At 41.8% G+C, this 129,518-nt stretch overlaps 2 protein-coding genes across 5 annotated transcripts; one reads left to right on the top strand and one right to left on the bottom strand.

Annotated features, from left to right (window-relative positions):
- Window positions 1–18,800: 18,800 nt before the first annotated feature.
- LOC118122601 (protein phosphatase 1D-like) lies at window positions 18,801–27,348 on the bottom strand. 3 transcript variants are annotated; one of them, XM_035179428.1, is made up of 7 exons: window positions 26,624–27,348; window positions 24,257–24,485; window positions 23,397–23,521; window positions 23,093–23,274; window positions 21,802–22,029; window positions 21,421–21,604; window positions 19,947–20,083 (listed from the first exon to the last, which is right to left on the bottom strand). In XM_035179428.1, exons 1-6 carry the CDS (start codon window positions 27,171–27,173, stop codon window positions 21,425–21,427), a joined length of 1,494 nt encoding a protein of 497 aa, XP_035035319.1. In that variant the 5' UTR covers window positions 27,174–27,348; the 3' UTR covers window positions 19,947–20,083; window positions 21,421–21,424. The 3 variants fall into 3 exon arrangements, with proteins under 3 accessions (XP_035035318.1, XP_035035319.1, XP_035035320.1); XM_035179429.1 differs by having other exon boundaries at window positions 21,421–21,508; XM_035179427.2 differs by lacking the exon at window positions 21,421–21,604 and having other exon boundaries at window positions 18,801–20,083.
- A 17,122-nt stretch (window positions 27,349–44,470) lies between these two features.
- Window positions 44,471–128,569, top strand: LOC118122589 (roundabout homolog 1-like). 2 transcript variants are annotated; one of them, XM_047343648.1, is made up of 30 exons: window positions 44,471–45,057; window positions 65,802–66,128; window positions 103,205–103,362; window positions 107,170–107,290; window positions 108,365–108,503; window positions 108,606–108,733; window positions 111,329–111,337; window positions 111,631–111,755; window positions 111,857–112,028; window positions 114,933–115,138; window positions 115,241–115,322; window positions 115,452–115,614; window positions 115,724–115,890; window positions 115,999–116,120; window positions 117,269–117,503; window positions 117,744–117,865; window positions 118,021–118,192; window positions 118,447–118,644; window positions 119,337–119,363; window positions 121,438–121,477; window positions 121,682–121,836; window positions 121,987–122,343; window positions 122,431–122,550; window positions 122,655–122,799; window positions 124,009–124,161; window positions 124,249–124,688; window positions 125,506–125,646; window positions 125,744–125,965; window positions 126,077–126,222; window positions 126,822–128,569. In XM_047343648.1, exons 1-30 carry the CDS (start codon window positions 45,000–45,002, stop codon window positions 126,834–126,836), a joined length of 4,665 nt encoding a protein of 1,554 aa, XP_047199604.1. In that variant the 5' UTR covers window positions 44,471–44,999; the 3' UTR covers window positions 126,837–128,569. The 2 variants fall into 2 exon arrangements, with proteins under 2 accessions (XP_047199604.1, XP_047199605.1); XM_047343649.1 differs by lacking the exon at window positions 111,329–111,337.
- The last annotated feature ends 949 nt before the right edge of the window (window positions 128,570–129,518 follow it).

Genomic DNA, 129,518 nt, shown 5'->3' with positions numbered 1-129,518 from the left:
GCTGAGGATGTAGAGCGGGTTGTCCAGGAACCAGAAGGACGGCTGTTTGATTCTCGTCTCCCCTATTCTGTGTGCCGAAGTGTCCTCGGGCAAGATACTGATACCCAAATTACCCTGACAGCTGAGGTGGTCATCAAGAAGAGAAAAACGATATATAAATACAGACATTTACCATTTACTTCCAATCTACTTTTTTTTACTTGAATCCAAGCAGCTTTGTTGAACACCACAAGTCAGTTGAGTCAAGTGAGGGCAACTGCAGTCTTTACATGCACTTCCGGCACATGTGTTTATTGGCATCTATAGTCTGAATTTAAAAAATAGGAACTGTACCTCAATTCATAATCTTATCAAAAGTAGTTTTTGTTTTTACCATTTTCTTATAAAATACAGCTTTGAGCCCAGAAGTTTAGTCAGACACAAAGAAGGAGAGAGCAACATGACTCTTACAGCATTTGACTTTATGTGAAATTTAGTGCAAATGTCTTGTGTATGTATCTGTGTGTGTGTGTGTGTGTGTGTGTGTGTGTGTGTGTGTGTGTGTGTGTGTGTGTGTGTGTGTGTGTGTGTGTGTGTGTGTGTGTGTGTGTGTGTGTGTGTGTGTCCACTGACCCGTGTGACAGAGAGAACAAGAACGAGAGAGAGAGACGCTTCGTCTACCAGATAAAACTAATGCTGTAGTAATGAATTTTGGGTTGCATTAACCCATTTGCGGTGGTGTTTAAAGTACAGAGTCTGAGCGTCTGGGATTCCGACCTAATCTAATGACACAGAGGCAGAGACACAACTAATTACAAAGAGAGGGGCCAAGTCACTGTTCTTGCTGCAGGGACTATAAATATATAGTCTCAAATTAAATCAGGGCCTAATAGACACGCTGTAAAAGACGCCAGTCAATTCTAACCATTTTAAAGCCTCGCGAACTCCCAGTGCAAAGTGGCATTGCCCACAAAATGTCCAACGGCTCTTGAAAAAAAACCATATTTTTTCCGCTTAATGGAATTAAGAAATATTTTTACTTCCTAAACAAGTTAAGCGTTTGACTCATTGGCATGGCAGACGGACTTTTCATGTTGGAAATGAGTTTAATGCTTAATAGAGTTGACTGCCCGTTAAGCCACTGTCGCACCGCTATGACTTTGTTTGTTTAGATTTATTGGATTTACAGGAAGAAGTGTTTTGCTACAAATTAATTTAGCAGGCTTTCCGACAGACGGACCGTCTGAGCGGTAACTGACGACCGCGTGTGGCGCTCAACTCTGACGCTTTGAGACAAAATACTTATTAATGCTGTCACATTCAAGATGATTTTCTCAATCCTTTCTTAATTCAATTACATTATTAAGTCATTTGCAGATAAGAAAATACATGAAATGGATTGTTTTTATTAAAATTATAAAACAATGATCAAATTCCTTCATACAATAGTAATTATTTGATGTATATCATTAATAAATCATGTACGAAGTCAAACGAAATCGATTCTTGGATTTTCCTCATTTCATTATGTTTTATTTTATCTTCTTTTTACTCTTTTCTCATCTGTAGCATTTTAATATTTCTGTATCTGTGCTCTTATGTTGTGTGATCTTCAAATAGCTATTGTTTGTCTTCAATGTTTCATTTTTAACTTGTAAAGCACCTTGTAACTTTGTTTTAAAAAGGTGCTTTATAAAAAATTAAGTTTATTATGATGATTTTTTACTGGATTTTTGGGACAGATGCTGATTATAAGGGGTAAACAATTTAAAGAAATAAGCAATAAAAGAACCAAACAATAAAACATGAGCACAAACTTAGGAAAACCAGTTAAAGTCACTTTGAATACATGACTTTTCAGCTGCTTTTTAAATTTGTCAACAGAGACAAGAGTGTTATGTGCAGGCTTATAGGGGCATTCCACGGTGTTGAAGCCAATACTTCACCTTTAGTGTTTTAATCCCCTTAAGCTCTTGTCAAGAGACCTAAGTGCCCTGCTGTTAATTTACAGTTGAGGCGGATAAGAGATGTACAGAGGTGGCTGACCATTTGGAGCTCTGTATGTTAGAATAAGAACATTGAACTGGAAGCCATTGTCAGGAATTTAAGATGTGAAGTGGGTCATCTTGCCGGATCTGGTCAGCATCACTCCTGCAGCATTCTGGACCTTTTAAAGATGGCCCACAGACGACGTGCTCGGATGATATAAAAGTGTGTGTGTGTGTGTTTGTATACATATATAATAAATCTGTTCTACGCAGAATCTCGTAACAATTCTTAATCTGCGGAGATGTTTCAGGCGTCACCTACAAATCCGACTAAAGGAGTCAAATCAGGCAAAGAGATTAAACCACAGTAGAGGGAATATCGACATTGGACTTTGACATCGGAGTCATGGCACGCAACTGTACTAGTTAGAGGATTGGATTTCACAGAAGGGGGCTTGTCTGCTTTATGTTTTGGACCAGAGCCAGTTCTTGTACAACTCATCCCCCCCGCTCTTGCCTCCTGTCCTTCTTATCTTACATATATCTGAGAGCCTCGCGGAACTGCGAACCACCGTGAAGCAAACAACAGTTAATATACAACCCATAGTCATACAGCAAAGGTTTCACGCTATCCCAGCGTGTCAATGTTTACCTGAGACAATTTAGTCATTCCTTAAATTTCAATTAAAACAGATCTGGTTAATTCTCTGATACCTCTTTCTGGCTTACGCTCTGTTAAGACTGTTACGCTCTTGGCATCATTGAGGATGTTTAAGTGATGGCGTTTCTTTGGCATCCGTATCAGTACGGGATGGCAAAACTGACTGATGTGTATCTGTGCATGTGTGTTTTAAGTGTTTGGCTGGATAAAACGAAGTAAGTGAGGTTGTTTAGAGATTGACAATGGGCCTCCATTGGCTTTCCTTCAATCATTTGACCAAATAGAGCTGTTTAGATATCACAAAGTAGAGCATTACATTACATATATCATTTAGATAACACTTTTATCCAAAGCGACTTACAATAAGTGCATTCAACCATGAGGGTACAAATCCAGAATGGCAAGAATCATGTAAGTGCAACTAACTTTTTTTATCCTTTTTGTTATATAAACACCAGAGTTGACGATGGTTGTTTGACCATCATCTTCTTAACCAAGGTGTAGTAGGAAGTTAGCCTATAGAGAAATGTAATATATGACATAAAAATGTTTTTCCTTATAACAAGAGTGATGCTGCCATATATGTTACCTAGAGGGTGATAAATTATCATCACATATATACACCCCTGTAGATGAAGATTAAAGTTTACAACATATATAAAATACCAAAAGCAATTGTATTTGTGCATATATTCAAAATATCTGTGCCGTTATATTTTTTATGGTATTACGTGTTATGACCATCTGTTAATTATACATATTTAATTATATAGAGTTTATTCAAACTGCATTTACAAAAAATCTATTTGCCGATTTGATTTTCTTGAAACATACATGTCTATCTTTTGTATTTTCCAATCTAATATGAACCTATTTTGATAGGACTTGGGATGGATATATGTATGTTATACATATGTCTATAATATAAGCAGATATATATATACATATAAAAAAATACGCTTGAATGTAAAACATGTATGTTTGTTGTAAACACATATCTGAGGAAAATGTAAATTGAGCAAAATCATATATTGGATATAAATATTTAAATTCTTGAAATGTCAAGACTGTACTACACACATATAACTAACATTTACATAACACACATACATGTAAAGGTGTACTACCTATGTATGTGTACTTTGTTATTGCACATCTATACAAATAATTTATGTGATATGTATAAATTATTTATACATGATATATACATTTTGTAAAAGTATGTATTATACATAGATACACATACATATTAACATGGCCCCCATATATGTCAATATATTAAATTATCCCAATTTCTAAAAGATTTTGTATATAATTTTTACATATTATGTATATATTTTTATTTTTACTTCATATGTAGTTATATCCCATACATGGAAGTTCACTGTATGTACATATATTACATTTGGGGGTTATTGAAGAAGATTTATTCCTTTACACTTTACACAAGTAATAAATATTAGGTTTCTTCCCAAAGTGCACGAGCTCAATAAACTCAAAAGACCTCAGAGATTCAAAGGACTCGTCCTCATTTGTTGTTTTCGATGACTTATCTTCCTCTGTCCACGAGGAGTTGACCGCACATGTTCCCAGTGTGACCTCTACTGCTTGTAGCGCAGCATCAGATTATTCGTGTCACCTAATCGGAGACCTACAATGACCCTTCTTAACTTTGTTCCACGTTTCAGGTGACACCCGTGCTCGGGGGATTGACCACCAATGACCCTGTACCCCCAACAAGATTAACCTAAAGATTCTCACAATATATAACTATTTAACACCTGTGAGGAGGCGGAGGATTTCCCAAACACGCTAGCACAACAACAGAACAGCAGGACCAAGCTTTTCGTACATGCTGATGAAAGCCTTATTATATCAGAAGGGACACAATCCAAATGTAGTACTAACTCAAAATGGAGTACCGTCCAACCATCAACCAATCTGACCCAAAGGTTCCGTTAAAATCTGTTGCTGTCATCTTTGGGGGTTAAACCAGCCCACTGCATGTGATCGTGCTTAGGTCCAGTCCGTGATCCTGATTTTTAAACACAAATCTAATAAAGAATCCTGAATTGTTTTGTCCATAATTGGTTGGATTCGCCAAAATCAGACACACCCATCTGTTTACTAAATTTGCAACTATGTTGTCGGTTGATGTTTAAAAAATTTACTGTAATTTGTAAGCAATTAGAGGTTATCTTTTTTATTTTTTTCCAGCCACCAAATTGAATACCTGTCAAATTGAGATTCATCTCAATTCTTCTTTATTTATTGGATTGCCATGCAGATTTTCTCCGGAGTTTGTCTTTCACACATATACAGTATTAGACTTTTTGTGTGTTCACGTGTTCACATCGTGTTCAGGTCATAGGCAGGATGTAACGTATTAATGAGGCTAAAGAAATCCCTTGTTTTTGTTTACAGCACATCAACACCAGCATCACCCCTTATCACTATAACCTCTCTTGACATCGGTGTCTTGGCACCGTATTTTCATCCTGAAATATTTGCATGTTAGAAACATCATCAACACACCCACACGCTCATCACCCTGCGAATCCTGTAGCAGGTTTTACTTGGGGGCTGGCAGGAGAAACTCTGACGACTAATGTGATCCCATGACTTTTGCTCAGAAGAATCTGTGGTTCTGAGTGAAACGCAACAAGTATTGTGTGTGTTCTCATACATGTTGTGTTTTTGGTGCGCTCTCTTAATGCTTGTGCTTTTCCCTCTTTTGTGTGTTTTGTCCTTAGGGGCCACCATATATTTCACACAAATAGCACATTTATTTGTATCATTATCAACTCTCAAGGCTGTTCCTACTCCTGATTAAAATACGTTCTTTTAGATATCAATTGTTTTTTCTGTGCACATCAGAGAATTATGTCATCCACATAAACAATCCATTGTCCCTGTCATCTTTTATAATCCAACACTGTAACAAGATCTTGTGTGAGGGCACCAGACTGCAGTCCACATTCAGTTGCACCCTGCCACTAAATCTGGGGCTACTCTGAAAAGGCTGCTTCGTGGTCTTTGAGGTTAGCTTGTGTGTGTGTGTGTGTGTGTTTGTGTTGTGAATGCATCCTTGGTGTTGTGTCGAGTACGTGAAAGTGTTGGCGTCAAAAGCAGCAGACGCTCTGGCGGTGACACAGGAGCTCCCAGGCTTCCAGCGCATCCCCCCTGCCTTCATCGACACCTTAATCCAAACTGAAGAGACAACACATGCTATTGATACAATTTCAGGGACTTGAGAGCTGCCCCCATCGCCAGCAGGGAATCAGGAATGAGATGACTCAACTGTTTCTTTTCAACACTCTGTCCTATGTGGGTTTTTTTGCATCTGTGAGAGTCTGGGTGTTTGTGCACGTACCCAGACTTGGAACAGTGACACAAACTGTAAAGGACAAACAGCAGCAACAAGGAAGATCAGACACTCCTGTATTATCCGATGGGTTCTTTACGCTGTAGGACTTGAAATAAAATGAGCATTTGTCTCTTTCCTGTCAGATTTATAATTATGATTTCACCTTCACTCACAATCTTATTTGATTTTTCATTTAGAGATGTTTCACCGTTCATTAATACTTTGAAGAGTCGGCTTACATTTTCAAATTTTTTGAATATTCCCTTTTTTCCTGATCACCAAGTGCTGCAAATTCAATTTAGTTGCCTCTGATGTCAATGAAAGACAACACACAGCATTATACTTTAAACTATTTCTATTTATTTTATGTTTGCATCACCTTGTCAGTAGAAATCATGGCACCATTGCAAATAATCCGCAGCTAACATGATCTGAAAATGGCAGTTCTTAAATATCACTATGACCCAATATGGCTGAGCAGGATGGTTGAACCAGACTTTTTTAAAAGGTTGATGGTCGGTTAAGTCGACCTGATCCATGGCCATGTAAAAAGTTTCAAGAAGAAGGTTAATTTAAACCTGGTATTGATTAAACTTGTCAGCCCCTTTTTCGTCTCCCAGTAACCACATATCCACAGCACAACCAACCAACTTAACACTGACCATGGTGATACTGCTGAATCATGTATCACCACAACAAACATACATTAACTGATTCCATTACACAATTTATCTTCATTGTGTCTTTCTGTCCCCGAACGTTGGACGTCACAATAAACACATTAACAGATAAACAGCCGACAATATATTTCTGCATCACTGCTAACACAACCAACTGTACACACCACCAGCAGTCCTCATTCACTGCAATCTACATATTGTCTAGCATATATCAATAACATAATAATAAGCATTAAAATGAATCACTGACTAACCCTTAGAAATGTCTATGCCCGATACTGTCTGTCTAAAATATGTTACTGTTTCTTTGTCTTCTATTCTGTTTATTTAACTGCTATTCATATTTATACAACTTCATGTAACATTTCTTGTTTGTTGATTTTTGTATATTTGTTTTTTGTGCGAGGGTACTGTGTTGATTTTTTGGATTGAAATGACTTTAAATAAATCATAGAAATAAAAGACTTACCTGAGGTACTTTACATGAGCACAGTGACACACACACACACACACACCCACACACACACACGCACACACACACACACACACACACACACACACACACACACACACACACACACACACACACACACACACACAGGTGCACACTGCATTGTTTCTCTGGTCTTAGAGACCCCCCCCCCCTTGTTGTCCTCAGCTTCTTTTTGCCTGAGGGGCGACAGAAGTTGCCGCTCAGTGTCTTGAACAAGTGAAACAGCTGTGGACGTGACCCACATGTTTCAACAGTTTCAGAGTCAATGTCAGGCCCTTGTCGACCCAGTATTTCGTCTGAGCTGAAACCGGGGTTCCGCTTGGCGACATCTTGGCAAATGCATTCTTTTTAGGACCCATACAGACACGAGCTGCCTGGATGCCCTGGACTTGAAGCTGCTGCTTTACCTGTTTTGAGTCGTATTACATAATAAAATCTAGTTAATTTAGATGTTTTTGAGCCTTTGCATTTGAGCGCCACTCGCATGTCTCTTTTCTTCCACACTGTTTGTTTGAGATATTTTTACAGTCAAAGGTCGCCAGCGTTCCGAATTTCCAGTAGCTCGTTGTCTCCTCTTGACACATGAAACGCGGTGCCACTGATTCATGAGATTAAGGTCTGCACACTGTTTAATCAGGGCACTGAGATTACTAAAATACTCTTTCACACAACAAGGGTGTCGGGCGGAATCGTTCTTCTCACCTAATGTTCGCTATGATGACCCTCTGATTATAATCCAGGCTTTAGAGCTTTGATCAGAGTAAGAGCTTTATAAGCTATGGGAGGTCAGATGGGTGCAGAGAGCGTGGCCCGGCAGCACACATTAGCGGCGGATTAAACACAATTTTCTGCCATGGTTACATATGCTCACAAAACGGCAATGACAATGTACTGGCTTCACACACCATAAACTGCTCAGTAGGTCACCTCTGGGCAACTAATCACCGCCTCACAAAAGTCTTTTTCGTGATCCCATTTACTCCGACACTTGCAAACTATGCCGTGCTCTTTGCTTATCACACGCTATAATGCAGTTCCCCCCAAAACCTGACAAAACATATTGACTTTTTCTCTATCCGAAATGAAATCTAGTTTTATAGCTTATTTTTGTATATTTGAAAACAACAATTAATCATATAATTAGCATAGTTCTAAGATAACAAAACAAGAAAACAACAACATCTATAGCAACTAAGATTACAATTCCGACAAATGTTCTTTTTTTCTCTCTTGAAAAATCTAACATTTTAGGTTTTTATGTCTGTGATGCAATTTGTAAAGATTTTTACGATTATTATACACCATTATTTTTTAAATATTCTTTCATATTATTTGTTCAATATTAACTGGATACCAACATACCAGATATAAAGAACTTTAATGGATCATTATGGTCATTGTCTCAATTCACTAAAAACGTGTGAGATTTGTGCGAACAAATGTTTCTCGCAGACGTTGGCGGATTAATTGATCCATCCTTACACCTGGACCCATAAATCTGCCTTGACCACGCCCCGTGTGTGTGTGTGTGTGAGGTGAAATAGATTTTGCACGGATACAACCACAGGATTTAGAGACAGATAAGAATCTTAACCCCATCAAACCTCTAAATCCAGCTCCAAAATGAGAGCATACAATCTTGGGGGATCTCTCTCACTCGAACAACAAGCGCTCATTCTCACAACATCACGTACACACAACCTGCTCCGAGCTTGTGTAAGACTTTTTCTTACAGTGGAAGTTTTGAAGGGGAAAAATATCAGTATAATGTGTTGTTGGACATTATTTCTTACACATGCTACTTGAGGAGTCCATTGTTTTGGCATACAGATGAAGTCATAAACAGAGATGCGACACGTATTTGGTATGTGAATTGAATTTACATGATTGAATTTTCTTTTAAAAATTTAAAATTGAGCTTTTCAGAGATGATGGTTTGTCAAAATATAATCTTGGAGGCCAATATTCACTGGAGTAATACATTTTTTGAGAGCTAAACAAGAAAACTGTATATCTTCTTGCATTTTTCTCATACTCAATAATTAAAACAATTATTAAAGCACATTTACTTTGTGACTGTAAGAATATAAATGAGGTATCAGACCATGTAAAAGTTGGACCTGTGACATGGTTTTTCAATGTAATGTTTAAAGGGGTTTCCCTAAAAGCAGACATTAGCCAATGTTAGTCAGGTACGTGTCAGTCAGTCAGACAGAAGGCTGATTGAGGTGGATGGAAAGGTTCAGAGAGACAAAAGGTTAATTTAAAGGTTAATTAATGAAAAGGAACTAGCTCTTAGTCTTTGCCCTGTTAGTAAAAGGCTCTGTTTAATTTTAAACAGACACAAACATTGTTTTGCACAAAGCCCCTAACCCCACATTACAAGATGTAATTCAACCCCTGGGTAGGGGCTTTGATACCCTTTCCATCTAAATGAACTAAGTGCTGGTTCAGGGCTGGTTCAGGGCTGGTTCAACCTGCAATCCTTCTAAGAACCAGTTTAATTTTCTCTTTTTGGTCGTCTTGGTCATGATAATCCCGCCCCCAGTTCTTTGGCCAATGAAACACAAAGAACTGGTTCCAGAACAGGCACTGGCTCCGGACCGGCCGTGCAACTGCCTGGATGCTCTCCTGTTTCAGAATTAAATGGATTTAGTGATTGGATTTAGTGATCAGCAGACAACCTTTTCTGTTCACTCATTCCTGGAAAGTAGAGAATCCCAAAAGAGCCTTTGGACTTTGAGTAAGCCAGTGGAGCCATCTGTAACCAGGGTTCGACCGGAATATGTTAAAATTTTGTTCGTTAGAATACGCTTTACATGCCAATGTTTGTTACATAATACATTACATGTCAATTAGCTGACGCAATGGGAATACAGTTATGCTTGGCGTGGATGGCTCCATTCTTTGGATGTTCCCTGGATTAGTCAAGCAGCATGCTAAGATAAAACAGGGAACATGTGCAGAACCCTTAAAACAATGGAAACCTAACGTTAATTGCTTTCACAGAAATAAAGCAATCAAGCATGCTGCAGACCTCTAAAATTATAGATTAAAGAAAGTGGGAATGCATTCTGCGAGAGAACATACTACCATTAAGTGAATTATCTACTGCCACCCACAGATCACGCTCCTCCGTGACAGGGCTTGTCGTAGCTGGATCATGCCTAGCTACAGGAATAGGATAACCAGCAGTAACAGGAAAACCACCAGGAACAGATACAGGTTTGAGCATGGAATGATGGACATGACGTACCTCTGTCAGCCTATGTTGTGGGGCAATGGCATACACTGCAACGCCTTGCTCGGGCGGTTTCACAACCTGGAAAACTTCGGGGGTCCAGAAATGGTTCTAGACTTCTTAATGTCGTACAACTCACACAATTGCTTGATTATTGTGTTTCAAAACTGCGACCCTGGTCAGAGTGCAGTCGAGCTGGGACCCCAAATTTGTAGAACCACTCCTTAGTTAGCACAACTGCTACTGTAGAGGCCTGCTGATCTCTGGTAGGGACAACCTGAGTAAGGAGCTTGAACTTGTGGCTGCAAATTTTTAGCAACACTGCATCATCTACATGTTTGGCACCAGTCTTTGATAATTTTTCCCATACCTAGCCAATAGCACCTTTGTTGAATTAACTCTGTGGTTAGCTCTATACCTTGATGACCGCGATGGTTGTGCAGCTGCTGGAACACTTCTTCCCTCAGGCTCTCTGGAAGCACCAGCTGATAGACACACTCTCCACCATCAGGCCGTTGGTTTACGTCCTGTGCAGAAGTCCTTTTTTCTCACAGTGAGACGACCCCACTGGCGCAACAACCCTTTTGCTGTAGGATTGAGTTTGTGTCTCTCTACACGGCTTGGCATCCAACGTTGCTGACAGAAATAGAGGACAGTACTAATGGCTGAATCGGCTCCTTGTAGGGCTATCAGGTCATCGGTTGAGCGTTCTGGAACAGCTGAGATAGCCTCTTGGGCAATTTCCTTTACACTCACAAAAACTCCTTGTACAGTCTGCAGGATGCCTGTAGCTGCTGGAACACTTCTTCCCTCAGGCTCTCTGGAAACAAATAGACTTTGTGTCAATTGATTAAGCTGCTCTTGCTGTTTCTGTAACATCTGCTTTAACTGTGCCATTTCTGTGCAACCAGAGCTAGTAGATGCCTTACCCTCAGAATACTGCATAGCACTAAAGGAAGGGACTGAATACCTCCTACCCCTAGGCTCATCAGGTTGTCCCTCCCGCTCCCAGCGAATGGCCTCCGTTCTTACATCTAGGAGAGTGTAATCAGGATGCTGTCGTACTACTCGCTTTAACTCCCTGCAAGATGAGAGTCAAGAACGTGTTCAACAGACTGATCTCTAAGAAGGCTGGGGGCACTGCTCATTCCTCTTGGAGTACAACGTTCAACCTTTTCCATAAGACAGTAGAAATCATGCAAAAACTCTTAAAGTGATTCTCCTCCCCGTTGTTTCCTAGCAAAGAAACTTTGCTGCAACGAAACATAAGATTTAGAACAACCATTCAAATTTTTTAAGAATAGTTAGAATTTTCTTGGGGTCCTCCCTGTCAGCTCTAGGCCAATACCTAATCTCATCTTTTGCACTGCATGCAAAAACTCATGACTTATATAGGGAACCAAACAAATTAGAAACCAGGAAGTAGGAGGTGCTAAGGCCTACCCAACCCTACAGTAGCCCTGGAGGGACATTTCACTACCGGCTACACGTAGGTTACACATCTTCAGGTAGGCTACACAGAAGCTACGGTGTAGACTCGATGCAGAGGCATGAATTGGGCTTAGAGGGGCAGCTGGGGGTGGGGGAGCTGGAATCGAACCTGTTGAAAAACTGGTTTACCTCATTTGCTTGTTGTGCATTCCCCTCAGAATGAGTGGATGGGTGGATGCTTTGAGTGATTATCAAAACTAGGCTGTATGACGCTATACAGAGAGATGGAGATGGAGGATGTCATGAAACTTAACACAAGGGTGATGATGGTACTGTATAAGGAGAGAAGGTGCCATCCATCTGAATGAGTGACTCTTGTCTGATCAAACGATATACAGTATCGTGGAAGTGCATTGTCTAATTGGAACGGTCCATGTGATCCTGGCCAGCAACATATGCCATAGTGTCTGAAGGCGTCTCTGTGGGCCCAGACCTCATGACCTCCCACCAAGGGAAGCCATTGTGTGACAACAAGTCTATTCATCGACTATCGTCAACATCAGCTAATCAACATAATCATTCTGATTCACCACGAGATGCACATCAACCACATTGGTGCCACCAAGAGTTTAATTACAGCAGCACAATCATTAAAATCATAATTAAAGGAGAGTCTTAAGTCTGGGAATTTGTTGGTAGTCTACAGCGAAAAAATTAAATACGAATTTTTATGATGAGAACGGTATTTGATCACAATCTTGTCTGGCTTATTTGAGTCAGGGCCGGGGAGAAAAGGAGGGCACGTCACCTCCCATCATGTGGAGCAGTCTCCCTTTTCATAGCACTTACTCCAGAGCCTCCCAAGAGTGGCAGAGGGCAAGCCATTAAAAGGCTGTTGAAACACTACTGATACTGTCAGAAGGAGACAGGGGACGTCTCCGAAGGCTGTGACACTCTCACACCACCACTGTCTGCAGCAACGAGTGTAAAGGTGCTGGATGAACATCAGTCTAATTTAATCATAGAAAATTCATGGGACAATCTTTGTGGGGAACATGCAGGGTTGGAAGGAGAAGGAATACATGTTTGTGGATATTGGATCTCGTATCTATGAAACACACGATGCCTCGTATGGAAGCCTCTGTGGGATGAAAGAGAACATTTTTAGACGCCTACATTAAGTCTTGTTTCTATCATATATTAATTAATACATTTTCTACCTGTAACCATTCACGCTACATGCAAACTACACACAGAAAGGCCCCGGCCAGCCTTGCACCTTCTTGGTGTGAGGTGACAGTGCAAACCACTACACCCTGCGCCGCCTCAGCATGTTTAATTTGAAATAAAATAAAGCCCAGAGGAAAGGAATAAGATCCCTTCTTTGTCTTTCCCTTTTCTCCCTAACAAGGTAACTGAGCTCAACTTAAGATCAAAATGAGAATTAGACAATTTTCTCACATTTCTTCAATGTAATGTAGACTGTAGACAATGTAACTGTCTGAGCCTGATCCCTATTTAAAATATTAACATGCTGTTCTTTCTGTTTCCCTCCACTTATCCTTATTCATCTCAAATAATCAGATTTTTTACATGAAATTAAGATCCAAAAGAAATTGGCTTGCACATGGGTCTACACAATATCGGAAATTTGTCAGTGATTAAATAAAACTCTAAAGGAAAAAAAGCAAGAAGCCAATGCGCACAGTGCATTAAGATGCTCTACTGCCAGGGGCCTCATTCATAAAACAGTGCGTAGGAGTCATATTACATGTGTACTTGCGCACAAAGGCCGAAAATGGCCTACGTAAAAAAAAGATTCAGATTTATAAAACCGTGCCACACACACCTGAGGCCATGTTCCCTTAATAAATCACACACACTCTGTGAGGGTTGAGGGTTCTTATGGAACAGTTACGTTGCGCAAGCACAAATAACACCGTGGTTTTAATGTTAATGATGAAGTGGATCAATGATCTGGCTTCAATTCATCTCCTCACATCTGCATCGCCACCTTCCTGTCTCTAAAATGTTTGTACACATGGGTTTGAGTTTGTTTTTATACTGTAGATCCCAACATTTGAGTGAAATGCCCTAAGCACAAAATGGGGTCTGAAAGATGAGCAAGCTTCGGTTATAAATGAGGCCCCTGGTCCTTTATTCCAACCACCTTCAGCTCTTTCCTGTTATGGGGTTTGTCTGCTGTAACTCTGGTCTCAGATTGGGATCCGATGATTCACTCGACCAGTCGAGATTATTCCCCCTCTTCAGTCTGAAAACCTCTAGTTGCTTTGGCCGTATGTTTAAAATCATTGTCCTGCTGAATGATGAAATGTCATCCAATGACGTTCGATGCGTTTGACTGAATCTGAGCAAACAGACTGCTCCTGTAAACCTCTGTATAAATCCTGTTGCTTTTATTAGCAGTGAAATCCTTAGTGTGTTTCATGTATGTCTGCAAGTTCCATTGGCAGCTACAGCAGGACCACTACCATGTCCAACTAGTTCCCCTCACTAGTCAAACATTTCTCAATCTTTAGGTCCTATCTCTAATAACAGCTTTCTGCTTATGAATGTAGATGAATTTAAACATAGATATCTGATGCCTTTCAGTCAAAAACTTGCTAAAACATGATTGGTCAAAGCAGAAAACGGAAACCAGAAGGCTTCCAACCCAAAACGTTGTGTCCCTTGCCGACAGATTCTGTATATTCACATGCAGAATCACTTTATAGATGACACAAATTACTCTGCATGTGTACTTAAATAAATACGAAAATACAAGCGTACTCTCTCCACTGCTGGAGCAGCATATTTCTCTTGACTTAACTTAATCGGCAAAAACAAACACTACTTCTGTCCGTCCTGGGAGAGGGATCCCTCACATGTGGCTCTCCCTGAGGTTTCTACGTTCTTTTTACCCTATTAAAGGGTTTTGTTTTAGTAGTTTTTCCTTACTGTTGTTGAGGGTTAAGGACAGAGGATGTCACACCTTGTTAAAGCCCTATGAGACAAATTGTGATTTGTGAATATGGGCTATACAAATACAATTTGATTGATTGACGACCCTAGATTTATTTTTGACACTGGAGCCAAACCTACTCAAAAGCAGTCGTCTCTTAGCTGCTCACCCTTTGGTTTTCTAGATTTTCTTCTGCGGTTAAACAGATGAGATAAGATATAATCACCTTCTCCAGATACTTTCTGCTTGAACAAAATTTGAGCTTATATCTTATGAAGAATCGTCCAAGCTGGTGTTGACCTGTAAACCCACCACCTACCTCCTCAACCCTTTACCAGCTAAACCTATTCTAAGATGTCTGGCCGAATTTGGGACCTACTATGCTTATTATAGATCATTAGTCTCTGATTCCTGGCACTGACTGTAACCACAAGCATTAAAATAGCTGTGGTTAAACCTTCACTTAATAAAACACATCCAGCGTCTCCGTAAATGACTATCAACCAGTCTCAATTCATTTAGAATGTTTTCAGTGTATACCTTCAGCTTCTGTCACTCTAAATAAACAGCACTCACAGAAGTGGGCAATGATCTTCTGCTTATTATGAACTCCTCTGTAATGGATCTCAGTGCAGGCTTAGTTACCATGAATTGTACACTCACCTCCGTAACTGTGACCTGGCCCTCACCTCTTTAAAGACTTATCCCTCTCCTAATCAAACCCAGCCCAATTTTGTTAACCTGCTTTCCACCTCTCGTGTGCCCTTCCACCTACGGAAGAAGTAGTAATAAAAACAATATCCAGTCTCCCTCATATGTGTTCTGTCATCCCACTAAATGAGCCTTTGTCATCACTCATGAATCCACCCAACCACACACGCACTCACAAACACACAAAATCACACAGGATTTGTGTGTGTGTGTGTGTGTGTGTGTGTGTGTGTGTATGGCCAGGTTATTACTCATGTTGTGGGGACCTAAATCTATTTACACACTCACATTATGGGTTATTGGTTTTCTTATGGCGACAAAAAACAAGTCCCCATCACGTAAATCATTACATTTTAAGTTTTAAGGTTCAGTTAAGATTAAAGTTAAGGTTTAGGTTAGACAAGAGGTAACTATGGTTAAGGTTAGAGTAGGAAACCAATGTAAGTCAATGTAATGTCCTCTGAATGGAGATTTGAGTGTGTGTGTGTGTGTGTGTGTGTGTGTGTGTGTGTGTGAGTGCAAACTGAAATAATTGAGTATTCTGTCATGGAGAAGGTAGGAGGCTGGATCCTTGAGCCTCAATGCTGGGATTGCATTCATCTGCATACAGTATCTTTCCAATAAACGCATCATGATGTCATGAATATGAGGTTTAATACCATCAGCAGAAGAAAAAAAAAGGAGTCTCAGAAGTGCATGTGTATTTGTCACATTTGCTTTGCTTCCAAAGTCCCTCCTAGTTTGCTGCGATGGTGCTTATCTGCAGGAGAGGCGCGGAGGGGGAGCAGTGGGAGAGGTGCTGGACACTGTGACGCTCTGCTGGCTGATGCACACTGACAGACTGTCTGCAGTAAGAGGGGAATGTCGCATGTTAGGTAGGTCAGCAGATGCTGGGCTGACAGTCAATGAAATATTCAAGTCGTGACATTGCGATCATAGATCTGATGTCTGCGTGTCTCCGAAAAAAAACCAGTAAGAGAAACGTGTTCTTCAAATACAGTAGAAGTCACAGGGTGGTCACGTCGCGAGGAAGAAAAAATGACCAGGGATGTTTTTCATTTATGTAAGACCAGGTTTCAGGACAAAGCAGGGGGATGGTTGGGACACAAACTCATTAGCTCCGGCTTCGCCTCTTAACATCGGATGGCAACACCTTTCTCTAAATCTTAAAGGGATTTCCACAGGTGTCTCAAAAGCTTCTTTGAATGAGAGACATTTGTGTCTCCAAATACTTTAATCTGCATAAATCTAGTGTTGCATACCATTGTTGCTATATGTAAAAGGCTATATTTGTACAGTGTAATGACCCATGAATGGGAGAAATGGGAGTCATCCCTTCTCCTTCCTGTCTGACTTCACGTCATCTCAAATTTAACTTATAATCACACTCAGTAGAGCACATACCTCCGCCAAGACCAAACAGTCCACTAAAATTCAATCAAGCTGCACCAAATTTCAGTTCCCTACATGTGCCTGATTTTTCCCCCATCAAGATACCTGATTTATTCCCTGGGAAAACACCAGATGTAAAAAAAAATGTTAACATTTAATTGGTATCACATGATCTTCATCACTACCCTTTGAGGACCTCTTTCCCATGTAGGTTTAAAAGCTGATTTTGACACATTAGTCTTAACCAAGGAAACAGGAGTTAGGAAATTAGTGTTGACTCAAGGTCCTCTAATTTAGTTTCTCGTTGAAATGATTCTCTGGAATGCTTCTTTAAATAAAAAGCAAAACAAACAATGGAAATACAACATAATGACTGACTTGCAAAGTTTGTTAATTCATTTTAATTTCATGCATTGAAGCCAAGATAAACTGCTGCTGCATGTTGTTGATATAGACTTATTAAATTCAATCAGCAGTGGTTCTGATCAATTGAAAGCTGCAGGACAAAATATCATATAGGCAAGTTCAATCACTTCACTTCACTGCCTCCTGCTGGTAGGATCATGTAGCTGCCAGTGCACAGAAAACTACTGTGACAAATGACCTCGACATTCAAACTGCACAGGAGCTCTACTTTAACAAAGCTGATACAGTTGACAAGACAAGTTACTTCACCGAACAGAAACCTGCTGATACTTGTGTGGACAACAAAGCAGAGAAGACAGAAGCAATTGGAAAATGACAACTTTATTACAACACAAAAACTGTATATCTGGTCAAAGCATGTAAAGAACTGTATGTATTATATATATATATATATATATATATATATATATATATATTTGACCAGACAACTGGCTCCAGCCGAACTGAAGCCAGACCCAAGTATTGTAATTGTCAAAACACACCACATGCTCATGAACATCCATCACCCCTGAACACTTTCACAATATACAGAGCAGTTCCGAGCATGCCAGACTCCTGACGACCAATCACTTTGCATAATAGTGTACTGTACAGACTTCTATTGCATATGGACTCACTGTACAAACATTGACAAACTGCTCTGCAGTACAACTGGAAAACATTAACCGCGTGGAGCGGGTTCAGTATGCTGCAGTGGGAATGGTAAAGATGACAGTGGTGAAGAGATGAAGGTCGAGGCCGGCGCCGAGGCCGCAAGTACATCGACGTATCCGAGAGATTCGCTCTCGTTTTGGGGGTTGTAAAATTCACGTGAAAGAACCTCTGACTAATTTGTGCTAAGGCAACAATGAAACGTTTGTAAAAATAAGGCAAACACATCAGCTAGCAGAGTAGTTGAGCTGCCATATGAACACGTGTTAGACCTTTGACCGTTTTTGTAATTTACTTGAAAACAGGAATCGGGCACTTTTTGTATTAAATGAGAATACCAAAACACAAGTTAGAGATGCAAACCATATAAGAACAAAGTGGAAGACATTTTTAAATCGCCTTAAATGAACCTGATACTCTACAAATAACATCAGTCACCTTCCACTGTGGCACAGGTCATGTATAAATCCTGGATTTTACAGTACGTAGAACAATACAGCAAATATTTCTGCCTGTTTAAAACAAATTTACTTCTAGGCAGGCCCAATGATGAGGATGATAAATGGTGGATGTGCTTGGAATGGAACAATATGACTATCCAGCCAAGAAGTGACGGAAGCAAAATTTCAGGGTCAGTTCACTCAAATCACACACATGTACGCATGTGGTCGGATGCCACTTTGGTAAGTGAGAGAATAGCTGGGATTCAATTCAGAGCTGCAGAGGCGGCATTGGCTCGATTGCATCACATGGGGGAATTCAAACTTTCTGTGTGTGTCAAACTTCAGCTATGTTGCTAGGCAACAGCAATAAGCTGGCTCAGCCCCTGAAGACCGCTTCCTTCCTCCGAAGAGTGCAGCTCTTGAATTGAGACATCATATATATAGTTTTTTCTGTTTTTTAGGTGAACCGACCCTTTAACTTCTCCTCACGCGCTATCCATAAGATTCACCAATAGCTGAGTAACAGTTAAGATCATAACAGTGCATAATAAGTCACCGATAAAAAAATCAAATAAAAAAAAAGTTTAAAAAATAAAAATAAAATCGATACCCGCATTATTTCCTAAGACCATTTTTTGTCAATTCGGTTCCATTACTTTGCACCCTACACTTTTACCTACGGAACAACAGAAGGTGAAAACTAACCATTAACAGTAGATGCAGGAAAGTTCCAAAAAACAAAACACTGGTCTGAGGTATTAACCCTATAAAGAGTGACATGTTACAGCAGCCAACGAGTCAAAACAATACAAAACGCTTAATTTGTAGTAATAATACAAATCTTGAATGGAAGAACGCATGCGTCACAATTCAGGTGAACCAACTGAAGTTACGTCAGATTGTAGTGATCCGTCTTCTTCAAAATACATATTCTGGATATACTGTACATACTTATAAGTATGAAAATAGATTGTGTCGATTGAACAAATCTAAAATTTCAAGTTTTAAAGTACCGAACACTTACATTTTAAGAGGGGGACTGGAAGAAGAGGGAAGGAGGAATAACATCAACACATGAACAATTTCAAATTTCTCAAATATTTACAAAAAAAACAAAAGACTTTTGTATAAAAGTATACATCTAGGAACAGGCCTGCAGCACAACTGGTACGTAAGCAAAGTTGACATGATGCCGTTTATCTTTCTAGTCCCGGGGGTGGGGGGGTGAAGGACAAGATTCAGCACACACACAAGGCAGCATTGTGGTGCTGTGACAGGAGAGCGAGTTCCTCCGAGGAGCTTCTCTCTCCTTTCGGAGCGTGTGTTTCACGGGATTGTTCACTTGGTGCTTTGCTACAAGGCGTATTCTGGGGCAAAACGTTGTCGGGCGGCCGGCCGTCAAGTTCGGGGGGTGTGTGCAGCGAACGGCGAGACCGTTTCAATGGCGGAGCCGAGGCGCCGCAGTCCATTTGGGTAGTCGAGTCTTGCTTTTCGTAAACCTTCCCCGAGCCGTGCGACGAGGACAGTGTGGCCCCAATAGAGTCGTCGTCAGGTAAGAGCTGCGCGGTGGCACTGAAGGCTGCTTCGTACAGCCCCAGTGCCTGCTCCAGAGCTGTGCAACTCGCTCTGAAACGGGAGGGAGTGGTCCCTGCTTCACTCTGCAGGAAGAATAAAAAACAAAATCTTTGTCATTAAATTATCATTATTCTTTGTCATCGTCTAATTATAATAAAAACCTTGTAAATTATTTATTGTCTACGATTAAGAAAAACACAACTTGCCATTCATCGATCTAACATTAAACATGAGACACAGATGAAAGCTGTTACAAATGACTCATGGACTAAACTCATGGAAATAAACAATAATTTAAAACAAAGTTGGATTAAGATAATGTTCACATGCTACTACATTGAGTTAAATGGTTGTGTGGATTATAGAGGATGTGGCCAGTAGGAAAAGGTATAAACACCTATAAAATCAATATAAAGTCTTGTATTAATTCACATCCAAAGTAGTCATACATACAGTAATCAGACAACTACGACAGAGTATTTGAGCCACTTGAAGGGGATAAAAACTTGAGATCTGAGAACAAAGTCATAATATTATGGCAATAAAGTCGTAATTGTCCTTGCTGCTTACTTCCAAATTTTGTTTTCTTAAAATTATGACTCTTTTCAATTCCGACTTTATTATGACATATACTCTCGAAATCTCCGAATTATCTTTTTTCAATATGGCCCTAATATTCAGGAAAGATGTGAATTTCTGTTTATTTTCTTAAGTCAAGTTCTATATATTTGGTTATATTTATATTTTCTTGTTATATAGTTATCTATAATAAAGTTTGTATAATTAAGTGTAAAATATTAAGCCTCAATCTGATATCTTTGTCATAAGCTTTTGATAACAACATCTCAGGAATCACTGCCATTTTAATAAATATCTATCGGCTAATATCAGCAACGTCAATGTTTTACTCTGTAATACTGGTATAGTATTGGTATAAATAGAAACCGTGACATTTCTTAGACTGAAGTTAGCTATTAGCTGCACTACCTGCTAATAACATGGCTTTCTGTTGTGATTAAATAAAGTGTGTGTGGTACGCAGCCTTTTCACTGTGTCCCTCTACTGGCACCAAATGGTGCTGTTGGATCTTTGGTTTGGAAATGAAACTTGATAATAACTTTACTGGTTTTAAACTGGTTGTGTCACATTCATCCAGGACTTTAGTTAACAGTCGACAACACATCTAGAAGAGTGAATAATCCTCAGCTCTCTTGCGGACCATTAACCTAATAATACCAACGATTCCAACTGGATTGGATTGACCGCATGTAAGCGGATGTCGTTGATTTGCTTCCAAATGGCTTAACTGGTGCTGCCAGGTTCATTGGTGGGTCTGGCTACTGAGCTAATGAGTAAATGTGGTCACTGGCCGGTCATGTAGCCGACACCTCGGATACTGTTTTTGTTACGGAGCAGTCACCTCACTACCACTCCAGGCATGTCCAATCCTCATGTTCTTCTCCATATATCTCATCTTCTTCAAAAAACATGCCATCCTCATGCTCCGCCTGTTGGCCCCGAAAACAAAAGAGTGATTGGGTGAACGAGTGGTCCTCGGACGGAAACTGTGTGACCGTCGGTGTCTGTGAAGCATCATATTTTAACTGTGAAAGTATTAGAATGACAATAAAGATGGACTGAATTAATAAAAAAGGACAATACAGTGAATAGCAAACAACAAACAAACACACAGAAATATTTTGTACAGGTTTCCATCGTCAGAGCGGTACTGAGGTACTTAACCCCAGCAGCCTAATGAAACAATGCAAAGAAGAGGATGCAACGAAGCTGTGGCACTGACCTTTGGGACCTCACATGTGTTATAAGGGGTTCCCGGGTACGGAACGTGGTCCATTCCAGTGGCCATGTTAACAACGATCTCATCTCGATGCATAGGGATAGGCGGTCCGCCGGGCTCCTGCAGGGCCAGGACGATGACTGTTGTGTTGTCTGCACGGAGCATGCGTTCTTTCCAGAACAGTAGGGCTGTGCATCCAAGCCGGCGGGCACAAGACATTCCCTTTGGCCCCTTTAAGGAACAACCAGATAAAGAAATACAACTCAAAAATGCATTTATGTTGATTTCACACAATAATTTAAATCTAATTGCTTCCAAGATCCAATACATATTCATAGTCTCATAACCTTTGCAAACATTGTATCCTCTTTACATTGTAAAGGTCTTTGCACACCAAGTCTGTATTTTGCTTTGCGCTTTTTAATCAGTAATCCAATAAAAATCGTCACGTGCTAAAGCCTTGCTCGCTGAGTTTGATGTGTTTTATTATTCTATTCATTCCCAAAATTCGTAGCAGGAGGTCAAATGGATTTCAGAAGTCACAAATTCCACATCGTGGATTATGATGGTGGATCGCGAATCAGAGATCGTGATAATAATGGCGGATCCTGTATCGTGTTGGCGGACCACGATCGAGGTGGCGGCTGATGGTGGATCCTGATGGCGGCAGTGGATCATGATTGTGGACTATGGTGGCATCCGATCGTGATGGTGGATCCTGATCGTGGTGGCAGCTGATCATAGACGATGATTACAACAAGACTGCTTGATATACAATATGTCTACTCAGATACTCTAGCATTACTGACAATAATCAATCAATTAATTTACCTTCCATTATTCTACAAACTGTTTCTTCTAATCAATGCTGCAAATACCCTTATCTTTCTGATGTTCTCCATTGCACTTCTGTCCGTCCTGGGAGAGGGATCCCTCACATGTGGCTCTCTCTGAGGTTCCTATGTTCTTTTTACCCTGTTAAAGGTTGTTTTTTAGTAGTTTTTCCTTACTCTTGTTGCGGGTTAAGGACAGAGGATGTCACACCTTGTTAAAGCCCTACGAGACAAATTGTGATTTGTGAATATGGGATGTACAAATAAAATTGTATTGATTGATTGATCGATGTCAGAGTCGATGGGTAAACGTGAGTCACACAACGTGAGGTCATGATAAATTTTCAAACGTGCAACTTTTCGGACGAAAAATAAGGACCTGGTGTGCAATAACCGTATCTGTTTGAAATCTAAAACCAAAATCGATGCACCAAAAAAAATGTATTAGTGTCATTACGTACCACCATTTTGTCATGGCTATAACACATATTCACAGCATTCTTGGGTGGCATCATATTCCATAGCCCATCACTGCCAAGGATGATGTAGCGATGCAGTTTGGGGTCAAGGGTCATCACGGTGGTATCAGGCTCTGGTGACACCACAAACTCCCCACTGTAGAAATCATAGCTCCAGAGATCACCTACCAGCAAATGATACATTAGATCACTTTAGGAGGAATAATGGCACAAATATATTCATTTCCAACATCCAGTGTCATTTTATGGAAACTAATCCCAAGAAAAAAGGTGAAGTTGTTTTTACCAAGGGATCGGGCCACAGCCAGGAAGGGGATCTGGTCGATGACTGTGCTCCTCCTCACAGGGCCGTTATGGGTCAGTCTAGGCCTCTTCCACACCACACGGTTCACCCCAGATTTCTTCATGACACTACAATTGCAAGAACAAACAGTATATTAGTTCCACCCAATTTTCTTTTCTCTGAAATCACTTCTTCTTTGCTGCTACAAAACAGAAGCTGTGTTGGTGAGTCACTGACAAGTGGCACTGACAAGTACTGTTTTTAGAGCTGCGAAGAAGGATGTAAGATTAAGATTCCTCTATTGTCTCGCAATCATGCACACACAAGCCCTACATGCAATGTGGAAATTGACCCTCTGCTTTTAACTCATCCGTGTGAACACAGCACACGGAACACAACACCCACAGTGACCACACGGAGCAGTGGACAGCTTGCTCAGGGGCACTTAGGGGGATAGAGAGAGTCCATCTGTCCCCTTGGACTTGAACAGAACCAGGTATGTTTGCCAGTCCGTGGCCTTGAACCTGCGACCTTCCAGTCTGATGTCCCTTTTTCTAACCACTAGTCCACCGCCGCTCCACGTAATGTGGTGTTAGCAAGAGCTAGCTCAGTGTCAGCAATTTAAAAGAGGTTTAACCTGAGCCAGGCCATACAACAATATCAATCACCTCTATACTGGGTTAGTAGCATAAAATATGTTATATATGTTTATATATTTTTCTTAATGCACTGGTAGCAGATCAGTACTCGGTCTCAGCCAATATCCAAAATCCAGGTATTGGAATCTGTATCAGGAAGGGGGAAATAGTATCGGGACATCTCTACTTGAAATTCAGGTAGAATTCAAACTTTCACCAACTCACCTGCCACCCAGTCGTTCAATCCTCTCCTTTTCCTTCGGGAGTTCAGGTTTGTGGTCTTGTGTTACTTCAAGTGCCTGGAGCGTGATGTCGGACTCGTTCTCTTTCACTCCGACCACGACCGCTGAATCCCCGACATGAGCGACGTACATGTGAACCCCGCGGATCACGATCACGCTGGCTGTGGTGCCCGATGTACTGGGCAGACCAGTGATGGTCTTCGGCCACTCCGCTGTAAAATAAGTACAATTGATTAAAAAGGTGTTACTTATATGTCAATTGTGGTCATGATTAAAAAAATACGAGAAGGGGGGGGGCATTGTTGGTAGTGTAAACTAAATTGAATTAAGTGTCATGGCAACAAATAGAAATAGGTAGGAATTACATGACTAAACTTACAGTATGTCTAATTTGCATGTTACACAAATTGAGACGAGGCAAGTTTATTTACATAGCACCATTCAGACTCGTGGCTGTGGCATTAAAATACAATAAATATAAATGATTATTATTAAAAACACTTAAAGGGTATGTAAGAGACAATAAAAACAAAAGCTACTAGAATGTCGATCAGGAATGTCTCTCAGTCGAGCGCATTTGTAAATCTGAACAGAGCTCAGGTTTTCAGGAGACTTGTTCCACAGGTGCGAGCAACTGAAAGCTGCCTCACAGTACGTGGTTTTGATTCTGGAAATACTGAGTAAACCTGTCCCAGATGACCTGGGGGGGGGGCTAGATACACTGCAGCATACAAGTAGATCAGAGATGCATTTAACCCCGAGACCATACTACTTTTCCAGTAAATGAGCTCTGGTTCTTTAACCTGGTTCAGCTCAGGATACTCAGTGCTCCCAGCAGTCAGCCCACATTTCCACCAGTTTTTGGGTGAAACCATTGTCATCAACAAAATCAGGGCCGTATAAGAACTCCCCATCAATAAGTAGAACAAGGAGGCCCGGCAGCAGATGGTCTGGCCCCCGCAGAGCCCTGATCTCTGGCAGTCTGGGATCGGATGAAGAGACAAATGAAAATGGGGCTGCAGCTAAAGATTATTTACACTACTGATGATTTTGCCAATTATTTTCTCAATTGATCTTTCCTATTTATTTTCCTAAATGCTTTTTTTTTTTGCACTTAGCCCAATATGATCCCTTCAGATGTGATGTTTGGTCTCATAAACCGTGCAAGCACCAGAGATATTGTTTGCCATTATGAAAATAAACCAATTCTAATCCACGTTTCAGAAGCTATAAAGAGCAAATGAGGACATTTTCCGCTATGGAGGCAACTGAGCAACTGAAGAAATGTGACAAGTTTTCAAAAGTGCTTGCAAACAACCGATCTGCCAAGCACCAAATGCACCAAGGAGAACTGGTGTTCTTTTTAAGGCAAAGGGTGTTCACACCAAACTGCCATTACCTGTGCCAAGGAGGTTATGTTTACATCTGAATTTGTTACTTTGTTATTTAGCAGGATTAAGCCAAATCTATGTAAATGATTTCAATTGGATTTTGTGGAGGGGTGAGGGAGAGGCAGAGTCACAGAGAATACCTTGATTGAGTGAGTGTTATTTGGTGCAGAGCCAAATAAAAATCACGATCTAGGGAATTTAAACGTGGTTTCATAAGGGGACTGTTTGGCCTCGGTGGAGGAATACACTCTACTGAAGTGCTATTCTAGTTACACCTTTTGATTATTTGTTAGTTCGCGGGATTACGTAAAAATGGCGGATTACCACTAAACTTGGTGGAAGGGCACAGTGGGGGTCAGGGAAGAACCCATTACATTTTGGTGAGGATGCAGGGAGTTTTTTTCCCCCAGTTTCTTTAACATTGTGAGATTTTCACATTCTCAGGCACGTTTAGGGGACAGACATTTATGAGTGTGTGACGTTTGGTGCAGCTTGATTTAAGTAAAGGGGACTGTTGGGGCCTTGGTGGAGGAATGGGCTTCTTCTACCTGTTTGATGTTTACAAAAACAAAAAGGTGAAATGACTTTTGAAAGCACCCTGGCTGTACTTTTCGTGCCTAAAACTTTTGAATGTGTATGCATTGCAGAGTATTTCATATTAAAATGGAAATACATGATGTTTCTGTCAAATTAACAGTAAATTGCATATTCTTCCACGAACAGTAATGTTAAAAAATGAGTGTCCACCGGTTTCCTGCAGCTGCACTCAAATCACTGGGTTTGCATGGTGATCACTGGTATGACAGTGGGGTCATGTCAACTGGGTGGTGCTCACTGGGAGGAGGACCAGTCTCCTGACGACTGGGCACCAGATGAGGCGACCCCCCCAGTTTATCCCCCGAGCACACAATCACGACCCCCACATTGACAGCAAAACACGAGGTTAACGCTCCACTTACGCAGCTCCTTCCACATGGCGTGGTGACAGGCGACGAAGCCCTTGCGGAGAGCGGCGCACACCTCGCCGTGATCCTTCGACCAGAAGCCGCGCTGCCTCTTCAGCAGCTCCCACAGATTGTCCCGGGCGAAGTGCGCGGCTTCCCGGCCCCCGTGGCCGTCGAACACGGCGAAGAACGCCACGGACCTGCGCGTGTCCACGACGCGCTCCGCATCTTTCCCGGCCGGCTCCGGCGCTTCTCCGCCGCCGCTGTTGTTATCGCCGCTGTCCTCCTTCGACACACTCTCCACCCACATCGCAGAAGCGGGACCAGATTCGGCGGCGACGTCACGTTCATCCCGCGCTTCGGTGTCCGTGTGTCCGGCGGCTTCGCCCCCAGCACCGCCCCGCTGTCCTCCATCATGCTGCCGCTGCGACTTGGGATGATCCTCCGCTGGCGCCGCCGCCGCCGTCGGCTCGTACTCGATTTTTATCTCGACAACATCCTCCATGTATTTCCTCCCTCCCTGCTCGGAGAACGCGCTCATACGGAATATTATCGATTCGTCCATGGTGGTGTGCGCCGGTGGGGAGCGAGCTACGCGGTTGAAGGGGACATTAAGTCGCTAACTGCGGCTGGCGACCTCGACTTTTGAACCGATTTTGCCGCGATTGTGCGGCCGAAGGCTTCCTTCCTTTTTGTTTATCTTCTCCGAGACGTCCCGCTGTACGCGATGACGTCACGCTCCCCCCCCACCTATCATTCCAGCGACCACGCAATGGCACGCCGGACTGCCGTGGTGCGTTTACCGGCGCTCGAAAATGTCGGAATTACACGACGCGTTCAGATTATAGACCTAAACAAAACTGCACATACGCTTGAATGTGACCCGTTACGTTACTCGGGTGATGTTAAATATTGATTGACAGATTTTATTATCGTTATAATTAATAAAATAATGAAGTTATGATTTATCCACATATCGATTCAGTAACTAGGCCGCATTTGATTGCAGTGGTGCCTTTATAGGCGCTCGGAAAGGTCGGAATTTCACAAGGCGTTCCATTTACACATCACAAAAAACTACATTCCCAAACTCATAGCTTGAATGTGGCCCCTTCAGTGACTAACTTCATGACGCCATGTTTAATTTGTCAAACACAAATCCTACTTTCATGAAAATTCAAGACAACTTCATAAAGTTCGACTCTTGAAGCGTTGAAGAGACGTTAACGTGGCAAACATGCTAATAACATAACAGCTAAACTGGAGATTGGGACATACATTCACAAATGTATAACATAGGTACAATTAGAGCAAACACATTTTAAATATTTGGGAGAATGTCCATTTATCACAAAAGTATATTAGCTAGTATAGTAGCTCATTTAAAAGCTAAATGCTAATCTTCTCCACTCAGACCCAATGCAGTGGAAAGGGTGCAAACATTTTCATTAGCTAAACCATTTTGTTTGGTGTATGTTTGCCTTTGATTTCTCATTTTTAATTTGTAAAGCACATTGCAACTCAGTTTGAAAGGTGCTGTATAAATAACGTTTATTATTATTAATACTTTTATTATTTAGGAGTTTATTTTAAGGTCTCTACATATAGTAATATGTAGAGTAACAGGTGTTGAAACATATTGTGACACTAATAATAACGCAGAGTAGCCTGTTGATCTTCAGTTTGCTAAACCTGCTGACCTTGAAGTCCTTGTTGTGTGGCCCTCAGACTTGAACTTGCACCAAAGAGGGATTTGTTTTGACTGTCAAGTGATGGTCTTGACATGTCATAGCAGGTAAAACTACAGGTTTACCAGAATAGCACTTACTGGTGCACATTCCTCTGCCAAGACCCACCAGTCCCCTTAAACTCAATAGAACAGCACAAAATTTCACAATCTCATATAGATATGGGGAAAATGTTAGTTGAAAAATGTTAAACATAGTGCAAAAAAACCAACAACCTGGTTACATCCCCTGATCCACATCTGCACCAAAAGCAAATTGTCTCTTCCCCGACCCATTCTGCATCCTTCCACCAAGCTTTGTGGTAATCCATACAGCTATGTTTATGTTAACGGTCAGGGGGAGAAACATAACCTCCTTGGCCCAGGTAATAATCGAATGATGACTGAGGGCTCTGGTACAGTGTCGGACTTACTGATGCTTGATTGCATTTGTTAGTAACACTTGTTGCCATGTCAGAATTCATCTGTGAAAAAAAACACAATGACAACAACAACTACAAATACATTTGGAGAGATGCATTAGTCTCTGCTGCAACGTGATTTGGTGACCACCAAAATTATATGAGAAGCAAACAAGTGTTTCACTCTGCTTGATGTTAAGATTGACTTAAAATCATAATAGTAAATTTTGACATAATACACCACATGTGTGTCCATATCACACCATTCTTGTTGCCCTATAAATAATGTTAATTTCTCATGAATTAAGTGGCATTTACTTATGTTTTGCAGGCACTATATATGTATATATAGAGCATATATACATATATATGTTAACTCTAGAATGAATAAATGAATATTTAAAAGAGGAAAGCAGATGGATCATTTATGTTGCATAAAAATCAACAGCTTTCGTAAAATCCCACCAGAAGGAATAGTGTGGGAGTTATTATTACACCTTTGCATGAGCTGTTTTTTAAGTAGTGCTACAGTAAGGCCAGTTGGGGGCAGTGTTAAGCCATTCAAACTTATTTTCAACCCTTTTCCCCAGTTTAACAAAACAACATTTTTATAAGTTTCATAAATGGTATGATCACATCAACATCCGTCGTTTTTAATCACAAAAAAATACAAGTAGGTATCTTATTTCTGATTAGAATTGTATCATTGTGATGCATGGTTTTCATACAGAAGTCATGTTTATGTTCACTATCATACAACACAAATTGATTCATGATTCATGACTTGACAGGATAATTCCACCTGTGGTGAAGGTTCTCGTGTGTGTTTATGTACGTACTGTGAATGTGACATGAATGCCTGAGGTCACATGTGACAGTAAGAAAGTAGAAAAAGTTTGTGCACTTTAAATAAGACTGTTTTTATTCTATTAACACAGATCTTAAAAGAAACACTTTCAACTCATTGATGAATGATTAAATGAGCAACTGTATTACAAAATAAAATGCACGCGAGGTAACAAAAGAGAGAACATACATGAACTCCTATGGATTCTTCTCAGCAATGTGCTTTTCTTTTCTTCTGGATTTCACTTATTCTTTCAGGAAAAAGCTTTACGGACCTTACTCTTTGTGTGTGTGTGTGAGAGACAGAGGAAGAGAGAGAGAGAGAGAGAGAGAGAGAGAGAGAGAGGCTGAGAAGATACACATGTTAAAGCAAAGAAATAGGTATTTATTTTCCTCTGTGTCTCCATCCCTTCATCCCTTAATACCCGAGGCTCTGACCTCGACTTTATCCCTAAAAAACCCAGGTATTAATATCTTCTTTCTTTCTTTCTTTCTTTCATTCATTCTTCCTTCCTTCCTTCCTCTTTCCTTCTTTCCTTCTTTTTTTCTTCTTTCTTTCTCTCTCTCACTCCCTCCCTTTCTCTCTATCCATACCTTTCTTTCTCTGTCATCCTCTCTCTCTCTCCCTTTCTCTATCCATCTCTTTCTCTCGCTAACCCTCTCTCCCTCCCTTTCATTCATTATTCCTTCCTTCCTTCCTTCGTCTCTCTTTCTTTCTGTCTTTCTTTCCTTCTTTCTTTGTTTCTTTGTTGCTTTCTCTCTTTCTTTCTTGTTTATATCCATTAATAGTCCAGTCCTCAGAGAGGCCCTGTCTGCACACAGGCCACCACCGACGAAGAGGAGAAGTGATTTCCATGTAAATGGTGTCAGAATGTCATTTTCAAGTGAAGCTGCTGAGAAAATGAATTCCTAAAGACGGAAGAGATTACCGGGGGCCAATGACACCTGGATTGCTTTCTTGCAGATTTCCCCGTGCAGTTCTCATATAATGGTCCATCCATAAAAATAGCTTTGTTTGGCTTCTTGACTGTGTAGATGCTGAAGTGTCAGTCAGACCAAACCATACATTCATATATTGAATGTATGGTAATACAAGCACCGGTGCATTGTTTGATATGAGCAAATCATTTTTAGAGGAGAGGGACGTGTTTTGTCATCGATGTATGGTCGAAGTGTAATGAACAGTTTGGTGAGGGTACAATCAATGTGTCCAGGATAAATACATTATATTTGGAACTTGTATGTATGTCGACCAGAAATAATGATGGAACGGGACAAAGTGAGGCCAGGACCAATGGTTTGCAGGTTGAGCTAAACCCAAACCTCTTTCTTTTTTCTTACAGAGGGAGACAGACCAGCGAAATACCATTTTGCCAAGACTTTCACAGACGTGAGTATGAAGGTTGTTCATCTTACTGCTACTATTCTCAAGTGCCCTTGTTGTGAACTGAATTAAATATGAGATTCTAAAAGAATGTGTTACACACAGAGCTGTGTATCTCAGTATGAACACATAGGTGATCTCTCAATAAATAAACCTTTTATAAATCAGGATATTGAGAGTGATTAAATGCATCAATCATGTTACTAGGCTGCCAGACTGTCAGCATTACTGCCTATGCTTAGCTTTATCTGATTTTTATATTTTTTATATCTCTAGTTTTATATTTTTAAGCTTCATTCTTCCAAAGTTTTGACTTTTTTTTAAATACACTTACATCTGCGATGTAATTTACAGGCTATGTTATAGTCTAATGCACTACTTTGTTTAGTTTCAGTTATGTATCTTTAAATCTGTATTATATTTCTTACTTGTGTTACAGTACTCTATTGCTCTCACTTCAAATTTTCAATCATCTCTACTTACTCATCTTATATCTGTATTGTCAATATCCCCATAAGCACATACGTCTTTACAGTGGCATATCTATCTATCTATCTATCTATCTATCTATCTATCTATCTATCTATCTGTCTGTCTGTCTGTCTGTCTGTCTGTCTGTCTGTCTGTCTGTCTGTCTGTCTATGTTATGGTCATGGTCATGGGTGACGGAAGAAGAATGATTAAGAATAGATTTACATCTAGCCAATTCATTAATTTAATAGGTATAAATAAAAACATTTGATCATACAAATGGAAAAATATGGTCACTGAGTTCTATTGATTGCATCACCAAAATGAGTTTGATGTAAACATAGTTATCATTCATGCAGTTGTGTTGTGTTATTGCAGTAACCATGGCAACTAATAAGTAAAGATAAGATGTCAAAGTTGAGAAAGGGGCAGAAATATTTGTATTAATTAGAAATATAATGTTACTGCAGTCTAACAAATATCATAACTTAACTAACACTGACGGTAAACACAACAATGAAACTACATTTTTGATGAGGTCTCTGTGTATCTCTCCTGAGATTTAAACTGCAACTGACTTGGCCAAACTGAAAAAGTTAAGCAACGTCCCATGCTGGAGAGGACGTTTTTCTCTTGAGATGATTATCTGTCCAATGTCACACTCTGCTCCCGTCAGCGTGATAGATGACCACGATATTGACTTGAGGTTAATTCAAAACCGCGCTCCTAGAGTTCGATGGAGGATCTCGATAAGAGCGCGGCTGATAAGGATGCAGTTGAAAAGAAAATTGTTTTGGGTCACATGCCCTGATGCTCCTCCATTGCAGCAACAGACTCTGACCCATCATTTTTTCCTCTCGAGAAGAAGAAGTGTAGGTGAGAATACCTAGAAGCCAGCAGCTAAGTGTTCATATTTATAATGTGATTTAGCTCCACAGCACATTTCTGACTTTCTCACTAGATACAACCGAGTCAGGCCTCTCAGATCAGCAGGTAGTGCTTTTCTAGTTGTACACTGATTCAGATCCAGGTCTCAGTTACTATGGACCTGTTCTGTGGAACAAGCTGCCTGTTGACCCGTGGTGTGTGTTTGGGTCTTACATTAAGCCTTCTGTCAGTTTGGAACAAATGTGTACACTTGGGAATGATTATGCCTCATCGTGGATTGATTCCACAAACTAAATACAACAGCACAGAAATCTTACTAAATGTTTTCTGTTTGGATGAACTGAATATAACGCACATTATACCTAAACAACATACCTGTTAAGTTGCCTGATTGGTGTAATCCACTGAGGCCCTAACCCTGATATATATGGTAAACTGAACTGAATAGAAAGCTGCTGACGAGCGTTGCGAATCAATTCTGCTGACATGATTACACAGAGGACGATGCATTCATCAGCCATTGTGGACACTGTTTTCAATAAAATGTAAAACATCTATGATTGTTGTTGCAGGTGAATAATCAATAAATAACAAGGATTGCAGGAGAAACGTTCCGAGCTCCACAGACATGCAAGTCATGTGGACTGAAAACTCTTTTGGCACGCCGGTGTTTGTCTTTGCTATCTCCGTGATGAAGTGGGTGCTTTCTCGCCCCTCCACTGTATGTACCTGAATAGGAATAAGGCAAAACATAAATGGGCAAAAAACCTTTTCAATTTCACTCAGCTAAAGAGAGAGAGAGAGAGAGAGAGAGAGAGAGAGAGAGAGAGAGAGAGAGAGAGAGAGAGAGAGAGAGAGAGAGAGAGAGAGAGAGAGAGAGAGAGAGTGAGGCAGAATGGTTTTGCTGCAGGTAAATGTGGACCCTGTGGGATACCTCGCTGCAGATTGTGAACCACAACACAGGGATGTTTCCACATATTGCAGCAACATCCTGTGATTCTCTACCCACTGTTGCAGGTAGCATGAGCTGTGATGTTTCATTTGGAAAACCATCACATATATAGTGTACATAAAAAAATATATACATGTCTAAATTCTGTCAAGCCATCCAATACAGTGTTAATCCTGCAAACACACTGTATTTATTTACATATATATATATATACATATATATTTTAACATATAACAGAAAGTATTTTGGATAATCCTCAACCTATAGCCCATGATGTCATTTGTGACTAAAAAAAGCAGAAACTGGAAAATGTGAATATTTTTTTCTCTTGTTTTTTTTTTTTATAGTCTGAGACGATGAAATGAAATGATAATTTTGTATTGTTGGAATTCAGCACTTTCTGATGCGTGTGAGTTGTCAGGCGTAATCTGTGAGAGTAAATTGTCTGAGTGCAGCCTTAGGACCCTGAGGATATTGGACCTTGGTTGCTGCAGAGGTAGGTTTGTGATTTGTATGCACCCCATCTGATAGTGTCTCCTGGATCACAGATGGATTATTTAGGCTTTTCCTTCGGCAAGGGCTCCCTCTTTTGATTTTTTTTTCTTTAATTTTATTGTTTTTCTTTTGCAGGTCCACAACACACCGTCCTTTTTTTTCTTTTTCTCCCTGCTCTCATTGTTGGGCTGCACTTGGACGCCTGCAAAACACACAGTGGCAGAGATTTGGTTCTACCAGAGAAAATGGAACAATAATACCGGATGCACAACCTGCAGGGGTAAGTTGCAAAGTTCTATGCATTTCTGAGGCTTTTGGATTGTATTTTCACTATCGTGAGTGCACATGGTTTTGCTGCAGGTGGCTTCAGAGAGAACTGAATCCCTTCCCTGCCCATTGATTCATGCAGGAGCAGATGCTGTCCACGTGCTGTGGTGCTGAAAGTTATTTGCGGCAAACACAAATTGCCATGGATCTTATTTGTAATCGGTTGATTGCATGTTGCCAAATGAGCACTGATTGTCGGGTTTACAGCAAATGTAATGATTTTTCATCCATAAATTTACTGAAATGACTTTAAATGTCAATATGTCTCGAGGTTTATGGTAAAACAATTGCCAAATTACAAATGTATTTAACCTTGATAATTTCTCTGATTATTTTGAATGTTGAGGGAGGAAATACGGCTGAATAAATGTACTGAATTATTATTAGGACCATAAACTAAGTATGTAAAACTATTCATCTGTTTTTTACAGGGCAAAATAATTTGCATTTCTACAAAATCAAGATCTTCAGCTTTTTCTCTCTTTACCGTCTGTTTTCCACTTTAATTCTCTGGCTACTGGTTCTGAAAATCCTTCAGTGGTTTTGAAACCCTGAAGGGATTAAGCTATGGATGTGCACGGAACAGTTGCGAGAATTAGCTTCAAACAAATCCAAACATAAAGGGTCACTTAATCTGGTGGATTTAGTGTGTTTGGCTAAACCTTAATTGTAAATATGAAGTTGCACCTAACTGGCATTTCTGAGTGGACGTATTAAAAGTCAGTGGATTAGTTTGTTTTAGAATCCCTTTAACTTAGGTGTTTGTCAGAGAGGGATGAAACTTTTCTATGCGGCAGTTTTTCTTTTCCTCTTAACAACCAAATTATTGATCACATTATTATTGTCATTAATATATTACACCAAACATATAATATCGTCATTATTCCCAGCCTCAACAGTCAATTGCAGCTAACAGCGGGTTTAGCTGTTGAATTTTGATATCGACATCAGTCATCTGGGACCACTGCCCCTCGCAACTGCTTCCTGGCATCATCCTTTACTCCTCAGCCTAGTTTTTCCTCTTCCACAATGCCTACTCATGCAGCCAATGGTGACTTGTCACTATGAGCTCCAGACACCGTGCCTCTCATACTTTTAATATCCTTTGTCTTGCTCTGATAGCTCCCTTAATGCGTTACAGTGGCAGTGATGAAAGCCTGTATTTGTCTCCCTCATCTTTTTTCCCCCCTAAAAAGACACTGCCATATGTCAGCGATAACTGCCAGGTGCTGATAAGGACTCTCAAGTCTTATACGTGAGCAGGCAGCGAGCCTCGTGTGATGTTACAGTACATCCTCTTTTACCCCATTGGCAGACTTTTTTTTTTTCATGCAGGGTGGTTTGTGAGCATGTGAAATATCCGAGTCTGACTGTCTCAGCAGTGCAAGCCTCTCCCTGCACATACCTCCCACTGTGGCCTTGATTTAGACTCCAGATCTCATGCGGAAAATAGTCAGTGAATCATACTTCCTGGTTGTACCCCCTGCTTCCACTCAGCATCCACTGGTGTTGTGCGACAGAGCCTCTGATTAACCCCCGCCTAGTGTCAATATTGCGCACATAGATGTAGAAATTTGAATGTGTTTGACCCTCAAACATGATCATGTTTATTGACAGTACAGTATTACATTTAAAGTGCAGTAACATGAAACACATCAGTGTATAACAATCCACAAAAGTATGCCGGGACATGCAATAGTTGCGTTGGTATTATATCCCCTCAGATGCTGCAGGTGCATTGAAATATGCCTCCTTTTTGTTGCAGCAAATACATCCATTAACTTTAATTATCCTCCTACACCTTTTGACACGGTACACTTAGTAAGAAGTATTGCATTGCACATGTTTGTCTCTGTACGAGCGCAGAAGATTGCACTTAAGAAAGAGAAGAGAAAACGAAAGGCGGGGGATCTGCCGAAAGCTGCTTCTGTTCATGCTCCAGTGCTTTCTACAGTATGTGATCTGTCTGCGGTGCTATAGGGAGAGTTCCCGCTCTGGCATATTGACAGTATGTTAGATGGTAAGCTGTGATTATTCCCCAGTAGACAGAAGAAGGAAGGGAGGAAATCAGCACTCCTGTCTACTTTGATCTGCAGACTCTCCCCCATTAGCTCAGAGCCGGTGCAGATGAGATTTCTTTACTGTCATGTCAAAGGAAACTTTGCAAGTGTTGGGTGTGACTGCATGCATGTGTGCATGTGTGCAAGTGTGCATGTAGACAGTAAATGACACCGTGTGATGGAACTCACAGGGTGTCTGCAGGTTTTTTTCACTCTAAAGACAGTAAGATCAACATACATGTAATGCTCTATTCATTGAACTTACTGTATGAAGCAGTAGTACTACACTTCAGTATGTAATGACTGCACTATTCTATACTAATCTTTACCTTGTGCATCCGTCACCTGGTTCTTTGTCCTCACTTGAACCATTTCCTTTTGCTCATTTCATTTCAGATAAGTGTGAGAATAACACTCCTCCGCTGGAGTTATCAGCATAATAAACACGCACTCAGGTGCTTTTTCTGTTTCACTCATATAATTTTCTCTCCCTCTGGCGTATTTTTGAATTACATCTTGAATTCATTATGTTTTTTGCCCCGTCTAAACCCAATTTCTGCCAGTCTCCGATCTGCATTCCCCATACGACGTTTCACAAGGAGAAAACCATAAGCAATGCAATGTTATTACCGCCCACATTTAATATTCAGTCCTCAACGAAATGCAATCTTCCTCACTCATTATTATAGTAATATGTCCATGTAAAGAGTTTTGTAACAGCAGATTTCAATATGAATTTTATTCATATTACATTACAATTTATTACATTACCGTGGAATATTACTGGTTCCGGCTTTCATATCTTGTGAATCGTCAGCATCTTTACTAGATTGAACACTGTGAAGTCTGTGGTAGAAGTTATAAAATATATATATATTTTTTTTGCTGTCATAAACATAAATATGCCAAATCTGCATTAGCCTACAACATTTCACAAATTAATATAAAGTAGATCCAGAATGAGGCAAGTACAATACAACAAGTGATGTTACGTAAAGTCTAATAAGTCTGCTAGTGTCTGTGAGGCTGTTCTAAGATATGCCAGTGCTCAGACATAAATACTAATGAAAACATGCTCAAAATGCCAATACTACTAATAAATAAAGTTTAGCTGAGGCTGATGGGAATCTCACGAGATGAAAAGTAATTATTTGCATTCCATGAATGTCTGTACCACATTTCATCTCATAGTTGATGAGGTGTTGCACTAAAATTAGGAAATGCCAACCATATGGTAACTTGCGGCGCTAGAGAAAAAGACAGGTGATCGCCAACCAATATTTCAATTTGGACCAAATTGGTGATCTGACAGACCGTCATTGCCAACTTTAGATGGCATATTGTTAAACTTAAAGTGTATTAAATAACCTTTTATCATTAGAGTCACTCTGTCATAGCTACAGCAAAATTCACACCAGCGACCTACATATGAAAGATTAATCTGTACATACAGTAATGTATAATATTTTTAAAATACTTAATAAGTCATCCATCTTACTTTTTTTAAATGGTTCCAATTGGTGTCATCTAACTTTAAGAAAGCTTAAATAAACAAGTATTTTCATTTTTGATTATTAGTTGACCAGAATAGTTCAAGCCTCATTTCAATCAAATCCCCCTCTAGCTGTGAAAAACAAAAAGACTAAACCAAAACCTCAAACATCTTCAGTAATTCCTCACATTTCATATTTAGAAAAACGTAGTTGCTCTGATTTTTTGAAAGCTAACACCATATCACTTTTTTTGTAGCCTAATCAATTCCCAAAACAATGAAAAGCCCCACCCTCCTCATTACTGGGTGCACAGTACATTCACTTTTTGCAGTTTTGGCACATTTACAATGTTGGCTGTCGGTGTGCGTTTCTCAGAACAATTAAAGTGGCGCATCGAGTCGGTGGTCACAGGGTGCCAAGACATCCCAGGAATCTGGCCGTCCATCAGACGGCGAGGATGAGTTGCAAATCTGTTTGTACCACAGATGGCTGAACAGTAGAACTGACTTCCTATTCCTCTCGCCTGGCACTGTCACTGTGTCTCATCACCATTCCCACTTGAGAACAAGGGGTTTCTGTTTTGTGTGAGTGTGCGCGCGTGCACGTGTGTGTGTGTGTGTGTGGATGTGTATTTGGGGGTTTAGAACGGGACGTGCAGCAGGTAAATGTGAGCATGTTTGCATGGTGTTTCACTTGGTTTATGTATGAGAACATGCAATTTTTATGCGGGGAACTTGAACAGCAAGCATGCACGGTTTCTGCACAAAGCACACAGAGAGCGTATTACAGATGTGGGCTGTGTGACTGTAGCGGCTCACTCTCTGTTGGAATATGGGAGGAAAAGCAACAGTGAAGCTCTGGTCCTCTGCTCCCCCTCTCTATGTGTGGATTGGATCAGACTGAAACAAACCGTCTCAGAGTTTAGCAGCAAGCTGGACGGGTTTAGGGAGGAAAGTCCATCTGTCTGCCCCTCCTCTTTGTAGTGGAATTTCACACAGGGACTTGGTGGTACATACTCAACAGCAGGTTAGACCATAGAGAGAGTCTGATTATTATCATAATCCAATGGTATGTAGGTGAAATGACACAATTATTATAATTCGCCTGCGCTGTAAATGAGAACCATTCACAAAAAAAAGAATTAAAGGGCCTTCACGTACATTTTTGCTGATGCTACACAGTCAACGTTGGCATTAAAAGCTGCTTACTAAGCAGTTCAGCAGAAACACAGCATCAAAGTTTAGCTTTAAACCATATTCTTTATTCCCCAAAACCCATCTACAGAAATGGAAAGAAATGCTGACTGTTTGGTTCTGTTTATACAGTATAGCTTATTTGCTTCTACTGGAGATAGCATGCTAACCACCTAGTGTGAAAACCGTCACTGTCACGTCCTGTCTCCCAGAAAATATCTCTTTTCTTGTAAGCACAACAATACCTCAATTTCTTTCCAAGCTACAAGTATCTCAACCCGCTTCCATCTTGAAACTAGAAGAGTGAAATTACTTAAAACACTTGTAATGTATCTTTACAATAACACTGATTAGCAGAGAAGTGCACAGCAGCTTCTTTTCCGACTTCTTTTCAAAATATTAGAAGCAAAATTCATTATTCCTGGAGCATCTCAAGTTCAGCTCATGTGTAAATATGAAATGTCTTGATAGGATATTTATGTCTCTCACCCAGGTTTATTCAGGCCTTTTCGAGGCTTGCTGGGCCATTGAGGACCATGAGGGCTTCACTGTCACCCCTCACCTTCCTTCTCTTCAGCCTGCTGTATGTCAGCCAGCTGCAGCGCGGCCACACCATGGACATTTCATCAGGTGAGATATGTGGATCAAAGAAGAGCAAATAAATAAATAAATAAATAAATAACTTTAATTCATTGCAATTTATTTATCTAAAAATAGTGTCTGAATAAGAGAACTTCAGCACTGTATAGGCGCAGCAATGCTGCCCTCTTGTGGCGAGAACTTTAAGACACAGTGCTGGATATTTGCTCATTCTTTTGTCTATATTTGATTTAATATGATCATAAAACAGTAAATTAAGATTGATCCTTCGGGATAGTTTGCACAACCACTGCAACTGGGGAGCTGTAATGTAATCATACATTGTCTCAGTTTCCCAGTCAAACACAGGGGACTGACATTTCAAATGATGGCACATGTTGTGTTTGCAATCTCATCTTTTGTACTTGCTGATCTTTGACTAATTATCCAAGTGTCAAGTTTCCTTTTGCCTTTGGCTGAGTGTTAAGTTTCATTCATCTGCCTGGATTCATTTAAAATAAAATAAACTGCTGTAAATATCAGAGTGTAACACGAAAAATCAATAGTTCTACTTCTTCTCAAGATGTTAAATGTCTGATTCAATTAAATTTAATTCAAAGCCTGTTAACAACATACCAGATCACGACCCATGCACCAACTTGTCATTATCAAAAGTGTCCTGTGCTTTGTTGCGGATTTTTTGGGTTACATTCCAGTGTAATGAATAAGTGGTGGCTCCCTCTAGTGGTGCTTTTTAACAATATCCATTTCTGTAAGCCTCATCAAACCCACAGCCAGTGGAAACAGAGTAGAATATTAGAAAGTGATGATTTTTGCGTAATTGAAAAATAAAGTTGGTTCATGTTATTAAAAATGTACTGAACATAACATTTCCAAAAATATCATTTATTTAAAAATTATTAACAATTTGCCAACTTAAATATAAAGTTTATTGGTTGCTTAGCAAAATTTCCATTATCACTCTGTAGTTTCAGAAAAGAGATTTAAATTTAATCCATTACAATATTGATTATCTTAAAATGTGCTTAGTATCTATTCACCAAATACAATCATTGAAGTTAATATATTCATGACAAAATCAAACAAACTTCAACTTAATGAGTCATCCTCAATTTGCAGGACATAAGTGTATTTGCTAATGCACTCTTTGCTAAAATGAATATATAAATCAAGAATATTCTTCCTCTTGCCAATTCTGTAATTTGTTTTTAATTATTTTCTAACTCGCTGTTGTTGTTCCCGTGCAAACAGCTACAGATAAACACAGAGAGAACCGTGAAGTCATCGCCCAAACATCTGCACCCGAACAAGACGTTGGATACAAAGGTAGGATCCTTCTTCTGAATGTGATTACTGCGAAAATGGTTGATATGACTCACCAACGTTTAGCACTTTGCACCTTACTATGTGTTATCAGTCGGATGTGTTCTGTGCTCTTGCACCTTCAAGTTAAATGATGTGCTGTTTAGACTCTTTTTTAAGAGTTTATCAATCATTGCTATATTATTGTTAAAAAGGTTTAAAGGAATCTCTTAAATAAGCCTCGATGAAGGCGTCAGTCGGTGACGTGCTGCTGTAGGTTGTGCTGAGTCTGTATTTGTCCATTGAAAGAGACAATATTGAATCCAATTCCCAGGAAGAGGACGATGTTTCCTTTCGCTGACAAAGACTCTAATACCACTTTAATGCCAGTTCAGCAGCTGTAGACCATGAGTGCTGTGTCCAAAGCCAATGCACTCCAATGGCCCTCTGCCTTCACTTTGATATTTCATGGTAAGGACTCTGACATGGGGCGTATTGTGATAGAACAAAGCTTTAAGTCGAAGAGCTCCTCTCTCCGTCTGCAGCCTCTTTGGCTGGGAGATTATAACATTCAGTTTATATGCTGAACAGTCTCTCCGACACCTGGAGCCCATTTTAGATAACACAAGGAAGAAAATTAAATGATAAAGTAGAAATATCTTTGGCCCTTTCATCCTTAAAGGCACTCCATAAAGATGTTTCCTCTTTACTTGAATGGAATAAACGGAGCTTCTTGGGTTCCATCTGATGCTGTTTCATCCCTCGAGATGAGACGCCTTTTGTTTTGGTATCTCAAATCTCGGTGACCCAGAAAAAATGAAAAAGATGACAGCGACATTGCGAGCAGTTGAACGGATGTCCAAGTCGTAGCAGCTAATGAGGACCGGCAGGGTGGCTGCCAGTTTGCCAAATTGGAGGGAGGTCAAGAGGAGCAAGCGGCGGCGTGTCGGTTGCATCAGCTTTTCCCCCAGTGGCTGGCGAATGTGACGAAATCATTCCACTTGGAAACTCTGTGTGATCCAGAGCGACTGTGGGGATGTGCAGCGAGAGGCGCTGAGGTATCAACAAGTGGGGGGACATGATGGACCCAAAGAGCTGTCACAAATCATACAGAGATTGGGAGGTTGAGGAAATGGAAGGGTGTAGAAATAAAAGCTGTGGGAGAAGCAGCTAATGGCGCGTTACATTCACATCCATCCATTAATACATCCACCCAGGTCATCGGTCCACCTGCCTGATATTCTGACACCAGGTATAGACACATGATTTCAGCGAGGGTGATTTGAAAGCCTGTTTGTATTTTTAAATGGACACAGTTGTGACTAATAGAGGAGTAGCTGAGGGCCAAGTGTGTTGCTCTGTGGAGATTCCAAATTATTTATTCCTTCATAAATATTTTTGGGGGGGATTTGGCTCCGTGCTTTTTTTTTTGAAGAGATTTTCTCCCCTGGCTCAAAACCAACTGGAGAACTACTTTAATGAAAAAAAAAAAGGGAAAAAAAGAAAAAGGGTCTCAGTGCTTGGCACCGTCTCATTGAGATCCTTGCCATTTTATGCACGGTGTTGCCATGAAAACGTGCGTGTCTTTGTGTCCATTTTTCACCATCTGCTCCTGCAAATATCGGTGTTGGGGATGCTTTGGATTTTAACCAACTGTGAAATGCGCTGTGGATTTTTTTTTACAAACCCTGCATTTAGCTGTGAGCGCTGCATCTGTTGTTATGTTGAGGCCGCGTGTGCATAAAGCAAGAGCTCTTCCTGTGAATCCATATCCCCTTGTTATTTGTTCTTCAGCCCTACTGTTATGGTTGCCAGCTAATTCCTAATAACGATATGGCTTTAGACTAATTATGTAGTCATGACATGACCTGGACCATATTTTCCTCCACAGTGTTATTGTGCTGTTGCCTGTTGGCCTCAGCCAAGTGGGCTGCCAGAGTCATACAGTGGGGATGATACTAACATGCAAAACATGGACATAATATTAACACAGACTGTGGGGGGAAATAAACACAACAGCAATGTGCAGCAATATCGTAGTTAAGCCTGAATAATAAGAGGACACAAGCTCGTATATTCCAGCAACGCGTCTGCTGAACAGTGAAAAGAAACAACATGGAAAATCCAAGAGAGAAAAAAGGGGAGAAGATGTGCTTGCAGGGGGAGTGCATATTTTAGAAAGCCACTTAAGTGCTTGTGATGAGGCGGACTGTAATTCTCCCTGTTTCACTGGTTGTTTACAAGCTGTGATGTCTCTGCTTAGAGGGCCGGCTGCGTTCAGCGGAGCGGCGAGTGGTCCCACAATGACCGATTCAAGGGTTTGAGGCGAGAGGGGCAAGGGGAGGGCTGAGTGCAGCAACTTGGTCTTGGGTCTGAATGAGACTTTAAAGAGCAGACGCCTCACTGTTGTGTCTGTGGCCGTGTGAGTCAATCAGACCGTTTGAAGTCGTTTGATTCGATCTTTTGTTTGGCTGGACATGTGATGGAATGTTTGTTTTTTTCAAGTCTATGCTTTGTATAGTAGAAAGGATTCATATGGCTAACCATGATACTTAACTTTAGTTCCATGCAACCCGCAGTCCATCTTTTCTTATGTGACTGTGCAGATCTTTCTGTGGCGTTTGCAGAAATGGGACAATTCATTTAAACGTCTATCAGTAGTGTATTTCAAAATAAAACCGAGCAACGATTTTGACCCTTTGTAACAGCAGTGGTTATAATACTGCAGGCATTGGAAATATATTTTGGCAGATATCGACAGTGTAGGCATCACAAAATGAAAAAAACTCGCCTTGAATTAAACACTGAGCTTTCCCTGCTGTTCCAGTCGGCCTCACACCAGACTGTGCTGCAGCTCAGCAGCCAGCAGAGGGAGTGCTGACCTCCTCAGACAAACACAAGACGTCTCTTTCTCTCTGTCCTGTGATGAAACTATGGACTTTAAAACTGATTAATCTTTCTCACTTCAAAGTATATCCGATTGAAGCACAGTATCACAGATGCGATTATTACTTCAACATGTTTGATACCAATGCATAATATATTGGATCATTTGTTTCTATTAAAATCTCCTCTAATTTCCCCTGTGGCATGTTGAGAGGTCACAGTGAGGAAACCTGATCGATTTTTCCTCATGGGAAGAAGATGACACAGCGCTGTTGCTTTTCCTGTGTGGATAAAGCCACATGGCTCATCATGGCTCAATTTAGTAATTTTTTCCATGTGTTGCATGAGCTTGTCCCCTTCAAGGTTTTAATAAGGACACATAGGGAGTGCGCGTCTCTCTCTGTTGATAGAAGGGTATAAATAGTCCAATGGTCATATTATAGCCAATATTCACAGTAGACACACTCTTTAAAGTCTAGTTTGGGGTCAGGAATCTGGCCTTTTTCACCTTGTGCTTTAGTGGTGCAGCCAATTTGATTGACAGCCATTCTGCAAACTTACATTTGAATAGACACTGTGACACATTGTCTTTTATATTTAATCCCTCAGACAATTAAACCCTATAAACATCCACTGGTTTGCAGGGATTCTTTCCAACATTTATGAGGCTGCTGAGTCCTTTTTGTTTTCAAGCTTGATGCACAAACCCAGCGGAGTCTCGCGTTGTGCACGTGCATCCTTGTGCGGTTAGATGGTGCCTGACTCGCAGGAATCTCCTCCGCGCAGCAGAAAAAAAAGCCTCTGTAGGAAAAGCAGAGCAGAGCTGAGCTGAGCTGCTGCTGCGCGCAGAGACGCACGGCGCCTCCATCCAACCAAGCGCCAGTCCCACCAAACCCAACCCGGCGCGAGAGAGGAGAGAGAGAGAGAGAGAGAGGAGAGGGGGGGGATACAACTACACGTTTAACACGTTAAAGTGAACGCAAGTGGACGCTTCTCCTCCTCGTGGAACTATAACAGCAGTCATCTCATGGCCGATGCGTTCCGCCAAGTTCTCGGCATTTTGGAGAGAGGAGTTCGTCAGGAGCGAGAGAATCCAAGTGCGGGACCGAGTGGATTAAAACCCGCGGGGTGAACTTTGGTTCCAGCAGCAGCGGTCCACTGTCCGGGGAGCAGCTCTGAACATTATTTTTCTGTATCACTGCGGAGTTCAGGAAAAACTCCCCCCCCCCCGGCCGGATCCGAACCCACCGCCGCCCGCACAGCGTTTAGAAGTTGAGATTTAGATGAAACAGACAACCAGCGCGCATTCTCACTGGATTTACACCGTTTCCAGCTGCGCGTGAAGGATGCCTGTCCGTCTGTGGGCAGTTTACTGTCTACTGGCACTGCTGCAGATTTGTTCAGGTACGAGCTGATCAATTGCCAAACACATCTTTTTTTCTTTTTAAGAAATCTACATTTCTGTGCTGCTTGTGAGCAATTCAAAACTGCGGTGGTGATACATTTGCAAAGTTTGACCTGTCTCAGCCCCCCTGTGGGTATCTGAGGTCACCTTCCCTCTGTGCAGCAGGATCAGGTTGTGGCCCTTGACCCCTGCTGCTTTCCGCCTGCACGCTGAAAGTGACCCATCTATCTATAATTGCTGCAGACCAGTGGGACACAGGCCCTCTTGTAAGTCTTATCACACACTCACTGTGGAAATTAGTTTCCACAGTGAGTGTCTGAATAGAAAAAACAGGGAGAGTCAGGTTTGTGTTAAGATTGTGTTGTTTGAATGTGTGTGTGATAAAATCGGTTGCATCAGTGGGTGCGTACTTAACATGAGCTGCAGGTTAATGAGGAACAGAGAGACTTACCTTGGATACTCCCTCTGCACCAGTGAGGGTGTGTTACTTTCACTGGGTAGAAAGAAGGCTCCATCCACACGTTGTCTCTACTCGCTGGATTCAGAAATAGACAATTGCATTCACTTTGTCAAGGTTGAAAAATAAGAAAAGCTATTTCAATAAGTGACTTCACTGTTTGGATATAGTGTAAATATATATTTTTTTAATTGATCTATTCATGCACATTAATCCAAATCCCTGTAAGTGTGCCAGTTTTAGCCAGCAGGCTGTTTTTTAACTGCAGGGCTAATTTGGTGAGATGATCAGTTGCCTAAGGAAGTTTTGCACTCATAACATATTTTAGATTATAAAATTACATCCATATTGACACACTTTTGTCACAGCACATGTTAGCCACTTGGTTCCAGTCAAGCACCACCCTTTGCAGATGTAGCCATTGAACTCCCTCAGAAGACATCCTCAGGAATCAGAGACTAAAAGCTTGGAACGATTGTGTCAACCCAGATCCTATTCATTAACATATATTCTTTATATATTTGGATGTGGTGTCGGGAACAAGGTGGTTGAGTCTGAAATGTTAAATCTTTTTTAATTTTGAAGGACTCCACCTATGGGAGGAGTTTATTGATTGTCCCCAAATAATGCAGACATTTGAATACAAGGCACAGGCCTAGAGGGAATAATGACAACATCCGTCCACCGTTTTTTTAAACACATGCTAAACCACAGTATGGATTCCAGAGCTAAAGCAAGTATGAAATTAAAACATACAAAATCCTATTGTTGTCATACTATTTACCAATAATCCAAAAAAAAATCGAAGGCTATGACTCGAGGAACTTCAGTACACAAGAAAACCCTCAAGTCAAGAATCCCTCATATTCCCGACGGGCAGAAGTCTTGTTCACTGTGTCAGACAAAGACAGCTGTCAGTAACATTAACTGTGGCCACAGAGTGAAAAAATGTTTTCAGCACCAGTGTCTGACACTGAGTGATGGCCTTTTCTGCTAGACTTCCTTTGACTGAATAGAGAGATACTTCTTCAAGCTTTATTTTCTCTTATATCATGAGGGCTGGAATAAATCTGCCCACATCAGAACACATGTGGCTTTAACACGCCCTAATTCTTGGATTTGAATCCATTCTTTGAGATTAACATATTGTAAAAAGGTTTATTTATATAAGACTTAACGAAGATAATGTTCTTCCCAGAGCCAGAGGAGGAGGAGGAGGAGGAGAGGTACAGTGTTAACATGTGGATACAACACAGGCTCTTAGCGACTCCTCTCTTTAACGTCAGTGGTAACTCAAAAAAGGAAACACACTCAGTCTTGCCTATCCACATCAAGAGTACTAAAATACGTGTGACGCCTATTTTCCATTTCGTTGTCTCTAAATTTCCAAACCGACAAACTCGGTAGACGCGCAAATTCAGGGACTTTTCAGGAAGAAGGTTTGTGCTTTTGTCAGAATTATTCCCTCTGACCCTTTATTATTCATTATTATTAAACATGTTAATTTGCAGTTAAAGTTGAACCATTGGTGCCTGCTCATCATATATTTTCTCAAAATGCAAACCGGCAACAGAGACCTCAAAGTTCAAATCAACCTTTTAATTACCGCTAACAGTTATTTTATTCCCATTAAGGGCCCCTGACATGAAATAGCCCAGATGCTAAGAGTATTCAGTGGTCGTCTTAACCACTGAACTTGAGTAGCAGTGGACACATTCTCCCTGACTGGCCCAGTAATGCAGTTTTTAGCCAAAACATGTGCGGTGGGATAAATGTCACAAGCTGTATAGTAGCTGTAGATTTCAGTGGCCCAGTTTGAACCTGTGAGAGAGTGTGTGTGGACCATATCCTCTTCCCACCACCCATATATTACAGGGACATTATAACTGGGATGGCTGCCAGGTTTACGTGCCCATCCTTGGAAATTATCCCCCGCTTAACAAGTTACACTCAGAATAATGACATGTTTTTTTTCCCACCCTGTTTGTGCCCGATGCTCCCAAACTGATTCCCTTGTATGGTATCTTGACTGCAGCATTAAAAAAAAGGTACACTGGTCCCTCATTAAAACGCCGTGGTCTGAAAGCCGTGCTTTTTAAAGAAACTTCATCACACTCAGCGCTAAGGGGCACCTTTGTTGAGAGTTTAATCTCCCCACAATAAATCTGCCGGTGGTAATTGGATGATACATAATAATCTAAATGATTGCCATTAAAAGCATATGCTCGTGTCGAGATGGCTTTGTCCTTTTCGTCCCGCGGATCATATAATTATGCGTCCCCAGAGTGACGCTGCGACTTGGCTCGCCGCTCTACCTGCTTTGTTTGATGGTCTGTAAACATTATCCATAAAAAAAAGGAAACATGGGAAAATAAAAGAATGGCCCATCCTGCTATTCTCTCTGGATGACGGTCGTACCACACCTGCACTTTCAGAGTACAGGTCAATATCTTCATAACTGGACGAGGAAAATAACTGGGTTAATTACTTTAGCAATAAGTGGCCGAGATCCTCCGAGGATTGTTTTACCTTCATGGAGCACCTCATCCATTTCTTACCAGCAGAGAAGTAAGTACAAGAGGGGCTCAGAGACCCAGCAGAACGCAGCCTAATTCCATCACTGGTGTGTGCAGCAGCCCCACGGGGAACAGTTTAACCGAGACATCTGGCTGGCCTGTTGGAGTTAGTTGTGCGCGGGTCAGAGTTCACATGTACTTACTCGTGCTGCTTGGGCGACTGACACTCAAGGCTACAAGAGGTTTACTGTTGTGACCCAGAATACTGCACAACACCAGTTACAGAATACTGGACCTTAGGTAATGATGGCCAATTTGGGGGCCTGCTGCGCCGTCCCCTACGCTAACAAGACTCCCCATAGCCTTTGTGATGTGACAGTGATGGGCCGAGTCTTGCGGCTAATGAGGCCTTCCTCGCCATGGATGATGGGGCTGATAAGACATCTTTGTATTGGCGAAGAGCTTCCTTTGTTTGTTGGATTGAACTGTCAGGTTCCTTCTGTGCTTTCTTAGAAATAATGCGACTAATAAGCTTTACTGGAGACCATTCTGCTAGGAGAGCATCCCCTGTAAATGTTCTTTATTTGGTGGAGCATGCCAGCATAAGGGTAAGAAATAGGGTGAAATAAATGTGTTCACCCTGTGGCCGCTCCGTGTGTCATTCATACTCACTGAGAATCTGCTGAAACTACTCTTTTTACAGGTATGATGGTTTCTTGCTCAATTATCCTGCATAATTTAATTTCTTAATGCTGGCAGTAACATTTCCTTTCTCATCCATCAATTCTAGTTTATGGTTGTGTGTGTATATACATCCAAGAGTAGGATGCAAAACCAGAACTTAGGTTTTGTGCATCGTAAGCATCCCCAGTCAGTCCACGTTGAAATGAGTTTTAACAAATGGATATTGCTTCACACCAGTGTTGTTGAGATCATTATTTCCTGAAAAATGCCCCTAAGAAGTTTTTTTTCCCCACCAGGAACAGTTAAGGTAGAAAAGCTGAGACTGTATCTCTCTTGTCTCTCAAACCCCTGTGGACGTTGCTGGAATTGTTTGGTTCTGACTGAACGTGCATACATGCATATGTAATGATGTTAGCGAAAGCTTGTTTTCCGTGTGTGCTTTCGAATTGTTTGCTGAGAGCTGCGATTCATAATTGCTTCCCTTGTTTACTCGCTGTTTTCCTGTGGTGCTGTGAGGCCGCGAGCGTGGTTTGCAACCCCCGGGGGAGGGGAGCTACTCAGAGCTCTAACAAGTGCCTGTGGGCCTGCAGTTCACAGGTCAGCACACCTTTGCATAGGCAGACACATACATTCACACTCCGGCACACCACACATACACACACAACTGAGATGGATCGATCACTATATGCCTCTGCAGCAAAGGTAGCCGGTTCTTTGCCTGGAGGATCCTCCTACACCCCTGACACTGTCTTCAACCTTTTTCTACTCATCTCTGGAAAAGAACTACCACGGACTTAATTTATTCAGTCGCCATTTTCAATTGTTTAAGTTGACATGGTCTTATTAAAGCACAGTAATGTATTGATTTAGTGCGGCAGCAACTCAAAGCATGACCCGGAACAGATAACAAAACTAGAGTGGCACTCAAACGGATACCTGTGCCAAGTCCCAACATCTCTCCTCAATTCAATCAAGCTGCAGGAAATTACACACTCTCGTTAACAGCTTTTCCAATGGTCAAAAACCCCCCACTAATATCCACTAACACGTGTTTTTATTGGCTTTGATCAGCAGTGATAGCAACGCCTGGGTGAACGTGCTAATTTCTTCGCAGTCTATGATGCTGCACCTTTCCTGGCGTGACGTTATGACGAGCCTTGAGCTTCCGCCCATGTGCACCTGAATATCCCGGAACGTTTGTGTTCTTATTGATTTGTACATTCTGGGAACAACGTGCAGCAGCAGAGCATAATGCTAAATATAACAGCAATTCAAGACAGCGGGGCGAGAGAGCTTCTCAGTTTCTGGCTCGTTCGTGACATTGAACATGACTCACTGGGGAAAAATACAGAACTCCTCTACTGGCAATGGGAAAGGATTCACTCGCCTTATTTTAGCAGGAATACCCACATTCAAAAAAACCTGTGTATACCTGCTAATTATGGTGTTAAAGAGGGAATAGAAATCAGTCCCCTAAATATGACTTGTTTATTACATGCGTTATACTCTGGGAAATCAGTGGAAGATGTTAAAGAAAATGATAAAACAATTCCTGGATCAGCCCCTTTATGAGGAATTGAATTAGTTCTTCCTTGGCCCATACTCCCCCCCCCTTCCACCAAGCTTCAAGATAATCGTTTCAGTCGTTTTGATCTCAACTACAAACATGTAAAGTGTCATTACTGCACTTTGCTCATATTTGATGCTAGACAGACAGGCATACAGCCTGAGGTAGTTCCTGCTACAGTAGAAATCTGTTTTGGTTACTAAATATTAACATTAAGTTTTTTATGGTCGCTGCTACCTCAGTAATTTGTTAAATCACCTGAAAGAACTGGTACTAACCACAACTTCCTGTTAATCGCACTGTTATAAATGTGGTTGTGCTGTGCCCCAGAGCACACTGTGAAAACAAAATGAAAGTTGTAGACTAACACCACACACGGTTTAATTATTTGTGATCTTTTGAATATCTTGTGCTTGTCACCCCCCCAGGTGCTGCTCTCAGTTCCTCGCCAACAAATACACTGCCAAGAGATCCTCATTGTGAACCACTCATCTAAATAAGACTAGCCTCTGAGATCAGAAACTCCCGTGGGTCCGTGGTTTTCCTCCGGGCTGTTTGTACTTCTTTCGCCTTAGTTTCCTGCTCTGAGGCCAATGTCCTGTGACTGTTTGCTGAGGCTCTTTGGATAATTACTTCTGCAAATAAATCTGCTCTCCATAGTCTGGACTTTTTCATAAATAATTACAAAAGGCGCCCGCATCTGAATTTTGCGGTTAATATGCGAATCCATGTTGTTTCATCCGCCGGTAATAAAGGTGGGCTGATTGTGTTGTTTTAGACAAACTGTTCGTCTGAAACAAACTGTTGTGGCCGTCTGTGCTAGCAGTGGTTGCCTTCAGAGTGATGCTGCATCCCTTAGGATTTTCGGATATGGAGTAATTGGGAGAATTAATATCTTGAAAGGACAGCTTTAAAAGGTCACCGTAATGGTATGGCCTCGGAGATGCTTCCCAAGGATACCGCTCTGTCCATCTCCAGTCAGGCAGCTAATAGTCAATAGTGTCAATATTCGTTTCGGTAGGTCTTCTTGCAGTTCGTCTTTACTTTCAGACGCAGTCAATGGCTGTATTCTCGCACATATCAATTAGGCTGGCTGTGACAATTAAATCCAAGATTCGTTAATAAAAGAATGGTTCGGTATTGTGAGAGTAGTCGGTGCACATTATCCCTCTGCCATTCCGTCGGTCTTTCTCATCCTTCATTCATCTCACATCGCTCCCCACCATCACTGACAGGGTTCAGAGCCCCCTATGTGAAGACTGCAGCATAAAGAACTGTTTTCCCACCAGAGCCCCATCTCGCCGAACAGCCCAAAACATGCATACATTGCTTTAATTAGCAGATCTATTATTAGCTAGCATTTGAAATTCTGTAGGATTCACACGACATGTAGGAGCCGCGACTGAAGCTGATGGTTTTGATAGATTTGGATTAATAACTATACAGCCATGACGCCTTTATCTGAACCTGTAATAAAGCAGAAGTGAGTGGAGTATTTCAGTATTAGATATATGTATGTGATAATACAATAAATACCTCAACTACTGCACCATTTATACAGTACACAGGTAACAGTGATGCGCTTAATGTTGTTTTATTGTTTTCCAATGTATGTTGGCATGTAGTCATCATGCTTATTAACCTCCAAATGTCTCCGTGCAGTAAAATAATCAAAATTTAAATTGAAAAAAAATCATTAAAAATCTTGTTTGAGAACTGACTAGCTTTTAAATGAAAATGGTGAATTTGACATAATGTACTATGAATGGAATTAGCACAGTATGACCGACGTGCTGTGAAAATAACGAGAGACTAGCTTTGGCTTTAGGTAAGATGAATTTGATCATCCACCAGACATCTTGGGAGAGCGGTTAAGGAGCACCTCTTTTAAAAAGAAAATATATTCTGACAGCCTTGATCAGAGCACGTCTAAACCAAACCCAGTCCTTCACATTCCCAGTAAGCCTCCAGTAAAAAAGATGAAGAGAGCAGGTGGATCAACAGGCCAGTCTGAGTGGCCTTCTCTCCTTAGTGGGGGAGAGAGGGAGAGAGAGAGAGGAGCTATCTTACCTTCATTAAACAGAGGCTGACAGCGGAATGCACACTCTCAAGGCATCTCAAGCATTTCGACTAACAGACTCATTAGTAGGAGGGAGATATTTGTACTATGCAGGAGTCATAAGATGTCTCACCTATGTAAATGTTGACCGAGACAGATCCTGTATCAGTTTGGTTTACTTAGATTCTAAAGCTAATTTCTCTCATTCACCATGATGAGCTACACAGATGTTTTTGTGTAGTTGGTTTTATACACAAACTTATAGCACCTGACGGCAAAACATTATTTGCAGTAAGCGCTAAACATATATATGTAATGGATATATGATATTACCTTTTGACATATGACATGCCATATGATATTCCGTTAGTGACGATCATTGCAGTATATGCTTTTTGGATTACAGTATATATATCGATCTGAAGTATCAATAATTAAACATTTTTGGCTTTTGCTTGTTTGTTTGCAGTATTATGCAAAAATTACACAACTGATTCCCATTAAATTTTGTGCAGGGGTGGAGCATGACCCAGGAAAGAGCCCGTTTAATATTGGTGCAGATCCGGATGCGGATCAGGGGGCATTATTAGATTTTAAGTTTTCTCAAAGAATTATTCCTGCATCGTGATGACATAAATCTGTCATTTTTAAAGGGCTGATATATATGAGTGTGTGTAATTTGGTTTAGATCCAAATATAAATCCACATCTAGTGAATTTAGATGCGGCCTTTGCAGAGGTATGCACTCTACTGAGTGTCACATATTTATTTTCCTTCATTCTAGTTTTGATGTTTCACTGACAACTTCACAAGAAAGAAAAAATCTCTTCATGGTACGCTATGATGTGTTTTAATTCTAGAGTTTGTTTTATTAAGACTCAAGATACATAAGAAACATTTAACGTCAAAGGGAATGGGAAAAAATAAAGCCTCTTGGATCTGTTTTCTCTAAGCCTACATTCCATTTTCTCTCCTGTCGTGCTGGGTTACAGTGCAACAGAGGACTTTCTTTTGAAAGTCCATATAACTGGGGGTGTAGCACTGTCGAAGCATAGCCGCTGAAATCCTGTCATTTCTATAGAAAACCGCCTCAGGTTAATGAGGGAGTACAGAGTGTGGACAGGTACTGAGTCAGAGGAAGTGCAGTCTGTGGTGGCTCTGTTTTTTGAAATGCATTAATTAGCTCATGTTCGGAATCTGTACGTGTGAAGACAGAGATAAAAAGGAACTTCAGACAGTCGTGAATCCTGCAGACATTTTGTTCTTATTTTCCACTTCAATAAGAACTGAAGGAGCAGGCTCGAGCTGAACTTCTAATCATCCAAAATACCTGCACTGTTTCCTCACTTCAAGGAGCAGCTTTACTGTGACATGTACGATCGGCATCCGCTGCTGTCTGCGATCTGATTGTAAAACTGCTTTATTGCAATCAGTGTTTTTTTTCTTCATTTCATTTCAATTACATGTAACGGTCGAATGGAAACTTCTCTTCAGCCTGCATAATCACAACCTTTTTCAAATTGAAGGCAAAGCATTGCACTCTCAACACAAGGAGCGCAGAAAATAACAGTTTACCTCAGAAACAATACTTAAAGCGTTTATGTAGCAATAGTTGCAAAATAGAGAGACGTGTAGACCCACACCCTTAAACTCAACTCCACACAACAGAGCGAATCAGGCTGAAGAGCTGGGCTGTATACTTTATGTCAACAACCAACAGAGGCCCCTGTGCCAATGTGCGATCAGCAGCAGCATCGCAAATGAAGCCAAATCAAAAGCTGTTCACACAGATAAATTCACGTATTCAATTCAATTCAAGCGTTTATTGTCATTGGACAGCCGCACAACGGAACTTAAGTGCAACTCCTCTGCAGTGGCGCAAAGAGACAATAGCAGTCGAAAGAAAACAACTCACTGCCAGATGAGCACTTTTAGTCACCTCTTTAAAAAAAGAGCGTATTGAAGGGTGAGCTCTGAACCTTTCACAGGGAGAAAAGAAGGATTGAAGTCTGTTCATAAAGACTTTGTTCCTTCGTCGCAAAAAAAGGAAGCGAAAAAGCAATTTGTGAGGAACATGGCTGGAAGGATATTTGCCCAGTGGAAGTGATTGACACGAGCAGGATTGCTGTGAAAAAGGGGGTCAAGATATTATGGAGTTCCAGGCGCTGGTTCTCATCCACGTTGAACTCTGACTTCCCGGCGGCTTCCACCACGGTGCTTTATTGCAACTTGTAGACCTGGTCTTTGCGGGTCGTGCTTGTGTCTGAAAAACAAACATACGCATTGGGTTTCCTCTTATGAACTACAACATTATTTATTTTGTGGCTGTAATATCGCCACCAACCTTTTGGTAAAAAATGTTTGAGATGGGTAAAGACAATTGGGAACACTTCCAATTCTTATCTATTATGTTTTATGTGCTGTAATCCACCTTTTATGCTAAGGCTTTGCAAGCATCATCAATTGCACATTTGTGAAGCAAGTGCAACACATAAAAAAGTGGCAGCAGCAGCAGCAGCAGCAGCACTAACAGCTGTGTTTTGATAAGATTTACATTCTGTTGCTCGGCTTGACTGCTGCCAAATGCGTCAGACACCCGTTCCTGTTTTTGAAAGCGTCAGTCTGTTGCCTCAAGACACAAAACGATTTTGCGGAACAATGAAATACATGTAAGTATTTGCGTCAGATTAGAGTGTTAATTTGTGAAGATACAAGTAAAGGTAACTGTAACTGAAAAAAATGAAACCTTTCCCGACTTTCTCAGTGGCCTATAAAAGCCTGTGGCCTCATTCCTATGTAACGGACTCAACCCAATGGATGTGAAATTCAAGCTCGCTCCCGTGTGCCTTGTCTCATCGACTCTCTTTCACTTCACTGAGCACAAAAAAGAAAACAAATAAATCCTTTTGAAAAAAGAAAAAAAAAAAAAAAGACCTTGAGAGTTGGCATAGTCTAAAATATAATAAAACTATAATAACACAGTGACCTTAGTTTCCTCATGCAGGTTAGTCTGTAGTTGGACTTGCTACCTGCACGACAGATGCTGGTGGGCCACCTTATCGGTGGATCGATGGACTGTCCAATAACCAAAGTGTCCCTGTCAGTCTCTTTACCCAATTTGCCTGCGTGCCTGTCATTTGGGATGCTGCGTGGGTATTCGACAATAGGTGCAGGGCATCACACCATGCCAGTGGGTTTTACGTACTGGCCATTAGGTTGCTGCCGTTCTCATGTCTGCAGTCCCAATCAATCCCATTCAAAGCCTCACATGGTCTGGTGGCGAGGGAAAACGGCTCCTCCTTCTCCCAGTAATCTTTGAACTGGAACAATCCAAGTCTGGGCATCATGTCACTGTTTGGCCAATGCTCAGGATGTGTAGTGTTGCCTCTTGCCATTTTAGTATTTATCAATCGGAGAGTCTGAAATTCCAAAAAGTTAAGCTTACAAAGAATAATTTGCTTAGATTTTGAAAATATTCTTTATCCAGCCCAACGTTTTTGTGCATGTGTTTACCAAGACGCACAGCTAAGTGATGACAGCACACATTGCTGAACATCAGTATCATGAGAGGGCGTGCAATCTGGTGAAATATGCGTACCAACTTTTTTGCCATGAGTTAAATGAGAAGATCTATTCGTTTGTTAAGTCATGATGTATGATATCTGGTTCTGGGTCCAAGCTCTGGTATTCTCAAGATGTCACAGTGAGCTGCGTTTGTCTTTTGCTGGTGTATGCTGACTTTGGCGAGCTCGACTTAATTTAAGACTTAGATTAAATGAGTCGAGTTAAGTGCACTCCTGCTCGTCTGGGAAAAAAACAGCATAAATGAATATAGTTCCCTTTTTACCCTAATTGTTGACTCCTTGAAAAGACATGATGGTGAAAAAAGTAGCTGGTGTTGGACGCGGATATAGATATTATGTCACACTTAACAATTGGAGAGCCAATCACAAAATGTCTTTTAAGCTTTAGAGGTGCTGTGTGGTGGGTTTTGTTACCTATGGACAGAGTATAACTGTTTCCCCTGGGTTCCATTCTTTTGGCTAAGCTCAACTCATCTGACTCAGCATGAACGGATTAAGCATATTCCCCAAAACAGTGAACTACTCCTTTAATGACAGACGTGAATATAATCCATCTGGATGGCTTTTAGTTCCACAGAGTGGGTATTTGCTTTTTGTGAACACACAGGTTATCAACAATGCCCCAAAAAAATCAAAGTGAAACTACACAACACTGAACTATAATCCCCTGTGGCTCAATGTACGCTCTCACTAATGTCCTCTCGGACTACTACGCTAACGCCACGATTGCTTTTAGTGTTAATGCGGTCCAACAGCCAGCCAGAGCTGTGGCCACTTCATTACAGACACTGTGATTGAGCTTTAGAAGACTAGCTGGTTTTTCCCGTATTTATATCTGTGATAGTGTTTAATGGGCATATCCAGCACATGCACGTTTCTGTATCTGCACGCAGACATTTCTGAAATAAGGGTTCTGTAGATGGGTTTGGTGCTAACGGGGGAAGTCTCTCTGCCTTCCCAGTACGACAGCCAGTTCACATCTGGACTGCCACTACCAGGGGCGCAATTAAGACAGAAAATAAATGTAGGTCACGCAGACATGCACTTGTGACATGCACTGATGCAGCATGAAACTAACGTGATAGTAATTCATTAATTGGGTTACTTACTCAAAAATGTTTCAAATGACAGTTTTATAACGTACAAGCCTCAGAGGAGATGATGGAGGCCCGACTGCGGGGGGTCACACGTACATTATGCAGTCTATTTAGCTGATTATATAAATGACAGTAGGTTAAACTAAGTTGTAACTGATGATCTGTGCATCAGGTGAATCACACATAATATAAACTAATATAAAAGATTACCCGAGGGTGGGTTTTGTATTTTCTTTAATAACAAACGATCTCAGTGCCGTTTCAGCGCCTGCTCCGTTCATGGGAAGTTTGACTTTCAAGCTCTGCCTGAGTGATAATCAATGGCCTACACAACCACTTTACTTTCCACTGAACAGTTAATGGAGTGAGGATAAGCCTCTCCGATGGGCTGCTGGCCTTTTCCAGGCAGTTGTGCTCCAAAAGGTGTTTCTCATCACAAATACAGGAGGCCAGCTCCCAACTATCAGCAACCTCTGTTTACTATGTCGAGGCAATATGCAGGATTTGGTCTGTATATAAAAAGCCAAACAATGTAGACTCCTGCTGACAATATTTGACATCATCAGGCGACGTCTGTAAACAGTTTTAACAGTGCTTGGAATCTGCTGTGTATACTTACAAGCTATTATTACATTTTAAAAAACTGTATAAAGAACTAAACCAAAACCATTTGTAGTGTCCGTCATATTTAGCCTGACGGATTTATTCTCCAGTTAAAATGTCCTGGTGACCTAGTTGGCTCAGATGTTTATCGTGCACCAGCAATGTTCTGGTTTGAGTCTGCCCTGGGGATTTTATTGCTTGTTACCTTCCCAGTGAGCATTTAACAGATGGCAAGCCAGAGAATATTTTTTTTATAGTACTGTGTAGAGACACTGTTAAAAAAAAATCATATTAAAACCATTTAGAAAATGAATAAACATCATGATTTGCAGATGATTCTCACTGAAAGATCTCCATGAAGTAATTTTATATAAACACTTAATCAATTATTTGATTGACTGATGAATCATTGTCAATAATTTTAATAAGCCGGTTGGACAATCAAGTTATTTAAAAACATGAGATTGGGAATTTTAATGAGTGTCTTTCACTCTTTTCTGACATTTAAAGACTGAATGATTAATCGATTAATCATAAAAATAGTGGACAGATTAATCAATAATGACAGCAGTTGTTAGTCCACACATTATAATATGAATTCTCAAGCCTTTGTCAAGCGTTTTCCTCATTTTCACACAGCTCATATCTTGCCCTGAACATCTGGGTGCTGCAGTTAGGAGGCGTTATCATTGCCCGTGACCTTGACTCCCCTCCAGAGACTGCTACATTGTGCATTCCCTTGTTAAAGATATCGCAGGAGAAGGGAACACAGATACACACAACTTCCGTGTGATTAAAAACCACCTGTACCAATGCATTTTGAGGGAGATCACATGTTGTAGCAGAGTGTAAGAGTGTGTGGTCGCAGACACCTCGTCCCAGACACGCACACACACAGGCCTAGAGAAACACACACATTCCTTCCCCCGCATACTTGAGTGAATGACAGTGTTCAACTGTTCCACTTAATTGTAGTTTATACTGCCTGAGAAAGAATGTCGGGCATTTATTGGTTCCCTGTGTTTTACCTTGCAAATGAATGAGTGTGTGTGTGTGTGTTTGGAAAACGTGTCTCCACGGGATGAGCAACACAAATGGTTTGTTTTCCATTTGAGCGTTTTTTCTTTGTTATTGAAATAGTTTGAAACTTTGAGAAATAGGCCTTTTTCTTTTATTGCCGAGAGTTAGATGAGAAGATTGATGTTGTACACATCTATTTACAATACGTACAAAAGAAAGTTACAAAGAAGTTACCTAAGCTTAGTTTAAAGACTGAGGGAAGGGGAAAAGGTAGCCTGGCTCACTCAAAATGTTTAAAAAAGAAATGAAATGCATTCATATAAGCACTTTGAAAGCTCAACAATTATTTAGGAGCTTTCCTTTGTTGTAGCTTCTTATTAAACTCATGGAAGCCTGGGTAGCTTAGTCGATAGAGCAGCACTCCTTCAATCTAATGGTTCAGGGATCATGGCTCTGTTCACCTGGTGCAAAGGTTCCGATACTTTCATTTGCCTAAATTTCCTTCGGGATCAATAAACTAACTGTCCATCTATCCATCTAGCTGTCCATCTAAATATCTTTCTAGCTATCTAGTACACATGCAAGCAATCTTGATCGTCTCATCTAACTCTCAGTAACAAAGCGAATACATGTAGAGGAATTTAAGTTTGGTCTGAGGCTTTTGTCTACAATGTATAAAGTTTAGGAACATGATGTTTCAGTGCCATCATTTAAAACAACTGTTCTTATTGCGAATATACCACAAAACAATAACATCCACGCATTTCTCTTATTTGATCTGTGGTCTGACTTACTTTATTTTCCCTTCAAGTTTATTAAATGACCAGTCGATCAATATGAATAATACAGTTATCATCGTTGGAAACGTTTAAAGCTAAAATATATATTTTTATGGTAATCATTTCTAGTGCATATTACTATTCAATATGGAGAAGTTAGGAGTAGCTGAACATGTGTATGGCTTTTCAGAATAACCGTTGTATAACCTTTTATTGTAGAGTCTGCACAGTTTTATAAAGCAGGTCCCTGGTCTCACTTAAAGCACCTTTGATGTAACACTGAATCCACATTAGTCAGAACTTGGCCTAAGAAGAGAGGATTTGTTGGATGTTTTTTTTGACATTTCTGTATAATCAGATGTGCTTTAAATACCAAAGGTTGTGCGGCAATGCAAGCACTTGCATAACATAACCCACTCGTCACACTAATACTTTGCTGCTCAGGGTAAAGTGTCACCGAGTGAGTGTCTAGTCTGGATCTGTGAAGTGCATTTTTAGGATGGAAATGCTGACAGCACTTATTTTTCAGGCAGACACAGGGTTCATTCTGCAGTATAGATTTTTTTTTTTACTTGTGAAACTGAAACTTAACTTTCAGTGCATGTCAGGAAAAGGTGGAGGATTTTCCACATCCTGTCTGACACTGTCTGAAAATTAATCTCAAAATACTGAATCAATGTAAAACAACATGTGAAGTTTACTTACTTCACTTGAGGTTTTCCTGCAGCACCCTTTGGTGCGATGGTGGTGTTTGGTTATGACTCTGTGCCGACGACAGCCGTGGACGACAGCCGTTGCCCGAGGCGCGATTTTTTGGGGTTGTCAGTCTGTCCATGTGTCCGTCTGTGTCATTCTTGTGAATATGATATTTTAGGAATGCCTTGAGGGAAATTTCATCACATCTGGCACAAATGTCCAGTTGGACTGGAGGATGAATTTGTTAAAATCGTGTAGGTCAAAGGTCACATAAATTATGGCCTAATGACATTTTCAAAAGGTCAAAGGTCAACTTCAATGTTTTACAAATACACCCATGGTCTATAATGCTTATCCTTTTGAGGCTTGTGGGATAACTGTCGTCAATCTCAGCTGATAGTGGGCGAGAGCTGGTGTAGTATACCCTGGGCAGGTTGCCAGTCCGTCAAAGGGCCGACATACAGAGGCAAACATCCGTTCACCCCCACGGTCAAATTAGGGGCTCCAATCAACCCTAGACCAATCTGAATGTCTTTGAACTGTGTTGAACCCTGATAAAACCCACACAGAGAACATGCAAGACTCTGGACGAACCGGGTTTCGAACTGGGAATCTTCTTGCTGCGAAGAGGCAATAGTGCAAACCACTGCACAACCATGTTTCTTCAAATACACCTTTTATTAAATTCCTTCACTAGATATACTATGAGTCTGGGCAGACACGGATGTAAACTGCAGTTTGCTGGCAGACATTTACAACCATGAGACGGTAATTGCAGCCTCTGAAACTCTCTGTTGTCTGCTCTCTAGTCTCTCTCTGTTCTTTTTGGTTCTCTGCCTTGTTGATCCGGCCCTGGATAGTTGTCTGTTCAAACATGTGGTGTCATTTGACTCACGAGGGCAATGCTGTGAACTATGAAGCTTCTGCAAATCTCTGTCTCACCATTAAAAGGGTGGACTTTGATCCATGGTCAAGACCACGGCTCGCAAAAAAAGGAAAACTAAATGACTTTCACAGACTGAAACAAAGGGATTGCTGTAACGAGACATAGCCGTTCCATTTATTGCACGCTCTTAAGCCCTTCTACAACAATCAGCGTCCGTTTTAATAGCCGTGCCTGAAGGCTGCTCTCACAGAGTGGCGTTGGCACTCGAGCACAGGTAATCCTGCAGCACTACGGGGAGAGATTTACCATTTCCACCACCGGGGCTCAGGTAGGCTTCGTGTCGGAGTCACCCGAACAAGCTGAGTTTGTCACGCAGCTGTCAGCTGCAACAAGGGGTGGTACTAAGTCTGCGGTGTTCTACATTCATAAATGTCACCCACTGCTCTTCTTGTACTCACTTGTTTGGGAAAACCACACAGACAATTATTCTCCGTCTTTAAGAAGTGACTTGAGGTGTTTGAGTGTGAATCGGAGTTGAAAAGTGGAACCCAAGAATCCAATGTTTCAGGAACTTTTTGGTGTGTGTCTATGTGTGCGTCCATGTATCTGTCAGTAGTTCTGAAGCGTTTCACCTTTAGAGTAATTTTTCAAACTGAGCAGACGGCTGGTGCTGGTGCAGTGCTAATTTGATTGGGATATTTGATATTTTCTCTGTATATTTCTTTGGTTCGGGTCCAAACCGACATAGTATCCTCCTTTCATGCGCTCTAAATATATACAGTATTGCACTGTAAATGACACTGGGGTAGGTTGATGTAAGACCACCAACGTTGCAGTAAATTACACTCATATTTGTCACATTGTGTTATTACAATCTCAGTGCTGATGATTTGTTGCTTTAAAACCCCTACCCTCCCCCATTATAACCTCTCCCTTTCCTTCTCGCTTACTCCTATAATTTATCCCCTCATGCCTTCTTTTCTGTTACATATTCACCAGGCCTTTTTGAATAAAATACAAAATGCCTAGCTTATCATTCCAACATACAATGCCTTTTTATTCACTCCTCTTTTCCCCCCCATGCACGTTTTATTTAATTCTCTAAAGAGAGATGCACAATTTTGTAGAAAACAGACTCCCCGTCCTCTCCCTCCTTTCTCACCGACTGAGACAAAACTACAGACATGCTCATTTCTCTTTTGTGTTTGTAACTCTTCATCCGCCTTCCCTACCTAGATCTTCACTGAGCAACACAACTGCCTCAGGGATGACTGACAGGAAGAAAAAAAAAACACATTTGTAGGGGGTACAGGTGCTACAAATGACCTTTAGTGTGCATGTTCTCCATTGTGCATCTGTGTTCATGTTTTTGCATACTGATTGTAGGCTGGCTGCTGGCCCTTTGCAGATAAAACCTGGTCTTCTGGGGGCCCACTTGTGGCGTCCTGATATTGCCTTACTGTAATGCCAGGAAGCTTAGGGAGCTGCGTGGACCCTTAGGCATCAGCCCAACACAATTAAGAACAAGGAAAGCAACATGCGGGCTGTGAACAGGGACCGAAGGCCACATTGACCCCCCCTTGTTTGTATTGTTCTGCAATACTTTTAAACGTCTAGACAGTGTGTAAAATTGTACTTGAATTATATATATTTTTTTTTATTTAAATATAGATTTAGCTTTTCTTTGTCCTTAGTTTTCATAGCTAAATTATTAAGAAGTCTTTCAGCATCAACTCTCGGTAAGAGGCTTTGTGCTGTTTTAATAGGGCTTGGCAATATGGCTTGAAAAAAATTCTTATCAGTCTCGATAAATGTAAGTTTAAAGACTGACTTCTGTCCCTCAGTGAAGGCTGTGGTTTTAAAGTCTTTCGGAAGTGAATGAAAAGCACTTGATAAAAAGGAAAACCTTTTACGAATCTGAGGTAGATCAATTATGTGCTATATCTCTTTGCACAATGCAAAAGCATTTTATCAATAACTTTTGTGATATTGCTATTGATGAGAAATATATTGAATACAATTTATACTGTTTCATTGCCCTGATCTGTGTTTTGGTTGATCAAATTTCCGCAAAAGAAAAAATGTATGGAAACACAGGTTAGGCCACCACTTTATCACAGGTATTCATGGTGTCCAGAGGATGAATCCTTATAACCCAACCTTCCATCTTCACGTCCACTATATTTAATTAATCACTAAATACATTCAGGACTACTAACATCACCATCAGCCTCACTTATAAGCCTTCTTTCTGATTTGTGGTAATCATAAAATATTATGAGCTGTACACACCGTCGTGACATTAGCATTATGCTCAAAGCGCTGGTACAACATCAAAGTGCTGGCTCCTTGTTTTAAATCAATTCTCTTCATCTACTCTTTTACTGGGGAGGATGCATGAGCGCCTCTTTGACAGCGCCACAGTTTAATTTGTGCTTTCTTGGTTCATGTTTCATCCTTCCACCAGTTTTTGTTGAAAAATCCATCCATAGTTTTTGCGTAATCCAGCCATGTTAACAAACCAGGAAACAGATAGATGTGAAAACCTTATTGGCAGAGGTAATGAATCCTATCTGCATTGACCCTTTTTTTGTTATTTACTGCATTAGTATAAAATAATAATAAATACTGAGGAGCATGTTTGGTTTGGTAATTTTTGTCAGATTTTCAGTTCATTAGCATGTACCATTTGAGCTAGGTTGACCACTTAACATTAAAGCAAAAAGAGGCAAGTGAGACAAATTAAAGAAATAATGATAATGATATAATCAGGCAGTGGAATTGCTAATCTCACCAATTCACATTGATTTAGTTTGAGTGCTACTTTCCAGGTAAAATGGTTTTGGATGCAACACACGCAGTCAGCATACTATTTATTTTTGTGTGATACGCCTGTGCACTTATCATGCACCAGACTTTTTGTGTGAAGAAGGGGGGGGGGGTAAATTCCACCTCTAAAATAATATCACATTTTCCATTATAAGCTTGCGGGAGATACAGTTAATGCAGATTTGTGCAAACACACAAAAGTGCACCGTGCTACCGAGGGGATCAAAATCTCGCCCCGTGTCATGTGTGAGGTGCTCTATCTGGGTAAACACTTGTCTGTGTCGGATTTATTGGTTGCAGCGGGAGTGTAGGAGCTCATCACTGTCGAGCACGGTAGTGATTATCTGCTTTACAGGGCCATTGGCACATTAAAGCATGACCCGCTGAAGACTGGGTAAGGCTAGTGTTTGCAGCTGCATGAAAGCGCAGGAAAAAGTGTTCCCACAGCTGTAAAAGAGGTGAAACAGTGACTTCATGACTGACATTAATGCCGCATTTCCGACACTCTTTCCCAGCCTCTCTTCGCTCTCTCCATATGTGTGTGTTGTTAGCACAACAGCGGGCGCATTGCCAGCTAGATTCTGCAAAAACAATAACACATGCGATTCCTTTGTAGAATCCAGCAATTCTCCTGCATTTATACACTACTGGAGGGAAAGAGGTGAGAAAATGAGTGTGGGGGGGGGTCTGTGTTTGGACGTTTGAACGTGGTTGGTGGTGGGCTAGTGTTTGAACCTGGCTGTGTAAAGGGGTTGGGAAGATAGGGATGGGATGTTAGATATATACGGAGGCATTGCGGCTGCGTACCTGGACCTTATTAGGGTGGTTTTTCTTTGACCTTTGCCTCACAGGGAACTCATTGTTATACACAGCCTCTTTGAAAAGACCACGAGAAGAGCATGATTGACATCTCAACACTGTATCAGGGAATTAGAGGCTATTTGGTGGTTGTCAGTGTGGGTATGACTGGAAGTATTGATTCTATGGCACGGCTTAACAATCTCAGAGGTTCGGAATAGTAACATAAATTCACACGGAGAAAGACACACACACACACACACACACACACACACACACACAACACACACACACACACACACACACACACACACACACACGAGTGGGTATACACACATGCACACAAGTAACTCCAGCAGAGTGATGGCTCATGCTGAGGATGGACATCCTTTCCCGCTTGCTTGAATATCAGAAAAAGACATTTATGGAGAAAAAAAACACCACAAGATATAGATGTAATATTAGATTTTCCACCATGTTTATTTCCCTGGTCATTCATGAACTACACTGTGAAAATACACACACACATTATGCATTTGGGAATGTATGCTTTTCCTGTAATATTAGCTGTAGTAGGAGACGTTTCAGTATGTGTTAAACTATTGGATATTTAAATTGTAAAATATGACATTGGTGGAACCACACAAGACACTGTAATCCCATTATAATTCAGCCTGGGAGCTTTTATCAAAAAAAACGGTAGAGTACACGTATTTCTCTGCAAATGCTTTGAGGGTAGACATGTTTTGAAAGATATTACTTACTGAGGACTTAACATGTCAGTATTGTTTTTTAATTTTTTTTAATTTTCAATGCCTCATGAGGTTCCAACGGCTGAAACAAAAGCGAAAAACATGTTATGAATGCTTTGTGATTGGAAGGTAATTATATTGTCAAACTGGATTATTTCGAATACAAAGCACTTGCGCAGCTATAATAATGCACCATATCTAATTCCTTTCGAGCTGCTGCTGTTTTGATTCGTTTTGATTAGTACTCCTCTTTATTGCATGGAGGGAGTGAATGATAGATTTCACAATGGCTATTTATAGTGTGTTTTCTTGTGTTCTATTGGCAAGTGTTATATGGCTAATTTGGCTGCAAATTGTATACTTGAAACTGATCGTCACCTTTGTTCTAACACCTTTGCACTCTTCCAACTCTCTAGGTTCTCGTCTTCGCCAGGAAGACTTCCCTCCTCGCATCGTGGAGCACCCCTCTGACCTCATTGTATCCAAAGGGGAACCCGCCACCCTCAACTGTAAGGCCGAGGGCCGGCCAACCCCCACGGTGGAATGGTACAAAGATGGGGAGCGCGTCGAGACGGACCGTGACAACCCCCGATCGCACCGCATGCTGCTGCCCAGCGGGTCGCTCTTCTTCCTACGCATTGTCCACGGACGGCGGAGCAAGCCCGACGACGGCAGCTACGTGTGCGTGGCCCGAAACTATCTGGGCCAGGCGATCAGCCACAATGCGTCACTGGAAGTAGCCAGTAAGTGCTGTTGGTGTGTGTCGGTGTGAGGTGGTGTGTGTGTGTCACAGTACTAAGAGCTGTTTATTTATTATTTGGGCTATTCTATTAAATCTTATGCAATACACATGCACTTTAGCAGGGTGTATTCATCAACAAGTGCATCTAACATATACATCTAAATTGACTGAAAATAACCAAGAAGCTGTTTCTAATACACAGGCATAATACAGAAATATCCAGATAAACAAATTCTGCGCATAATGATAGCACATACAGTATATTAGTATATGTTGCCCTTGAAAATAAGGATTATTTTGAAAATCCAAAAGTCTGAAATATTTGCTCAGTGAAACCTTTAGATAACCACCTGTGTAGTGTGTTAAAGCAAAAAATAATTGAAGGGGGAAATAAACGTTTACTTATTACCATCACATATTGAGTGCCTTCACACTTACAAGGCTGAAGGATCCTTCTAAAAGCCTGCCTTGGTTTGCTACTTTTTTTTACAATATGGGTGTTTTTTATGGTTGAGGGACAGGTGGAAGTTCCCCATGCCATCCACCTGTCAGGCACGGCAACAGCTGTGTGTCTGCTTTAGTCCCAGGGTTTAAACCAGGGCCCAGCATGTTCCTAACAGGTGACGGTGTCTATGCTCGCTGAATCACGGAGTTGCAAGAGTCAAGTGTGTGCCACTGCCAGATAAACAGCCTTTCACTGCAGTATGTCACAGGCAGGAATCTGTCAGGTTGCTTGCAGCGACCAACCATACGTGCGCATGTGTGTAAAGGTTAGATGTATGTGATGGAATGGAGCCTGTGGAGAAGCAGGGGGTAAAAGGTCAGGGTTTACGACCATCAGAATAGGGTGAGTGCAGATGGTGTGTGAGTCCCTATAGAGCAGGGGTTTTGCCAAGTCCAAAAACAGTGGGGGCAGACTGGTAAACAGAGTGAAGAATGCACTGAAATAAGGAAGTGTTGGTGTTAAGGGTTAACAACTGCAGCCAAGCCCCTGCACACTGCAAAGCTCCCCCCAACCTTCACTGTCGATCCCCTGGTCGGCTCAGCTGCGTCAGCTCGCGGAGCTCTACCCAGGGCTCGGTCTCCTGGGGAGATATTCTGCGAAGGTTTTAGAATAATAATAACCCTCTAGTATCCGTTTCACCTTTTGAATTATAATGAAAGAGATGGTCAAATGGTATGATGGTAATGCTAGATCAGCGCTCCTACCCTGAGAAGCTAAGCCCTCTAGGGGGGGAGTTTATTACTGGAAGTTCACTAAATTTACTGCCAGGTTTTGAGGTCGAGAGGCAAAACAGAGCGGACTTGTTGAGGCTTCCTGGATGAGTTATGTCTCCCCACTTCATCCCTCAGAGGTCACGCAGATTCATGGGTCACCCTGGGGCTTGAAGGTAAAACAGAATCCCCTTTGGCGAGTGCTGCTGACATAGGGAGTTTAGGAAAGGACTGAGGAACTGGGGAGTGTTAAAAGGAGGATTGACTCCAATCAGTCGATACACGTGTCAAATAATTTATCTTGTCTTGTTGAAGTGTCAGTTGTTAATTCTGTGTTGTGTTTTAATTGCCTTACTTTTTTTAAGTAACGAGAACTGCATTCACATTTGTGTGATGCACAGTAAGTTACTCTGTTTGAATAATTTGTTTTGACTTACAGCCCCGTGCACACGTGCATTTCAGTATCATCAAATTAACATCATGTTTCACTTATTATATTTGTCACTCACAAATCACTGAGGCGATAACACGAACTGACAAGGCTCTAATAATAGAGCCGACTTGTGAATTGCAATAATATTCCAGATAATAATTTGAAGACTCGACAGCTATCAAATTAACACCATATGCTACATGAAGTATATCTATTATAATCATTTTATACCGTATCTCCATCATAAAATGCTATCAGAGAAACATATGCTTAATAAATTATCAATCATTTATTTATTCATTTGTTGGCAAGATGTACTTAATATGGTTTATTGTGATTCAGTATTTAAATGATTCTAAAGTACAATTAAATATTGTACATTTTATAAAGTTGTGTTTACAGAATTCAGTATCACAACTGCAACACAACTAAATCCCTATAATCAATACATTTTAGCTTTACCAATGGCTGCCTGTCTGTTGGTCAGTCCGTCCACCACCAAATATCAGTATCTATCACTTGCCATGAAATGTTCGACATATTTTCAGGGCTCCCAGATGATGCATCCAAATGACTGGTGATCCCCTGACTTTCCCTATGGAGCAGAGCTCGAGTACCATTTCCTACCAAGGCCCATCATAAATAGTTGAACACATGTCTCACACTAACCTCTCTAAAGCGCTGGCTGGAACTGCTTCTCTTTGATGACGACGTCTGATGTCAGATGGTAGTGATGATGACAGGGCCGGTGACTCAAATAAGGGGAAATAGCCACGATTAGACAGCACGTAATCTGTGGGTACTTGTTATGTCTGTTGTTTCCCCACAGGCCAAAGAGAATAAGTGGACTTTTCTTGTGGAGTCTTTCAGCGTTTTTTCAATATCATCTGCCAAATCATTATTCTGCTCTGTGATATTTTTTTAAGGCAAACTGACACTTAGGAATAACTTTTTCCAGTTGTACGAGCTCTTCAGCGGCAGCGAGGCTCATTCACAAATTCTCCTTCTGAATGAGATTATATCTTCTTAGCTTTTAGCTCACTTACCTTAAAACGTCCCTGTTTAATGTTGCTTCTGACAGAATGTGACCCCAAAACTACGCGAGTGAATCCCTGCAAACTTTTGAGATTGTCTCATTTCAACAGCTCAACTCAGCAATAACATTCGTTTTATACATTTCTCTTCGAAAGTGTGACATTTCCGCAACTTCTTTTCTTTTCATGAAGGTCTCCATGATGCTTGTGGCAATGAAATGCAACAGCTTCATGTTTGTCTTGTTTCACCATTATCTGTCAAGGTCAGAAGGGACCACCCTGAAGCACATATTGGTCTATTATTTTATGTTGTTTACCTCTTAACCGCAGAAAAACTAAATGCTGTCCTGTGAATTTTGTTTGTATTTCTAGATTTTTTATAATTTTTTTATTTCTGAATCAATGCATTGCCTTGCAGGCCGGATCAAACTGTCTCACAGGCTGTATATACCACAAAAGCCAGGCGCTCACCCCTGCCTCTGAGCATTGGTCTTTTAATCCCGTATTGACAAACTAAATGTGAAAGCTACAGTGGGAAATAAATTACATATAAAAGCCTTAACTGAATTCTAGTTTATAATTTACTAGTGTATCATTTTCTCCTGCCACTTTGATTTAAGCCACGTAAAGGAGAGATGATGAAAAGTAGGGATACTGCTGACAATAGGCTGTGTTGGAGGCTGACAGATGTAAAGTGATGGGCGAGGGGAAAGGAGTGACAGAGACAGATGGAAACAGAGAAGAGAGGAGGAGAAGAATCTGTCCTTCAAGGCACACGAGTGAAACTTGTTCGCAGAAAATTGAGGTGACGTGGTAGAGACAGTGACAGATGTAGTATGTGCCGGTGCCTGGAGCGTGACCATGGGGTGGAAATACTAAGCGCACACACACACAACATGCTACCAGCACAGCGTGCACACACAGACACAGGCTAGTGGAGCCCTCTCTGAAAGTGAAAGAGATGAAATGCGAAAGAGAATAAAAAAAGACATATAACTTAGTTCCTTTCCAATAAATGTCACAGAAGACACTCAGCATATTTCCTTTTTTCCCCTGCCTGCGGGGATCCTGGAGGACCCTGGGAAATGAACATATGTCCTATTGACCTCGGCCACTTGATTCAATCATGGAGCGCTTTATTGAGGTGAAGGCAAAGTCACAGCCTGTGTACTCTAAAGGTTATTGAATAGTAGACCTGTTTTTATGTTCAGTAAGGGAGAGAGGAACAAATGTTATTCTTAAACTAATTGGACGCTGCCATTTGCTGAGGGAAAGTGAGGCTTGCGGCAGAGCGGAGGGTTAGCCCACAATGCTGCAGTGATGAAGTAATGAGCCACATGCAGGGAAAGAAAACTATACGGCCACACCACTGCTCGTGTTTATGAAAGTACGAGGTGAACGGCAGAGACACCCCCTCTTATCCGTCTGTCTATATATTAATTATGATACAAGCAAAAGCATTTTACACTTAATCCTAACAACATAAGACATGTATAACTTGGTATTTTGCTCCGCTGCTGCTGTAAAGCTGTGTGCAGTGCTTTTTTCAGGTTTAACTGCAACACAGACATAAAAGAATGCTGCAGAAAAAATGAAACAAAAATCCTGGATCCTCCCATTTTTTTCGGATCCTCACCAAAATTCTATGGATTCTTCCCTCTCCCATAGCGCATCCTTCCACCAAGTTTTTTGATCTATCCTGTAGTTTTTGTAATCCTGCTAACTAACAGACAAACAAAGTGAAAACATAACCTCCTTGGTGGAGGTAATTATATCAAACCTTGATATTTTATATATTTTCTCTGACAAAAGGCACTTTTCAATAGAAATCTGTCTTTCTCTTGTCAAGGAAAACAAAAGGAATCGGCTGATTATCTCTTTATATGTGTTCACAACTTGGCAGACATTGTGAATCATCGTCACTGTTGTAGTTTCATCTACATTTCAGCCCTCTTTATCAACCCTGTGAGTGCACACTTAAGTCATGTCATGGCACATTTGGCAGATCCCACAGAGAATTACAAAACACAGCTGCATGCCAGATCTCCAAGACAAAGCAATACATGTTCCAGTCTGCACAGTCGCAGCAATTTGATAATCGGTTAATCAATCAGCAGTAAATCCATCACCGGTCGTTTTTGATAATTATAGTCACTTATCAGTTAAAACGTCTGAAACATTTTGGTGAGTTGTCGCTACAAGATAGTAGCTACACGATTGAAAATGAAAAAAAAAAATACATGGGTGTGGATTTAGCCTGAGCAGATATCTGTAGCTCATCCCTCATCTCTGCCTGAGGCTACATCAGCCATTTCTAGCTGCATAACACACAATCTTTGACAACATTTGCTGGGCAGGTTGCATTATGGGAGATTTAGATATTAGAAAAGAAGATGATATTCGGATGATATCTGTTTCCGCTCAAAATAAAGAGTCCAACGACATTACAAGAGTGCAATGCTAAATAAGTGGAATACTATTTTTGATCATTTCATCTAATTAAATATACAGTACATCTACATAATTACATGTTTACGTATGAGTAAATTGAGCAATAGTAGATGAAAAAGAAAGAAAGAATCCACAAATCTTTATTGGGATGTAAGGCTTTTATTTCCATCTCTTGCACTTTCTCTATATCTTATATAATAAAACACACAATTCTCCATTCAGTATTCCTGTTTCCCCGCCCTAAACGTATGCGGCTTTGAGGGAAAGCCACTGGAAAACATGTGATGGCTTGCGGTAATTACACGAATGCATTAACATGACAGACATGTTCACTGTAACACCATACTCTCTGAAGTGGATCATGGGATATGCGCAGCCCAGTCGAAGTTTTGAGATTGACAGCTTGAGGTGGGACCCCTGCTTCGTCTCCCCGCCTGCTCCTCTTTGATTATAATCTCGGGCTGGAAACGAGCGGCTGCAGGAGACGTACGGAGCCGCTAAGAGAGAGGCGGATTCTCGGAGGTCAGGTTCCCTCTCTGCCTGCCCCATACCCATTAACTAACGGTTCCCTACTTCAAATATCTGTCATGGTTGCTGACAGTATCCTGTCTGTAGTCGCTGTGGATAAATGCAATGAAAGATCCTAAGTAGCAGTAGAGTATATGTAAAGTTGTCATTTTCTCTCTGTATGAATGAGGGGTGATATTGTTTGATAGACAATCATTGACACATGGTAAATAGTCTCCATCCATAGCCACACGTCAGTGTTTATTTCCAAGTGCCTGTGACAGTCTGTGAACGCTGTGATAGGCTCCCCTTCCCCATCCTGTCTCCACTCCCTTGTACTGTCCCAGTTGGCCTATGGTTAGATCAGTGAGTGAGCAAGTATCACACTCTGGGGACAGCTGGATTGTGTTTACAGTCTGGAGACTGAGGCGAGTGCACTGCAAGTATTATCCAAACAATTTGAGTCACTATATTCCTCTAGGCTCAGCGTTTCCAAGAGCCAGATTTGTGTGTCAGGACATGGGGAAAGAGTTTGTTTGGCTTGCAGCGGCTCGGTGGAGAGAGAGGAGAGGGGAAGTGCTCGAGAGACTCTGACAAGGACCATATGGCTTCTTGGTGTTTGTCAATAATATCCGAATCCAAAGCTGTTCCTTGTGTGTGCATTGTGTCAGGAATGTGCTCTACACTAGATTATTGAATTCTACCTTTAGGCACTCTGAGACCGCACACCCCTTTCCGAGGCTAATGCCCCAGCTCGCCATGTCAGTGTTTCCCATTAATCATGTCAATTTTGGAGGCCTGTCATTTTTAATATGTACTCCTGCCAGTTTGATAATGACCCAAAAGCATTTAACACTTAATCATAACAACATAAAAGATCTATGTTTTGGCTCCGCTGCTGCTGCGTAAGTCTGCTTACAACAGACAGACAAACACAGTGGAAACCTAACCTCCTTGGTGGAGTTAATTGTAAAACCTCCATATTTTATATAGTTTCTCTGACAAAAGGCACTTTGCGATAGAAATGTGTCTTACCCTTGTCAAGCAAAACAGAAAGAATCTGCTGAATCTAGCTTTATATCTGTTAATAAACTGGCAGACATTGTAAATCATCATTACTGTTGTAGTTTCCTCTACATTACTACTACGCTGAAGTTGCTGACGAGGAGAAATGGGACAAGGGGGAAAAGGGAAGAGACGGGGGGGGGAATCAAATCAACAAATCTGTCTGTTAAAGACAGACTTTTGTGTATAGTGCGCTCCTCTGTGCCTTTATGTGGGTGACATTATGCATGTGATTAGGTATCTCTCTCTTTTTTTCATTCTGCATTCCATTTGCTTCAAATCATGTCGGGCACCATTTTTTTGTGGTTAATGTATTCAGTTCTGGATTGTTGACAGGGAGATATTGTTTAGCTCGCCCCATTTCCCAGCTCCACACTAAATCTTTTTCCTCTGCGCTGGTTGCATTTCCCCGCAGCCTCGGAGCTGTTATAAAGAGAGACTTTATCTATTTCCGATAAAACTCCATGGTGGTTGTGTCGGGTTACCCTGATGTCATACGCATTTTATTCACTCGTTTGCTGATCTGCAACATGGCAAGAGAAACTCCCCCGCAGGGCCAAATAACCATGCACTTATACGCTTTGCTGAAGAAGTGCTTCTAACAACTGAGATTAATTAGGAGGGAAACGTCGTCATCATGTCACAGCTTGCAAAACAACTGTACTGACATAAACTATGATACGCTTTAGTGTGCCTTGTATTTTACTTGGGAGTTTGTCACAAGGCTCACAGCGTGGTTTAATAATCCGGCTGTCACGGAGAGAAGAGGCATGCTTTAGCGTTTTGGTTGATATTAGCCTTATCCATCCTTAATCTGTCATTCAGTAAAGCCACACTCAACAGCAACCATCACCAGCCATATCTGTGCTCAGGGTTAATGCTGTTTTTCCCCAGCAGTTAAAGGTTGTGTTGCTTTTTTCATTTCAGCCTCACGTTAGTTTTCATTCGCCCAAGCTCTCTGCCTGCTTTCCCAGAGTGTCTGCTTTGTGTGGTATCTTATCAACGCGTAAAAAGTTATAGTCCCTCCAGGGCGTAAAAAATGAAAAATGATCACTCGCCCAGATGTGCGCTGTGTAATTGCAGTTCGATGATTTGTTGTGCGCGTTAGTGTTTATGATATAGATGCCAACTTTTTTGGACTATCATTAAGCTAATCAAAATTCTTATGTGATGTAACACAGACAAACACTTTTACTTTGTCACTGCCAACCATAATCAAATACTCTAAATGAAAACCAGACAGCCAAATTGCAGTGCAGTGAAATTATGCTCAGCGTTTATTGTTTGTTTTGTAACAGTGTTGAAGCGATTCACTGGAGAGAATGGGATCTTTTCATCACCACTCAGTTTGGCTCTCTTGCCACATCCACTACGGCACAGAGCCTCTTTCACCTCAGGATTTAAACTTTCATTAAAATGGCCAGTATCAAACCAAGACATTCACCAGCTGATCACAAGACTGAACACAGATGCTGATTCAAGACATGGAAGTGAAAGTTAACTTTCACCAGTTGCAACATTGAATTTTCAGTCATCTGGAATGAATACTGGACCTTGTGTCTTTTTCACCTGTTCATCGACTCCAACCTCTGCTCCTCTGTCGCTATCAGCTCTACGTCACCTGACTTTTATCTTTTGTTCCTGTCCTGATTACTACAGCTTCTAGATTTCACCTAACAATAAAACATAAACACAATAAGCCTCCAGCACAGACGACCCATGGGCTTGCATTGCCAACACCAGTTTGCAGGCCCGATTTCCAACTGGCTGATCAGCTGTGGCACATTGAACAGCGTGCAAATGTCATAGTCCAGTTAGATGCTGTTGTGGTCCTCCCTATTCAATATCTGCTGAGAACACACTTTCTGCCAGTGACATTATTTCTACAGTCCAAGTTAGTTGACCCAGCCACTCGTTTCCCAGCAGGGGCTTAGCTTGCCACCTGCTGTCAATCAAACATGGACACGCCCCTCCGGCAGCTGAGAGAAAAAAGGAGTATTTCAGATTTTCACAATAACCCATTTTATACATTTATTTCAGTGAAGATAATAAGAAATAACAAAAGTTAAAATATCCACATGATTTGGATGAAGATTCGCCCTGGAGAACACTGTGCTAAGAGGCGGGGCTTAGACATAAATCCCTAACAGTTGACACATTAGAAGCATTTGCCCTGAAAGGTCCACGGCGGTTTGAAACACTGAGTGGAGCCATGTTCAAACCATCAATTTCATTTTTTTTAAATTTGAAAATACATGTCATTTTAAAACCAGCATATAATCAACGATCAGTTAACAGAAACAAAAACAAACCAAGGCCTGGCACTTGACGATAGAAGTTGTTGGTGCAGCAGCAGAGATGTTGCTTTTGCAGCATTGTTGCTACTGCCTACCCTCCACAACCAGAGATTCTGATATCTTCCCTAATAGGCTTGTAGATTGTGGTGATTTATAACATGCAGCAAAATTGAGGACAAAGAGTGAGAGAGAGGAGCGGCTCCTCGATGGAAAGCTGAATAATGAGACCAACAGTTCCGATGCACTGCAACCACCCTCGCGCCTGGCTGTCAGTTCTGCATCCCCTCTTTTCTGCCATTTCCCTTCCTGCTCCTGTAGCATCGCTTCATCTCTCCCCTGTGGGGATACTTTGGAATGAGCAGACAGGTTTGTGATGGAGCTGCTGTTGTTGGAGCCGCTCGCTGAAAGCTTTGGTGACCAGTGATGTTTTGCCCATTATAACACTGTCATGCACGCGATGTGTGTACAAATTGCACTTGTGCACTGTATGTGTCTGTGCAAGGCCCAGAGGCAGACAGTGAGCCAAGGGTGTGTCTGAATTCTGTCCTGTCCTTAAAAATGTGTGATATTTTTAGTTTTGTCATTTTAGTATTGTTCCACATGTTGAAGAAGAAAAAAATATTAGAATTTGATTCTTTTTTATGAGTACCTGAAAAACAACTGAATAGCGACAGACACTGTGGCTGAACTTGACATGTCGCACGGCACTGCCACTTTAAGCGTCTGTGCTTTTTTTCCTACCCTCTATCTTTCAATCAACAGCCTTTTGTGATGTTGACATTGCAGAATTCAAATAGGCAATTTCAATATTTTTCCAATTAACCGTGTTGCTATGTGTGGATGTAGTAATAATACATATTCACAATCTCTTTGTTTGCTGAGCTGGCAGCTTCCTTCCACAGCCACAAACTAAATTTCCCCTTTTTTCTCTCTCATAAAGGCCAATTTTCAAGGTCTCAGTTTTTATTATGTGGGATAGAGACGGTGAGACGAACGAGGGCCATCTTCCGTCTACTACAGCTTAACATTCGAGTATGTACAAGCCCAATTACTGTAGATGTTTACAGGCAGACTTTCCATTTAATTCCTTCTCTCAAAGATATTAAAGCATATTGTCTTCAAAAACCACATAATATGAAAAGATGGACTATTTCATTATGCAAAGCTCTGCCAATAACACCCTCCTTTTCTTCTAACCTCTCTCAATCTGTGTTTTGTTTCTCGGTGGAAAACTCCCTTTGCCGTTTCTCCCAGACTTGTCAAGGCTATTGCAGAGATATAACAAAAGGAGCGCAAATACAGACGGTGTGAAATGAGCAACTGGGAGCTGACGGGGGAAGATAAAGCCGAGAGGTATAGGAAAACCAAGAGACACTGAGGAGGGACTGTAGATAATTAAAAGGATCTTCAGAGTGATATAGTAGCTCTTAGCACCAGGACTTCATATTCTTCATATTCATTTACACACCTTTGAATGCCCCTCTCACGCACCTAGGCCAGAGACATAAATCTGTGTCTCCACCCCGCCCGCACTTTTAAGTTGAGTTATGCAAAGCACGTCTGGATTTAACTCATTTTTCGGAACAGCAATCTACTGGCAATTCATCACAATCAAGCGTGAAAAATGTGCTATTATTCAGCCGAGATTATATATTTATTTCTCTGTTGTTTAGTATAACACCCTGCGTTTCTTGGAAAATAATGCAATGTAGGTTTTGTTGTCACGTTGAAAAATGTGTGTGGTACAAGTGCAACTGTTTACTCCTGGAATCTAGTGGTGTTGCCCTGCTGTAACTCTATTAGTACCTATGGTGACACCAGTGCATGTGCCCAGCCAATGACAGCTCACAGCTCATCTGTCTGGCTAATTTCATTGTAATATGTGTTGGTAGTTAAAAATGGCAGGGGACTTGGCTAATGTTGTCTAAACAGCGAACACAATCGATCAGCTTCTTTCTAGTGGCCTAATTTACTTCTACAGATCAATGAATGTCATGCATAACTTTGAACACTGCCCCCCTGCAGTGATGAAATGGTGCTAATGGCGCTCTGCTTGTTCCTGGTGCTTGCGATCATGGCAGCTCTGTCACGGGTCTCTGAGGTCAGAGGGAGGGACAGCTGAACCCAATGTTTGACAACCTGTCAGCAACTGTCAGCAGCCCTGTGTGTGTGTGTGTGTGTGTGTGTGTGTGTGTGTGTATGAGAGAGAGAGAGAGAGAGAGAGAGAGAGAGAGAGAGATCAAAGAGTGGAAGATGAGACAAAAACCACCTGTTACTATGTGAAATATCTTTCACCACTACCACCACCACTCATATTCTTGGTTCATTGTACCATTTCAGCCTGTCTGTATGTGGCTGACATACTGTATATCAGGAACAGTTGATCTTGTCAGCTTCACACGTGTGAGTTAAGGGACTAAGGAAGTGCAGCGTCAAAATTTGGAGCGATTTGGACAGATACAAAATATGAATAAACCAGTGCTCTGTATCAGCTGTGGTTGTGACTCTGAGACCTAAGTGAAATTGTTGATCACGACAACAGGGAGTTCACGATTACGTCCAGTTTCACCGAACTGTGTCTACACAGGTGAACAGCTCTTTGTGCAGCAGCAGTGGCGCAGCTCTTTGTTTCTGTGGAGTGAGCAGCCTTTCTTTAAACTGCAACCAGCATTACCACAGGTCAAGCAAACACCCCAAACAGACTTTAACAGACAGAGGTTTAGACAGGTTCCATTGTCCAAATAACATTAATCTAATCTAGGATTTAGAAATTGATTCATTTCTGTGTAAATAGGGCATCAAAATGCTCAGATGGCCAATAACTGCTTCCCTCTCAATGACCCTACGCACACACTATGAATGCATTTGTAACAGCATGTCACAAATTGATTTATATGTAATCTTGCATGTAGGCATGTCACCCTGCTCTGGGTTTTCATTGTCTCAAGCTCTCACTTCATTTTAGACCCAGCCCCTCCCCTCTGCCCAGTTTCCTCCCGGCTGTCCGCTCCACCTCTGCACACAGCAGCTCCCATTCACATCAGCATCCCTCTGTATATATTCTGTACCTCCCTGTTTCCACTCACCAGTTGTCAAGATTGTCTTAATGTTCATTGCCAAACCCTACAAACCTTAGTTTTTAATCAATGCTCGATTCCTGTTCCTTGTTTTGAAAATTCCATTTTTACGCTTTTTACCTGCCGCCATTCACTCTCTTGCGCTTTTGAGTTTCTCAGAAAGTGACATCTTCGCATGACAGATTTACAGACTGATTATAAGGATGTGCGAAGTATACATTCCTATATGTGTCCCAGCGGCATCCAAGCAGAGCGGGCTAATTATACTTTCACCAAATTCTTTTGAAGTAAGACAAGCGAGGCAGGATTCATCGCTGATAATTGGATTGATCAGGGACTTGGATTTGCTGCAAATCCAATCTAATTCTGTGGACCTTTAAAAGCCGCAAACTTAAGACTTGCATGTTTTTCAATGTTTCCCATGCAAGCTTTAAATAAACTGCCTCTAAATCATGATGCATGGACCACTTAAATCCCCACTGAGACACTCATGAAAATTCCTGCGCAACATTACCTGCTGTCTGTTTTACCGCCTGCTGAATTTTTTGGGTGAAAGCCCTTTTCACATCTCCCATGAGAAATGTCTTGCTAAAGGTCTTGCACCCAAATGTCGACAGGCAGTAAAACATACCCACCCACACATCACAGACAGACTCACGCAGATATATTTTCTTTTTCGGTCCACTCCGTACTTCGAGTGTGAGATGCTTCCTGAGATGAATGGTTGTTTAATTGACAGCCGGCTCGCTAACTGGTTCCCCTCCCTGACAGATAAGGACGTTTCTTTTTACAGTAATAGCCATCAGACACCTGCACATCTTGTCAGTTTTGCCTTGAAGTTTGTTGACAGCGTGCGCAGACACAGCGAGTGTGATGTCGGAGCACTGTCAGTCTGATGTCTTATATACTCGCAGTCACCTATTCTCTAGCACTCATGCAAAGTGCCATTTAAAAATAGACTGTATGGCAAAGCCATGTGGTGTTTTTGTTGGCATGCGTTCCTTTCAGCATGTGCACCTCCAAAAAAACATTGTCAGGAAAGCACTTCAGGGACCGACTGAGACATTATATCTGATTTAATTACAGCTTTTCATATATTATATTCATGCATTTATTTACTTGTAGCTTTGCGAGCTTATTTATGTTTTGCTTTTTTGTTTATCTCAATTGCACGGTGTCCATTTGAGCTATCATTTTAATAAGCTTATGTGCAATGAATACACTTTACATTCCGAAGAACTGTACTTTTCACAGACAAAAGAATTGTAAATGTTTGGATCAGGGCACTTGTGCCTCATCTCGTCTTTGTATATTTTCTCTCTCTGGGTTTTGTGTGTTTGAGTAGACCTTGGTCCTGGGTCTGCCTCTCTCCAGCCTCTCGATCTGCTGCTCCACTGTTGGCATTGATTATCTCAGACCTGAGGTATCATGTGTGCGTGTGTGTGTGTGTGTGTGTGTGCACTCACACATGTGTATGTGTTCTACCGGCTGCACACTGAGAAAGTATATGTCTCTAGAGGTCCCTAATAGAATGGATACTGTTGCCCGCCTCGCATTGCCATGGGGGATGGAGGGAGAGTTGGGTATGTGGGGAGGGATGGAGTGGAAGAAATAGGGGAGAGGGCAAAGGATGAGAGTATCCGCTTCTTACCCGCAGATATGAATGAAATCCTATCTGTTTGATTAGCCCTTTGACTCCACTGATAACAAATGCTTCTAGTTTAAGCTAATTGAATTATGTCTCCTCCGGCGATATCAGGCAGAGCGCTGTGACGTGTTGAATGTGGAATGTTTGGAACCACTAAATTAAAGGGTCACTTGACCCAAGTGAAATAAGATGTTCCTCACTTACTGTGGTATCTATCCATGCAGACAGCTGTGGTTTTATATGCTCATGTTTTGAGATTATCCATCTCCCAGAATTTTGCCTCTACCCCATTACAATGGAGGAGAATGGAATTCTGTATGTTTACTATAATAGTGCTCTCATTGTTTCTCATCTAGGGATTGTTAGGATGAACCATTTTTCCCTTTCTGATACCAATACCTGGACCTTGCGGATCGGCAGATACCAATCCTTTACCAGTGTTTGTTGGTTATCATTCTTATTTTGTTGAATTCACCGTGTTGTTTGAATGCGGTTTCCAAAGTTTGCTGCTGCTGTTCGTTCCACTTTCCCTTTGCCTCGGTGAAACCCTCTCTCGTGTGATGGTTTTTTAAATGCTTGTTTTGTAATTGCCAACACAAGTTCCACCCCTCGAAACTTAAGTTATACACTGTTTTACTTGTGGGATTAAGCGTGAAATATCGCAGAATTGCTGATATTTCATCTCGCTCTGGCAAATGCTGCTCGGAAGTCACCTCGTCTTTGCCCATGTGAAACAGGACTTGCCAGTGGCAGTACAGCGCGGGTGCTGCTTTGGAGCGGAGAAGAAGTGATTTCTAGGAGAAGGAAATTGCTGTTATATCTGGGTGAATCTAATATACTTTAATGACGTGATATTGGAATGGTAATTCGTTTTGCGCCCTCACCAGTGCCTGATACATTTTTAGTGTTATCACAGGCATTTCAGACGCTGGTATTGGTATCAGAACATCTCTAGGGATTTTTATTTTACTAGAAAGTCAGTCCAATAAAAAACATTCAAGGCAAAGTTGATGGATTATCCGGAGTAAAGGGACCTCTCACACCCTTTGTGTCTTTGTCAATGAACACCACAAACACAATTCCAATCACCTCCATTGGATTGGGGTGGCAGAAGAAATCTTGGAGAAACTGGGCAAATAAAACCAAAACTATGACTACACACCATCACTAGAATGAGAACATGGGTCTGTAATTTGAGTCAATTTGCCCAAAGTGCTAAAACAGGTGAGGGTGGTCGTTGGAAGACTTTACAGTTTAATCCTCCTGGATGTGCAGGAGCAGACATACAACCCCACTGCGTCCTCCCAGAGTGCGTGTGTTTGTGGAGCAACAGCACAGCAAGATGACTCTACAGTACCAAATTGCTTCTGGGGAGGAGAAGTGAACGAAGCTTCACACTCCCATGAACACGCAGCAGGGGGATGCGCTGTACATTGTTTACAGTGTACACAGTCTGCCATGTTTAATAGCCCCCCCGCCCTCACTCCCGTTTGCTTTCCGATCAGAAAGACAAGCTCACAAACACCGGGACTTCCAACAGCCCCATGTTAGTCAGTACGCTTCAATGGATGCTAATCACACGGGCTACCTTCAGCGGAGACACCTACTGGGTCTAATCAGGGGTTTCAGTCCCAGTAAACCTAACTGTTCCTTTCCGTCTTAAATAACCGTAAAGACTACCGAGAAGGTTTTGTACGAAAGGCCTCCCACTTTTTTACTTTTTATTCAAACCCCAGAGCAGCTACATTTTTATATCAAGCAGAGCGGAAATAAACTGTGCATCCAACAACAGACCAATTAGTTTGAACACATGCTGCCATATGTGATGGTTATTTAAATAAAAAAAAATTTGAAGTCAACCATGTTTAGAAAGAAATACTTTGTATATACAATAGAACTCGGAAGTCTTTAGTGTAGGATGTGGAGATGGTAACACCACAGACAAGTGGAAATGACAGTCAACACTGACCTTGACTAGACCTCAATTTCATCCTCTAAATGCACTTTTTCTCCATGGAGCCGATAGAGACATGAAAGAAACTCATTCTCCACAGTCTGTGAAGGACGACTTTTCATTTTGAGCACACAATGTCAAGGAGTGTCCTCCCAGAAAAAAGGTTATTCCTATCCCTAACTGCCCTCGTTCTCATCTCTTCCTATGTGGATCCAGACAGTCTACTAAGAGGGAGACAGCTGGACGGATTACAGCGAGCTAATTATAAGCTATCTATCCATAATTGCTGCGGATTACGCTATTATTCATGCGGAGCTTAGCCAGACAAAATGCCTTAAACACCATCACATTACGTAGCACATATTGCTGCTTGTTATTCACTATTTATACAGCTGAAACTGAATGCCACATTTAGCCTTGGAAAGAGTAGAGACTAACCAAACCCTATTACCCAATTACAGCTCCCTTCCTTTTTTTAGTCGGTAACACATCATTGATGACTCCATTAGCTTTGTGCACTGAGGGTATTGTTGGACAGAAATGAGGAAACGGCATGTTCCATTCAGGTAACAGATCAATCAGTGAAACTAATTCGAGGAGGAGGGCGAGATTTGACTTCTTGACTGGCCTTAGGATGATGGACAGACAAGTTAGTGGAGGAAATCCTTTGAGCAAATAGCAGAGCTTCAACTGCCTCATCAAATTCTTGTGTTTTTTCCTCCACCCACTCACCTTCTTTATATATGTAATACTAATTGAATTGATTATGTGACTGTAAGGAAATTGTAAAATGTCATCTTGGAAATCTGCTTCCTCCTCTTCATTAATTCTCCCCAGTCAGGCGTTGAGAAATTGTCTACGATGAAGTAGATCAATGGTCGACAGCACGAGACAAGTTGCAAAGAGCAGCTGAGGGCAGGTGTCAAAACGCAGCCACATGTTCATGTAGCCCAACTGATTTTATTTCACAGCCAGATGTGATGTCCGGCTCTTGATCCCTTGAGCCCATGAGCCCTGTACTGTAATTCCCTCATGGGAGTGTTTAATCTAGCAGCATGCTCAGCATTGAGTTACATATCAAAGAATATTATCCATCTCCAGTCCTAATATGGACTGATCAAACAAGATAACAACATCTGCCACCTATTCTCACGACCAAAAACTCTCAATAGATGTATGTCGTAGACAGTTTATAAAGATGGACAATGCATCTCCACCTTCTCCCTTTCAAGGACAGGGCCAAGTGCCACTGGTCGTATCTGATATCTGATTGGCCCCTAAAGTGTCAGTAGTCTAACTGTACCACTAATAAATTAGACAGTGTGTTTTTGAAGAATACAATGAAAATGCACATTGTGTGCTTGAACATGGATCAGTTTTCAAAATCTCTTCAATGTGTCTTTGCTCAAAGCTTTAGAGCTAACAGTAAACAAGGAATGACTTAAATGTGAACCTTGCTGAATCAGGAATTGTACAAAGATCTTGGACATATAAAATTGGCCTCTCTCTGTAAATTCTGGCCCTTTATGGCCCCTGATTTAGATAATTCCGAGACCTGCCACTGCTCCCACTATTGAGTAATGAAGCCAAAATATATATGATATGCTTCCATCTTACAACAATGGCGTCTTTTGGAGTCATAGTGTGCGCGGTAGGGATCAGGTAATAGAGCAGTGGTGGCGAAGTCCAGCTGTAACATGCACTCGACAGATCACAGTCTCAGCTGGCAATGACGTCTCACCCCATTTTATTGCATCAAATATTAAGACCAAACTTACTGTGAAAATGAGCCCTTCATCAGTGTCATACCTTAAATCACAAAAAAAACCGTATTTTGACTTATTAGTTTGCTCCGTGTCCCATCCACAAACATGGAGGAGGCGGATTTTATGACTTATACTGTAGCCAACCACCAGGGGGTAATCAAAACGCTCTGGCTTAACTTTTTGGGAGGGCGTCATATCGGCCATTTTTATATACAGTCTATGATGTCTGCCAGGGTCATGTATCTTGTAATGTGTGTGTCCACATTCTTTAATATTCATAAGGTCCATTAGAAGTAATTGAGCGTCAAAGTGAATATTCTATGAGCACGGTGCGAGTGGTTGAACGTCCTTCAGTCCATCTCCCTCTCTCTCTGTTGCCAGATTAACAGAATGCTATTTCTCAACCTCGCTGGTTTCTAAAAAAAATAATCTGTTTAACAATATGTTCACTTTGCCTCCTCCCACCTCCCTGCCCATCAGAGCAGCTGTCTCCGTGCATGTGGTGCAGCAAGCCAACCTGAACGTTTTCTTTGCACTGCTGCTAAAACCAATTAAATTTACGGCAAAGAAATCACCTGATTATAAAAGCTGCTCGGTCCCCCAACCCCTTCTTTCCCTCTAGGCTGCGCAGTACACTTGGGCGTGCATCTGTGTATGCGCGCCACCGAAGGCAACGTTGAGCGCCGATCAGGTGGGAACGTGACATACTTTTGGCTCGTGCGTGTGCCTGTCTGTTTGCTTACCCATATGGGCGCAGCACTAATTAAATCCAGCGGCTCAGCCATTCACACCACTGGCTGCTTGGCAGTGAGCAAAAAAAATCTGTTGGTGTTCTGTCAGGTAATATGACAGACGCAGCAGGGAGAGTTTATGTGCTTGCGTGTTAATGTCTGTGAGAGACAAGGGGCTGTGATCAAGGCTGTAAAGTGAGTTTTTTGTGTGCAAGATTGAGAGGGGAGGGACCCGGCCTGCAGAGAAAGAAATATTAATTCTAGGATAATATTAGTCGATGGGGAAAGTCAAATTGGCTCCCGATGATGTAGACATCTGTGTGGGAGGTTAATAGCAGAGGAGACGTCATGTCAATCGAGGCCTCCTCACCCAGCCGACCCCGCTGGGGTCAGACTGGCGGGCCGCTCCAGAAGTGGGTGTCTCTCTCTCAGCAATTTCCAGGCCTTATCAAGCCAAAACGATATAGACGTGGGCCTCCCCTCGTCCCTGAACCCATCATTCCCCATTGCTTTCTTCCAGTCCCTCCCAGTGGAATCTTATTACTGGGTTCTGAATAAATAAGGTGACTCCTGCATCCTTTCCATTCTGCTTTCCAGAAATGTTATTTTGCACTTTTTGTATTTGCATGAGTGTGACCCCTTGTCTGCAGTGGTTTTTCGGATTGTCTCCTTGATGTGCGTATGCCAGTAATTTCACAGCAAATGTGTCGAGGTTCCTTACCCATTGTGTGTGACTGTATGCTTGATTGGTCCTGCTGCTAGTGGGGGGTGCTAATGTGTCGGTTTGCTGGTGTTGTGTTAACAGGATAAAGATTTATAGGGGGCAGGCCAGCGTGTGTTCTGTGTTCCACACAACAGATAGGTAAGCAAATGGAAATTGGATCCATTTGTCACTGCCCAGTTTTGCATGGAATGCCACGTATACCTGTGGCGCGCCGAGGCCCCAGCAGAGAAGTGACAGTTTGTCCCCCGTCAGTCTCTTATCGGCTCCTCTGTCACACTTGTCTTTGTGAGCCTGCTCCAGCCCCCTGCAAACACAACTACTGGCTCAATCCTCCGCCAGAGGAGAGAACAAGGCAAAGAGCTTTACCTCTGTTTGATTTCCTGCTCACACCTTTTTGGGATAAAATACTTATCACATAGTGAGTGGGTCTTGCTTTAATTAAAATCGACATGAGGCTCGTGAGGACGACTGCATCCTGAAAAAGCAAAATCAGACAGTGGAATCAAATTAGTTTTTAAACAGATAATTAAGGTCATATTGTAATTTAAGAATTTGTGGTCTTTTATAAGTGCACACTACTCAACATTATGATTTCTCTTCTTTCTAATAAACCTCAGTCAGGTTACACAATAAAGCGCATATTTTATGAAATTACATGTAGCCATTAAAAAAGAATTAGGAAGACAATCCACTCATCTAAGGGGGTTTCATTATTGAAAAATAAGTAGCCCTTTGTGATATTATGGACAAATTAACCAGGTTAAGACAATCTGAATGAGACACTGCCTTGTAAACTGCATTTTGTGATTAGCTTAACGTGAATAAGGTCATACTAGGAATAAGCTATAATCATATTAAGATATGTGGAGTATTCCGACCGTATTATGTAGACATATATTATTTAATTATGTAAATATATATCGTAATCACATTATAGCGTTTCACAGCAGTTACAAACTGCATGAAGACACATGCCCTGGGTTTGAGTACAAACAAGTAGTGGGACGTAATGTATATTTGAGTAATAATCAGACTATGCTCTGTAATATGTAAACAGAAATATGACTGGAATATTCTGTCAGCAACTCAAATACAAATCATAATCGAAATTAGGTCAACAGTCAAATTAGTATCAACTGTGAATGTAGTCACTGACACAGTTTTGAAAAATCATAGGACTCATTAAAAGTAGTACGCAGCTCCAGGACATCCTGATATGGTTAGCACTCTCTTTCCCCACATTCCCTGTCAGTTTAATTTATACAATGTCCCCCGAAATACTTAATAAATATATAACTAAATAAAAAAAGAAAGTGAAACTCCAGAGACGTGGGTTTGAGTCCCACTTGTGGTGAGGTTTAGGCAACAAAAGCACTTTGGTTTAGGTTTAGCGAAAGAACTGCGGTTTCAGTTTAATGGTAAAATAAACATGTGCTCCACGTTCATGTTGAATATTCCAAGCTTCAACCCAGACTGTTATCATTCCCTAACTTCCCCTAACCAAGTGCTCGGAGTTATCTAAACTTACAGAAACCATAAGGCTCTGGCATATTGTATTTTAAGAACAAATATTGAAGGGAATCAAAAGAAAGATGCTATCGGTGAACATTTTCCAAATATATTCACTAATCACAGTGAGGAACTTGCCAGATGTTAATTAGCAGCGTTTAACCATGTTATGATAATATGGTCCGGCAATACATTTCAAGTCAAGCTTATTTGTTGCTGCATACAAATGTAATCTCTAAGAGACAGGACTGTTTATTAAGCACATTTCCCCTATAATTTCCTCAGGGATACAAGTTGTGGCACAAAAAATAAAATGGGGGGAAAAAATCTCCTCATGCACAGTAAGTGCTGCGTTTACCAGAAGCAACACTGGTTTCTTTGGAACACGGAGGACGTGGCTAATTATCATGTATAGTGATAGCTTCCATGGCTGCACAGACAAAGAAAACTCCATCTTCAGCAAGATAAAACCTAATAAAATGTAAAAATATTGCACTCATATGACAGAATGTGCACCTGTATAGTGTCATGTACAGAATTTAAAAAAAATGTGAGGTACAGAGTAAGCAGAATCTCTTTTCAGTCATTTGACCAAATTGTTTAGCCAGCAGTTTTTCTATTCATTTTTCTCTCTAATTTTTTTTTTTCATAAATAGAAGAGAAAGACGTCGAGGCAGAGACAGACTCGAAGCCACAGTGCAGTTGTGTGGTTTACTCTGGTATTCTGCTGACATGGGATCCATTAGCTGGGTTTGAGGGATGGGGGTGGAGGTGGAGTGTGCTCAACAGGACTGGGAGAGAAGAAAAAAAAAAAAAAGAGGGAAGCGTGGGCCTTAAAAGTCAGTGAGGCAGAGCTATTGCGTCGCTGCAAGACTTTACAGCATTTTTGAGGCGGGAGAGAAGAAAAAGAGATGGGGAGGAGCAAAGCCTCGTGAGATGGTGAGATACTGAAGCTTGGAGGAAACAAAGGAGATACGAGTAAGCACAGATTGAAGTCGGAAGACGGGAAAACACAAGGGAGAATGAAAAGTGATGAGGGTGTGCAGCACCGTGCATGCAGGAGGAGAAGACAGAGGGATGAAGAGCAGACTTGGTGGGGGGATGATTCTGCTTACTCTGGAGTGGTGGAGTACCAAAGCAGCGTGGTGGAACCTTTATGAGAACAGCACAGTAGAGCTGTGTGCTCAGTGTCAAGAAAGCTGCTTTCAGAACCCTGGACATGTTCATTCTGTATGTGTGAATGCAAATGTCCAAGTCAGTTGCTCTGGACATTTCCTGGAACTTTCCCCTGCCAGCACACTAGTAACATGCGTGTAAGCGAGTAAATGGGCGTGTCGATCACGTTTCTAAGACGGACGCAAAACTAAAAACTAGAAGGGCACTCAGTCGCGTGCATATCTCCGCTAATACCCAACAGTACCCTTGTGAAGGCACATTTGAATTCACTAGATCCAGATTTTTATGTGGACCTGCACCAAATTGCACACACTCATAAATATCAGACACCTTAACATGCCAGATTTTTTCATCAAGATCCAGGGACTGTTCTCTAAAAACTCGCAATGTTAAAAAGAGAGTGAAAAAGCAATTCTGAATCCGCCCCCTGATGTGGATTGGCAACAATCTTTTATGGGTTCTTTCTTGACCCATACTGCATCTCTCCCTTAGGTTTTGTAGGAATCTGTTGAGCAGTTTTTGCTGACTAACAGATAAACAAACAAACACAGACGAGAAATAACCCCCTTGGCGGATGTAAAAACTATAATAATACAACTATCTCATGATGAAAAAGAGTTGCCATACACGTAGGAGACACGTAGAAAAGCCAACTCTCTTTCACATGTCTAAAAACAGCTTAAGACACATTCAAGTGTGCACACGCCTTAAACCAAAAATTGTCAGTGATGCACACTTTTGGCCTCACTTCGCTCTGCTAACTCGCCCCCATCCAGTCAGGTGAGTCATATAATGTTGCAGGCGGGCCGAGCCGGGACAGGTGTATGCGTTTTTAGCAGGTCTTACTCATGGAACACCTCACGCTGATGATAAGGCGTCTGTGCACACACACTTAGTGATCTTTCCTGTGGTGCCCAAATGATACCCTCCGTCTCTGTCATCACCGGAGCCTCGCACGCCAAACCGAAGGGAGTGTCATTGTCAAAGGGGATTGGAAATGCCTGGAGGCTGGCGTCGTCCGACAACACATCACTCAGTCGTATTTGCGTGGAATCAAACATTGACGGATGAATGTTTTGTAGCCACAGGGCTGCAGCGGTGTTTGTGAGAGGGATTTAGAGGATGACACAGGAGGGGATGGAGAATGAGGATGACACAGCCACTGTTTAATTAGGTTTATTTTTCAATAGGCTCCGTGTTATTACCGATGCATCTCAGGGATGTGCGTCGACCACTTTTGCTCACTTTTCGAGCAACGTGTTCACATGCAAATGCCCACTCTTTCCCAATTGTGCCCCTGACCACAACATCAAACGGAATGAGGTATCAGAGACAAGACGGGGGCCGATCCATCCAGTATCAATTTTTTCTCTCTCTCATATAATCGTGTTTTTCTCTCTTCCTTTGCATATCAATTTTTAGCCCTCTGCAATTCCCTCCCCCCCCATACATATCCATGGACTCTCCTCGTCAGAAAGACAAATTACCCAGTGGGCTGCTCTTTTAGCTGTGCTTCTGTACAATAATCAATTGGAGGACGAGAGAAAAGAGAAGGCTGGAGAAACGTGAAATTATTCATCAGGGTTCCTCAGTAGCGCGGGCTGTGGAGGTGTGGGGGATGGTGTAGGGGGCTACCTCGTCCTCAGTGAGATAATTAGGTAGAAGACCGAAAAGCAGACATAAGGGTAAGACTGCAGGCCAACGGTGAGAGGGAGGGAGAGAAAAAAAAAGAGACAGAGATGGAGAGTGGTAGGTGCAGAGTTAGGGGTTGGGGGGGGGATCATAGCTTGCCTGTGCGAGCAGTTTGTTGTTGCATTTGGAAATCTTGAGATGGTGTTTAGGTTGTCGTCCCAGCAACAGACAGATACACAGGAGAGGATGGAGCGTAGACAGCTGGGGCTGGTGACGAGTGAAGGGGAAGTGCAGAAAGGAGGAGAAGGAGGAGGAGGAGGAGGAGGAGGAAGAAGAAGAAGAAGAGCTTTGAGGGGAAGTTAGCTTCAGTTAAACTACTCGGAAGAAAAAGAGGGATAGTGCAACTGGAGGAAAAATGAGCCAAGCTCTCTCTTGTGGCGGCTGTTTATTCAGAGACCTCTTGTTTCCTACCAATTAAAGTGGCTGGAGACTGCTTCAGCAAAATCCTCCTGGTCCCCCTCCTCCTCTGCTCAATCTGTCTTCACTCCCTTCTTCTTCGGCAATGTTTGCTCCATGTGCAATTTTGATCATTTAAACATCTCACAATGGATAGTTGCACGTGTATTTTTTACCATCTATCTTCATCCATATAATATTTTTACATACACAGTTGATAGTTACATTATTGAATAAAGCTTGTACTATATCAATCTTTAATGTGTTTATCTTGCGATAATTAAGTGTATTACTTAAAACAGCGGGCATTTACTCTGCTCTTATCTACACCCTCCCCTCTGCTGCGATGACCCAATTTCCCCAGAGGGATCATTAAAGTTTCATCTTTCACCCCTCGTTCATTTCTCTCCCCGCTCACTCCTCCCCGGTGCAGCTCGGTCCAAACCAAACAAGCTTGTCGCTCTACGCCATTTCTCTTCCCATTCCCACTCTAAATCACCCGTCTTTTAGCCTCTCCATGACTTGAAGGGATTATAAGTGCCAAGGACTACTGTTTCCAGGCTGCTTTGTAACTCCAAATAGTGCAAATGTTGCCTTTGTGGAATAATTGATCTGTTATTGATGTATTCCGAAGAAAAACCTTGAAGATAATGATGATAAGCAGCTGCATATACTGAATGTTTGCACAAAGCGAAGATTTTCTCTTTTGGTGTTCACTTAGAGAATAATACATGAAGCAGAATGAAACCTGGCCATTTCGTACTACCTGCACCGAGGAACCATAATGTGCTGCTGTACCTGCGTACATATTATAATCAGCATCAAACACCTGATGTGCTGCACTAAACGGCTCAAAATCATCCATCATTCAATGTAGTTTACCTTCATGCTTCATCGCCCCACATAACCATCAGTTGTGAGGAAATACTGTACATTATATGGCGTCAAATGCAGCCTCTGTACGTGCCTCGGAGTCATGTGATTCCACCATCTGTGCCTGCGCTGTCAGCATCTTTCCCTGCCACGATAATGTAATTTCCCCCCCCCCAGTTGAATATAAAAGAATTGTTGTGTTGCGGTCTCAGTGCCGGATGCATGGCTGTCAGTCAGAATACTATACAGTTCTCTGGAATACGATGCCGCAGTCTCAAATGTTCATGTGCAAACAGACCATGATTCTGTCTGGTATCCTTGTCTGATTTATGTCGTCCCCCTTTTTTTTTGTCAGTCATACTGGAGAGTGTTAACATACCTGCTCATAGCCTCCTTCTCTCCTGGGCCCTGAGTTGTCTCTCAGATTGATGACACGGGAAGGACTAGGGCACCTCAGGGTACATTAGGATGCGGAACATACCGGGAACTGTGAGTGTGTGTGGGTGTGATTTCCGTGCACGTGTGTGTAACTTTGCCTATTTTGGCACATGCCTCGCCGTAAAGCAAAAAAGAAAAAGAAAAAAAACCACTACACTACGACTGTTGACTCGTCTCGTTCATTGTTGCATCTGCTGTAGCTCTTTGTTTCTTTGTGTCTGTATCTCTTCTCCTACCCGCGCTTGGATTTCTTTGTCTTTCTCACTTTGTTGCAATACATGGCCCTCCCCGCCGCCAACTCTTCTTCATCCTCCTCCTCCTCCTCCTCCACTCCATCGCCTCTCTGTTTGACCTGGGAGCACTCATCCTGTGGAGCATCTCTCTTGGGTTTTCCTTTTTTATCATTATTTCTATCTCTCCCTGCTTTGTCTTCTTACACAAACAAAAGGCCAGGTAGGAATTAAGGTAGATGCTCGTTTAAACAAAGAGAAGCCCACTAAGCGTCGCATGCCCCGTCTGAAATGTGTAATTGCACGTGCCCTTAAGTTGGACCCTCTTTGCTCTTTGTGTACAGTTTAGGGAAGGTTTTTATTTACAACTCAGCCCTAGCCCAGGGAGATTTTTCCAAACAGGGTTGCTATGGTCATGCAGCTCAAACAAAGGTTTCTACGGACAAGCATACTGGAAAGCCTACTGGAATAGTTTTGTCTCAAGGTCTGACTGCTGTCTGCTCTCCACTTCTTTTGTTTTGAAACACAAAGCCAGCGAAGTCTTTCTTACTAATCTCTCTCCTTCACCGGGATTCATTGGCCTTATTAGTGGGAAAAATCTAGACATGTGTTTTTGTCTGCGCAAGAAAAAAAACCAAGATAATTGACACTCTAGTCACACATACACTCACACACAGTTATATACAGGCTGCCTTCAGCTAACCATATTTTATCTACTCGTTAATGTTCCCAATTACTCTGTCAAACACAGCCAACGTTTTTGCAGCGTGGCACGCTTATTGAAATGGTAATGCAACCATCTCAAAGTGAAACTCTTTTTCATTCACTGGCTTCTAAGTGGATTTATTCATGACAATTTACAGGATTACACTAATGAGAGGGTTAAAGGGTGTTGTGTGTGTGCGTGTGTGTGTGTGTGTGTGGCTTGTCTCTGCTTTCATGCGAGGAACTCTTGCCCTGGAGAGAAAGGCCCTCATCTCTACTGCCTCCAGCACTCTCCATTATTTAGAAGAAGAGGGTTTGATTTGGTTCTGTACTGTTTCTCAATCTCTCGCTCTTCACTTCCTGCGATCCAAAGGATTCAGGTGTCGGCTGTGGCTGTCACAATTAACTGTGCAAACAGCTTCTTTTTTTTTTTATCTGATTTGAGTAACAAACCAGTTTATATCTCGATTGTCTCCACTGAGTCAGTAAATTGGTGCACACCTGAAACAGGCCCTCAGTGTAATAAAGCAGGGATGGTGCACCATGGGACCAGACCGTATACGCCACCTCCTTGCAGGAGGTCAGGTCCCAGTGGGGAGCTGTTGTTAGCACAGATCACAGTATGTGGGTCAGTGTATCGCCTGTGCTCTACCACGGTTTCACCCGCTGCTGCTGTCATCACATCGTCACGCAGCTCTCTGTGTCACCTTACCTGAAGCTAATTAGTGTCATCCACCCAGCATCATCGTTTTTTTAACTTCTCCGCCTCCTGATATGATTCACACCCGAAGGAATTTTGTTTGGAATAATTAAAGGGCAGCTCCTGTGTATGTATGTCATTATATCACAATTACTCTTTATAATGTAGCTCATGGTAGGAGCTTTAAGAGGCTATATGTTGTTTTTTGCTGTTGTTAAAGAGCTAATGCTAACATGGACGGCTTAAGGAAACTTTTCAATTTTCAAACGTCTTTCCTTTACTAATTTACCCTCTATTTCTATCACCTTGTCTCTGACTATCACCACTCCCACCGAGAAACGTGCCCATTCAGCTGCAGAGAAAGCTGATTTACGTAAAGCACCTTAAAATTAAAAGAGTTACAGCTTACACTGTTTACCTGAAGGGGTTTTATGAGTTTCACAACGACGGGTTAAATGGTCTCTGAAGTGCAGAGTACTTACAAAATAAGTGGTGGCAAGAGCAGACACCACCCACACACATAAACATTTTATTTGGACTTCAAACAGATTCGGTCATACGATGTTTGCATCATCAGAGCATTGAACTAGTCCAGTACTTGCAAATATAAGACTGTGTACAAAACACAAAGGATAGCAGCTTGTAAACTGTGTTTAGCTAACACAGTTCAGAAACCCTTCCACATTGTGCCCTGAGGAAGGAGACACTCTAGATTAAATGGACCAAGCTTCTATCTTGAGTCTGTTTTATTTGCTATTCATTTATTTTTGCTTAACAGAAGCTTTACTTGAAATAGTAGAGCTTTAGTGAAACTTATTAGTAAATGTACTTGGAAGTGATGAGCATGTTGAATGGTTTTAATGAGAGTGTGTTCTCAGTTGATATTTGGGGAAAAAATATAACACAAATAATATCTAGAACTGGTATTATTATTATTTTTCTTTATTTTTGGTATTGCAAAGTTATTTCATTTAAAGATCCTCAAATTACATTTAACATGTAGCCGGCCATTGTTGCATGTATGTGAGGTTATCAAGTAAAGTTGAGCTACAGTTACCAGTTTATTACCTAGTAATAGCTACAACTGGGTTATATAAATACAGTACTTGCAGAAACACCCACACACACTTTACTTACCAGTGAGGCTGCACCTGAACCCAAGGGGCAGAAAAAACATATGATGTTATGGTAGCTCGTAAAATATATACTGTGTGTTAATTATTATGCACATAAACATATTGGGCTGATTAAAATAATTAAATATTAATACTAAATCAAATATTAAAGTGATAATATTACTATTAAAGTCATCTTCGGTTATGTTCAATTGGGAAAAAATTAAATAGTACAAGATGGTGAATATCCCTTGTCTCACCATCATTGGCATTCATTTGGTTTTAGACTTTCTCTAAATCTTAGAACGCATCATCAGTAGTGGACCCTATGATCATACAATGTGATCACCTGAGAAAGGCCCCGCCGAGGTTGATGGGGCACTGTGTTGTGTCCCATAGCCAATCATATTTGGTTATTAAGGTTTTTGAGATTATGATTTGTAGTTTCCATTTTCTATAAATTCAAATCAGTATCAAGAAATTAATCTAATTTTCTTTGTACTTGTCTCTTTTCAAGCCACAAGTGCCATCTAATCAGACCCCCATAGATAAGCTGATCAGTGTTGTGACACCGGGCTGTACAGAAGTTGCCAGGCAACAACACGGTTAATTAAACATCACACACCGCACTTTCAATAGCATCACACCAATATGGGCTTTTCGCTATTTGTCTGGCTTAGAAATCACAGTTTGTGAGTGATGTTGTGCATTATTTGGTCTTAATGACAAATCTTCAAGGGCAGAGCGGTCTTGCCCTGATGTTGCCTGACCCCGGACAACATAAGCAAAAGTTATACGTGGGAATGTTTTCAATAAAAACACTATGTATCCCATAAAAAGTGTGCTTGTGTGTGTGTGTGCTTGCGTCAGTGCATGTGTATGTGTGTGCGCTTATAACAACTCGTACAGCCTGTATTTCCTCTACCTCTCACAAATGTCTTGAATTGATAAAGTCCTCTGCGGCTCATAAAAACGTCCACAGCTCTGGTTCTTAAATCATAAAAGCAAGGTTGGAAGTAATGTGTGTACAGTGTTTCTCATTAATGATTTCACATTTGACAGTGGTTTTGTTTTACACTGCACCGGCATGTTGCAGAATAGAGAAGGTATTACACACTCCTTCTCATTGCCTGCTCTCTGAACCTGTACCACCAGTGTTAAATCAAGTTAGTGCCTCGATCCTGAGAGCTGATCCAGTGCCATTTTTTCTTTTTTACATTTTGTTGCTGCTCAGACTGTGGAGCAAATAAATTCAGCTGTTAAAAATGCAATTTTCTCTGCTTTGTTTTGACTTATCATCATCGGGGAAATTGGGGAAATCAACACCTCAGCAACCAACAACAGGAACCGAGAGTCAATCTTTTGCACTTTAGCGTGACTGACAATTTTTCTAACCCTATCAGAGCCGTTCAGCCTCTGTTTCACCCAGCTCCTCTGCCGCGTCGCTAATTCTCCTAATCTGCTTCATGTCCGTCTGTCTTTTCCTATCTGCCCTCTCCTTATTCTCAGCCATGCTTTTCCTCTTTCTCGTCCTCCTGTCTTCCGTCTTACGGAGGGATGGGATGAGTGGAGGAGATTAAAACGGAGGTTACACAATCCTTTTAGCTGGTTTTAATGTTTGCCCCTCACGAGTGATATGTTCAGCACGTACATCAACAGGATTAGGGTGTCAGAACATCCAAGAGCTGATGAACCGGTGCCTCCATCCTTGCACGCACGCTCACACACCATCATGGTAGAAATAACGCCCCTGTCAGAATGCACTACCTTTTAAAAAGGTTGTTTATGTTTACTGCACATCATTTCTGATGTCAATTTGTTTTTAATAGAACAAAAAAGGACTATAGGAGCAGTATAAAAGACTCAATAAAGAGGCCAATATCGCAGCAAAAAAACATGGCTGTGGGTCGAAACCAAACCTTAATGGGGCCCCCACTGCTACAGCACTGCCAATACTGCTGTCAATATCTGAATATTCACAAACCTACTGTAAATCCACTATTCTATAACTATAGTATTTGTGCCGTCGGACAGACTAACATTGTTGATTTGCTGCTGAAGTTAGCTTATAGCCCTGTACGGAGGAAGGTGAACTATGTGAGATAGCTCTGGCCTTTGGGTGGACGCAGATCGATGAATTTAGTTTCCGCCCACTATTAATCAAAACGTGATTGGTTCATTCACCTGCCACTTTCTGTACAAACACACACTCCTTCAGGCAATCCTGCTGTAACCGACAAGTAAGCCAACTGACCTTTAATGCACCTTTAAGGCACTTAGACAACAACAAAAAAGACAAATCTGATTGCATAACTCTACTGCCATGGTTTTAGGACAGGATTAAATGTCAGTACATTGGAGAGACTAAATATAACATTTAATGAAGGCCTAAAGGATTCCCCACTGGTAGCAAAAGTGACTGGGATAAACTGAAATGTGGTGTCACCTCTGCCAAGGAGCTGATGTTTTCACCGCTGTCTGTTTGTTGGTTGGTTTGTATGTTTGTTATGCAAGATTACGTTAAAAACTCCAGGACAGATAATGAAACTTGGTGGAAAGATGCGGTATGGGTCAGGGAAGAAACTACAATATTTAGGTTGAAACAGGATCAGGGGGCGGATCCAGGATTTAGTTTGATCACTTTCTTTAACATTGCAAGACAGGGGACTGTTGGGCCTTGGTTGAGGTATGCGCTCTAAGTGTCATTATAGTTAAAATTTAAGATGATAGGATGTCAGGAAGAAGAGGGGGGGGGTTGCCTGCACATTAATGAGTCCTTACACTGTACAAATACTTTACATATAGCTTCTTAAATAGTAAGACTTTTAAGACTTTTATATTTGATATATGCTGATTATTACATACTACAGTATTTGTTCTGTAAGTATGTGTTGTTGAGTTACCTCTGATAGGCTGAGAATAAAAAACAAGATAATTACAAACTAAATGTCTGATAAAAGTCCAGCAGGTCAACATAGGGCTAACATTGTTAGCATGTCTTCCAAGACGTGTATGAAGCTGGAGCCATGACCCAACACGGATATCTGCAGGGGACGGTCTTGTTGATTCTGAGAAAAGAGAGCAAACACGTTTAAAAGTAAAAATTTAGCCCAACAAATAATGGAACCGAGCGCTTTATCCCATTAAGTCGACTACTACGCTGAGTTAATTGGCTCGACAAACATAAGAGATCTGTATGGTCCTGCATACTAAAAAAAATCTGTTTACTCTGGGACTTTTTTTTTTTTTAGTAATGATTTCTTTGCAGAAAATGAAAGTCAAATAGGGGAGCTTGGGGAAGACTAACAGGGTATTTTTGTTTCCTTTATAAGCACCGTGTGTGTGTGTTGTCTTGTTGGTGCTAGTGCAATCTGAAAATCTCATGTGGCATAGTTATGATACCATCATGCATGTATCCTAATGTGTATGTGTGGGACCTGCATTTTGTATTGGATTTGCTTGGTTGCAGTTCATATTATGTTATTGGCTTTGGTATGTGCTTGTAAAGAGGCACAGAACCCATGGACCTCCTGTGTTAGGGTATTTGTGTGTTTGTGTGTCTTTCTTCGATCTATCGGACCAAGTACTACACACAAGCTGCACATATTGGTTTTTCTGTGGAGCAGCTGTTAATCCTGCAGCTTTCTGTCTCTCCAGACTACAGCTCTGTAAGAGAAGAGCACGGCGAGGAGAAGAAGAGGGGGAGGAGTGAGGAAGAGGGAGGGAGACGGGTAGATGCAGAGAGGTAGGGGGTAACGGAGAGGTCAGGAAAATAGATTGTGAGAAAGTCAAGGATTTCATATCTGCTGGGGATGTATGATATAGCTGCATTTTCACGGTCAGCTTTGGGTATTTATTACATTCATGTATTTTCCGGTTGGTGCTCTGGGATTTTTTTGTCAAAAAAAGTCTGGCTTGTATTTGAGCTGAAATTCATGTTTTTAAGCACTGGGAAACATCAAGACTTCTGCAAGGCGTAATAGATGCCAGTAGTTACTTTTACGACTTACCCTTGGAATAATTTGTTTTAGTGTGGTCTCGGCCCGAAGTACGTCGGTACAGAGAAGGAGCCATAATTCCTGCTTCTGCCTCTCCTTTTCATTCTAGTGTTTACATATCACAGTCTGGTGAAATACCTACAATATGTTAGGAATAAAAGTATGAGCACGGCACTCTTCCATTTTTAGCCTTTACTTTTCATTTAATTTGTGTTTTTCGTCAGCATTTCATTAAATATACATTTTTGTCCCTCCACTCACTTTTGAACCATCTAGAGGAGGCCAGTGATAAGTAAGATGACACTTCAATGAGTGGTTAAATCATTCAAATATTGTAATTGATGTATGAGGTTTCAATGTACTGAGACTAATATGGTTTATATGCTTTCTACTAACAAAAGTGGAAGATGTATTGTCTGGTCAGAATGTGCTGAAACAAACAGATGCCAAACATTATTTTATTTGGTTTATAAAGGCAAAGCGAAAACCAGGACTCCGTTGTTTTGGCTTTTAATCATAGTCCTTTCAAGCGTATATGATAAGATGTGATTGGCATTTTTGCTATCCCTAAAGTATTGACAGCACCATGGGGTTGCCGGGCAACCAGCTGAGGTTCCACAAAGTCAAGAATAGTCCAGAACGTAATCCATCCTTAAAACCACGACCTTGCACCGATTAAACTAGAATGGCAGTCAGCAGAGCACATACCTCTGCCAAGGCCCAACAGTCCCTTAAATTCAGATTGATTTTTTTTTCATCAAGGTCAATGAATAATTCCTTGGGAAAACTGTGAAACTGTCGAAAAACACCATATCTCACAAAGAAATTCCTCGATTCTTGATCCGGATCCACACCAAAATTAATTGGGTTCTTTCCTGACCCTAACCGCATCCTACCATCAAGTTTTGGGCAATAGAGTACTACCGGAGTCTAATGAAACAACAGGTTGAAGTGTACCTCCATTTAATTTCCTCATAAAATAAATCTATATTTAATCGCACATTTGACAGCTAATGACATTCATCAAGCTCAAACGCTGCTATAAATATGTGATCCCATTGTTGATATCTAATCTAATCAACAGTGAGTTACATGTCATGTATAAGGTTCTGATAAATTCTAGCATTTATGAAAATGGAAAACAATTCAAACAATGATGTGGAATTTCAAACGTCTACTCTATTCTTACCATCTGTCAATGGACTCTAAACAGGCTTTTGGAATTATAACCCCATTATAATGTGAGTTAAAGCAGAAGGACTTGGAGTACAGTCTGCTTTTGGCAAATCTAAGCTACAACTGATATTAAACTAATACAAATCAGTGCCTTACTGTATTCATGTTTACTTTGGGTCATGCAAACGATTCTTGCACCAAAATAGCTCTACGTAAAAAGCACCAAGGGAGGGTACGTTTAGACTGCGGTGACAAAAGCGGCCTCTGCTTGGGATGATGTGGTGTGATAAGGCTACTGTGCGTGCCCCACTCCACTCAAACTATCTGTGGGGTGAGACAGTCTTCCTTTTTGGTCCGGTTGGACTCTGCAGAGAGGATTATTGGAGCTCGGCTACAGTAGGCCTTTCAAGCTCTGCGCTCAGGCTCCACAGGACTAACAACAAGTCAGACACTGTCAGATCCAGGTTAGGGAGGCCAAGGGCTGATGCTTTGAAGTGGGCTTTGAGATTCTCATCTGGAGGGATCAGATGGAGGGAGGGGGGGGCGAAAAAAGACAGCGAAAGGTGCAAAGCTCCGGCTAAACAGGCAAGCTGGGTTGGCTTCAGGAGCCGCAGAGGTGGTTTTTTTTACTGTTATGAATGGCTTCGACTCTATGGAATCCTGGGAAATTCACGCATCCAAACTACCGAAATAAACAAGTACGGTTTGGGAATAACAACATGATGGCGTGCGAAGCCTTAAAATGCAGATGCAAGAGTGTCAGGGGGAAAGGGAGAAGAGGAACTCAGAAAGAATTAGCTCAAGTTTTTGAAGTCGAGAGGGAGATGCAGGAGAAATATTAATGACCTTGCAATCAAAGCCTTCGGAGAAAAAAAAAAATCTCTTTTTTAAGAAAGTGACTGAAATTTGTGGTGATTGTCCTCTGCATTATTCTTCAAACCTAAAATCAGAGAAGTCATATCGGGATGTCCACATGTTCCTAATCACCATGAAAATGTATGCGTCCACCTTTTTTTTCTCCTTCTTTTTCATTCCCTCTCTCTATGGAGACTGGTTTTTACAAAGGCCATTAACTTAAGGGATTTAGGGCCAGACACAGATCAATCCTAGGAAGTAGATTGTCAGGATGTGTTTACAGATAAGCAGAAATTATATGAATTGTGCAGGAGATGACCGCTAATGCAAAAAAAAGCAGGAGGAACTGGAAAGGATGAAACTATCTTCGCATACTTTAGGTTTTTCAGAAGCGCTGTATTTCCTTTTGTGTTCGCTTCTATGGTTTCTACTAGGGCATGCATAATTTCCTATTACACTGTAACAAGCCGATACATTTTCCCATCTCAGGATATAAAACAGTCAGTTTTACAAACACATGTTCTGGATTATTTGTGTGCTTACCCAGCATATTCGTATAACATGCGAAAAAAACAGCCCGACTTGGCCTCGTTCAAACACATAAACATGCGCGCTTATGAAAAAATTCTTCGCTAACCTTCATACGCTTCCTCTGGTTTTTAACCCTTATGACTTCCCGCTTTAATTCTTAGACTAACTAAGGCTATTAACAAAAATAAATCTTTCACAAAGAGGGGCATGAGGAAATAGGCCAGGCATTCAAATGGAGACATTTGGACCTCACAAGATAGTAATAACAGATGTGTAATCTGAATGCTCTTGGTATTGTAAGATAGTATCAGCCAATCAATCAACACACACGCACACACAGTACAGGCAGTCGAGATGGTCTCACTTTCTTCCTGTCTGATGTAACCCCAACCATGTTTTTGTGTCCCTCGAGGAATGCCTTTTATCATGTGACATGGTGGTGTTGGCGGCGGCGGGGAGGTGGGGTTGGGGTTGGGGGGGGGGCGTCAGACAGCTGTTTCCCATCAGCGCTCACTCAACTGCAGTCAGCCAGTCGCAGCCCTGCTCAGGAGGATCAGGGGGGGCAGAGCGAGCGTAGCGGAGCTCAAAGATTTGCGGGGGCCAAAATACCTCCAATTAGAAGGTCATCCCAATTTGTTTCCCCCACATCCACTGCGGTCATCAGGCATCTCGGGCTCCGCATTCTCGCCCGTGCATCCTCGGGCTCGGCGTTATGTACAATTCCGCGTCCAGAGGTGAATGGGTTGCTGCCATCTGGGAGCGATTATGACTTTTCCTCATTGTTTCCTGTCTTTTCACCCCAACACAGCTCAGCTCGACTGAGTTCTGCCGTTCCGCTGTAGCTCTGTGTTGCCTCAGCTCCCTCAGCTTGCTCAGGTTGTAAGCCCCCATTGTAATGTAAGACTGGGAACACTTAACAGCAGCCACTCATGCACAGGGCGTCTACATTAGCACATGTTCACCTCATCAGCAGCAGGATTCTGCGCAGTTATAGGGAACGAAAAGGTTGTTTTCATTTATGATATATATAAATATCTATGTCTTACTTTACAATGTCAGCTATGTCCATCCTCTGCAGATTATTATACATTTTAATTAATTAAATTATTTATTTAATTACAAATCAATATTTGTATTGTCATTCTAAACGTGCTCCTCCTCATGCCATTTAGAAGTTGAGACTGTACAGTAAAGACCTTTATATGCAGTCTATACTGTAGAGACAGGACTACCAGTGTACTGGGAATCACTCTTCAGCTTCTGGCTGCAAACTCTTTTTTTTTTCTGTCCGCATGCTACTCATCGTGGAAAGATGACAAATTACTGCAGTAGCTTTATGCTACCTGCTTGGGGAGCCATCTGGACCTCACCTTTCTGCAGTGCTCTGTCGCAGTGTATCTTCTGGCCTGAACATCAACCATCAGGACAAGCAGCCTCCTCTGCAGCCAGTCTCTGCAGAACTTGTCTTAGCGAGGAAGTACGATGCTGGGAGATTTCATTTTGTCAGTCACAGTATTATAGTTGTATGATTAAATTAAGCTAGTAGGTATTAAGGTAGACTGATAGATGCAGATTTATTGAATATTATTAATTCCTGAAAATGAGGGTAGTGTTTGTGCACTGCTCTTAATTGAGTGATGGACAAAGTTAAAAAACAACCCTTCATTATGACATTTAAGCCAAACCAGCCAAAGACAAAGCTGGACAATGTGTTTCCACTTCCTCTTGTTGTACAAAAATTAAGTTAAAATATCACAGTGCCGCTTCTGCTGGTGATGTAATTTGGAACCAGTCTGGGCAGTAGCGATAGTGGAGTGAACCAGTGGATTTGAGGTCCTGCCAATACACAAGCTCAACCAATGCCCAAAATAATACTTGAACAAACATCAGCATGAGTAATAACTAACTAAATTAAAACCATCTTTGAGAAATGTTTATTTTACGTGTTCTTTGACTTTTTAGTTTGGTTCATATTCCGTCTGCTTACATGGAGGAGGCTGGGTTTATGACCTATACTGCAGGCAGCCACCAGGGGGCGATCAAGATGATTTGGCTTCCCTTTTGATGTCATTTTTTTCCATCTTTAAATACATTCAATGAGGCGAAATCTTACGGTTGTATGTTGAGCATCAAGTCCACAATATCCTGTTGGTTTAAGTCATGATAACATTGTTTCTATGAACAGAGTTTGAATGTGAATATGCAGAAAACACCTAAAAGGTATTGCTGTTTATGTTGTTTGAGTTGTGTGACTTTTGTGGTAAAAGAATCTAGTCGGTCTGTAAACAGTGTACGCCGAACAGAGGACAGTCTTAGCCTGGATAACCACTGTGTACACCGGAAGCCCCAAAGTATTGGTTGTTGCCCCCAGAGGCTAATTCATTGTCAAGCAATCGCCAATGGGCTCCGAAATTGCTTGATGACTAACAATAAAAGTGACTGTTGCCTTGTTGTCCTTTCAAAAGTGATGAGAAGTGAGAAAATTGCTATGATAGCAACTAGAAAATGATAGACAATAAAAAAAAAAAAGATTAAATAATAAATCCCTAAAAAACTGCAGAAATGTCACAACTCCTCTACTCCGAGTTTTAAAATCCACACGTGTGAAAGCTGTGAATACCACATCAGTCAGTCCCAGAAATGGGCTCTTCTGTTCTTGTTGACACAATAAATACACACTTGAAGGCACCAATGTGTGCAAATATTATGCTTTGCCATTGTCAAATCATGGTCAAACATCATTAAACTCCCCTCTGTTCTGCTCCTCTGTGTGTTTTCCAGTTTTACGTGACGACTTCCGACAGAACCCTGTGGATGTTATGGTTGCGGTGGGGGAGCCCGCAGTGCTGGAGTGCCAACCGCCCCGTGGGCACCCTGAACCCACCATCTCCTGGAGAAAGGACGGGGCCAATTTAGGCGACAGAGACGAACGCATCACAGTAGGAGATTTTAGTTTTCAGTAATTATAAGGCTGCAACTAATTAAAATTCTGTTTTCATAATCACTGCATCTATTTTAATTGCTTTTTCCAGTTAATTGTTTCGTTTAAAATGTTAGAAATTAGGAACAAAGGTGCATCAAGCTCCCGGAGCTCAAGGTGACATATTCAAAATGCTTGCTATGTCTAATACAAGCGAGTCAAATTGAGTTTAAAATGAAATCTAAAATGCCAGACTTCAGCTTCAAAATTCCATTATTGGTAATAACTGGATGGTTTCAGCTCTTATTCTGACCTTGAATGTCTAATTCACCCAAAACATTTCCATCACCCTCATGTTGGACAAAATCCTGACTATAGCGATTAATACCTCCTCATACAAAACATGCTCACATAAACAGAAGTTGCTTGGTGTAAATCTGTGGTATTTAGTTGCCCTTTTAGGAACCACTTACCTCTCCCTTCAGTCATTTTGAAGTGTGGAAGAGCAAGTGTGTTAAGTCGGGATCAATTTATGGCCACGAGAACACTACATCATCTTTATGTGTGTCCACAGTGGAGTGGACACGGCCATAAAACAATAGATCAGTAAAATAAATTATGCATATGATGCTGTTTCAAATAAGTTGTGGTGAAAATCATGTCACTGTAACAAGCTATAACATGATTTTATGAGTGACGGCTGTGGTAAGTATGAGCAGGCTTCTCATTGCTTTAACTCAAACATACAACCAGGTTGGAGCGACTTTTTTTCTCCGTGTGTGTGTGTATTATATGAGTGTGTTTGCGTGCTCCTGCGGGGACGCACGGAGGAGATTCAAAGCTCCCGTTAGTGCGGAGTGACAGGTAAAGTCTCTCTGGGGGTCTGTGATGGACAGAGCAGCTATGTGTGATTCAAGGAGAGGCACGGATCAGAGCCGTGGGGAGGCTCCTCTGAGGGAAACACAAAGGCTGCTCTCGGCTTTGTACTTTCTGCATGCCTGTCTTTGTCCTCCCTAATCATCTTTTCTATATGGAAATATGTCTTTGCCGTGAGAGTTCACTCAAAGACATCACTTACACTGTACAAAGACCAAATGAGTCCACAGCAAGTGATTCTTGAGTATCTCCCTCGTGGTGTGGACCATCGCTTATTAATACTGATATGGACATAAAGTTGTGAGTTAATACCTCAGGACAATTTTTTTAGAAGGTTCTCGTATGTATAAGTGGGATTTACAGATTTTAATTAAAATGTTCAGCGCTTTTATGCAGCGAAATACATTTAAATCACACTCCAAGCAGCTTGTGTGTGCCCTTAGGGCAAATATAAGGCAGTAGCAAGAAGAGAAAGAAAAGATAGAAACAGAGCAGAGATGGAAGTTGAGGTTTCAGTGTCCGAGATGGAGGAGAGACAAACCACACTTGGATTTCTTAGCAATGGAATTGCTGCTAAAAATGACGATGGGTCAGTAAATGGAAATAAAAAAAAGTTCTGAGTCTGCTCTTTAATCAGCTGCTTAAAGTTGCTGGTGCAGCAGTATTTACAGAAAACAGCAAAAAACGTTGCAGAACAGTAAGTATAACATTAGTCAAAGACATTGGTTAGAGCAAGATGGTCTTTGCAGTCCTTGAGGAGTACTTCTGCTGGCATGCTGACACGATTACACGCCACAAATATTTGATATTGGTTCATCTGGGGACAAATATTACAAATACCCAGCAGGCTGAGTGTCCTTGGATGCTCAGTGAATCTGATGCCCAGATCTGTTTGTGGATAACCTCACTTTATATTAAAAACAGCATGGCAAAGATTATGAACCAATAATAGATCTACCCACTGACAATCAAGTACTTAGAAAAAGAAAAGTGCATGTCTGTGTTACTTTTATTAAGAATTGTGCTTCAATTTAGTGCAATTATCTTTTTCTTTTATGTGTAGATAAGCTGATGAACTGATTTAGGGCGACACGCTGGTGCAGTGGTTTGCACAGTTGCTCAATTTGCTACAGGAGTTTGCATTTTCTCTCCATGTCTTTGTTGGTTTTCTCAGGTTATTCTGGCTTCATCCCAGACTCCAAACACAGGCAGACAGGTGCTAAGGGTTAACTGGAGACTCTAAGTTGCCCACAGGTGTGAATGTGTGTCTGAATGGTGGTTTCTCTCTGCATTACGCTGGCAACCTGTCCATGGTGTACTGCCTCTCTCGTCCAATATCAGATGGGATTGCCCTCCCCTAAAAAATAAAAAAACTATTAATTCAACATTAACAAAATTGAGTGTGTGCGGGGGTTTCTTCTTCGTCTTCCTATAAATATCTGTAAGATACGTTTACTGTCTTTACCAGTCATGCGTCATCTATGGCTCATCAGCCACAGTATAGACACCCCTGTTGCTGTACTGAAATACATCTTTGCATTGGCTCCAACGTGAATCCAAACATCCAAACCTAATCCACCGGTTCCACTGAAGACTTGCTGAGTCTGCAATACCAGTTCACCAAACCACCCCCTCACACACAAACACACACACACACACACACTTTCCTTGCGATTACTGGCGGGTTGCACTGTGTATGAGAAGGGCATGCTGCACAACCACAAGCTGCACCACAGTTCGTTAAATCTTCCTCCTAAAAACCGCATCATTTGCAACAGCTCTGGGACGTCAGCCGTAGTTAGGCGACTGCTAGTTGTTATTTATCTGGTGGACGGTGTGTGAGCTGCTTGTGGTGGAAGGTTAGCCCGGAGCAGGATGACTAATAAATGAAAGGCTGTTGGGTTTCATCCTTGCAGCAGCAATTTAATGATGTATTCCATCTGCGAGCCGGCGAGTGGAGAGTGCCCACTGAGCAAGGTGCAGTCTAGCACGACACAGAATCCCCCGCATGCTTTATGGACACGGCGCTGCAGGCAGCCCTGACCCCTGACCTCTTTTAAAGAAATAACAGAGCCGGGCCACCGCCAGCTGACTAGAGACACACACCGCTACCTTAAATCATAATAAGGAGGCTGAAAGTTTAATTGAAGTTGATGCCCTGGAGTTTTATAGATGTTTGGGTACGAGGAATGTCTGTGCGTTTGTTTTGAGGTCTTTCAGATCGCTAGATTTTGCTGCTTTTATTTTCGTGCCCGCTCGCTGCTGCCGGGGCGTCACCTCTAACACTGGGTGTCTGCGCCCTATCAATACAGTAGCTCACATCCAAAAGCATCGTGAAGACAACTACGATAGTGTGTGGGGGCGTGTGGTGGATAGGATATGAAAAGACTGAAAGCAGCATGAAGAGCATGCAGTATATCTTTCACCTCTTTGTTGTGTGTGTGTCAGTGTTCCTCTATGTGTGTGTGTGTGTGTGTGTGTGTACGAGGAGCTAAAAAGTTTGAGAAAGGCAAAGTACGCTGACTGAACATCTGAGGAGCGGATCTACAAAGACGTGCTGTCTTTGTTCCCAGGGTTCTGTGCTAATGTAGCACTAGATATGAATTATGTAATTTTATAATGGATGACCTTCTATGCAGCTTGAAAGGCAACGCAAATTCTATTCCTTAGATAAAGAGAGGCATGCACAAGCACGCGGATACAGACTACACCACTTGCCATCGAGTGCATAAGAATGTTGTGTGTATTTTCAGATGGAAGATGTGATTAGACATGGGTGGCATCCTGCATTAAGCCGTGGCGAAATTTTACCACAAAATTTACAAATCGAATGTGTATTATTTACACTCGTCACAAATGTGCCACACTCACTCAGTAACCGGCATACACCACCCATGCGGGGTCTTGTGCAAACACAGCTGTACAAATATGTTTTGTGCTTTTTTTTCAGATCCGCAGTGGCAAGCTGATGATCACCAACACCAGGAAGAGCGATGCGGGGAAATACATCTGCGTAGGAACCAACATGGTGGGGGAGAGGGAGAGCGAGATCGCCGAGCTCACCGTGCTGGGTAAAAAACGTGCAGCTCTGTTGATTTGCATGACACAGTACTTCACTTAGTCTGAGTGGCCCTCTCAGTTCTCACTGGTTTACTCTGCCAGTCCGCTGTGTGCGGTTCTTGTCACTGGGGTGTAATAACCCATTAACTAACGTCGATTATGCTGGACTACCGTCCAATATGCCAGCTGTGGAGAGGTTTCCAAACCAACCACGCCGAGGCATCCGGTGCCACAGCCTCTCGAACTTTACAATATGCGCTCCCTCCGACAACTCCCACCCACAAACGCTCGCTTCCAGCCTCCATTCTCCACCCGTCTGTCTTTTATGTTCTCAACATTTCCCATCAGAATAGAGCTCTTATCCGTATCACACAGTTCGATGACCTTGGTTAAGGTTGGGAGTGTACGGTGTAGTGCCTCATAGAGCCGTTCAAGGCTGTGAGAATAATCCTGCTGCATGCAGAAACAGGTCAAAATACATTGTTCTACAGGTTGTGCATAATAAATGACTTTGGAGATTGTCAGAGGATTATCACTACAATACCCCAGTTTCTCAGAGTCTATAATAATAACCCTGCCCATTTGTTGGTTTGTATATTTGTTAGATTTTAGCATGATCAGGATAACCCATTCAATTTGCCGTGGATCCGGATCAGGCAATGGATGAAAGATTTTTTTATTTTTCACTTTCTTTAACATTGCAAGATTGGGCGTTTTTCCTAAGAAATGACTCATGGATGAAAAATATATTTAGGGAAGTGATGTCTATGTGAAATTTGGTGCAGCTTGGTTGAATTCAAGGATACTGTTAGGCCTTGGTATGCTCTCTGGGTGCCATTCTAGTTGCAATGTTTAGTTGATTTTGCACATTTTGCCAGATTGATTCTTCCTTTAAAATAAAAATAAAAGGATTTGGACAAAGTGAAATATTACTTGAAGCTAAATATAACCTTTTGGGACGATAATGAGACATCATCCATTATTACACTAAGAACAGTAGCATTTGAGATATAGAAATTACACAAAGATATCTGTCAAGTAAAGGATGTAAATTATATGAGCTAAGCTATCATGTTGCCCTCCAGAGCGCCCAACCTTTGTAAAGCGGCCCAGCAGTGTGGTGGTGTTGGCAGACGAGAGCGTAGAGTTCCCTTGCGTGGCTCAAGGAGACCCCGTTCCCACTATCCGCTGGAGGAAGGATGATTCTGAGCTGCCTAAGGGCAGGTAATGCACAAATTCACTCTACATGCAGTAATTTAACATGAAAACACGGTGTCGCAGAGTTTCCTTTCATCTCCTGACGGTGTGTGTCCGTCTTCCCTGCAGATTTGAAATCCTAGAGGACCACACCTTGATCGTTCGCCAAGTGACATCCTTGGATGAGGGCTCGTACACGTGCGTGGTGGAGAACATGGTTGGGAAGTCGGAGACGTCCGCCACGCTCACTGTACACGGTCAGTACAACCTGACCCCCTCATGTAATGTCCTCTAACTCTACTGCCGCCTTCATTTCCATACTTCACACTGTTCACACGCTGCTTTCGGGGGCCTCGCAATTTATTTTCAAGGACTTTGCAAAACGTCTGTCTTTAAAGTCTCCAATTTTCAATTTATGACCTAGTTTTCATTATTGTGCCTTGAGCTGCAGTTTCTCTCAACACAGTCCTGACAGGCAGAATCATCCCTGGGGTATTTGAGTTTTCTTTGTACTTCCTGGCTGGAGGTCACATAATGTCTGCAGCAGTCGCTAGCTCTATATAATAATAATAAGCAGTATAGGACTCTGCAGCAGTTTGTTTACAGTATGTCTCAGGGTAATGTGCTGCGTAAACTGAGAAGAGGATGCAGAGTAAATGTTTATGCGGCCACAGAGGAGGGATCTGTTTGGTCTGAGCTGTCCTGCCACAATGACAGCCTTTAATTTTTTTAATCAGTCACAGGAAATGAGCGGTGAGGCACCTCTCATGGTCGCACACGGACATATCTATGCGCATAAACATGCAGTGCAGTGACACAGTGGGTGTCTTGGACTGCGAGGACAGTAGGACTTAATTAAAGATAAGGCAGGGCTCGTGGCATGCTGCGAAATGACATGGTTCCAATTACACCGTCTTCCTCTCCCTCCCAAAACCTGAGAAGGCAAGCATCATGGGGGAGTAAAGCCAATTTGGGCAGTGAATGAGAAAAGGGCAGCAATAAATGGCAGATGAGCGGAAGTTGCATTGTGGGAGGGAACAAGCGAGCCATCTAAGTGAATGTGTGTTTCATTATTGAATTTAAAAATAAAGTCTCTGTCTGGCTGTAGCCTTAACCACAGAAGTATTTTGACTGACTTGAAACATTTGTTTGATATTAAACATTTGCCATTTGAAACAAATACAGCCGGCCAAGGAGCTTTAAAAGCTCATTTTAAAGGTTTGCACAGTTTCCAAGTCTGAAGTTAAATGACTCTTCTTCGTTGCACTCATTAAAATTATCTGTAGGCTTGCAGACACTAACTTGGGAGAAACCTTTTAGATAAATCCAATCAAACAGCTGAAACATGAAACATGTCTCCCCAGACAGGCTGCTTATAAAACCCAGCCTTTGTGCCCCTACGCAAAGTTGTGCACTTCACTTTTCTAAAAAACATTCTTTGAACACAAAAATGTTGTGCAATAACCACAGTCATCTCCTCGCAGTACTTCCAAAACCAGCGGGTTAGCTAGCCCTTCATTTCATTATAAATCTAGTTTACAGATGTCAAGAGTTGTCCCCGCCTGAGAATGTGTCTCTGAGCGGCTCCATTTAGGAGAGCAGAGCGCTGCACAGCACCGCCAGCTCGCCCCTTCACCTCTCCTCTCAGACATTATCCTCAGACCGCACAGGTTTATGTCCTCATTAGGGGATTGTATCTTTGCCTAAATATGCCTCAAGGCCGACTGGCTATGTAACTCAAACCACACAATTACATTTTCTTTTCACACCTCATTATCAACAGGCCTGCTGGGTCTAAGTGGGACTTAACAGCGCTCCGAGTGCTTTGTCTTCTTTGACAGACGTAAATGTGTTAAATATAATAAAAAAATATATATCGTTCACCCAAACAATTGACTGTTATTGGGCGTTACCAACAAACATCTGTCCACATACAGGCTAGTAATATGGTAAACAATGCTTTTTCCAGTCTTATCGACCACTCAAGCGCTTTACAGTACAAGTCACATTCACCCACTCACACACATTCATCCGGTTCTTCTCAGCAGCATTTTGTCTATCACACCATTCATATTGTCACCACAGCCACCAGGGGCATTTTTGGGGATGGAACCACCAACCCTCTGATTAGTGGCCGACCCTCTCTATCTCCAAAGCCACAGGAGCGAACCAAACCGAAAGTAGTTTCAGCAGGCTGTTATCACCCATTTATTGCATTGAGCCCAGTAGGTGGAGAGGGTCTGTTCTGTTATGCATGTTATCGGCATTTTGAAGATAGATAGATAGATAGATAGATAGATAGATCTGCCGGGGGGCCTGTCTGAGGAAGCTGAAATCTCAAACTGGGATTTAAACCGAGAACCTTCTTGCTGTGAGGCCACAGTTCTAATCACTGCACCACCAAGCCGCACCTTCCAACCACATATATATATATTTAGAGGATATATCTCAGTTTGGCCTATTTTGTAAACCGCAAGAACAATTAAGTAGTGGGTTCCTGGTTTGTGTTTAGCTGCACAAGGCGGCTCTACGAGGCTGCATGAACTGGATCGATACAATAAATGGGTGATAACAGCCTAGTGAATCTACTAGTAGAGGTTTAGTACACCCTTACTACATTAGTACATATGTGGGAAGGCCTGATAACAGTCAATCCAGATGAAAAAACACAGTTGCAGGTACACTTCTCCTTGCAATCCCTGTATTACTGACTGTTTCTTCCATGCCTTTTCCATCATGCTGACTCATTCAAACATGTGCCAATACTGTTGAGTGTGTCATTGCAGCTGCATATCCCCGTGTTCATTCTGGTTATTCATTACACTGCTCTGTTTTGTGTTTTTCCCTTGTAGTCAACACCGGTAAGTTGTCATCCATCCGTCATCCACCATCAGACAGCAACAGGAAAATCATTGTCCTATCAACACTGTAATACCGTCCACCAATACAGTATGTGGTTCATGTCATGTGTGGGTAAATTCATTTTTTAAAATGTGCTATTTTTCTATTCAAACAAAAGGCACATAGTGACTGATGTTGCTACTTACACACTTAAACTGCTGTAGTCCTTGAGCTTTCTAAGCACACTGATGTCTTTGAAGATGGTGAAAATGTGTCAGGCTGCCAGGTAATTAGGGCGTCTCTTCCTCTGCAGTGCCCCCAGCATTTGCCATACGCCCCAGGAACCAGGTGGTGACGGTGGGCAGGACGGTCACCTTCCAGTGCGAGGCCACCGGCAACCCGCAGCCAGCCATCTTCTGGCAGAGGGAAGGCAGCGAGGTGAGAGTGACCCTCAGTCTGTCATCACGCTAAAATCATCGCTCATGAACGGGGGCTCATAACTCCGTGATCTCTCCCTCTTTCTCTCTCTCCTCTCTCAGAGTCTCCTGTTCTCCTACCAGCCGCCGCAGCCCTACAGCCGCCTGTCTGTCTCCCAGATGGGCAGTTTGACCATTACTGATGTTCAGCACTCGGATGGCGGCTTCTACAGCTGCCAGGCTCTCAACATCGCTGGCAGTGTTATTACCAAAGCACTGCTGGAGGTCACAGACTGTGAGTGAAGGGGAAGGAGGGATGGCGGGCAGAGGGGTGGGTGGCGGGGTGGGACTTTTTGTTCTGCACATTTCTAGCTCAACATTTCTTTTCATTTTTTTGTCTTATGAATAAGCGGTATTGTTTTCTGCTGCAGTTCTGAGCAGGTAAATCAGGCTACAGATTGGCCCACGTTGCAGGCTGCTGAGAGGTGCATCCCTCAGGTGTTGTAGTTGGCCTTGGCTACTAACTGTCAGGGGAGGGGTTTCAGAACGTGTTGTTCCCCTGTCCCCATGGCAATTGGGTGTAATGTTTAGCCTCACTTTACATCACCGAAGATACAACTTCTTAACGGTTAAAGTTAAAGAGATGCTGCACACTTAAATGTGTTTTTTTTGATTAAATATATTAATGCTGGTTTCAGTATCACATTTATGACCAAATTTATAGAAAAAAATCTACATTCATGGCTTGAACATGGCTTATGACATTTATATATGCATGAAAAAGTTAACACCTTCTAATCAAAGGCTACAGGGACCGCTCGTGAGTAGGATTCTGGAAAGCTACACTCGTTTTCAAATCTATGCTGAAACAAAACTCCTAAACCACCACGTCCTCTCTTGCTCCTCAGCTGTCTCTTACACTCACACTGTTTGAGACAGAGACCATGGTTGTCTCAGCACCAGCCACTGCTGCCAGCGGTTCAAACTGCTTGAGACGAGAGAAGCCTCCATTTCATACGTCATTTCTATCGAAAAATGTATGTTCTTCTACTGGAGTCGTAGCTTATAGCTAGACAATGATGATAACAGCTTTAGCTGTGTGTTTGGGGGAGGGGTGCCTTAGCCCCGCCTTTTTGTTTTTTACAGGGGGGGGGGCACAAAATCTTAGGGGTGAAGTCACACTAAAGTTATATACATAAAGAGGTCAAGGGGAAATAGAATAATTATCATTTGTGAGTCTAGTTTCAAATAATACAACATCGTCTTTGTCCTTTTCGCCCGTAGACATGTGCGAATTAAGACTGCAGGATTGACACATGATTTGGATCATAGGTACCTTTTATATGAACGTGCGTCTGAGGGCCTGTCAACTAAATCCTAGTTGAAGAAATAACTGTGTTAATTGTTTGAAAAAAGCAATTTAAATCCGCTCGGAGGCCCTCACCAGTAATTACAAACCATCGAGAAAGTCCACAGACTCCCAGTTAAATGACCTGTGTGATCAGGAATACATGTGTCTGGGTAATTTTGTACTACAGTATGTACATATATTAAATTAATGAAGATAATTGCCTCAGGGTTAAGCAGACATTTACTGCATCTCCACACTGAGTAGTTGGGTGCAGCCCTCTTAGTTATAATGGATAATCTGATGCTCTTAGTCTGCGCTCTGCAGCCACCTAGCAGGGAAATGAGAGGTATACGCTCTGCGGAGAAAAAAATGTGTGATGGGTAATGGACGTGGAAACAGATGGTGTTGTGTGTTTGATGCAGTTTTTTCATTGGTCGGTAGCGCTCCTCTCTCGTCTGAACCTGCCTCTCTCCGCCCCAAATTCTCTCCATCCCACCACACACTCCTCTCATCCCCATTTGGAGTGGTGCATTTGTATGGAAATAACCAGTCTGCATCACTGCAGGCAGTTTTCAATGTGTGCTTCCATCACCCTTTTTTGGGGTTATATTTCTATTTATTTATTTATATGGCACCCTCTGCCCCCCCATTCACAGGATTTTAAAATGTAAGAGAGAGATTGGGGGAGAGAGAGAGAGCTCCGTTATCTAAGTGGGAATGTTATTAGTTGGGCTTTGCCGTTGTGATTGGAGTTGGCTCCAGCAGCACCTAGCTGCCGAATGAACGATTAGTTGCTCTCCGCTGGAGGGGAAAAGTTGATTTCTTTTTTCCTCCACTGCCTGCACAACCAGCCGGAGCTATTGTTCTCTCTCTTTACCAATTTTCCTCCCAGTATCTTTCACATCTTATCTGTCTTTCTGTTTTTTTTCTGTGTGTGTTTTTTTTGGCAGAATTACTTTTTCATTTTCTCTACTTTCATCTTTCGTACCCTCTCTCTTCAGCTTTGATCTTTTGCGAATGTCAATTCCCAATATCCAATTTCATAATGTACTATTGACAGTATGCTTATTGCTCTTTTGGAATTTAGCCTTTATTCAGTAGCCATGGTACAGATACAGAGAGGACAACGCAGGGAGAGAGACAGGGGACAATCCACCAGTGCAACTCAGGTCAATGACCAGAATCAGACTGGACATAGATGATATGACGTTACCAGACACTGTTTTGACTATTCATACAGAAATATTGCCCATTACAAGAAAATAACTTTCCTTTGGTAACAGCAGGAAATTAAAGCATTTTATTACAGATATAAATCATGAAACTCTATATCATCAAGGCAGGCAAGATCTTCCCGAAATCTTAACCTAACTTTTTTTTTATTCCATAGGCTTAACATATACGTAACCCATACAGTTTTACAATGACCAACAATCTCAAACCTCAAATAGGTGCTTTTACTTCCCTAACACCACCACCAAAACCTTGAACATGTTTTAGTTGGAGTGTCTGTTGTAGGGAGAGACATTTTAAAACCCGCAGATATTTGGCTTTTGATTAAAAAAAAGAAGACAAATAGGGGTTTGAAGTTTCTTTCAAAATGTTTTGTCTGTAGCAGACTGCACTGGACCACAGGATATTGCCACCATTGTTCAAATGGCATTTTAAAACTTTGTTAAACTGCGGGATGATATTGTTCATCACCCAATATAATTTTTTTATTTAGTTTATTCTTAGTTTCTTGATGTTTCCAGTGCAGATCCACAGCTCAAATGTTTTAGGTGCAGTTTGTAATGTTTGTAATGTGCATCTAATGTCTTAAACGCTCCTGCTTTTGTTTTCTAATAGCTGGGTCAGACCACCCTCCTCCTGTGATAAGGCAGGGACCCATCAACCAGACCGTTCCTATGGACAGCTCGGTCGTCCTCGGGTGCAAGACCGCTGGTCCTCCGTCTCCCACAGTCCACTGGAAGAAGGATGGTAAGCTGCTGTCTCCATTGGACTCCCGCATGTCCGCAACAGACACAGGATCACTGGAGATTCGCTCTGCTAAGGTAGGGGATGACGTTAAACAGCAGTTAATACTTAACAGCTACAGTGACTGTGCGGAGTTAATCCAAACCACAATTGTCTGCTGCTGTTGCATCTCTCCTCAGCTGGGAGACACAGGCTTCTACACTTGTGTGGCTTCTAGTCCAAATGGAGAGGCTTCCTGGACAGCATACCTGCAAGTGGAAGGTGGGTTATTCATATGGAAACACAGTCAAAAGTCTTTTACTGTCATAACAAGTTGTTATGACAGTGAATGTGTACCGTAAAAGTCATGGTTAATGTTTTTACATGAATTTGTCTGCATCTCTGGGGCAGAGTTTGGAGTCCAGTCCACTCATCAAACAGACCCTGACCTGATCCCCAGCACGCCGTCCAAACCTGAGGTGACCGACATCAGCCGCACATCCGTCACCCTGTTGTGGAAAACCATCCCCGGTGCCGGTGCAGCACCTACATCTCATCTAATCGAGGCATTCAGGTTCGACATGAAACATCAGACGTGTTTTATATGACTGCATATAACAGGACTACTGTCTGGCTTCAGTATAATGTATTTTAATTGTTTTATCTCCCACCTCTGCCTGCAGTGATACGTTAGGCAGCCGATGGGTGACCCTGGCCGAGCATGTGAAGACACAGAGCTTTGTTCTGAGGAACCTGAAGCCTGGAGCTGTCTACCTCTTCATGGTCAGAGCGGTGAATGCTTACGGCCTCAGTGACCCCAGTCCGATCTCAGACGCTGTCAGAACACAGGGTCAGTGTGGGGTTTTCTTCAAAACTTCACATAGAGCAGATGTCGGTAAAACTGCAGGCAACTTTCATGTTTCGATTTCATGTCTTTCCTTTCCTTTGTTAACAATAGACAGCGCTTCCACCATGCAGGGGGTGGATCATCGTCACATCCAGAGGGAGCTGGGAGATGTAGTCATCCACATGCACACGCCCACCGTCCTGTCATCTTCTGCTGTCCGGCTGCAGTGGATGGTAAGGGGGACCGTACCATGTCAACAGTAATCACTTCTGTGCTCCATTATGTCAAAGCAAAGTTGTCAACATTAGGGTAAATATGGGAAAAGGTCAAATGTTCAATTTTACCAGCAAATGTAAACATACTGTACATTAAAGTATGAGTTTAAGGACTAGGGGTCAGGCCTTAGAATAATCAACACAGAGTCAGATGCTGACAGAGTTTTTTATCGGGGGTTTAGAGCAGATTTATCCTCTCTGACATGTTTTTATACAGTCTCCTAAGCAACATGAGCTCTCAATGAAGCAAATACACTTTGAACAGAGATTTAGTGAAAGCATTTATTAGCAGAGAACAAATCCACTCCACAGTGGTGAGTTTTTCTTAGTGTCATTAAATTGAACTTAACATTTCAGTAAGTCTCCAGTAACTCAATGTAATGTCCTCTGAAGTCATGAAGACATAACCGTGTGCGTGTTCCTGTACTTGTACCTTTGTGAGGACCATTTTAAGCATAGACTCGACAGAGTGAGGACATTTTGGCCGGTCCTCACTTTTTCAATGGGCTGTTTGAGGGTTAAGACTTGTTTTTAGGGTCAGGGTTAGAATTAGGTTTAGGTTAGGGTTAGGCATTTAGTTGTGATGGTTAAGGTAAGGGTAAGGGGCTAGGGAATGTATTATGCCAATGAGTGTCCTCACTAAGATAGAAGATAGAGGATGCACGTGTGTGTGTGTGCGTACGTGTGCCTGTGTGTGTGCCTGCCACCCCCACAGGCACCCTTTGTCATAATTGGTGTGGTTTAAATGGAAAGTGCTTAATTCTCTCCTGGCTTGATTTGAACTAGAGCTTCCTGAGAGGAAACTATTAATGACCTGATATTGTGGTTTACAATGAAAATTCACAGATATGGGGAAAATGCTAATCTGTATTGGCCTTAAAGGCAAAGTGAATTAACTGAGTTTTAACAATTCCTTCCTGCAGAATGTTCACAAGATGACGCTCAGACCTCCCCAGATGTGTGTTAATTTAACTCACATGCGGATGTTATTGTGAACCTCAGACTTAATAATAACCACAATGGAATCACTGTATCTCTTGATGAAAAAGTGGCTCTCGCTGTTACATATTCTGACATTCAAGTTTTCCTTCTGCATCCGCATTAAGGTCGAGCAGCAGTCCCCGTACACCCAGGGCTACAAGGTGCTGTACCGGGCGTCTGCCGAGCACGGTCAGCCTGAGGGGCAGTGGAGCTTCCAGGAGGTGCGCGCCCCTCGGGAGGACGGTGTGGTGATCAGTCAGCTGAAGCGAGGATCCATCTATGAGTTCAAAGTGCGTCCCTTTTTTGACGAGTTCCAGGGAGCTGACAGTGAGGTCAAGGTGGTTAGGACATTGGAAGAAGGTCAGTCGGTTGAACATTATTTAACATTTTTGCTGTAAAAATAGCTGATAATGAAATGACTGAATGACATTGGTGCAATTCTTACAATACCCTTCAATCTGTATCTGTATAACAATACAGACGTATGTTGTTTTATTGTATATGCAAATCTGTCAGAGATGCTGTGCCATCTCTGGGATGCAGACAGGATCAGATGAGTGTTTATGACTGTATAGTTAACAGCATGTTTCATTGCATCAGCTCCTGGTAGAGCCCCCCAGGGTGTCACAGTGACAAAGAGTGGCACAGATGGAACTTCCATCCTCATCACTTGGAAGCCGCCTCCACACCCAGAGGAGGCAGGAGTCATTCAGGAGTACAAGGTGAGAAAAGGAGCCCCCCCCCCCGACCCTCTCCTGCTCTAATGCCTCGGAATCTCCAGTTAGAATGTAAATTGCATTTTTGTGAGGCTGCCGAGGCCTCTTGTGTTGTCGGATGTGTGTCCCTCAGGCGATCACTGTCATCCCGTCTTCCACAGATCTGGTGCCTGGGTAATGAGAGTCGCTACCATGTGAACCAGTCGGTCGACGGCTCCACCTTCTCCGTGCTCATTTCCAGTCTGTCACCGGGAATTCGCTACAGTGTGGAGGTCGCAGCCAGCAACAGTGCAGGGCCTGGGGTCAAAAGTGACGTCACTTTCTTTCAATTAGGTAAGAATTCTCAGAAAAACTAAGTAAGTCAAAGTCTGAAATGAAAACTTTTATAATATTTCATAGCATAGAGTTCACAGAATTTTGAATAAAGAACCATTCTGTGCTTACCTTATTATTTTTAACAAAGCCTTTGTGCCTTTTTTTGCACATTAACATATTTGAACATTTTAAAATCTCAACTTATGCTTCTTTTTCATTTCTTTTTTTTGTTTTCATGACTTCACTTTTTCTTCTATTCTTGCTCTGGTCAGACTCTGCGGGCCAGATGATGGACATCAGCGTGGAAAGAGACACATTTTCTCACATCTCAGATGTCGTGAGGCAGCCGGCGTTTATTGGTGGCATTGGCGCCACCTGCTGGTTGATCCTCATGATCTTCAGCGTCTGGCTCTACCGGCACAGAAAGAAGAGAAGTGGCCTGAGCAGCACGTACACCGGCATCCGCAAGGGTGTGTGTTCCTCTGTTATAAGTTAGAGGAGTGATTGACAGATGTATTTATGTTCAAAATGCAAATGTGCAACCTGTACATATGTTGGCCCGATGCACAGCTACTTCTCTGGGTATGTTTGAAGGTGTCTGATGAAAGGATCAAGCCACGACATGTCACCACCGCACCAAACACCTGTCGTCATCTCTGTGATATTAACGAATATTCTCAGATGCTAATAAGCAGATCACATCAAATGTTGAAAAATACTCTCGCTCTAATCTTCCCCTGACACCGAGACTTCGGGAGCAAATTTGCATTCGCGATTATGCAGACGTTCAAAGGCTGACCTTTAGTGGCTCATTTGTAAAGTGTCATTCCCCCAACATGGCGCAGATCTTGAAGGCGCAGGCCTGTCAACCTGCCATTACAATATCACTATTATTTTCTCCTCCCTTCCCTCTCCCTTTGGTCGCCCGTCACCCCCATTAACCTTCATCTGGACACACGTGTCAGAGACTGAGCCAGAGGCAAGGCAGATGACATGTTGTTATTTAAATGTTTGTACACATCAGATCTCGATATGAATAGATGTGCATCACACTTGTGTATAGGCGCAAAACAATAACTCCTACTCTAAAGCACATTTCTTCATAATGCTAAAGTACTCTGAACTGGTGTCACCCTGTTTTCTCTCTTTTCTTTCCCTCCAGTCCCATCATTCACCTTTACACCTGCAGGTATGTACAGTATCTTTTCCATTACTTTAATTTTTGGGGGGCAGTGTTGGGGGAGCAAACAAACCGAAGCCATAATTAAAAAAAAACAACACAACAAACAATATGCCAATCCTGTAGCCTTCATCGAGCTGCTGAGCATTGCTAAGCCTGTTGTCACCGTGTTGTCTAAATGACAACTGTCATTCGATTGAATTTTGCGGAGAGATGTTTTAGGTCTTGCACCCCCGTCGTTGTCCACAGTACCTCTGTGCCAACACTTTGAAACAGCAAACAGGGGAAGCAATAACATGCATTGCTTACTCCACATCCAGTTAGTAGACTCTGTTTCTCATAACAAGAGCGGGAGAAGCCCTGGGTGTAAGCTCTTCCCCGGGTCGGCCCGCACCCAGCTCCCTTTTTTTCTTCGAGTGAACACCTTGTGAAAGAGTGTTTTTGTAAAGAAATTACCGGATTTGCCGCAGTTCCACTTGAAGTTGCCATATCTTTGCCGGTCAACTCGCAGCGGAAGTAGCTCAGTGACGGCGGATGTACCTGAGATGGCGTCTAGGGTCGACCAATCACAGACATTAGATTAAAAACAGCCTAAATCAATACCTATTCGCTGTAACTGAAAGTGGGAGTGTCTGGGGCGCAGAGTGCTGCGTCCTGTGGAAAATCTGCAACAACCAATTAAAGAGCAGCCTCAGAAGCCGTGGTTGCCAAAAGTTTCAGGACTTTTCTTTTTAAAATTTTTTGGCCGGTGCCCCACACCACGAAGTATATGTATTTAGAGAGAAACTAACCAAATACAATTTGAAAACATGCTCACAGGTGCATTGTTCAAGTAAACTAGTATTATCTAATTAAATTAGGTTTAACATGTTTATATGTTTTCTCCAGATGTTGGAAAGGGCGGTGCCCCAGTGCCCCCTGTTAACAGGCCGCCACAGATCCTAAGATGAAATTGCATTTCTTAAAAGGACTCTCAAGAATGGGGTTTTTTTCAATTTGGTTTTTCATGTGTAAATATGGAAAGCACCACTGATTGTGCCAAACATTTGTACAATGATGAAAGAACATAACATAGAATATAAATAGTTTTTTTTACAAACATCTCAACATAGAATAAATAGAATCTGGTAAAATAAACAATTCCCTGAATTAAAACATCATCAAGAACAAGAATGGCACTTAGTTGAGCACGTCCCTCCACCAAGGCCCAAACGGTCCCCTTGAATTCAATCAAGATCCACCAAATTTGACACACGCACAGAGGGTTAGGGTTAGTTAGGGATGTTAAAGAAGGTTTAAAAAAAACATGAATCTGCTCACTGAACTGGATCTTTACCAAAACTTAATTCTTAAGTTCTACCCGGACCCATACCACATCTTTCCACCAAGTTTTTTGCATAATCTTGCTTAAAAACTAATCAACAAAGGAACCGACATGGGTGAAAACAAAACCTCCTTAGAGGTAAACATGGGAAGCACAATTGATTGTGCCATAAGAAGAAACATGTGCCATAAGAAGAAACATGGCAAAGAAACTTAGGTTGACTGAATTAGAACATCAACCACAATATGAGCTACAATGGGAGGTGATAAGAAAGAAGAAACTAAACTAGGAAATGTTACTTTACCTGTACATGAACATATATACTGTATTTGTTGCAATGAATTGTGGAGTTGGTTGAAAACCTCGGATGTGCCTCACACCTGCTCACTAGGTCGGGTTTCATTTGATTTAATAAGCAAAGAGCCGAGTGCACTCTATGGGAGGAATTTTATTTGTTTCATGTTTCACTTGTGGCGGATGAGAAACTTTTTCAGACAGTGTGTTTTCCTTTAAATCAGTGTTGGTGTCGTGCTGAGAGGGTAAAGGCGCAGGCAATTATTTGTGTTGTCTTCATATAAATTAAATCAGACAGTCAGACTCTCTGCCCTATGGAAGGAAATGTGTATTGAAGTAAGTGTAAACTTTAGACTTCAGACCTTTGCTTAGACTCTCTTTCATGTGTTCCTCTACCTTTGGCACTTCCTCTTTTTGACAGCTCATCAAGGTGTAATGTTTCTTTCCTCCTGTTCCTCTTTGCAGTTGCGTATCAAAGAGGGGAATCTGTGTGCAGTGCTGGCAGGTGAGTTATATTTTTGTCCCTTTGAGTTATATAAAGGCAAACAAAAAGAGGAAAATGCACCGATGCTGTGGAAACACTAGGGGGAGGTGTCTGCCTGCTGGAAACCGATGACCTGAACGCATCCACCCCACACTCTTTTCATGTGGGATTCATGAGGCAGGCAGCAGGTTTTGATTGACAGCGCTGTGCTCTTCCTCATTGCAGACCTGGCCTCCTCAGCATGGGGGAGCCTCTCAACCAGCTGTGGCTGCCAGACAATTGGCCGAACGCATGTGCCAATCACAAGGACTGCAGCATCAACTGCTGCAATAATGGCAACGGCACCAGTGACAGCAACATGACAACATACAGCCGACCAGGTCAGTGCAAGACTGAGTTCACATCTCAGTTCATTATAGATTGTATCTGACACATATATTGGGTGTGTGTCTGATCAAAATCAAACATCTCCCGGCAATGTCGAAGGTCTCCAACTTCAAGTGCTGCTTTGTTTCACCCCCCCACTGCAGCTGACTGCATCGCCAACTACGGAAACCATCCAGACAACAAACAGCTTGCTTCTGACACAGCCATTTACTGTGACGTGGACCTCTCCAACAAGCTCAATGAGATTAAAACCTTCAACAACTCGAGCTTGAGTTACACGAGTCCCGGAGAGGATTCGTCCGCCACATATGAGCCCATCCCGTACGCCACCACGCAGCTTATTCAAGCCAGCATCAAGAACAAAGCCTCGTCTGGTGGCGCTATAGCAGAGCCTCTGGACATGGCCTGCTGGAAACAGCCCCCCAACCCGCCTCCGATACCGAAGGAGATGGTGGCACACATGCAGTACCACGTAATTGAGCAAAACTTGCTGAATAAAGGTAAAGTATGGATCAAATCGATTTTGTTTAATACATATTCTTATGAGGAAAAAGATGTTCTAAATTAGTTTTCTACTCCGTCTTCAGAACACCTGCAAGGAAATGAAGGAATGATCCATCCCAAAAGCATCGCCTACAGCCAGAGCCGTGATCACAGCACAGGAGGCTCGCACCACAGCTCAGACAGAGGCAGCAACAGCACCTCAGGTGAGGCCAGCAGCTAGACTCTGTCCGAAGGTGAACCTTGATGAGGCGAGCCGCGAGTCTGTGCTCACCTCTGCTGCTCTCTGTCTTTTCTGTCTCTTTCTCAGGGAGTCAGAATCAAAAGAAAGGGACGCGGGCACCAAAGATCCCAAAACATAATGTGGTGAGCTGGGGAGAAGCCCTTTCTCCTCCTCCTCTTCCTCATGTTAATGCCTGGGACTGTGACGAGTACAGCCTACCCATGGAGAGGAGGTAAGGGGAGGAATAAAAGACACACACACACACACACACACACACACACACACACACACACACACACACACACACACACACACACACACACACACACACACACACACACACACAAGTACAGGCAAGTGCTACATCCACACTATGTGTCCACTCAACGATTTTAGTTTGAAAGTGCATCAACTCTGCGGCAGATCTGCCTGTCGTCAACAGTACTCCAGGAGATTTAGAGCCGCTAAAATGGAGGAGTTTGGAAAACGCTGCTGACCGTGTACATCGGTCATGATGTAGCTATTGCTGAACATCATCAGGCTCCTCACATGCTCCCCTTCCAGAAGAACACAACAGGCATTAGCCCTCAGCTACAAGTGTAGAAACGTAACATGGATAATAAATTACAAACGTTGCTGACCCAGCGTTGTTGTCTTGGCTCACAGCTGTTGTGCAGTTAAATTCAGCATTTTACAATGATACAACTGCTTACACGTCTACAATTCCAGTGTCCAGTGGGTGGTGGTGGGTCATGCCTTCCTGTACGTGACTGTTCACATGATTCAGACGTGTTATTAAGGACAGGGGCTAAAACTGATACTGAGCCAAACCACTTGTATTGTCAGAGATTGTTTTAGTTTGAATTGTTTTTATCTATTCTTATTAGTATGGATGTAGCCTTGCAGTAGTCGTTAGCGCTGAACCAGTGGATGATATAAAATAAAAATCATTGATGAATGTTTCATGTCAAACTACAACTTCTGCACATAATGTTGCTCATTAGCAGGCTGCAGCCCACCAGGGTTAAATGACTAGGGGGGAGGGGGGGGGAATACATCAATAAAGTTATTAGACTCACACATGCTTAATTGGATGTGCGCCGTGAACACTGTCTGTCAAAACACGTTGTTGCTGTCGCCAGTAACACTTTTAACCAAACCAATTATACAATATTTGTTACGATATTTGTCACGGAAAGTGCTTAATGAAATGTACAGCAAAGCAAAGAGAAACACACTCTGTCACTTTCATTTCAGCAATACAAAGGCAGATGGTGCAGAAAGCTTATTGAACACCTTTTTACATTTTTCGATAATGGAAGTTTGTGTTTTGATGGAGGACCCCGGGCATTTACTTTCACGTCTAATGGGCTGTGACTAATGCACACACCCCTAGTTCCTTTAGCCGTTCCCTCATGTCAGTTGTCTTTTTTCTTGTAAGTTTTGACACAGAGGGAAGAATAGAAAGCTGCCCTACTCCACCAGTTAGAGGGGCGGTGTCTTCTCCTGCTGAAGTGTCCTATAGTCACCCACCTTCCGCATCACTGCAGGGAGACCTGAGCACTGACCTGCACAACGGAAACAAACACCTGAGGTAACCAGATTCAATATTCTAGACCCTGCATTCAACAATTGTTGTGACAAGACTGCAAAGATGGGTTTTTTTGTATCCACTTTCCAGCCAACACACCAGCAGCCACCCTTGCCATCTCTCCCCAACGCACACCTACAGCTCCATACCCCCCTGCTTGGAAGCCGACGAACAGGAAGAGGAAGAGGAAGAGGAGGAGGCAGAGGAGGAGGCGGACGCGGAGCTCGCTGACAGTCGCCACAACGGGCAGAGGCACAAGCACCAGCTGCACCACCCCTCTCCACACAAGCTGCTCTTCCACGGGCTGGACCAGACCCCAGCCTCCAGCACCGGGGATCTGGACAAATCCGTCACGGGGTCCATGGTGAACAGCTGGGGCTCAGCGTCTGAGGACAACATCTCATCGGGCAGGTCCAGTGTTGTCAGCACTTCAGAAGGATCCTTCTTCACAGACGGTGACTTCAACCAGGCTGCAGCCTCTTCACGGGATATCGTAGGCCTGCGCATGTGTAGATACCCAGATGAGTCAGGTAAATAAATACATTTTTTAGGTGTAAACTTAGTTGAAGTTTTTGTTTCAAGGTTCTTCTTCAATTACATGTTTTTAATCCATATCATTTTGGCCATGAATTTTATTTAGGCAACATGTCTTTCCCTCTATGTCAGTCCATATTATCCCATAATCCACTGCGCATGACCGGAGTCTTAAGCCAGGAAGACATACACAGCTGAAGCAGAGACAATAGCCGGAAGTTAGTGAGTGAATCACAGAAAGTCGGCTTGTAGCACTTGTCAAGGAGTGTGTGCGTTCATGTGTTTTGGGGCCGTAGTTTTGATGAGAGGACTGATAAGAGGGGGTGGGACGAGCTTTTAAGTAAGAAAAACTATATTTTAGTGAAAGAATGAGGAATCTGGTTGTTGTTGTTTTCTACTTACTGTCAACCACTGGTTTGAAAAACAAGGTTTTTCAATCAGTTACCGTGGTGTTTTCAGATCAATCATTAAATTAAAGTTCATTACATTTGATTGACAGTGGCCCGTTAAGTATATTACCCAGATTAAATCCCTATGCTGAGAACCATGTTCCTGAGCCCAAAGAGTGAACCAGTGGAAAAAATACAAAGTTCCGATAAGACAGCAGACAAATATCTCTTAGTTAAAAAAATAAAACTTTCCCAAGAAGATTATGGAGAAAATGTGTTATCAGGTCCTCGAAATTAACCCAGTGATTAATTGTCCATATGAAAAATGCCTAAGGACACTTCATTGCAGAAAATATCCTATTATACTTTGCATTTATTCAATCCCAACATTTAAAATTGTGCTGAATCTGTGTGATGATTTTAGGCCGGCGGCCCCAGCGTCCCAGCAGCCCCATGTCCACAGACAGCAACATGAGTCCCGCAATAACACATAAAAGGCCCAGGAGGCATAAACAGAACCAGTGTGGTCAGCAGGGCTACCAACCCAAAGACGTCTTCAACGATGGTAAAGATTAAACCTACACAGAGATTAGAGGATTTACTGCTCCGTATCTATTGATGACACTTACAGTACATCTGTCTCTCTGTGCTGTTGTCCACAGACTCCTGCATGCCTCTGAGTTTCTCCAGCCAGATGTCCCATGGCGAATATAAAGTGAGGGGGGCCACGCTGCCCCGGATGGGCTCTGGGGATGCCGGGGGTCGACGAGGCAGCACGGGGACTCACAGGGTGAGGGAGGGTACGGCTGAGCCGAGAGATAACCAGGACAAGCACAAGACTCCGCTGGGAGGAAAAGGAAGTAGCAGAAGCCGACAGCACTCAGGTACCAGTGGTTGATTTTAACACCCTCTATGAAAACTGTGAATTTTTCTTTTTTAATAAATAATGAAGCGTCTAGCCAATTCAAATGTTTTATTTCCTGCCTCTCCCTCAGAATTCGGGGACGTCCTTCTATACAGTCGCCCCTCTTTCCCATCAGGCCCAGCTCTGAGGGAGCCCGAGGATCCCAATTCATCCACCTTCATGTCGTGTGGAGACTCAAGGACCAAACAGGGAGGACAGGTGGGAGAGGATCAAGAGGTGAATCAGTCAATCAAATCAAATGTTATTTGTTTAGCCCATATTCACAAATCACTATTCGTCTCATAGGGCTAAACATGGTGCCACATCCTCTGCCCTAAACCTTTAAGACTTAATATAACTACCAAAAAAATTACTTTTAACAGGGTACATAAACATTCAAACCTCAGAGAGAGCTGCATGTGAGAGATCAGACTCCTAGGACGGACATAAGTGCAGTAGATGCCGCATGTAGCAGAGCATGTCAACAAAATAACAATATTAAGAGCATCGATGAGAAAAGACAGTGTTTAACATAAATGGAGAGGAGTATCCATGTTGAGAGTCTGACAGAAATGAAGAGAGCAGCAGCGACAGTTGCAATTAGCAGACTGTATGTGAGTAGGCATATTGTATATATAAGAAATCTAGTTGTTTTCATGATCCTGGAACAGCTGCCACCATGATCCATGACGTGGCCTTAAACGCAATATTGAATCTGCAATAAGCAATAAGGAATCAAAGCTCTGAATATAGTTGTTTTCGTGTCTGTGTGTGTTATCGCTACTGCTTCCTCGAATACACGTGTTAAATTGCATGACCCTGTTATTTTCCCACAGTTCCTGCAAAGCTAAGAAGCGACGCGAGCACAGAAGAACTATCCTCCAGCTGCTTCATACGAAGGACTCTGCACAACACATGCTATCATTTTCTAATTAAAATTTCTCATTAGATGTTGGAAAAAAAGAAGAAAAAAAAAAAAAGGTGCCCTTATGTTTAAGTCTGTTTGGACTTCACTCTGATGCACTGTTTGTTGTTTTTCTGCTCTTTTTGGGCGACCGGCTTCCGGGAGCTGGGAGCACTGGCTGCTCAGCAAAAGTAAAGATGAATGCACATTCGATGGCTGTCGTTCGTGTCTTATTTTACTGTAGTCGATATTCAGTCATTACCAGCCATCTTGTAAATTGTTGGAATTGTTTACTGCCACAGAAGTGCTTCAAAATTCAGATTTTATAGAGCGGTGTCAGTGTTTTCTAAGTGATGTACATCTCGTCTTTGTATTCTTTGTTTCTACTTTGGTTATAAAAGCACAATCTCTTGATTTTTATTGTAAGTCATTATTATAAACAAATTTATGTTGGGAGGAAATCGGTCTTCGGAGTCTGTGTTAGTCTTTTCATCGGGTCAGTTTCGGGCCCGGGAAGTTGTCGATTGTGGCTGTGCATACGGTTGTGTTCATTTGAGCTGCGTTCATTCAGATTTGAACTGTCTGTTGTTTGTACTGAGAGATTTGCATGCAGATTCACCTGTAGGTGGTTTTTACTCAACACCTCGGCTTCTTTGTTCCACCCTCTCCGGGATGTTGCAAAAGTTCTGTTCATGGACTGGTTCCATTTTTTCATTTTGTCTCCACCGATCATCTAAACCTGTGTTCCCACCTCTGGCTATAACTTCTGGAACAGGGCTGGACAATCCACCGTATTTATTGAATTACTCCGCATGAATACTTTACAAGCTTTAAATTCACTAAAGGCAGTTTTCAGTAATAAAATTGCCTGGATCCCATTAGATATAAGTGAGAACAGCCACAGCAGCATTTCAGCTGTTCTGTCTTCAGTCCGGTCCAGAGGTGTAAAACCTTGAGCTGGACACATCGGACTTAAGCCAATACTAGAACGTGTATATTAATCAGGCACTTATTTAAATATATACATAGATATATCTCTATATTATTGTCTATTTATCTTTGGAGAGTTAAATGTACATTGTGATGTAGATGTTGGTAATATTGTCCAGCCCTGTTCTCCAAGTTATACAGTATATGGAACAATTATGTCACTTTAACTTCTCTGTTTAAATAAATATTGCTGTTCCTTAATTAAAAAGAAATACCGGTTCATCTCTCTTCTGTATCCTATAACCTGTATGTCCTCTTTACATCGAACAAACACATGACTAGGAACCACATGACAAAGAACTAGACACAGTGAAAACCACTACAGACCACGACTTACCATGAAAACTGAAAATGACTCTTTTCCTTATTTCAATGAATGTATGATGAAAAGTTATAAGTATGAAACACTGAGTCATTTAAAACCCATCTTTAGTGTAAGATCTTTACTACCTTTACTCCATTGTGTAAAAAATGTTTAAGTTTATACTACAAGAATTGTGATTCATTAGATTAAAAAACATCTTAATAGAAGTGACATCAAGAGGATTCTTGTAAGTAAACTACAGTGGTTTTGAGCACAAAGAGCAAATGGAATTCAAAACTTAACATTCTTGTGAATGTTATGGATCTAAATTGAAAAAGTTGTAAATTTTGCTCCATTATTTATAATTAAAAACACCTACCAAGAAATTTGTTCATTCATGTTTTTAGGTCAGTTCCTGATTTCCAGCTGTCACCAGGTTTTTCTGCTTCGTCAGATCATCCCGTGGGTAAACCCATCCACTCGTGTGACTGGGAGGTGGATGAGGACAAGTGGAGATGAGGAAGCTGTGAGGATGTGATGAGACGTGCTGTTTAATTAACCTCACTTAGGAACCTTCATCAACAGAGCACCTGCGTGCTGTTGAAAAGAAGAAAGTCTTTCACAGATGTCTTTAACCGTGTGTGTACGTGTGTCAAAGGGACTCCCGATACTCACACAGTAAGCGGTGCATCATCAACAAACGACTGTATAATTACACAGAACTCCTTGTGATCTATTAACAAGGTAGAGCCCGAATGAACTCCACTAAGCAGTGATTATCGAGGTGAGACGTCCTGTGACCTCTGTGGTCTTTAATTTGAGAATGTTTTACCTCTGACATGAACAAAATGTGACTGTGACTAACTACGAGAACAAAAAAGCTATTTTATTATTACTACTACTACTGCAACACTGAGATCTCATTCAGGTTGCATGATTCCCCAAAAAATCGGATTTGGAAAATATTACTTTGTTCATCGTCCGAGATCTTAGAATTAGCCCTTGGCCCCTAACTCTAACCCCCTGACTCCCAACCCTCACACCTATCCCAAGCCCCTAAATCCAGCCAACTAATACTAACCCCTTAACTCTAACTCCAACCCGCGAAACCCCTTATCCTAACTCCTAATCCCCTTATCCTAAACCCCCTAACTCTTACCCTTGTACATTTCCTGATTTGCTGTTTGATCTTAATATCTATAAAACTGATCTAAAGCACCTAAAATGTGCTACAATAGCTTAAAAGCCAAACATTTTCACCAGGAGTTGGAGGAGACCAAAAACCAGGTTGCCAGAAACAACTCCAGACAACATGCTCTTCAAATTAATACTAAT

The sequence above is a fragment of the Hippoglossus stenolepis genome, chromosome 15, assembly GCF_022539355.2.
Source record: "Hippoglossus stenolepis isolate QCI-W04-F060 chromosome 15, HSTE1.2, whole genome shotgun sequence".
NCBI classification, from domain to species: domain Eukaryota; kingdom Metazoa; phylum Chordata; class Actinopteri; order Pleuronectiformes; family Pleuronectidae; genus Hippoglossus; species Hippoglossus stenolepis.
Note: the sequence above shows the minus strand (reverse complement) of the source record. Positions and strands in the feature narration are given on the sequence as shown.

Coding starts and splice junctions, on each gene's coding strand:
- LOC118122589 (XM_047343648.1), top strand. CDS start 45,000: ATGCCTGTCCGTCTGTGGGCAGTTTACTGTCTACTGGCACTGCTGCAG. Junction 116,121..117,268: donor CTGTCCGGCTGCAGTGGATG/GTAAGGGGGACC, acceptor ATCCGCATTAAG/GTCGAGCAGCAGTCCCCGTA. Junction 125,647..125,743: donor CAAAGACGTCTTCAACGATG/GTAAAGATTAAA, acceptor TGTTGTCCACAG/ACTCCTGCATGCCTCTGAGT.
- LOC118122601 (XM_035179427.2), bottom strand. CDS start 27,173: ATGGACGAATCGATAATATTCCGTATGAGCGCGTTCTCCGAGCAGGGA. Junction 23,522..24,256: donor ATTGAACGACTGGGTGGCAG/GTGAGTTGGTGA, acceptor TTGCAATTGTAG/TGTCATGAAGAAATCTGGGG. Junction 22,030..23,092: donor ATAGCCATGACAAAATGGTG/GTACGTAATGAC, acceptor TGTTCCTTAAAG/GGGCCAAAGGGAATGTCTTG.